General features: G+C 55.8%; 5 protein-coding genes and 1 long non-coding RNA gene across 23 annotated transcripts; 3 read left to right on the top strand and 3 right to left on the bottom strand.

Moving 5' to 3' along the window:
• Positions 1-5,977: 5,977 nt before the first annotated feature.
• On the bottom strand, positions 5,978-18,874 carry SLC17A9 (solute carrier family 17 member 9). Its single transcript, XM_019753494.2, has 13 exons — positions 18,665-18,874; positions 14,734-14,931; positions 14,200-14,339; positions 12,384-12,483; positions 11,017-11,147; positions 10,493-10,589; positions 10,223-10,319; positions 9,577-9,664; positions 8,747-8,781; positions 8,210-8,325; positions 7,774-7,829; positions 7,569-7,598; positions 5,978-7,025 (listed from the first exon to the last, which is right to left on the bottom strand). Exons 1-13 carry the CDS (start codon positions 18,721-18,723, stop codon positions 6,862-6,864), a joined length of 1,311 nt encoding a protein of 436 aa, XP_019609053.1. The 5' UTR covers positions 18,724-18,874; the 3' UTR covers positions 5,978-6,861.
• A 48-nt stretch (positions 18,875-18,922) lies between these two features.
• LOC109459191 (uncharacterized) lies at positions 18,923-21,207 on the top strand. The gene is made up of 3 exons (XR_002139355.2): positions 18,923-19,925; positions 20,585-20,855; positions 20,951-21,207. It is a non-coding gene; the product is annotated as an uncharacterized LOC109459191 (long non-coding RNA).
• A 4,475-nt stretch (positions 21,208-25,682) lies between these two features.
• GID8 (GID complex subunit 8 homolog) lies at positions 25,683-31,812 on the bottom strand. Of its 3 annotated transcripts, none has more exons than XM_074317215.1 (5): positions 31,628-31,812; positions 28,901-29,030; positions 27,691-27,887; positions 27,274-27,471; positions 25,683-26,375 (listed from the first exon to the last, which is right to left on the bottom strand). In XM_074317215.1, exons 2-5 carry the CDS (start codon positions 29,016-29,018, stop codon positions 26,202-26,204), a joined length of 687 nt encoding a protein of 228 aa, XP_074173316.1. In that variant the 5' UTR covers positions 29,019-29,030; positions 31,628-31,812; the 3' UTR covers positions 25,683-26,201. The 3 variants fall into 3 exon arrangements, with proteins under 3 accessions (XP_074173316.1, XP_019608953.1, XP_074173317.1); XM_019753394.2 differs by lacking the exon at positions 31,628-31,812 and adding an exon at positions 30,863-30,993; XM_074317216.1 differs by lacking the exon at positions 31,628-31,812 and adding an exon at positions 30,702-30,842.
• DIDO1 (death inducer-obliterator 1) lies at positions 31,360-82,502 on the top strand. 12 transcript variants are annotated; one of them, XM_019753390.2, is made up of 17 exons: positions 31,360-31,491; positions 49,775-49,954; positions 50,902-51,014; positions 51,841-52,663; positions 53,320-53,641; positions 55,427-55,639; positions 56,620-56,833; positions 65,239-65,710; positions 65,810-65,969; positions 66,942-67,058; positions 67,181-67,285; positions 67,484-67,616; positions 67,871-68,396; positions 68,798-68,951; positions 69,686-69,775; positions 70,579-70,774; positions 77,828-82,502. In XM_019753390.2, the coding sequence occupies exons 4-17, from the start codon at positions 51,843-51,845 to the stop codon at positions 80,980-80,982; spliced, it is 6,678 nt and encodes a 2,225-aa protein (XP_019608949.2). In that variant the 5' UTR covers positions 31,360-31,491; positions 49,775-49,954; positions 50,902-51,014; positions 51,841-51,842; the 3' UTR covers positions 80,983-82,502. The 12 variants fall into 12 exon arrangements, with proteins under 12 accessions (XP_019608949.2, XP_074173313.1, XP_019608948.2 ...); XM_074317212.1 differs by having other exon boundaries at positions 49,775-49,876; XM_019753389.2 differs by lacking the exon at positions 31,360-31,491 and adding an exon at positions 31,924-32,052.
• A 3,726-nt stretch (positions 82,503-86,228) lies between these two features.
• On the top strand, positions 86,229-98,153 carry TCFL5 (transcription factor like 5). 4 transcript variants are annotated; one of them, XR_012491413.1, is made up of 7 exons: positions 86,231-86,962; positions 88,103-88,286; positions 88,563-88,725; positions 90,624-90,867; positions 92,930-93,071; positions 95,134-95,896; positions 97,370-98,153. XR_012491413.1 is itself a non-coding variant. In XM_074318123.1 (6 exons), the coding sequence occupies exons 1-6, from the start codon at positions 86,307-86,309 to the stop codon at positions 93,893-93,895; spliced, it is 1,500 nt and encodes a 499-aa protein (XP_074174224.1). In that variant the 5' UTR covers positions 86,229-86,306; the 3' UTR covers positions 93,896-94,170. The 4 variants fall into 4 exon arrangements, 3 of the variants coding, with proteins under 3 accessions (XP_074174224.1, XP_074174223.1, XP_074174222.1); XM_074318123.1 differs by lacking the exons at positions 95,134-95,896; positions 97,370-98,153 and adding an exon at positions 93,785-94,170 and having other exon boundaries at positions 86,229-86,962; XM_074318122.1 differs by lacking the exon at positions 95,134-95,896 and having other exon boundaries at positions 86,230-86,962; positions 90,627-90,867.
• On the bottom strand, positions 98,152-118,918 carry COL9A3 (collagen type IX alpha 3 chain). Of its 2 annotated transcripts, none has more exons than XM_074318118.1 (33): positions 118,742-118,918; positions 117,895-118,072; positions 117,255-117,323; positions 116,028-116,063; positions 115,308-115,379; positions 114,564-114,617; positions 113,606-113,641; positions 113,325-113,348; positions 113,048-113,101; positions 112,620-112,673; positions 112,240-112,281; positions 111,098-111,154; positions 110,689-110,742; positions 109,989-110,042; positions 109,646-109,699; positions 109,186-109,239; positions 108,604-108,657; positions 107,756-107,809; positions 106,797-106,850; positions 106,651-106,704; positions 106,450-106,494; positions 106,311-106,364; positions 106,173-106,226; positions 105,631-105,684; positions 105,474-105,545; positions 104,274-104,309; positions 103,667-103,711; positions 102,453-102,485; positions 102,112-102,258; positions 101,955-102,009; positions 101,321-101,503; positions 99,361-99,438; positions 98,152-98,896 (listed from the first exon to the last, which is right to left on the bottom strand). In XM_074318118.1, exons 2-33 carry the CDS (start codon positions 117,964-117,966, stop codon positions 98,706-98,708), a joined length of 2,049 nt encoding a protein of 682 aa, XP_074174219.1. In that variant the 5' UTR covers positions 117,967-118,072; positions 118,742-118,918; the 3' UTR covers positions 98,152-98,705. The 2 variants fall into 2 exon arrangements, with proteins under 2 accessions (XP_074174219.1, XP_074174220.1); XM_074318119.1 differs by having other exon boundaries at positions 118,504-118,918.
• Between the last annotated feature and the right edge of the window lie 1,323 nt (positions 118,919-120,241).

The following is a 120,241-nucleotide window of genomic DNA, read 5'->3' on the forward strand; positions in this document are numbered from 1 at the left end:
GATGTGACTCACCCACCCATGGAGGAGGGTGGCAGCAGAGGCTGGAAGGGCTCAGCCAGGCCAGAGGGAGAGACAGGGAGGCCGCGCTGAGAGCGGCCGTCACAGCCAGGCACGTCCACGCCGCCCACAGAGATGCTGTGTGCTCGTCAGCCTCTTCAAAGGAACAGTTGTTCTCCTGTCAAGGAGACTAACTCTCCTCCCCGTCCTCCCAATGTGCTTTCATGTGCCTGCAGCGACGGCATGAAACGTGCCCATCTTCCCGCTTGTGTGTGGCTCTGTGTCTCAGGCTCACCCCAGTCACTTGCGTTGCCCCCACCTCTGTGCCTGCGCCCCATCCCAGGGGACCCCTGTGGGTCTGGGCCCTGCCGCGCCCTTCGCAGCAACGCTGGCACCCAAGCGGGATGGCCTGGATTCTGTTGTTTCTCTTACCTTTAGATGTTCAACAGCATGAATATTCTTATTTTTTATTTAAAACTAATTTGGAGTTCTCACTCTCTAAGGGGCTTCTAATCACCAAAAAGTGCCTACGGCAAGAGCTGATTGACAGGCCAACGTGGCCACTTCTGAAGAACAAATTGGCCATTGGCAGTGCCACAGACAAAGGGAAATGCCACGGGCTGGTTATTTATGAGCTATTAGGGAGAAGCTCTTAGCATCTGCTTCCCACGTGGGCAAAAACACCTGTCAGACATCAGGAGACCATAAAACGTACACGTTTAATAGTTACTTTGTTCAAAAAGTCATTAGAATTGAATGTCAGCTAAAACTTAGGAAAACATTTACTCTTTAAACAGCTTTGAATCTCGACACAGAGCTAGCTGCTCTGCCCAGAACAAAGATGTGACTTTGTGAATAGGGAGGTGACTCACAGACAGAGTGAGGCGGGAGAAGCAGCCCTCAAGGCGCCAGATGAGGAGCCCGGGGGTGCAGCTGGGCAACAGGGCTCCACCAGACAACCATCCGCACCTTTATCTGTCCACTGTCCATTTTTCTGCAAATAAACTGAATGCTCTTGTTAAATACTGGGTGTGGCAGGTGTTGGGTGGGGCAGCGTGCAGCTCACACATGGGAATCCTGACCCAGACGCTGTTCCCAGCCTGAGTTGCTAGTTGAGGGTTCTCCAAGCCAGAGGAAGGAAAGGAAAGCAACCACTCACAGGTTTGCAGGACGGCAATTAGTGCTGTCACATGAAATGACATCATTGGACAGGCTGTTCTCACGCTGCATGTCCCTGGCATTTTTAGTGGCCTTGCCTTCGGTCTTCCCTTGGTGCTGACGCTCTCCTGGCTGTTTCCTAAAGCAGCTCCCAGGCCACTGTCCAGCTGGGCAAAGGTAGGAAGTCGGCTTCAGTCAAATGATCTCTGAGCCGCAACCGTGAGCCAAGACTGGACAGCTGCAGAGCGGTGAGGGACTCTCTGAAGGTGGCGCTGACCAGAGCTGGGTGTTCAGGCCGTAGGCTGGTGTGCGCACCACCTAGCAGTCCATGCCAAACACCCCTGACACTGGGGGGTCTCCCCGAGTGAACAGCCCCCTTCTCCCACCAGCCTGTTCCAGACCCGCCGAGGTCGGCCGCCTTCTCATCTAGCGTCCCGTCGATCCTGAAGGAATCTTCTCACCGGTTTCGCCCCAAAGCCTGTGTTCTTTTCTGTCGATCATACTCCAGGCATTTGGGAGGGCTCATCTGGGGCATTCTGCCTGGGGGTCTCCCATGCACGGAGCCAGCTGCCCCTCTCCACAATCACCCCCACCCCTGGTGTCCTGACTGGGCTTCCTCAGCCTGGCGGTCAGGGTCCCGCAGAGCCAGGTGGAGGCTAACTCACTTTGGAAGTCGCGTTCAGGTCTCATGAGCAGTCACAGACCCACCCAGATTCAAGCGTGGAGGCAGGCTCCACCTGTCGAGGGAAAGAATTTGGGGACCAGGGCCCTGATATCCTTTCCTCCCTAGTAGGCTTCTCGGGGAGGGTGGGTCTCCCTCTCCTGTGCCCGCCTGTGCCCAACATGGGCACAAAAAGGGGCTTGACAGATGCTGACACCAGTGGACCCCAGAATTTCTGCCACCCAGTGTGGGGCACAGACGTTCCAGACCCTCTTGCTAGTATTTCTGCCAGGCAGAGAAGTGGGGTGGGAACAGAGTGTCCTCCAAGAAGGAGCACCTGGGCTGGGGGCACCAAGGAACAGTGTTCACAAGCCCTGTCCTGGGAAGCCCCCATCTAGTGGACCCTCCCTGCCACACCAGTACCATGTGTGCCTGTGTGTGCATGTGTGTACACGTGTGTACACGTGTGTGCATGTATATGTGTGTGCTCAATGAAGTCAGGTGATCCCGGCAGACACAGAGGTGATGCCTAGGTCTCTAGGTGGGAAAATCTGGGCAGGGCAGAGAAGAGCGCATCCCAGCGCCCATGGGCCGCCCAGGGTGTGAGGGCTCGGGGGACATGGGCCACGGGTCTCGGAGGCTGACTCAGGAGCCTCTCAGCGTCCAGCTGGATTCAGTCTCTGGGACCTTAGCAAGAGTCATTCCAGTAGATGGTTGGGGAAAAGACCCCTCTGGGGAGTGACAGAGAGTGAGAGCCGGAAAGGGGTGTGGGACCCAAGAGGGCTGTTTTACTTCTTTGGCAGGTGAGGGGACCCTGATGTCTCTGCAAGAGATGGCACAGCTGCTTGTGGGGTCGGGGGTTGCCTGCCGGGCTTCAGCCACTGTCAAGTGTCCCTGAGCCCCCCACCAGGAAGGTGAGATGAGGAGAGGACCCACTCACACCCAGGGTGTTAGGAGCAGAGCAAGCGTCCTGCCCCCATTGCTGGGGAAGGCTGTGGGAAAGCAGCTGCCCCTCAGCACAGGGCAGAGACGTGGAGCCCAGTGGGGACAGAGGGCTCAGGGACAGCGCTGGCCCCAGGGGTCTTTTGCCAGCTTCCAGCTGCACCCAGCAAGACGCGGCTGGCAGGGCTGTTGGGCATCATGGCTCCCAGTCAGGACCAGCAACTGCTGTGGCTCTGCAGCTGGGCCCCTCCTATGCTGGCCTGTGACCCCATCTGACCCCACATGGCCTCTGGGCTCAGCCTGGGTGTCATGGCCGGCCCAGTATGCCTGGTAGCCGTATTCCCCTGCCACCTGCACCAGCCTCCTCACCAGCTTCTCTGAAAGTTGGGAGGTCTTTTGAATTGCAAAGGCCAAAGGGCCAATCTTGCTTTTAATTAAAATGCACATTCTTTAATTAAAGGCCCCGTAACACTTGAAGGGCATCCACTGAAATACGACGCATGGCATAGTCATTTCCCTGCTGTTAATTACTAATTAATGAAGCTATTTCAATTAATGGCTTCCCCACCATGCTCCCCCTTTGTCAGGCCCCGTGCTGGGGTGCATCCCGCAATGGCGCCAGCAGCCACCTGGCTGAATATTCATGCCCTGACTTCAGTGCTTTTCAATTAAACAGACTGAAGTGAATCCTGGTCCAGAGTTTATCCAACGTCAGTCCATCTCTCCTGTCGCAGGAACCAGTGGGGGGCTGGGGTTCCACTGCAGACAGTGGGGAGACCATGGCCCATGGTCCTGGGAGGTGCCCCACCCTGGAGGGGGGGCGGGCCCTGTGCATCCTACCAGCTATGAGGGATGACCCGCCCAGGAGACAGATGAGCGGGAGACCCAGGGGACAAGTGGGGACCCCCAGGGCACTGCAGTCCTACAGCTGAAGGACAAAGCCAGAAATGGGGGTGGGGCAGGGAGGGCAACCCAGAAAGGTGGAGGGACCATTAACAGGCTAATTATGAATATTAAGTGGTCATTAAAGATCTTGCATTAAAGTGAGGACAGAAAAGTGTCACTGATGGTGACTAGGAGGGGATAAGCCTCTATGTGATTGGGAGTGGGGGGAGGCCACCTGGGGAGGCCTGCTTGGGGCTGTCGGGGGTCTGGGGACAGGACCTCACAGGCACAGCCCTGGCACAGGAGGGACATTGCCAGGACCAGCTGGAAGCGCAGCCACCCATTCTGGCTGCCTACCTGCCCAGGTGGGGGGACAGCTCGCCCCCTGAGGACGCCCTCAAGCCCTGGGAAGGGAGCAGAGGGGACGGTCCATGGAGTCCCACGCCGTGGCCAGTTGTGATGGCGCTCTCCAACGACAAAGTCTCGGCTGCAGCCCTCTGGTTAGAGGTGGAGACAGAAAACCCCGTATGTGCAGCCCGGTGGCCAGCGGGAAGGACCCGCGGCGGTGACTCGGCCTGCGGAGGGGTGAGTGGGTGTGAGTCCCTGCCCTTCTCACGTCGAGTCACCCTAACAGGCGTGCGCCCCAAGTCCAGCCCCTCTCCCTGTCCCACTCCTCTTCGAGGGTGTCCAGCCTCGCGCCCTCCCTCCCCACCACGACCTGGCCGTGACTCCCCACGACCACCGCGAGGCTCCCTGAGCCTGGAACGCCCTTCCAACCCCGGCGCTTCCCGCGGAGCTAAGCCGCGGCAGCTCCCACGTGACGTCCTGGGCGGAGCCTGGGGCAGCTGCGGGGCGGGAGCGCACACCACTCTGTCGGACGGCGCCCTCTGTCGCCAGCTGTGGAGTGACAGCGGCTTTGCCCTCCTGAGGGGCCTCCTGGTGGTGGGCTGTGCAGGCACGCACACACGGCCCCAGGCGGCCAGAGCACCTTCTTCCGGAGGGAAGGGACAAGCATAGTTTGGGTTTGGTGGTGGGTGAACGAGACAGGTGGGCCTCCAGACGCAGGCTCCGCCCACACTCAGGGTACCTGTGCGCTGCTGGGATCCCGCCAGGGCTGTTGGGGGTGGGAGGTGTCTGAGCCTGACTGCACCAGCTAGCACCCCGGTGGGCCAGGGCCGCCCTCCCACCTCCTGGGACACCCCTCCTGTTACCATCACCCTCCCCACTAGCAAACGTCTCCCCCAGACTCCACGCAGCCCTGTCCCAGGGTCCAACACCAGCTTTGGGAAGGGTTAGGGAGACCCACCCACCTCCAGGTGACATCCCGGACCAGGAATGGTGTTGAGGGGAGGAGGCTGGGTCCATCTGCTGTACTGGGTCCTGAACCCCCAAACGCCAGCCTCCTCTCTCATACTCCCCGAGTTTACAGCTTGCCGTGGATTAAAACCAAGGTGTCAATCAAACACCCAGGTTCAGGGGCACATAGTCACAACAGCCAGGAGGTGGCAACAACCCGTGTCCGTTGTTGGATGAGCCAACAGGGACAGTGAGGCCCATCTACACACTGGGTATCACTCAGCCTTAAAAAGAGTCCTCACACATGCTAGATGGAGGGGCCTGGAGGACTTTGTTCTCGGTGACACATGCCAGACACAAACGGACAAATCCTGTATAACTCCACTTACATGAGTCCCTAGTCATCAGGTTCATAGAGACAGAGTAGACGGTGGTGCCAGGGGCTGGGAGGGATGACAGTGTTTAATGGGGACAGTTTCCGTTTTGGACAGTGGAAAGTTCTGGAGACGGTGGTGACGTGCACAACACTCAGGGTGCACTCACCGAGCCGCACATCTACGCACGGTTGCAATGGCAGCTCTCCTGTCGTGTGTCCTGGGAGCTTCCTGGGCTGGGCTCCCACTCGGACAGCATGTCACTGTCATGCCACCTGCAGCTGCCCCTGGAAACCCCGCCAAGCAAACGCAAAGACCTATGGGACATGACTATACCTGCTGCACCTCTGCAAACAGGCTAAACCTACTGAGGCCAAACTCACTCTGTAATCATGACTCTTTCAGAGCTAAAGTGGGGAGACCACAGGGAAAGTCTGTGCTTACGTGGAAATTACGAGTTGTGCCTGCAGAACACGCCAGGCTGTGTGCGAAGAGCTGATAGCAGTGCCACCCACTCTTATCTGCAGCCTTGAGGGGGCCACCCAGTGGGGGACGCAGGGCACCAAGTCCATCTCAGTGTCATGGTCTATAACACATCTGTTCTTGGGGTTTGCCTTTGACCTATTGTAACCCTTTGCTGGTTTCCTCATGAATGAGTTCAACAAATCTTTAACATGTCTTTATTCTTAAAATATGTGTTAGCAAAGTAACAGTCTTTTAAATAGTTTAATAGTCATCATTTAAATAAGGCTTTGCTATGATTGTCCACAATTTTGTAGTTTCTTTTCCCCACACATACCTCTGACAAAATCTATTAATTCATGAGACGGCTCCTCTTTTATAAACAGGGAAAGGTGGTTTGCCTGATTTTGGGGAGTATCTTGGACAAGAAGGGGTACCCCCACTCCCCTCACAGCTGGTCACCAGGTGCCAGAGAAGCAGAACACATTGCTAGTGCCCAGGGATCCATGGGAGGGGGATGCTGGGGTAGGGGGTCCCCAAATGATGGCCAAAGGGCTGGTGCCCATAGCCCACCCATCCAACAGACTTCATGTAGAGCCGTGGTCCTCACTGGGAGGGAGTCCCTGGGGAGGGCACTGGTGATGTCAGGAGACAGTGTTGATGGTCATGGCCGGGGGGGGGGGGGGGTCATCAAGAAACAAAGCGAAGTAGGTTTGGGGGCGAATGCAATCCAGCCCCTCAGCGATGCAGAGGCAGGCTGACAGCAGGGACACATCTGACCGCATGGAACAGACTGTGTATGTCACGAAGCTGCTGCCACTGAAAACACTGACTCCACTCAGCTGACAGTCCCACCAACCCTGAGAGGAGGGCACTGTGCCCAACAGCGGGGGCACCTGACGCTGGGCAGTGGCCTGGCCCCGGCCCCGCCCCCCCAAACACACACACACACACACACACACACACACACAGCTGAGGCTCACTCTCTCCTCTCACACATTTGGGGCAAGAGCAACAGCTCGTCAAGAGAGCCCGTCATCCTGAGGCTGCTGGTGCCAGGTCCTCAGGCGGCCGAGGGCCGGGCCACTAGAGGTCCTCACGGGCGGGGCTCAGGTCCACCCGCTGGGCCTTTCCGAACATCAGGAAGGTGCACAGCCCCAGGCTGCTGACGGCGGCCACCAGGTTGAACATGGACGTCCAAGAGCCTGTGGTCTCGATCAGGTAACCCCCCAGGCCCACGCCCACGACACCTGCACCCAAGAGAGGGGACAGCAGGATGAGTGACAGGTAGACTCGGCCCCTGCAGCCTGCCAGTTCCCAGGGCAGTGCCAGGGACACGAGCTGTGGTGGGGGTGATTGGAGGAGATGCCTGGTAGGGGCCTGAGGGGCAGAAGCTGAGTTGGGGTTTTGGAGGGGCAGAGATCGCCAGGCCGTCCAGGAAATCACTTGCCTGCCCTAACTCCCTTTACCCGCCACTGGGGCCCGGAGCACGGGCTGGGGAACGAGCCTGTCACTGTCATCTGGGCTCTTGGGCTTGACTCACATCTGGGTTACGCTCCACCAGGAAGGTGAACACTGTTCTCTCCCTGTGCCAGCTCTCCCCTCAACACACACGCACACACACAGTGGTCTGACACTGTCGGACCCCCCCCCGACCCCCCGAGGGTGCCACATACTCTGCAGGGCTCGAATAGCCAGAGGGGGTGGGAGGACACAGGAGTGGGGCAGCCAGGAGGCACCCCAGGGCCTGTGGCTTGAACCCCTCAGGTAGGTGACCCCAGCCCGCCTCTCACCTGCCAAGGCCCCAGCTGTGTTGGCCACACCTGTCAACAGGGCGGGGAGAGAGAAGGAGGACTGGTCAGAGGAATCCCACTGTGACCCTCCCATAGCAACCCCCCCAGGAGGAGCCCCCCGTGGCCCAGGGAGGGGGCCAAGCTGAGCGAGCAACGCAGGGCTGGGGGCAGCTGCTTCCTAGTCACCAGGTGCTGCGGTCCTCACCAAAGAGAACGCCAGCGCAGGATGGGGCCAGGTCCTGGATGTTAACAGAAACGCCGCTGTGGGAAAGAGAGAATGTGGCCAGTGATGATGGGGCAGCCACCACCCCACTAAACCAGTGGTCAGTCCTCTGAGCACCTGGAGCCCAGAGACCCTCTGGGGTCACTGAGGACCCAGCCCAGCCCTGCCGGGGTGCTTGGCCCGCTGGGGTGCTCAGCCCCTCCCCTGGCACCATATTTTTTTCCCCAAATGGCCCAGGTCCACGTGCTGATACTCAGACAACCCTTTGCCTCCGTGGCTCACTCGTGGGGACCAGCCACACGCCCACCCTCCACGTGCCCCCAGCCAGGCAGTTTCTCCCCAGCGCCCAGGATGTGTGATACCAGGGTGCCTGAGGGCAGACGGGGTGTCTCTGGTAGACAAGATGCCTGGCGCTTACCTGTGGTTGAAGGTCTGGAGGCCGATGGAGGCTGACGCGAAGAACACAGACTTACAAAAACTCGAAGTGTGGCCCAAACACAGGGCAAAAACACTGGACAAGCCCAGGCCCATCACCTGTAGGAGAGACAATTGGTGACAGGGCAGCAGCCATGCCAGCCAACAGGGGCCCCTTCCTGGGGTGGCCTGGGCTGCACTGAACAAGGCTCAGTGGGGAAAACCCCTCCCGGGCCAGAGCCAGCCCAGTGGACACATGGGATGGGCTCCAAGATGAGCCAGCCCTGCTGGTTGGAGCTAAAGTGGGGAGGCCCCTTTACATGTGAGCAAACCCTGGCCCAGGGCACCGAGCGACACAGAGAGCCACATGCACAGCTCCGAGAAGGGCCTCAGGTGGGCCACACCGGCCCCTAGCACTTCCCAGGGCACCTTCCACCCGCCATGATACACAGGTTGCCTTCTAGGCGAGGTGATTTGGGGACACAGCCCTTGGGTCCCAGGAAGAAAGAGGATGCCCAGAGCCATCGCACGACCTCCCTACCTGCATGAATTTCCGCACGGTGATGGTTCTATAACCTGCACAGAGGGGACACGACACGTTCCCACTGGCCCATTTGCACCCCACCCCTCCGCTGGCACCCAGATTGGGCCCCCCACACGGCTTCAGAGAGGGAGCAGGGGAGAGGAGGGCTGGGCCCCGGGCTCGAGCTGGGCAAGGCGTGAGCACATGCGTGTGAGCGTGTATGAGTGCATGTGCTCTGCAGTGCCAGTACACTGCACGACCCTGAGGCCAAGGTCAGGCAGAGCATGGGAGGAAGGCCACGCAACAAACACAAATGCATTTCTTGTTGCTTCTCCAAATTTCCTTTTTCCACAATGAGAGTATAGTACTGTAACTAGGAAAAGTAACCAACAACACTTACAAACGAGCAGATGGATGCAGAGTGGGGGTGTGCGTGTCTGTGGGATCACAGTCCCTGGGGTGCGTGCGCCTGGGTCCTAGGCTCGCACCTGGATGCAACCTCTGACCCCACCAGGTGCCCTTTCTACCTCTGAGGAAGATTGGGGGCCGTGTCCAGCCCTCGGGGCTAACTCCACAGCCACAGCAGGACTCAGGTAACTCTCTCTGTGCCCCAACCCCACCCTTAACGGGGAAACTGAGACTGGGGGAGCAGCTGGCCGAGTCAGGCCAGGAGCCAGGCTCCCACAGGTACACCTCTGGCTGGCTCTGAAGAGCTGGGCTCCTACTCTCAGGGGCATGGCCTCTTCCTGTTGCTGTAGTTACACCCCCAGGAGGGCTCCCTCCCTGCTTCCCAAAGTGAGGTGAAGCCTGGGCATGGCCCCCGGCCCATCCCTGCCCCCAAGACTCACCCTGACTGATGAGATGGTCAGAGAGAAACCCGCTCAACACACTGGCTGGGATCGCTACCAGCCAGGGCACCACGTTGAAGACCCAGCCCTGCACAGAAGGTGTGGGTACAACCTCAGAGGTGGCTGGAGCCGCAGCAGCCCCCGGGAGAGAACAAGTGGGCAGGCCCACCCACACCAAGCACTGCCTGTCACGGCTCTCCTCACCCACAGGCTGGGCCTCCCATTGTCTGCCTCTATAACCCTAAGCCACCCCACACTGGCTAAGCCAGGCCCTAGCACCGGCTCGGCAGTGGCTCCCCAAACCACACCCAGGTAGAGCTGGGGTCACACCCTCAGTCTGGGAATGTGCAGCTCAGGGGCTCCTGCGTGGAGCAGCCAAGCTGACAGGCAGGTGATGCCCCTGTCCACATCAGGCCCCTGTCCCCCCTCCTCAGGAATGGCCGTCCACAGATGGCCAGCCAGGCCTAAGCCAGGGACTCTGCCCGGGTCACAGCCCTGGGCAGTGGGGTGCGGGGCTGTGGCTTCCTGGCACGTGCAGACCAGGAAGTGAGCCCTGAGCATGAGGGTCCTCTGCGGCCATGGGCCGGAGGTGGGTTAGGGCCAGGGAGCTGGGGCGGGCCCAGGGGAGCCGGGGCGGCCCACCCACCTTGGAGCTGGGGAACGTCTCCTTAAAGAAGGTCGGCAGCCAGGACAGCAGGATGAAGAAGGAACAGGCCGCCGACAGCTGGGAGAAGATGGCTGCCCTGCAGGGGGACAGGTATAGGCTCAGGGCCACTGCCCCAGCCCCCAAACCCCACGGTGGCCAGAGGCCCTGGGAGAGTCAGGTGTGCTGGCTCTATGGTCAGTCAGTGCCAGACACACAGGGTCCCCCCAGCCGCCCGTGCCCCATATGGTGACCCCCAGGGGTCTGGCTTACCAGATGGAAGGCTTCCGGAAAAGCTGTCTCCAGGGCACCCTGCTGTGCCTGGCCACTGGCAGGCCTTGTGCCAAAACGCCCAAGGCCAGGATGAGATCTGGAGGGAACAAGTGTTCCCATGTGAGCATTTTGGGTGGCTGCTCCCGAGGGCTGGTCCTCCCCGCTGTGTCTGGGGCCTCTGAGGGTCCGCGTTTGTCTTGAGTTTGAACGAACTTTCTGGACACTTCACCATCCCCATCCCTACCCCCAAGTCCACCCAGCGCCCCTCCCGCCGTCTGAAGACGCAGCTGCTCCTGTGGGCTGCCTCTGCTTGGTGAGCAACTCCCCCGTGTCTGCTTTGGCCCCGGCAGAACTCTGCACACCGAACGTGGCGAAACCACAGCCGGGATCTCAGCACGCTTGTTTCCTGGGGCCAAGCCGCAGCCCCAGGTCCCCTGAGCTGGCGCCACCCTGCGGATGTCCAGGCACCCGGTTGAGCCCCTGGCAGCTATGTTTGCTGCACTCGCCCACCCAGCTGTGGTTACCTTGTTCACTCAGCAGGTACCTGTACACATAATACACCCACAGCAGAGTGAGGCCGCCGGACAGGTAGAAGACGCTTTGCCAGCCATACCAATCCAGGAGCAGGGAGCCCACGGCCCCTGTCACCAGCGTCCTGGAACAAGAGAGAGGAAAACGGCCATGGTGGTGACCTAGCCTGCGAATCCCAGCCGGCGTGAGCTGAGACCCTAGAAAACCAGTGGGCCCAGGGTGTTTGTCAAGGACTGCAGCTCTGAGGAGAGACTTCCGGACGCCACGCAGCCACGGGGGACGCGGGCACGGCCATGTGGCTGCAATGTGGCTCAGGGACCTTGTGTGGCCTGAATTTCCTGCTTCTGGGCTTTCAAGTGGGCCTACATTGTGGTGTGGATCTTTTTAAACTAAAAAAGAAGAAAATGGTCACAAGAATACGCAGAACTAAAACCTCCACGCTGTTTTTAGCTCGACCCCTCACAGAGGGTGAAATTCTATAAAGATGTAAATGCAAAAACAACAGCAGCCAACCCCTCCCCATGTCCTGCTGATTCTATTGTCTCAGGACCCCCACCCTGCACACCAGCTGGCCTGTTCAGGGACCACCCCCACCTGCTGAGGTTCGGCCAGGAGACATTAAGGAGAAAAAGAGAAAAAATGCTGGGCCCCAGATTGAGGCCAGCGGGCCTGTGGGGGTCGCCTTCCTCTCTGAGCCTCCATTTCCCCATCTGTGGAGGGCAGTCTCTCCTTGCGTTTCCCCCTACACACGCGGGCCTAGGATGCCCAGGTGAAATGGGATTTCAGATAAACAAGGAATCTCTGTTTGTGCACGTCCCACAGTGCGCTGGGCACCCTGGTTTTCACTGGGGGTGCTCCTGGCCCCCACAGGCATCCCTCACCCCTCTGATTCTTGCCTATACCTTGGAACAGAGAAGTGAGGGCCCTGAGCTCAGGGGTCGTGAAGCCCATTAGGACAGCGAGACGTCCTTCCGCCCTTTGGGGTGGCGCAGGGAGGAGGGTACAGGATTTTCATGTCTAGAAAGTGACCTATGCCTTCCAGGCCGAGCTCAGGCCGCCTCCTCCATCAGAATGGTCCCCCCCACCCCAACTCCACCAGCACACATGAAAGGAAGTTTGATGAAGCAGCCGCTGCCCCAGCCCCTGTGCCAGAGCCCCAAAGGCCACGTCATCTGCCACCAGCTCCAGGGGACAGGACATGCACAAAGAGAAGCGCTCTGCAGAGATGGGGAGTCAGCACCCCCAGAACATAGAACCTGCCAGACCCATGTCACCGAGCCACAGGTGCATGCACGTGGCCTGTCCCCTCCCCACCCACCACTTTGCCCGCCTGTGAATGTACTCAAGGTCAGGGACTCACCCAAACTGGGAGCCAGCCCCCACGGTGCTGTAGGTGAAGGCACGCTCACTCTCCCGAACCTTCTGCGAGAGCAGGCTGGTCAGTGCAGGGAAGTAAACCCCTGCAACAAGCAGAGAACGCAGAGGCTCGCAGGTGCTGGGTCCCCGAGTGGCCAGCGAGGGGTGAGAGCCCGGCTGGGAAGCTCCCAGTCCCATCGATGATTCTTCAAGCTTGGGGTGCCCTTTATGCCCACCTCAGCCCCAAGGGACCAGCAGCAACACTCGGCTAAGGGGACAATTCAGCTTTTGTGACAGGCTTGCTTGAGGTCATGCCAGCAGAGCCGTGGTGGGAAAGACTTCTGGGTCCAAGCTGGCATTCCCACCACTGGCACACTGGGTTCCAGAGCTTCACACATGCACTCTGTCACACCAGCATATGCTGTCACACCAGCACGTTATCCCATCAGTACACACTGTCACACACGCTGTAACACCAGCACATGCACAGACACCGTGCACACTCAACTGGTGAGACCTGTTGGTCCTGTGGAACCACAATGCTGGGCCCTGGATAATGCTGCCCTGCAGCTACTCAATATGTCACCACGGGTGGGGGTGGGGAACGGCGAGGGAGGGCAGTGGACCTTCCTGCTTATTTCTTTGCAACTTCCTGTGAACCCATGATTATTTCAAAATCTAGTTTGAAAAAAACTGCATTGGGGATTGCAGTGCTTGCTTGTTACACTGTGTTTTTCGCCAAAAGCACCCAGTGGGGCTAAGAAGCCAGGGGCTGGACAGGACTTGGTCCCTGCCTGCCCATCAGGGGCCTGGCCCCAGTGCAGGAAGAGTGTCTGAGCCCTGGTCTGGTTCCCATAACAGCCACAGACCAGCTGCCCAGAGAACTGTGTCTGCCTCACAGGAAGACGGGGAGAAAGCTTGAGCTGAGGGCTACCCAGACGGGCGCCCTTCAGCCAGCTCAGGGACCTTCGTCCACAGGACAGAGAACAGCAGCCACCGGTCACATGGGGAGCATGTGGGGGGATCCACAGGAGCCTGTCTGCCAGGACCACCTGTGGGCCGGCCAGGAAAGGGGCAAAGGCAAATTCTGGGAGGCCTGGGGCCCCGGGTCCACGCCCTGCCCTGGGACCAGAGGGGCAGCCAGGGTTCCGTAGCAGGTGGGCAATGTGGTGAGGAAGGGCCCAGACCCCACGCACTCGGATCGCACCCAAGAAGCACACACTGTCGGATGCCAGGCTGCTGCAGACAAGAGCACAGGAGGCTGTTCCCTCGAGGAGGGTTGTGTGCCACTGGGCTCCCTGGGGACTCTCCACAAGTGCACGGAGCCAGAGGTGCTGGGAAACCTGGCATCGCCAGCGTGCCCGTCTGCCACAAGGTGCTGATGGTGAGCACACAGCAACCTGGCCGCCACCCGGGGCCCTGGCGCAGCCTTTCGGCATGGAGGACATGTGACATTAGGACGTGCCAGACTGTGAAGTGTTTCTAGAAACACTTCAGTGCCCAGCTATCAAGGCACTGCAGCACAAACTGGCTGTCCTAGGGACGAGCAGCGAGAGCTGGCAGCTGGCAGCGGGGACCGTCCTCTCGCTACCTTGCCCAGACCAAACTGCCCACCTGCCAGGCTGGAGAGTCCCCTTAGTGACAGCCCCGAGGCGTTCACAGGCCTGCTCTGATTTAAGGCATGCCACTCAAGGAGAACACATGAGCACACGTATGTGCCAGTGACCCCACTTGCATGAACACACATGCATCTGCGCAAACACACGCGTGTGCTAACACACCTAGGGCAGAAAGTTGAATGCTGGCAGCAGTGCCCCTACCTTGGAGCAAGCCTGTGAGGATACGTGAGAAGGTCATGAAGACCAGCTGGGCACTGCCCAGGTGGGCAAGCAACGGGGTGGCAGCGGTGATGAAGCCCCAGGCGGAAGCTGACAGCAGGATGACCTTCTCACCCCCGATCCTGGAGGGGCGACAAGAGGACAGTGATGGCGATGGGGGAGCTGGGCAGCCAGACCAGAAGATCCTGCCAAGGAGACACGTGGCCAGGGGGCTGGCCATCCCTCTTCGCTCAACCCTCTGTGGTGGTACTGCTGCCGTGTACCCCTCTGCAGAGGCTGAGGGTGAGAGTGCAGGGTCCAGCCTGGTCTCTGCCCCACAAACCCCAGAGCCCTCAGTGGGACCCCAGGGAGAGCCAGGTGCCACCCCCTCCCCGCCGTGCCGTGTGGATCTCGGGTCTCCCAGCTCCCTCTTCTTGGGCAGGGCCTCTCCCCACTCGGTTCCCAGGAGCCCCCTCCCCTGTGCAGCCCTCCACCAAGAGCAGCCCCAGCGGCCCAGCCTGGGGAGGGGGCGGTTACCGGTCCCCCAGGTGGCCGCCCACGATCTGTGTCAGGCAGTAGCCCCAGAAGAAGCTGCTGAGCACAATGCCGGCCTCCTTCTTGTTCCAGCCGAAGTCTTGGCTCATGGAGACGGTGCAGATGGGCATGCTGACGCGGGCGCAGTACAGCAGGCAGGTGCCCAGGAGCAGCGTGGCCGTCCATGCCTGGCACTCGGGCCTGTGGGAGATGAGGCCCAGGTGAGGAGGAGCCCTCCGCTCAAAAGTCTAAATGGCCCTCTGCTGACCCCCAGAACTCAGGCCGGGTGTGGGCGGGTTAAAGAATCCATGGTGGGTGCTCTGCTCTCCAGGACCCACAGCCAGGCACCGAGGGGCCCAGGAAGGCAGCCAGGTGGGAGATGACAGCTCGTGACCCACTGAAGGGCGGCAGGCTAGGCAAGAGGAGGCAGTGGGGAGAGTCCCTCGGCTGGGGTGGGACCACCCAGGGGGTGGGAGGAGGACAGTGGGCCCTTGCGGGTCCCCAGGAAAGCTGTGTCTGCCCAGCAGAGGACCTAGAGCAGGTGGTGCTGTGGGGCCCCTTGGAGGAACCTGAGCAGGGGCGAGGCAGCCCTGGCTGCTGGGAAGGTCGCCAGAATACTGTTCTCGGAGGGACGGTCTACTGCACTCCTGGCCAGCGCTCCTCAGCTGTCAGTCACCAAAACCAAGGGCCGTCAGCAAGTGCCACCGCCAGGAGGGACCCAGGGGACACGAGGACTCAGCGCCGGCTTGTAGGAGCCAAAGTGGGTCCTGGGACATCAGAAACCTGAGCACACTGTCACTATCGGCCTCCAGCCAAGTGACCAGCACATGACAGTAATCTCAGGTGTGACTAGGGGAGGTGGGTGTGGAGCAGACAGGACATGCTGCCCTCACAATGACTCGACCTCTACAACTGTTCTAAAGACAAAGCTTACTCCTAAAATGAGAGAGGACGGTTGAGCCTGCAGCCCTGGTTATGTGGGTGGGAGTGGGGGTGGCAGGAAGTCCCAGCGCGAGACAGCCTGGCGGGGGGGCACTGCTAACTTGCATCTCTGTGCCTTGGGGGTCATCCTTTGAGAGTGGGGGTGGTGGTGGGGGGCGGCTGGTCAGAACAGCGGACAGGCCTGGAAGTAGCCTCAGTGGGGCCAGTAAACAGCAGGTTGACCCACAAGCTCCCAGTGCCCCAACAAGGAGTCATTGTGACCGGCTGGGAGGGAGGCATGGCAGCGTGTCCACCTCCTCCAGCCGCATGTCCACAGGGGTCCACGCCCTTCGCAAACCACAGGGTACTTTTCCGCGGCCAGGCAGCGACACAGGAGGACGCAGCCGTCCCCAGGCTTCAGGACTGTGAGGAGCCTCATCCTGGGTGCATTCCGTCCCCCTGGGGGCTCCTGCACCCCAAAAGCACTGACAGCTGATTCAAGGTTCGAGACCACCCCTCAAGGGTTTTGGGGTAAAAGAGTCCAAGTTCTAAAGGGCTAGTCTGCTGTCCCAAACAGGTGCCAGGACTGTGGTCTCACTGAGCCTGCAGGACAAGAGGCTGGGGTGCCACTGGGCCCCTGCTGTGACGCAGGGAAGCCTGCGCTGTCCTGGGCCTGTGTCCCATGTGTACAGTGCAGAGGCTGCACTGGACCATGGATTTCGAGCTGGGTCTCTAGGTGCTCAGAGGGGTGCCACGAGTGGGCTACCGGTTTACATATCGGACCTTCCTGTACGAGTCCAGTGGGGAACGGGATCCTGTGCTGAAAATACCCACAGCTCTGTAATTCCAGGGGCCAGCCGCTGGCAGTGCCTCCACTGAGGCAGGGAGGCGCTGCATTGGAAACTGCCCAGTGGCCCCTCACTGACTGCTAGGGAAGGGACCCTGGCCATCATGCCCCCAGCCCACCTACTGGTTCTGAAAACGTTACAGGAATGAATCAGAAGCCAAGACAACGGGAGCAATAGCACAGGGGCAGGTAGGACAGGTGTCCTTGCCCCCCGCCCCCTGGCTTGAGACACCAAGGTGGAGGCGTGCACCCGCCGGCTGGCTCACCGGCTCTCCCTCTGGTTTTTATAGAACCAAAGGTGGTGAGGTGGTGGAGGCGGGCCAAGCACCTGCAAGGCCCATGAGCCCCCAGGCGGAGCTCGCTCGGTGCCGTCTGCATCTCTGACAGGAGACTCAGGAGCTTGAGGCTGCTGTGGGCTCCTCTGGGGTTCCGAATGACCATGGGGGTGACATCCGACTTCCCGGGTGAGGCTCACCCCTGGGACTCGACAAAGCTTGCCCACCGAGCACCCCACACGGGCTTTGCCCCCAGGGCTGCAGGCCTGTTGGGGACATGCCTGCTTCTGCGCAAACACCCCCTGTGCTCGCCAGGGAAGCAGAGCAACACCGTCCAAACTGTATCCCCATTAGTCCGGCTGGCGGCCTGAGCGCCCTGGACGGAGCCACCAGAATGCCCCATGGGCATGTTTGTTCCACAGCACTGCCGTGGTCTCCAGGTGCCCATCCTGGGGGCGCAGGCAGGCCCACGGCTTTCCTGTGCCCCCGGAGGGGAGCCTCTGCATGCACGTGTGTCCGGGGCAGCAGGGCGTGGGAGTGAGGCCCCACTCCCCAGAAACAGCACGGTGCAAAGGTGCCTTTAAAAGGGAGCTTTATTCCTGTACGTGGTCAAAGCAGGGAAGGGTCCGCTGCATCCAGATGGGCCTGCACCCCCAGCACGCCCGCCCCTCCCACAGGCACAGCTTGGCAGCGGCCCTGGGAGCCTGATTGCTCTCTGGGTGGGAAGTCCAGTTACAAACAGCAGAGACTGATGGGCTCTGGAAGGTCGGCAGGGGACCGAGAACACGGTATGGACCCCTGGCCTCCTTCAAGCCACAGGAGGTCAAGAAAAGCCCATCAGCTTCCAGGTCACCGTCAGCTCTGGGCTACTGTCTGGCATGGACAGTCCCATGGGACCTGCGTGGGGAGGTTCTATCTGCTTCCCCCTGGGCCCTGGAGGCCCCCACGGCACCGTCCCTGAGCTGGCAGGCAATGCCAGCTAGGTGGCCAAAGGGATGCCCTCCTCAGCTGCTGGGGACACAGAATAAGGAAGTCTGGCTGGAGGAGGGACCCAGCTGTGGTCAGCTGAGGAGGCCGCCCTACCCAGAACCCTCCGTCCTGCGACGGGCTACGTAGGAGTAGAGGCTACGGCAGCTTGGACAGGAAAGGCTGGCGCGCTCATCTCGCCCTTTCGGGCGGGCTCTGAGCATCAGGTCTGTGCCTCCAGCTCACAAGACGCTTCCTGTGAAGCTCCTAGGACCTTCTGCTTCCTGCAAACGGCCCTGCTGCATGACAGACCTTAATGGCCTCAGACCACAGAACCAGAGTGAGGGCCGAGCCACAGCGGCTTGGGCGTTCCTCTGGGGGACCCCTCTCATTCCTGATTCCGTCTGCACATGGCACTGGACAGTGGACACAGACATGAAAAGGAGTGGGTGACCTGCCCGGGCCCTTCCTCCCCCCGTGACTCCCCCGCTGGGCCTTATCCACATCACATGGCACGTGGTGGCCAGACTCAGCCACCGGCCACAGGCTCCAGCATGAGCCCGACGGCTCCTGACTGCCCCATCAGGTGACCTGAACTGCCCCTCGGTGCCCTCAGTGTGGTCCTACCGGGCAGGGTCAGTTCCAGAACGTGAGGCCCAGCTTGTGAATGACCCTTCCTCCTCACTGACGCTGCCCTGCCTAAAGGACGCCAAAGACCCCAAAGGCCTGGAGAGGGCGCAGGGGCACTCGTGGGCCCCGGGTCTACATGGCAGGGAGGAGTGTGCAGCCAGGGTCAGAGTACTTGTGCCTCCCCCCCAGGGCAGGGGCTGCCTCCCAGGGGGAGCGCAGGCGGCCCGGAGGGACGTCTCCACACAGGACGCGCCGCCCCCTCCCGACTGCCGCCAGCGAAACCGCGCGGCCCCACCTGGACCACTGGGCGTCCTCGGCCGCGTCCCTGCGGGCTTCCTCCGGGGACTGCTGCATCGGGCAGCACTGCCGCGGCGCAGCGAGTCCCGAGCCCGGCTCCCGCCCCGCCGGCTCACGCGGGCAGCGCCGCCCAAGTCCACGTGTCAGTCCCAGCGGCGCTTCCGTCCGGCGCGCCCAGGACGTGTCGCCCCCGGACGGCCACGGCGGGCGCAATGCGGGCGGCAGGCGGGGCGTGCCTCTTGGTCCCCGCCCAGCAGACGTCCGTCGGGGAGGCCGGGCCGCGCCCCCGGGTCAGACGCTAGGTCTCGAGCCTCCTGGCTGCTTCCTCGCAGCAGCGTCCTGCCAGCGGTGGTACCAGGGCGCCCCTGCAGCGCGAAGACTGGTGAGGCTTTGGAGGGGCGGGTCCGGGGGGTGATCCTGGCCCCGGGGCTGCCTAGGACACGTTGCAGAGCGGGGCAGCCTGTGTGCCCCCATGTAAATGGGGGCGGCGGTGGTCCCCACCGCACAGGCTGAGTGCGATGAACGTGAGGGGTAGTTTTAACCCACTGCCAGCACAGTAAGTCTCAAGGATAACCAACTTTTCCAACACGCCTTTGGAGGTGGGCTCCAGCCGATCCTGAACCAGGTGCCAGCGCGGGCGGCTCAGTGCCATCCGTGTCCACGCAGCAGGTGCTTGCTGAAGGGGCCTGAGCTCTTCACAAAAGTGATCTGGCCTTGGACCGCCGCCAGACCCAAGCTGGGTCCCCAGCGGGTTTCATGCCCATGTGACGGGCACAGCCAGCAGGTGAAAGTTGGGACCACTGGGTCACAATGGCAGTGGCTGTTTCCAGCCACTGTGCTGTCTCCAGCTGCCGCCACCTCACATACCCTCCCCACCTCAACCCGTCCTCCCAAGCGGCCTAGCGACTGGGCAACCCCACCGAGCCCCCTCGAGGCTTCCTCTCACTTAGGACAGCCTCACCCTCACCGTCCCCATGCGAGGAACGCTGGAGAACTGCTGCTAAACTTGCAACCAAAACATGCCACTGTCTAGGACTTCACTTCTGTCCACTGCACCAGGCTCCGATGGTAACTTTCTACAAAACCCCAGAAGCACAGTCATGGTCACCTGACTGCCCAAAGTCCTTTTCCTCCTGGAGCTGCTGTCCTGCAGGGGGTACAAACAGAGTAAAGGAGGGCAGGGAAGGGTTGCTTCTGCAAATAGGCTGGGCCAGGCACTGTCCCCAAGATGAAGTCTGTTCAAGCAAAGGAGGAAGCAGGTAGGTTGGAACAGGAGGGGCAGGGCCCTGGGCCACAGGGGGCTGGTGGGGTTGAGGAGGGGAGAGAGGAGGCAGGTGAAAGCAGGGGTGGCCAGGTGGAGAGCAGCAGGGCTCTGAGGGTGGGAGCCATCGGGGTGTCACCATCACCTGGCTGCTGTGTGCACAGCTCAGGGTACCCAGGGTGGAGGTAGGGTGGCCATGGCCACAATACTCCAGCCTGGAGGCGAGGTGAGGGGGCCCTGTGGGCTGAGTGCACGGGCCGGTGAATGAGGGTTCGGGGGTGGGGGGCCTGAGAAGGATCAAGGGTGAGCCTCAGACACCTTCCCGAGACCCTGAGCCTGGCAGGGCTTCCGGTCCTGAGAAGGAAGGTTCGGTGGCAGCCAGAGCTGCTGCACGAAGTATCACATTCCAAAGGGAGCCTACGAACACCTGGTGTTGGCAGTGGCCAGGAGACACATGCTCTCTAGGCTTCTAGCTGATTCTGTGAGCCACCCCATACCCAACCAACTGCCCTTGAGGTTCAGGGTGGAAAATGACTGGGGGCCGTGTATGGAGACTAGAGCAGACGGTTTAACACCTGGTGTTCAAAAGGAGGGCGCTGCTGGTGACAGACCTGTGCCCAGCTCCCTTCTCGCTTGCGGCTCTCCATTTCCTTCCAGTGCTGCTGTGCAGACATGCCACCGAGTTCTAACACGAACTCACGCCGATTGCGCCTGTCGTCTGGGTCCTTCCGCAGCCTCCAGAGCTATGCCCACCATGCAGGCCCTGCGCCCAGCAGTGCCGCCTTCTGTAAACTGCAGACCAAGCAGACATGGGCCTGGGTCTCCCTGGGGCCCCCGTCACTCTGCCCCCTTTGCAGCCTGCCGAGCAGTTTCTCCCTGAGACGAGTCTGAAGCAACACTACGAAGGCCCTTGGCCCGCTGCTGACAGGTAAGGAAGACCCAGGGTCTCGGCCCTGGGCACACCTTATAGACCAATGGAGGGAGGTGCCCCCTTTCCCGCTGAACCAATCTTTTAAACGGCAGGGGGAGCAAGGACAGAGAACCGTGCAATTTTACTAGAAACCAGAGACGAACTTTATGATGATAACAGACTCAGAGCGATCCCGGTTCTACATGTGGAATTCTGGAAGGTTCTGCAGCAGCTCAACTCTTCTCAAAGTGCTGATGAGCTCACCTCCCAAATCTTACAAACTGCTATTACAACATTTCTGTTTTAAGAATACAGTCGGGATGCCCAGAGATTAGGACTCGCCAGCCCCCACCCCCCGCCGAGTCTGCGGCCGAGCCCCCCCCCCCCCGCTCACCCTGGGTCAGTGTGGCCGGCCACCCGCCCGCCCACGTCCCTCCCGGGCGCCTCCAGCCCTGCTGTGGGAATCCTCGGTGGTTGGGCTGTGTGCTTCACTTCCAGAAGCCAGCTGGGCAAGTTACCACACCGTCAGACACTGGTCTCTGAGACAGGAAGCCTTGCTCGCGGGCTGCAGGGTGAGAAGTCCCAGGCCGGGGGAGGCGCGCCGACCGGCGGCCGCCAGAAGCTCCGTCGCTCTGGTACAGCTCACGCGCCCACCAGACCTGGGACCCCTCCGAAGCCGGCAGGCACATGCAGCAGCCCAGCAGTGGCACCCCGTCGTCTCCCTGCCCCAAGCGGCCTGTGCGAATGGAGTCTCGCCCCACGCAGGGCAGTGAGCCTGCTCGCTCAGCGCCCACAGCAGGCAGGAGGGCTCTGTGGGACTTGCTGCTGTACACATGGCAGCCCTCAGAGGTGCGTGTGGACACAACCCACGTGTCCAGGTGATTCCTTCTGCTGGTCCTTTGGGTGAGAGCAGGGTACATGAGTCTGGTAGACTTTCTTCTGAACCATGCTCAGACTGGACCCCCCGTGAACCTGGCCTTCCAGCCGGGAGACTTACAAACACTGCAGACGGAGCCAGGCCCCGCGTTTCTATTTACTTCTACACACTCCCCCCCCACTCCCCCACAGACGACTGGTGTTAGGAACAATAAACCCAGACGATCGATCCCCCACCCCAGGACCTCACAGTGCTGGGGCTGGGGCTGGGGCGCAGCCTGCTGACCGCCGAGCCGTGACTGGCATCCTTCAAGGGCAAACCAGCTCAGGACAGGACAGTCCACCGACGGCAGAAGTGTCTGCCACAGCCTGCATCCCAGGCCCACGTAAGTGACCTCGCCATGAGGAAGGGAAACACCTCATGGCGCCCAGCACCACCAAGAACCACTGGGAGAGAGTGCCGCGGGAAGGGTGCCAACACGGCACTGCCACGGGGGGACAGTGATGGGAGGCTCTCCTGGCCTGTGTGCTAATCCCAAGAGGCCCGGGCGTCCTAACGTCTGCATTCCACAGTGCCCTGCTCCCGCCAGCACTACGGCCCTTCACGAAAAGGCACTGGAAACTGTCACTGCAGGTGTGTGTCAAGTGTCCTACAACTGCCTCCGTCCAGGAGGGCGTTGACGCCCTGACAGCGTGGGAAGCACGGCCCGGATGCACATGGGCACGAACACCCCAGCAAGAAGGGCCTGCGCTCGCTGCGGCCGTGCCTCGACCTCGGATGTTTCCAGTTCAGCTCCCCGTCATGCGGCGGCTGGCCCAGAGAGCGCTTCCTGCACCAAGTGAAACCTAAGTGCTAGAGCTCCAAGAACACGACAGATTTCAAACCACACACATGCACAGACACACCTGAACGAGACCCAACAGTGCTGTTTGGAGGGCCCAGACAAAGCGAAGCGTAAGGGCTGTGAGAGCCAAGCTCCCTTGCAGCCTCCAGTTCTCAATAGAAATGTGGTGGTGTGGTGCTTAGCTGTCATTCTTATTAAAATATCTTTATGGGAGGAAAAAAGGAGCCTTCAGAACCACTCTGAGGAAAGCATGCAAACTTTTACTGTGAAGTTAAGAACAGGCAACAAAAGCAGCCTGCTCCAAATTTTTCAAGGTGCAGGAGGGGCAGGCATGGCCCACAGGCCTGGCACGGAACTACAGCAGCCAAGCGTGTGAAGCACGACGGAAGGCCATGGAGATGGAGTTTACATGACCGATTCCACAACACAATTGACCATAAAGCCGAAAAAGCAACACACATGGTGTCAGAGTAACACCCATGAAAAGCTACCCTTGTCCTGGCTGACACCACGTGAAGTCCTACGTCTGACTCAAGGTATGAGGTCAGCAGGTACGCACACAGAGCGCTGAGGCACCGGCGCCCTTACTCTGGTCCTTCACACTGGGACACGACAGACCGGAAGGGGGTCCCGCTCGCTAGCCCGACCGGCAACGTCTCTAACATAAAATGTGTACAATTCTTTCTGAACCCTCTGGGTCTGTCACTCCACAGAACTAAGAGTGCACAGAAATAAGAAGAGACATCACAGCGCCTTAAGCCGGTTAGCTCAGTTGGTTTGAGCGCGATCCCTACATGGGCCACTGGGAGCTGCGCCCTGCACCACTGGATTGAAACAACGACCTGACTTGGAGCTGACGTGTCCTGGGAAAACACACTTAAAATAAATAAAATTTAAAAATAAACAACGTGTCCTCCACATCTTTGCTCTACGAATCCCCACAACACAGGTCATGTCCGGAGACCTCCATCTCAAGTGCCAGTGCGGACAAGCACGTGCCTCTTCCAGAACCTGGAAACCATCATTCAAAAGCCAGAACGTACCAGTTCTCACTGGCTTGGCAATAATCCCTATGCTCTGGAAAGGTTCCAAACTACGGGCTACTCCTCACATGACTCTGCTATCAGGAACACAGAGAACCAGAATACTCTCAAGTTTTATTGATTTCAAGGCACTTGTCACAAGAAAGAATAAAGACAAGAAATAACTATCTCTGTAAAATATTACATTTTAATAAACAGCGAGATCCAAATGAGAAAACAGAACAATCAAATTATTCTTAACATTCATGGTCTTTAAAGTTTAGTTTGCTGCAAAAAAGTGACAAATGGGAAAAGACTACAAAGCCCCGTCCCTCCCCTCCTTGAAGGAGAGGTCCAGCCTGCTGCTAACAGGTAGGTCGTGGGAACAGTAACTCAACCTCTTAACTAGAGCAAAAGGAAGCAAGAATAACATCTGAATTCTGTCTCGCCAGCACCTGGCTCACAATGGTGCAGCAATGGCTTGTTAAGCCACACACTGACTGAAGTGGTAAATCAAATACCAACACTTAGTCTTGTAACCACTTACTAACACATCAGGCACGTGACAAAGCCCGTTCAGGCCCCAAAGGTCTGTGGTAACTCCTGCGTCAGGACTCCCAGTACCACACCTCAGACCCTCTCATTTGAAGACTATGTCAAGTTGATTACATATTAATTATGCACGTAAACAATCATATATGTTAGTGACAAAAAATCAGGAACATGCTGAATTATCTGATGTTTTTCTAAAAATGCAGTTTCATTTCCACCTCTCTCCTCGTATTTGTCTTCCACCTTCTGTTGTATTTAAATATTAATTATTCGAAGATTAAAACCCCCTTTTCCCCTCACTTATTTTTATCCTCAAACCCAGAAGAAATCCTACCGGAAGGTCACACCTGAGATGACCACTGAGACAGTCAGAGTTGAAACATCACTTCTAGGGAGTAAGGAAACGACCCCCCCCCTTCACGTTCACAAAATCGAAGGGGCAGCACGAGGGCCAGTGAGAGGCCGGAAGGGTCTAGGAGGACCGCAGGTTTCACCAGCCAATGATGACTGACTTCCACCAACCAACCCCCCAGGGAAAGGGAATGCTGCCAGAGCTCTACCCCCCGAAGAGGGTCTCCCAGCCTCCAAGTGGCAGCAGAGAGCGAGCGTTAGGTGGAGAGCCGCTGGCACCACACACACTTGATGGTAAGTGCTCCAGATGATGGACGGCTCGGGAGGAAGCTGGCCCTAGCCCTCAGGGGCGGACCACCCGCCTGGCCTTGCTTGTCAAGACAAACACAGGCCCCAGATTCAGCTGCTACTGGCACTTCTCTCCATCGAGCCCCGGGAAACAGAACAAGCAATCTGCCAGGGCTGACTGAGTCCCAGCCACTCGGGCAGGTGTGCCCAGCTCTCGGGCACCTTTGTCACCACCTCCACGACACTGGCACTGAGTGGTCAGGAGCACTGTAATGACCCACAAAATTGTCTTCTCGCGTCAGCGCCCAGGAGAGGCTGCTGGCGCTCCGAGTTACATCGGCTCTCGTGTCTCACCAGCTACACCGTTGTCATTTGCAAGCTGCCCACCCTCGGGCAGGGGACAAATGTGAGAGCACAGAATGAGGACATCTACAGAACTGGCTGACAACGCGAGCCGATGAGACAGCAGCACAGGCTGAAGGGCAGGTTGGCCGAGGCTGAGCACACGCCCAGGCACGTGGGCGGTCTGCCCTGCTGCCCGCTCCCAAGCACATGGACCGGGCACCGTGGCCTCCAGCTGGGGCACCAGGGAGGTGATGGCCACTGCCATCACCACGGGGAAGGAAGCCCCAAAAACGAAAGTTTGTGTGAGATGACAAACTTTCCAGAGGCCACTTTGGTCATTCTTGAAATCAAAGAGAAACCTTTATTTTCAATAAAACTGCCTAGAAGAGCTGGCTTGCTGATTTACCAGGAAAGAATCTCTCACCACATACAGCACCAAAATATATATTTGAAAAATTAAAAAACACACAGCCCACCCCTCACACACATCCCCTAAAGCCGCACAGCCCAGACGGAAAGGGGAAAGAAATCAAACTCGATACCCTGACACGAAACAAGGCTTTGAGTTAGGATTTACAAATTTATAGTCTTTCCTATGAAAAAAACAGAACAAACAAAAGACCAAGGGGTAAGGACCAACTTCTAGACCAAGGCCTGACGAGGCTTCAGAGAATCAAGGAAATGCTGCTGCCTACAAGCTAACAGAAAGCGAAACAATGGTCAGTGCTTCTCGTCACCTCTGGCTGGGAGGCCTGAACATGGACCGGATTCCCCAACAGCACAGCGCAAGGCGCCACCAAACCCTTCAGGAGGAGGGCCCCACGAGCGAGCGCTGGGTGACACCGCCATGCCAACACCTCAGGACACACCGTGGTGCAGTTGGCCGCCAGGCTTCCAAAGAGATGGACGCCGTCTCTCACTGCGAGCTTTCCAGCGCTTACAAGGGCCAGTTTGCCCATTAAAAAGATGCTGGGTCAAAAAAAAAAAGTAAAGGGGGGAAGAGTTCTCTACTGCAGTAAAAATCTGTCAGTCACAGGGACAGGCCAGCAGGCCGAGCGGGCGCAGTGCGGGGCCTGCTCCCAGGCCTACTTGGGCTCCTCGATCACACCTTTGCTGAGGTCTGTCATTTTGGGATATTTCACTTTCTTCTGGTCCAGCTCATTCTGAGCCCAAAGGAGTAGTTTCAGTAATTTCGCCAGCTTGGGTGTGGACTCACGATTTTCATAGTCTAGGACAGCTTGGTTCACTTCGCTCCACACCTAGAAAAGAAACATATCCGGTGACAACCAACACACGCGTAGGGCACCAGCCGAAGAGTCGACCAGAGCATGCACTTTGAACCTCTTAGAGACCAATCTGACACAGGCAGCTTGTTACTCATCTAAACCAACGTGGAGCCTGTAACGTGAAGCACCCTGGAGGACGGGGACGCATGTTCCCACACAGGAGCTCACGGTCAGGGTGGTCAGTGTCACATCTGGCCTGGATGGCAGTTAAATGCCACCAGCAGACTGGAGGGGGCTGCGTGTGAGGAAGACTGGAGAGGCTGATGCCAGCAGAACACCCGCCAGGGACCTGAAGGACACACCTTCAGTACCGGGGGCGATGGGGGACGGGAGCTGCGTCTGGGGCAGTGACGAGCCCCATTGGCTGGCACACAGAAGCAGCAGTGAGAACATCTCAGAAGCAAGTATGGGGTTTTCAGTAAAAAATACTAAGAGTCTTCAAAGAACAAGAAGAAGATACAGGAGAAAATTGGCAGAGGCCTGATACAGGGGACCCTCGCACAACGCAGGTTTGAACTGCAGGGGTCACCCTGGTGTGCGATTTTTCAGTAAGGACACAGCCGGCCCTCCAAATGCCGGTTTTTCACACCAGCAGTGAGGACCTGCGATGCAGAGGGCCTACTACATGCTCTGTTCTACACGAGTTATACGGGACGTGAGCATTCGCAGGGGTCCTGGACCCAAGTCCCTGGGGGACCCAGAATGACTGTATAGTACTTCAGTCTTTGGGGTTTTTCGACTGTGTGGGACCAGCGCCCCTACACCCGGCGCTGCTCAAGACCAGAGGCTGACGCCACCCCACGTGTGTCGCTCAGCACCGTCACCTGTCGGAGCCCTGTGCAGGTGGGCGGGCAGGGTCCCGCCGCCATACCTTCTGCCTCTGCATCATGTTCAGAAGGTCCCCGAAGGGGGACTCCTCGGGGTTGTCAAAGGCCAGCAGAGCCAGCGTGCGCTCCATCTCCGTCAGGCACTCGCGGCTCTCCTCCCCCTGCTCTGCCAGCTGGGTCTGCGCGAACTCCAGCGCTGCCTCCGTCTCCCGCTGCCGGATCAGCTCGATCAAGTGCTGTTGCTGGTCAGGGCCAAGACGGATGGGTCACAGGCCGCAGCCAGGCCCAAGGGCATCCCCCACACATCTGAGTTATTACGTTCGTACTCTTAAAGCACGAGCACCTCTGAATACACACGACAGCTACCTCGACCCCTTGCCCACACAGGTCCCAGCACCACTCGTGCCGTGAGCTGAGCCACGGGCAGTTCCTGACGTGGCCGTGCCCGCCAGCCCACTCACCTGCAGGTGGAAGTACAGGTACCGGTTAGTGTCCAGCAGCTCGGGGTGCAGGCTGTTGATCAGGGCGATCGCCTCTTGAATCTGGCCTTTCAGGAGCATCTCACGGATTTTGATTCGCTCGTCAAGGGTTTCCAGGTCCACACTAGGTTCGATCCCGGACTCCATTCGAAACTTCTCCGCGGCTTCCTTGAAGCCCTCTGAAATGACAACCGTCCTCACTGCTCGGAAAGTCAGCAAGACACTGACACAAAACCTCTTCGTTGCCTGTAAGCCCATTCACCTCAAGTAAATAACCCCGATGTGTAACTTCCTTAGGGGTTTGTATTAATATCGCTGCCATTTCCCAGTCATGCCCAGTTACATGCAAGGAGAGTGTACCCCATTCCTTTCCACCTGCTCCCAAACCTCAGCCCCCAGCCAGAGGGGACAGCGAACGCTCGGAAGCCAATGTACTTCTGTGGGCTCCCCGAAGACACTGCAATCCCAGGGCCCGGTGACGTGACACACAGCCCCACCTTCTAGGCGGCAGGGACCCGGCCACACCCACCACAGGGAGGCTGCGGCCTACACATCAAAGTGGCGTGTGTCTCTCCACACGCACAGGCACACGCACGTGCATGCACGCATGTGCACACACCCACATTTCCTCCTCACTTTTCAAAAAACATCTTAACAGAGACTAAGGGGGTGGGTGGGGAAGGTGCTGAGAACTAGGGAAGGAGACGCATCCCTTCGGAAACGTCTGTGCTGTCTTATCACGTGGAGTCACCCTTTTCAGTTCCAACACCCAGGAGGACAGAGTGTTAGCGACAGGCCACTTTCGTCTCCCGCATGCTCCGCCCTTCCCCCTGTCCTCTTCTGCGCTGGGTACCTTCTAGAAACAGTCCAGAACAATTTACCCGACTGGCCAGAAGAGCCTGACGACTTGGGCTGTAACTGTACTTCAGAACATTCGTAATGACCCTGATGGACTCCCACAGTGTCCAGAAGCAAAGAAACGGTTTTTGCCTTCGCTCTCAGGGACCTGGAGCAATGATTTTCCCTCCAGAAGAGGGTATCTTCAACATGATAATGTATGAAGTTATTAGTTAGCACTGCGTGCTTATAAAGCCTGAACAGCGCAGAAGTTGCCAGGGGACCTCAGCGTACAGTTCTGACCACGTGTACAAAGGGAGGAGGAGGAGGTGGCATCCTGATTGCAAGCCGTTACCTGTGACCAGGTAGTTCATGATGAGCCGATTCATGTCTGCTCGCTGGACATGTAAGTTATTGAGTTTTTCCATCCACTCATCTTTCGTGATTTCATCGGGTTTTTCTGCATAACTCATTCTGATTTATTTCTACAGGAAAAAAAATATTTAACAATTGGTAAAGAATTCTGTCACAATTATAGTCATTTCAGAAATAAACACAGAGACGTAGTAAGAAGTAAGATGGAGCGAGTAGGAAGACACTTGAAATCTGAAGTACGGTGAGTGCAAAGGGCCTGAGACCTGACCGCAGGGCTAGGGACCAGGAAGGAGAAGGATGATGCAAGAAAGAGCCAAGGGACTTAGAACCCAGAGGTCAAGAGGTTGGCTGCGGTCAGACTGAGTAAGGCCCTACTGGCTGGGGAAGGGGCTTAGATGGCTTCTCCCCTACGTGCAAAGGGCAGCCGCAGAGATGTAAGCCAAAGAATTACGTGCTATGATGTTCACGCTCAGCAGGCGCTCGCAATTGCCCACCCACCACACTGACAAAAACGAAGGAGTCTGACGCTACCAGTGTAACAAAGACACGCAGTTCTCTGAAACTGTCACACCGTCAGAACACACGAGCACTGCAAAAACATTTGGCATTCTCTGTACAGCTGAACACGTGTGCTCTGCACCGCCCAGCAATTCTCCTGCTAGACTGACCCCTCGAAAACTCACATCCGGGCACCAAACACAAGACTGTTCACAGAAAGTGTTCAAAACGGCAGAAACGTGGCAGCCACGGCCCGGGTGTCAACAGCAGCACGGACAAAGAGCTGTGGTTCCTAGGCCCCAAACCCTTGGGCAGATGTTTTAGAATCCAGAATGTTTCAGGTTGTGCAAAGACTACATACAGCGCAATCTACAGTATAGCATGCGCATTTGACATCCTCCCCAGGTCTGGGGCAGAACCCATAACCACTTATTATTTCCCCGGTGAAATGTGAGTTTTTGTGCTGAGTGGGATGGAGGCTATGATACAGCCTTGGCCAGGTCGGGCTTTGCTACCAAATAAGTGTAAAACAAAAACAGACACTTTTGGTCTTCAGAGTGATTTGGATTTTAGGATTGCTGAGAAGGGACGGTGATCACGTACTCACGTAAGAAAATTTACTAAAGTAGTTAAGAGAAACGAACACCACGGGGATGAGTCTTAGAAACCAGCCGGGTGAATAAAGCAAGTTGCAACGAAAGCCCAGATGTGGCAGACACTTTTGTAAAGAACAAAAACAAGAGAAACTACATAAAGTGTGCTTGGGCAGTAAGTACTTAGGAAACATGAAACGTAGAAGGCGGTTATGGTGGGAACAGCGGCAGAGGTGCCGGCCCTGGGAATGCCAGCGGGGCTCTTGAGATGGGTGGCGAGCCCACCACTGTCCACTTCGTCACTGGCATACACGTTATGGACACTACTTTATACGTGGCAAAGCATGTGCCAAATTGCTTCAATAAACTAAAAAAACTTAAAAGACAGCAAAAGTGGGGAGGTGAGAGTTGAGCAGGAAGACCAACAAGGAGCCACCCAAACAAGACGACAGACAGCAGGAGCTGGAGACACAGCTGACTGAGATTCTGTGACAAGCCTCCTGCTGAGCCCAACGTGGCGGATACAAGAGGACACCGACACTGGAGGTTTGGAGCTTGAGACCTGGAAGGATGGGGCCACAAATGAGGAGGGACGGGGGAGGAACAGGTTAGAGGAGCAGGGCGAGTCTGGGCTGACATGGAGACGGCCAGCTGCAGAAGTCAAGCAGACACCTGATTACAGGTCCCCACCTCGGCGCTGGGAACAGTCATCGGGGAAACATCCGCCAAAAAATACGGAAAGCCCGGAGCTTGGCGAAGATCAGGGAGGGAGAGCTGGGGAAGGAAGCGAAAGGGCACAGGATCAAGTCCCCAGGTCCTTGGGAGAGGCCGAAAGACCACATGCATCTCACACGAACGCCCGTCTCTCCGGGCTGCTGTCAACTGCTTAAGTCACTCAGGCCAAATTCTCCTCCCTAGACAGTCCGAGGTGACCTAGGTCAAACAAGGCGCGTTTCTCCGTGTTTCCGTGGGAATCAGCGACCACACCAGCACCACTCCCTGGCGGCGAGAGCGCTGTTTGAAAGCAACAACTTCGGAGAGCCGGTCGGTTCCGTTTCGTGCGGGAAGAACTCGGCAGCTGAACGCTCCACACACACAGTCGGACGCCCCAATTCTGAAGGCGAGGAGCCCGCGCTTCCGGGCGGCAACCGCGTCCCCGCCGGTTGTTTCTGCTCGGAAGCAGTTGGCACAAAAAGCGCTCCCGCCAGACACATGTGCTACGCGTCCCTCGTCTAGTCAACGACACGCAGCGCGGAGCCGCCCCTGCCGTGTGCGCCCAGTGAGAGCCACACCGAGTCACGGCGCCGGCACCGCCACGCTGCGGCGCCCACTTTGCGGGGAGGACAGGGGGCAGTTTGACTTGCAAATCCAGGAGGCGCCGCCTCCACCCGAGAGCTCGCTCGGATCCTGACACCTGCTCGGACCTTCGACGCCTCACGGCCCCCGGCGCGGGTCCGGCCCGGCGCACCTCGGCGGCACGGTAACCCGGACTCGGCCCCCACGCGGCCGCGAACCCCACCCGGGGCCTCGGCGCCCACGCCGGCCTCCTTCCCGCCCCGCTGCGCTCCCGTGGGGACGCTTGGCCCCACCGCCTGGGCCCGCCGCGGCCATCTTACCGTGCGGATCCCGCCTCCCGCGCTGCGCGGTCTCCGCGGCCGCTCGGGGGGCCGGGCCGGGCGGGGAGGGGGCGGCGGCGCCGGGGAGGGGGAGGCGGAGGCGGGGGCCGCGGCAGAGGCGGGGGCGGGGGCGGGGAACGGGAGGGCAGACGCACCGGCGGCCGCCCCCTCAGCCTCTTCCCGCGAGATCGCGAGCCGGCAGCCAATCAAGTGCTCCCTCGAGGGGCGGAGCGCGGCGGCCGCCCGGAAGCGCGGACGCGCGGCTTCCGTCCTTGCGCGGAACGCCCTTCGCGGCGCGTTCGCTCTACGGGTTGGCGCGAGAGTCAAAAGGCGTCGTCCTCTGGGCAAGATGGCCGCCGCCGAGGCATCGTTATGGGGGAACTTCGCACCGGGATGGCAACGTCGAGACTGAGTCCGAGGCGAAGGTCCAGCGTCCCTTCCGTCGTTTGTGTGAGCCCCGAGGGCGCGGGGCGGGGGCGGGGGCGGGAAACAGGCGCCGGCGCGCCGCGCTGCCCCGAGGCAGGGTCCCTCCCGACCGGTCGCCTGCCCTCGCACAGGCCCGGAGGAGCCGCCCCAGCGCGGCCCGCAGGAGCTCTCCGTTCCGTCGGTTGAGGCGGGCCCCCGGGGTTCCCCGACCGTGTCGGTGAGCGCGCTGCCAGATGAGTGAACAGACAGGGCCTGCCCTCGGGGACCGCGGGGACCGGGGGTCCGGCCGCCGCGCCCAGGCCGGGCGGGGGCTGCAGGCGTGTGCGGCGGGGGTCCCGAGGTGCCGCGGCCCGGACCTGGTGGACGCGAAGGAGCAGAGACACATTTGCGCGGTCGTTTGCTTAGCAGAGCTCGTCTGCTCGAGAAGAATGCAGACGGCAGAGCAGGGCCTCGTCTCCCCGTTGCCGGAGACTGAAGTGAGAAGGTTGTAGAGCGCTCGGGAAAGCAGTGGAGGGCAGCCCCTATGCCCACCCTTTGAAGTCTGACGTCTGATTGAATTAGGAGCCCGGGGTTGGATGGAGGGATTGCTCGGAAGTGAACGGAAGGACGCGGAAGTGCTGTCGGCCCCTCGCAGAAAGTAATTCCAATGTGGCAGGTAGACTTGACCGTGACGGCCGGTTACGGAGAGTTTCCGTTAGTCCAATGAGCGAGTCTGCAAGTCCCAAGATTTGACACAAATCTGTTTAAAACGTAGTTGCATTGCATGTCCGTCATTACTCCTTTGCAGCTACTTAACCCTGTAGACAATTTTAGGTGTCAGCTTAATAGTGTGTAAGGGGGTGCAGATTTCTAAAATTGTTTTCTGGGGTACCCAAGCAAAAAGCTCGAACGCCAGTGCCCCAAGGACATAGAATATTCCGGTGTAAAAGGTCAATGGCCCCTCGCCCAGCAGCCAACCAGTTACAGATTCCGGCTTCTTAAGTCTATCTAGGAACTGGCTGTCCCTTATTGTCTGCCTCTCCCCCGGAACGTCGCGCCATTCTCTGCTCCTTAGATTGTCCCTCCCAGGGGTCCTGTGGACTCCTTCCTGAAACCCATACTGCAGGCTGGGTGATCTCTCCTGGTCGCCGCCCTGTTCACACCCTCTGGAGAGTTCCCAGTTGCCTATGCAAAGTGAGCACAGCCAAAAAGCCTCACAGCGCCTGCCCTTTCCCTCCACTCCAGCCATCCCTACCTACTGGAGCCTCTCTGGACTCAGCAGGCTGTTACCTCTGGGCTCTCATGAGCTAGGCCTTTGCCTCAGCCAGCTCCTGGGAGACGGAAGAACTTACCTGAACACAGCTGATGGAGTGTCTCTCCTTTGTGCTCACACGGTACCCTAAAGTCAACCTTGGTGGCTTTTAGCAGACTTGTGTCCCTCAGGCCTGACAGTAAGTCACAATTTGCCACAAACCTGAGCTGAAGTGTCCAGTACATAGTGGGAGTTCCATAGATACTTTTCTTTTTTTAAAGATTTTTTTATTGGGGAAGGGGAACAGGACTGTATTGGGGAACAGTGTGTATTTCCACGATTTTATTGGGGAACAGTGTGTTTCTCCAGGACCCATGAGCTCCAAGTCAAGTCATTGCCCTTTCAATCTTAGTTGTGGAGGGCACAGCTCAGCCCCAAGTCCAGTTGCCGTGTTTTTTGTGTGTGTTTTTTTCAATCTAGTTGCGGGGGGCGCTGCCATCCCATGCGGGAGTCAAACTGGCAACCTTGTTGTTGAGAGCTCGCGCTCTAACCCACTGAGCCATCCGGCCGCCCCTCTGGGAGCTCAGCAGCAGCTTGTTGTCTTCAATCTAGTCGTGGAGGGCACAGCTCACTGGCCCACGTGGGAATTGAACAGGCAACCCTGTTGTTCAGAGCTTGTGCTCTAACCCACTGAGCCATCCGGCTGCCCCATAGATACTTGTTGAGAATGTGAAGGGATAAGTGAGTGAGTGATGGACCTTGAGAAGGACCTTCGTAGAAGCAGTTTCCACAGAAATGGACAAAGGGAGATGGAAGGCCTTCAGTGAGGCAGGAAATGAGTTCTTGGTGATGGACAGTTTTAGAGCTCCAAGAGAGAAAGTCAAGAGTGACGCTCAGCTGTGTAGCCTGGTTGATGGTGGTGGCACCAACTGAAAGAACCCTCATGATGTGGCGCGAGACAGAAGGAGGGGAAGGAAGATGATGAGATCAGTGTGGGTCTCTTCGACTTCGAGGTGCCCACAGCTTAAGGGAAAGAGAAGCGCTTTGTGGCGACACCGGGTGAGAGCTGGTCTCCATATTCAGAGAAAGGCCGTAGGGAGGAGAGAGTGGAGCCCTGAATCCAGGGGGACAGCGACACATGGCCATTAGCCAAAGAAGGTGCCCATTAAGGCAGCAGAGAAGAAACAGCCAGAGAGTTTGACAAGGACCCAGGTGTTTAGCAGGCTCCCCGGGACTAGGGCATAGAGTTTCTAGATGTGATTAGCAGTGTCCAATGCAGCAGGGAGGTCCAGTATGACATTCGCCAAAAAGTGTCCATTTGGCTATTCCTGGTGCCGGAGCAAGTTCAGTGACATGGTGGGAACAGAAAGCACTAGAGCGCCTGGAGTTGGGAGGAGAGGGGGTGAGGTGGAGACCGCTATGTGTTTACACTTTCAGAAGTGACGCGGGCCCTGCAGCAGGTGTGGGGAGAAGTGAGCAGGCGGAATTGATAGCAGTAAACACTAAAGCAGCAGGATTTGGTGGTGAGGGGGAGGAAAGCGTGTCGGGAGACCCCAGGTTTATAGGGTGGGACCATCTGCTGAATAGGGACACGAGGGGCGGTGTGGATTGGTGCAGAGGCTCGGAAGTCAGGAGCTCATTTTGCGTGTGTGAGGTTCTGAGGTGCGTTGGAGGCATCAAGCGATGGCAGGGCAGCAGGTGAGTGGACGTCAGGGAAAGGTGAGCACAGCCAGGTGTGCATGAGGCCCCGTGGACAGGGGACTGATGATAGAGGCCTGGGCCAGAGCGCCGAAGACACAAGCTGTCCAGGGACTTGGGGGACCCCACGGTGCAGGGCCACTTCAGTTATTCTGCGGCAGGTGACCAGGTTGACCAAGATTTCGGCTGGTGGGATCACGAACTGGGTGGGCTTCTCCGAGGAGAGCGGGGCGGGCCTGTGGGAGGGGAGCCGCCGGTGTTCTGCCAGCCCAGGTGTTGAGTCCCACGTGGGCAGATCAGCGGTTCTGTGAGGAGAAGTGCTGAAGGCGTATGAGTCTTAAAAGACTGTCCAGGATATTGGCCGGTTTCACAGTGTCTCTGTGGCTGTCTCTGTCTTACTCTCAAAATCCAAAAGTCTAAAATCAAACTCCTACAGGCTGGAGCCCTGCTCTTAGAGACTTGCCAAAAGCAAAACCGAGTCCTCGGGATAACGTGTAAAGCGGTGGGCTGCCGTGGCCCAGGCACTCGCACGGGTAGGCAGCAGACGCCAGGAGAGCCCTTTCCATGCCCGGGCTGTACCAGCATTTCAGTCTCTTCGTGAAGACGCTGGGGGTTAAGGAAGAACCATTACTCGTTCTGCACATTGAGATGAGATGTGACTTAGCTGAATGGAGACCCCATGAGACATGTTGACGGGAGTGTGTGATATGTGCCCCCACCTTTACCTGAATGGATTTCCCGTTAAGGATTATGCCACTAACTCCAAAAGCACTGGTCACGGCCTTCGGTCCTCTGGGTGGGGAAAAGCAAAATTAGTCTTTTTCTTGCTTCCTTTAACTCCTGCTGAGGTTGTAACAGACTGCCCCCAGCATAGTGCTGCCTGAACCCCCAGTGTGTTCACTGCCACAGCTGAAAGTCTTGTTTGAAAAAGGGTTTATCAGGCCACTGCTAGCCAAAAAGAAAAGACCGGTATTGGGGCGCGGAGTCTAAACCACCAGCAGCATAGCTAGGTGGAAAGGGCCACATGCCATCGTCATCCGGAGTTTTGCAAGCTGTTTTTATACATCAGGTTGTGGGAGGAAGGATGTGAGACCTTCTGGAAGGATTCACATTGGCTGTAGGTAAAGGGTGAGGGAAGGGGGAGCGTGGCCGGTCCTGGGACGGAAGTGTCTGCTCTTGTGGATTCGCTGTGGGCAGCAGCAGATCTGCAAGTTCCTGTGCCCGTTGGGGGCCGAGGCTCCTGGGGTTCCATGGCCTCTGGCTGGCTACTCTTGGAAAATCACGGAAGCAGTCACCTGGAAATTCATCCTAAATTCCAGCAGACATCCAGTGAGCCGTGTTTAGTCAGAGCTGGTCCACAGCTATTCACAGGCTAACTGTTCTGGCTCTCACGCTCTGGCTGCTGTAATTTTAATTTAGAACGTCTCAGAAATTTTTTCTTGTCACAGCATTGGTGAGATGGTAGGACTGTGCAAGTGGGATTTACCTAAACTCAACTGTTAAAGTTGGCTGGCCTTATACAGAGTAAAAGTGGTGAAAATGAGTGTTTCTCAAAAAAACCCAAAACAGTGGTTGAAGCTTTGTCAGCTGTTTCTGAGCATTTATATTCTATCCCCAAGGAATGGCAGAGGTATGTTTTGTAACCTTTTCATTCGCATATTTAATTCCACAAACGGTTAAGAACACAGCCTCTGGGCGCCAGCACCCTGGGGCCCTGGACGGGGGTACCCCGCTGTGAGTGAGAGGTGGGCCCCATCTGCACCCCTTCCTTCCGTTGTCCAGCCTGGGGGCGGCCGGTGGATGACTGGGAAACACGCAGGTAGTGTGTCGATCTCGGGCCACAAAGTGCCGCCTGCTGTCTGTCCACCAAGCCCGGGGCCTGGGACAGTGAGGCCTGAGCCCTGTGGCCCATGACCCTGGGTCACAGGGCACCACTGGTGGCGGTGTCCGTTCTGGAAGAATCCTTTGGGTTGTCCCAAACTGCTGACGGAGGCCAGGGAGGAGGAGCGAAGGGATCTGACCTTGACCCTTCCCCTCCCCTCCCCCCTCCGCCTTGGGCCAAGCCGGGTGGGGATCCTCTGGGCCTCAGGGAGGGTGCTGGGCTGCTCTGGGTCTTTGAATTTCTAATAAGAGTAACAATAAAACAACTTGATGCTGTCTCTCCTGGTTTTAAATTGTCCTTGGAAAAAGCCGGGACACTTTGTGCCTGGCCTCTCCCGGCTGCAGTTGACCCCGAGAGCGGTGCTCTGCTTTAGGATTTCATTTGGGATCTGGGTCTTCTGCTCAGGACCCTGCTTCCCAACGGGCTTTAACATACGGGTCAACGGGCTTTAACATACGGGTGAGAAGAGTCTGAACGCCAGGAAGCAGTTTTTTAAAGGACTGATGAGTTCCAGAGCCTCTTCCGTAAGGCGGGGGAGGGGATGCAGGACCAGTGTCCACGTGTGCTGGTCTTATTTTTTCTGATCTTATGTTTTCACGGACTCACCCACTTGAGGCCTATTAAGCTTCCTGCCCCTCCAGCCTCTGAGACACTCCTGTCGTTAACAGGGCTTTGGGATTTTTGTGCATTGGGGGTGTTTACGGAAGAAATTGAGACAACTGGAGATTCCTTTTTAAAATTTGGGTTAGCTATTAAAATAAGCGTGTTAGGAGGAAGTATCCCTTAGCTGGTAGGGTTCAACTAAAAAAAACCAATCTAAATTCCAGAAATGCCTTTTTCACCAGTGAGAAGCAGCTCCTAGGAGTGACGGGAACTGGAATTACCTGAAGAGGTCAGAGGGGGAGAGCCTCAGCCGCAGAGCCCAGTGAGAGCCAGCTCCTGCTGGGAGCCTTTAGAAGGCCAGGCGCAGTCAGGGGCCCTAGCGGTTCCATTTCCTGCTACTGCAGAAGAGGCCTCCCGAGGGTCACCCCATCCTGCAGTGGCAACCGGTGGGGGCTTCCTGTAGCTTCTCCATTTCCCTCTGCTTGGTTTTCCACTCTGGGCTTTCTTACGCCATCCATAGTGCTTTTCATCCCTCCAAGCACCTGGCCTGAAATTGCACCTGAGATTTAAGGCCTCGCCTTGCAGAAAGACACTGCAGCTGGTCTTGCTTAATTTAAGGATCGTCAGCTAACAGGCTGGGCAGGCAGGTTCCCCCACGTAGGGAGCCCTTTGTAGGTCGGCCTCATGTGACCTGCCCCAGCAGACCAGCCCCACTTTACAACTCGCCTGAGGTCACACTGCTTGTTCAAGCCAGTTTCAACTCCATCTGTCTGGTCCCTAAACTTCCCCACTACGCCTGCCTGGGAGCAAAAGGTTATCAAGATGGAAGAGGAGAGCCCATCCCTGCAAGTTTCAATGAGGTGGTCCTAAGGGAACCACGCCAGCAATGTTGTATTCTTTTAAAGAAAACTGACACTCTTCTCAGAAACTGGCAGGCCTTGTCTTGAGAGATGTTGATTAAAAAGCATCCCTGCCCCAGGCCCCCGGTTCTCAGCGCATGGAAGCATCTGGGCGATCTCTAGGGTCAGAGGCCCAACTTTACTGCACACAGGGCCCCCTTCCGCCTTCTGCCAGGGCGGGCCTGCTTCTAAGGACCACGGAGGCAAGTAAGGAGGGGAGGGCAGAGGCCCAGGAGTTACTGCCTTCAGGGCAAATGTCCAGTGTCCACGGTGCCCCAAGGCAGCACCTGTCTGAGGTCGGCGGAGTATTTGGGGCCAGGCAAGTGCTGGGTTGTCCACTAGTCAGCACTAAGTACAGAAAATGCAGGTGGAGCGGGCGGCCGGTTAGCTCAGTTGGTTGGAGCTGGTGCTAAGGACACCAAGGTTGCTGGTTCCATCCCCCATGGGCCACTGAGCTGCGCCCTCCCTAAAAAAAAATACACGGAGAGATACGCCTCTGCCAGCGCCCTCTGCTCCTGGACAGTTACTGTCTCACCTTTCCCTCCAGCCCCTGGGCACGTGTGTCCCCGTTGTGTGCTTGTGGGGCGCCGGAGCTGGCTCGCTGTGCTCCTTGGCCTGGTGGGCTGCGCGCTGCATCCAGCCCAGGAGAAAGTGACAGCGCAGCACGGTGGGACAGGGCGTCGCGCCTTGCTCCTTTATCCTCGGGGCCGCCAACCGACGGACCGGGCCATGGTGCGCGTCCTCGGGGCGGCCGGTCCACCAGGGCTCGCAGCCCGGGATCCCCGCCACTTCCGCCCTCGCTGTGGGCCTTGAGCGGCGCGCAGGGGTGCATGCGCACAGGGCGGGCCTGGACGCGGCCTCCTTCCGCTTGCCACACGGGGGCGCCGCTCGGGGCGTGGGCGGCCTCTCTAGCCGAGGCATCTCGATGGTCGGCGTCCTCCCAGCTGTGGGCGCGCGGGCGGGCCCTCTAGCCCCCGCGTCTCAGTGGCCGGCGCCGACCCCGCCCGCCCGCTCGCTCCGCGGCGCTCGGAGGAAATGGCCGCGAGACCCTAGAGGCCTGGGACCCGAGGTGAGTGGCGTCTGGTCGCGGGGCAGAGGGGCTGGCCGCCGCGGGGGCTCGTTCGGCGGCGGGCGGGCGGCAGGGACGGCGGCGGCTCCCGAGTCCGGCCCGCCCAGAGCCGCGGCGTCTGCGCCAGGCCGCGCTCGCGCCGGAAAGAGAAGATGGCGGCCCGGGGATGGGGAGGGAGGAGGGCCGCGCCGGGCCGGCGGCGCCGCGGGCGGGGGCTCCGGGGGAGGCGGGCGTGCAGGGGCTGCGCGGCCGGCAGGCTCCGCGGCCGCTCCGCGCGTGGGCGCCGGCCTGGGGCTCGGCCCCGAGGGTGTTTACTCTGTGGTCTGGTCACAGTTGGGACGGACTCAAAGGACTAAGCAGGATGCTGCCCTTGGCTCCAAAGCGGCAGGAGCGGGAGGCCGAGCAGCCCGCGGCAGCGAAAATGCTTGTCCTACAAGTTTCGGTCTAGTTGGTTTATACGTCGAAATGACGACTGTTTCAAGTGACTGTAACGGGTAGGATTGAATTCCTTTTTAAAACAAAACAAAACCCAGTTCGTTCCCCTAGACGGTTTGAAGGATCGTGAGGTTTGGTTCTAGATCTTCTTCTAAGTGTGGGTTCTGTTCGCTGTCATTTAACGACGCTTCTCGTTGGTGGCCGACTGCTCGTGTGAAGGATAACAGGACAGTTGTGCGGTAGTTGGTGCCTTAGGAAGCGGACGGGCGTTCAGAAAACCGCTTTCGCTTTCTTTCTGCGTCTGTGCCTAGTCGCAAAGTGCTGGTGTTTAGGTGTTTTTATTGCCTGACTTGTCAATTTGATGTTAACACTAGCCGTGTTTGTGTCACGTTTTACTGTCCAAACTTTTCCCTTCCACCGGAGGTGTGCCTGTGGCCATCCCTGTTCTGGCTCACGCCTTGGACCCTCAGATCTCCGTTTGCTTTCTCCTCCCTCTGTTTCTGTACCTTGAGACATTGGAGTTCAAGGGAAGGGTTTCTGCTTTGAATCTAGCACCCCGTTAAATGAGCTTAGAAATGGGGCTTTAGGTAACAGGGTGGTGAGTTAAGTTGCAGCTGTTTGAAGATACTTTAATTCTTGCCTGGACTGTGATAATGATATCTCTGTCATTTGCACACTGATGGAATAAGATTTGAGCCTAATGTATAGTCAGGAGTGTTTTGTAGGAGGAAAGGGTGGATTTTAATTTTAAGGTGTTTGCGGTATATCCAGGTAACTGTTGTGCCTGTAGATTGGTACTGGGGGAAGCTGAGCCCCTGAGTGGCACCAGTAACTGCGCACAGTGGGCACTCCACCAAGGTGGACCCTGTTGTGAGCAGTGTGCACGAGTACTATCTCATTTACGAGTGGGGTGCTTTTTGTACCCATTCTAATCTCCATGAAACTCAAGTACAGGATCACAGAGCTGGGTTCTAAAGTGGCTATGGGCCCACTCCCGACAAATGTTCCATGGTTTTCCCAGAGCCACATGGCCCTGAGTGAAATACGCTTCTGGAAAGGTGCTTCTAACTGTGCATTTTAAGGAAATAAGATCTGTGACCTTTAGAATGATTCCTTGATTTATTTGATGAATATTCGTTGCTTCCTGCGTGCCCAGCACCAGGGCTGAAGAGCAACCAGAAAGGTGGCCGTCGCAGTCCTGGAGACAAGTAGCACTCGTGACTTCATCCCAGTTCCTTCATTAGCGTCCAGTGTTGTCCACCGGTACCCGCGTCCTAGCGCCCGTAGCGGCTCTCTGGGTTGGCGTTTACATATATATATATGTGTGTCTATGATTAGTCCACTGTTTTCCTGTTTTAAACACAGCATGGACATTTCAGAAGGACACAGCCCCGGCCCTGCTGACAAACTTTCTGTCTGATGCATTTTCTCAGCATTGTTTCCTTCCTACTTGCTGTGTTCTTGCAGACTTATTTTAACCACATGTTTGGGAATAATGTGTAGCTTTCATTTACTTCTGATTTTCCAAGAGCCGTTCCTTACCAGCTTTTGAGTAAACTCAGGCTGTTTTAAGTAGAGTGAGTTGAGTTCTGTTCTCATAAGAAAGACACAAATAAGAAGTTGTAATTGGCTGCCTCCCTGTGCTCCTTACTGTCTGCTAGTACCCATGGTTTCCAATTTCTTTCCTGGCAAACGGTGGCACTCACAGCGTGTGTGCAGGTGTGAGCCTCACAATGGCTTGTTGAGGACGTGTCATTGGTGCTTGGAGACCGGCCGCTCATGCTTCAGGTGGGCCTCGGGCCCATGGGGTTGTCTCTATGTGGGGAGCGGGGCTCAGGGTGGGCACTTGGGTGGAGTCTGCAGGTCCTGCAGTTGACACTGTAAGTCCTCCTGTGGCCACAGGGCGCCCCATTCACTAGGTAGGATTCGGTTCAGAGCAGCCCAGGGCCTGCTTCTTTGTAGTCTCTGTGCAGAATGTTCCGAGTCCTGATTGTGTTATACTTTCTGTTAACATTGCTCCCAGGATACCCCGTGACTTCCATGTGGCTCTTGCAGAGCAGAGATTGAATATGTTCACAGGCAGCTCACTGGTCTCCTTGCGTCCCTGCAGTGTGGTGCTGTGTCCCGTGGAGGCCTGAGTTGTCGTGTGCCTGGTACACTCAGGCAGTCATTCAGAAAGCTTTCCTAAAACAGCCTCCCGTTTGCTTTTCTTATTTAAATGGTGGGGTCACTTACAGTGGATATCAGATATTACCCTTTTTATGGTCAGTATCAAATGATGTGTGCTAATTAAGGCTCCGTGATTGACAGTGGAAATGCACTAATCAGGAAAGGAGGTGGGACACGGCCTGAGTCCAGCTCACATGGTCTCTGCCCACACTGACCTGGAGAATAGTCTCTCTTAGGCCTCAGTTTATTTTTTGAGTAGTAGTTTTGAGGGTAAGTTGAATAGGTTAATTGTACATATTTTATACATATTTTAATAAGAATTCTTGTAGCCCAGACTGTAAAACATACTTCATCTTGGCCTTATGTGTAGTTTGTGGAGCAGGTATTTCTCTCTGGGCATCAAACTTAGACGCTGTGGTTTTATTCTTCATACAGACACTTAGGTGGTATTTAATACTCTTTTATTAGACCTTAAATGGGAGCCATTATAGCTTTCCTATGTCTTGGGTTACAAAGATACATACATATTGGAAAACGTTAAAATAATATAAAAAAAAAAAGAAAGCAGAAACACCAGAGATGGCACCGTCCAGAAGCCCACGCACACAGTTGTTCGTGTGTTGATGAGCATAGATGTCTGCATGTGGTGGGTGTGTTTAGGGAGTGTGGTCGCTGAGGGCTGACTCTGACCTGCTCTGTTCGGCTGTGTGTGGGGGGGCGGGGGGACCTTTTGCAGGCGGAGAGTTCATTCTCTTTTTTGCAAATCTTAATCCTGTTATATAGGATGTTTCTTGATTTTTTTTCAAACCTGTCTTCTGATGGTGGACGTCAGTTTGTGTCTCTTTGTAAATAAACATGGCTGGGAGCCTGCACTTTCCAGTGATTTGCCAGGTCAAAATGAAGCGCGCTCACCTGGCCCCTGGGAACAGGGGTGTGGCCTGCTTTGCCCAGCATGTGAGGGGCTCTTGGTAAATACTTGTCAAATAGACTCTCCTGCGAGGGCCTGTATTCCCAAAAGCTCACCGACACGGACGCTGCTGTTTTGATAGATGACATCTACCATTTATTGCACGCTTGCCGCCTGCGAACACTGACTGGCATGGGACATGTTGTCATTTCAGATGTCCTTTTAGGAAACGGAGGTCACAGTTGTCTCCATTTCCGAGGCAGGAATGTACGGCCTGGAGAGAGAGGCACTTGACCAGCACGCCCAGCTGTTAGGTTGGCATCGGGTTGAAGCCAGGGACATGGGACGTAACAGCCATTGATTGAGGGCCCCCAGCCCCAATCTGCTTATCAGAGGACTTGTCATGGGGGCATGTGGGGGGGGGCTGCTTGCTGCTGCTGTCAGGACCAAGGAGGCTGAGTGGTCCCCCCTGAGATGCCCCCTGCGCCCCATGGAGACACGGGGCTAGGCCGGGTAGACGCCAGCCTTGGCCTCTGGGTTTGTTAGATTGAAAAGTGGGCAGTTTCCCCCTTGTTGGAAGATAGCCTTCCTCTGCACTTCTCCACGCTTGTGCAGCAATGCCGTGAGTGTGACGTCATCTGTGGATTCAGCTCTGCATGGGTCTGTGACACGTGATACAGAAAAGCCTGGTAGTTATTTTTTAACTCCTTTATTTAGGCGTGGGCTGTTCCCACAACCCCCCAAAACTAAACTACGGTGGCCTCTGCTAATCTCGGGGGAGGAAAGGAAGATTCCAACCGAAATGCAGTTAATTCTTGACTTGCCTTGTTTCTGCCCCTTGGCCTGTGCTTGAGGCCCTGAGACCTTTCTAAGGTGCAGCTCCATGTGTGAGAGGGCTTTGGTTTTCTCCAGCCACGTTCCCTCAGAACTGGGATGGCAGCCAGTGTGAGTGCTGCAGGCTCGTAGATGGAAGGAGCGCCTTCTCAGTGGTCACCTGGAACTGGGAGGAAAGGCAGAGGTGGCTTCTGAAGACTAGTACTGAAGCAGAGCTGTCGCGGTCCTGTTGTCTTCCTGGCCCGAAGGTCACTGGCGTTGCTTGTGGTCCTTTAAGCAACAGCCCTTTCAAGTTGCCTTGAGTGTAAAGTTAGTGCTGTTTCAGCCCTTCGCACGGTGTCAGAAGCCAAGACCCTGCACACCTGCAATGACCCGGGACTCCAGGGAGCTTGCGTACATTCGCTAAGGTTATGTCTGTTGGTTCTTACCCTATTGGGCATTTACCAGGAGACCTTTATGTGTTTATAATAATAAACCCTTGCATATTAACACGAAGAACATTTTGCAAACTTTTCCAAGACAAAGATGATTTCATGAGAAAGGTGGCAGTATTTTACGTTTTCTGCAAATCTCTTTAATGTCTGGCTTAACTGACAACAGCTGGGTTCTCCCATCTGTTTCTGAATAACTACTATATACTCCTGAGAGAGTGACCAGTGAAAAGGGCACATAATGTCTTAGTGTTGTGCAAGTATCTTGATGGGGGAGGGGGGCAGGGCACCTTGAAAGGGTCTGAGAACCTCTGCTCTAGACAATAGTTAGAAATGCTCTTAATGTTCAGAAGTTCGAGTTTTAAAAACAGTGGACTCTGAACGTTAGCACCAGGAAATGGGTCACTTTGGAAGACAGACCCTGTCCTTGCCCGTTTTTAATTGGTTCGACCATGTGCTGCTTTTTGGGGAAAGGCTGGTTTGTGGTCACAGGTGAGGGTGAGCCACCGTCTCCCTCAGAGAAGACTGCCTGAGTGTCGCTGGTGGGAGGGGCCCAGACCGCTTTTAGCTTCCAAACCTTCAGCCCTGGAGGGGAGGTGCCTGAATGGGAGCGGAACCGTGATTTTGTGTCAAATGACACTGCTCCTACAGGGTGTCTTTTAATATTACACAGCCCTCTCACTGGCTCTGAAACCAATCTTGCCACAATGAAAATGGGAGCAAGCGGCCTGTATTGGGGGCTGTGGAATAATGCAGGTCTCGGGTTGTGACCCCAGGAGACAACAGCAGGCATCCCTGGACGTGCCATGAGGGAGTAGCCAGTACACATGCACTTGGCCCAAACAGAGCAGTGTGGGTGTGAAAGCAATAGGGTGGCCATTGTGTGTGTGTGGGGGGGGGGGTCCTGGGGGAACAGTTTCAGGACCTGAAGACTCGGGAAGCAGCCCCCGAAGTGCCCCACACTTTAGGGCCCACTGTCCTGGGAGGTGACGCTCAGTGCCTGGGTTCCCTGAGGGCACTATGAGCCGCCTGCCTGAGGAGGAGACGGGGCTCCGGTCAGGAAACGTGTCCCAGTACTGTCCTCACAGGAGCCAAACTGTCCCACATGACAGATTTCTTAAGCAACTGTACCCGTCAAAGGGTCACTGGGACCCAGGTGGTGGCCTTGTCTTAGGAGTAGTCCCCTGGGCTGTAGGATTCGGATTCGGATGGTCCTTTTTAGTGTTTGGAGCCGTGTTTTCTTGTTGACTGAGCAATAAGAGGAGGCTGGCCCGTCCGCTTGGGCTGCTGTGACAGTGCTGCTGTGACAGTGCTGCAGACTGGGGCTTACGCACAGCAGACGTCTGTTTCTCAGGGCCCTGCAGGCCCGAGATCAGGCTGTGGGCCTGGACAGGCGGGGCCTCGGGAGGCCTCTTCTAGGCCACCACGGATGCCGAGCTCTCTGGGGTCCCTTTTATAAGGGCACTGATCCCATTTGTGGGGGTCCACCCCCTGTGACCTGAGCACCTCCCAACAGCCCTGCCTCCTAGTCCCATGGCCTTAGGCTCTAGGTTTCCACATGAATTTGGAGGGACAATTACACACAGACCGCAGCTGCCCTGTCTAGGGTGGCAGCAGCTTGGGAGACTGTCCACACCATTGAATGCACAGCCGTGAAGCCTCGGTTCTTTTCCCTGTTCTTAACTCGGACAAGCGCACGTGGCTGCTCCGGTGCCTGACTCATTGTTCCTGACTCATTCTGCGAGTTGCCTGCTGAGGTCACAGCCGAAAGTGGATAGACAGAGAAACCAGAGTACCCACTGCACACGGCCAGGGAGTTGGACGCCCGGCCCCATCAGAGCCTGGCTAAGGTGACAGCCAGTCAGTCCCTCAGACGGTTCTGAGGGACAAAGTTTGCTTTTCGCCTCCATGTATCTGTAAAGCAAAAATGCCCAAGATGCTGTTGGCAAGTGTTGTTTCTAGATTTCTCTCTGCGCCTCTGGAGAAACAGGCTGGGTTGTGGGCCATCTTTGTGTCATCAGAATAGTTTTAATAATAACAGTGTTATTTGCTCCGCTGCAGAACTTTGAAGGAGCCATCTGAAGGGGGCATAAATGCAATTTATACAGTTGATTCAGGTTCTGGGAGATACTCCAACGAGGAAACTGCATTTCTTAGTTTACTTCACGGGCCCAAACCTCTCTTCTGTCTGTGTTCAGTGGTCAAGCGATGTGTTTGCTGCTGCAGACCCATGGGGTCGGGGAGGGGAGCGAGAGCTTTCTCCTCTTCTCACTCCCTCCTCATACACAGCAAAGGATCAGTGGTCAGACAAGAGACCCTTCGTGCCAAATATAAATCACTGTAGACTTCGGCCTGGCGTATCAGTTAAAAATCTCAAGTTACAAGAGTCCAAAATCATGAGGTGTGTTACAGCATCAGACTGTAACTTCTGACTGGCAGGTCCCAATTGTTTCCAAGTCGAAATCGTTAGTTTTGAATATTGTCCCAAGGGCGTATGAGGTTGGAGAAACACAAGGTTTTGCCCACAGGTGCCGTTTCTTGGTTGTCATGCTGTGAAATCAGGAGCCTTCATGTGGTTGTAAGACACTCGATGTATTTTAGAGTGTCTCAGAGAGACGGGGCCACTTGAAATGCGCAGGTTGCAGGTAAGTGTCCTTGAGATGCTTTGTGGAAGTGGCGCCTTCGGGTGGCCCCTGCTGCTCATATTGCAGCACTGACCTTTACGGTGGTTTTTAAGGAACACACAGTACTTTGGGCAGGGTGTTTTGGGTTTTGTTTTAAAGAAATTCACCCTGGCAGGTTAACATTTTGAAGAGTTGGAGACACTGAGGGCAGGTTGAACGGTTGTTTTGGAATGGTTTTGTGGTAGGAAATGTTTGTTCCCCTAGCACTTGGTGTGTATGCGGTGTTTGTCCACTGATAGAAATGGCTTGTTACAGACGTTCTCGGCTTTCCCTGGGCCCCTGGTGGTCCCCCAAACCCTTCCTGGGGCTAAGAGGTCAGAACTCGCTCCGCCTGAGCCTGACAGTGGGCGTTGTCAGCCTCTTTGCGGAGTTGCCATGTGCACTGGTGGTGCAGCAGCAAAACCAAGCGGATGGCGTGCTCCCCGCCTCTGCACCAGTGGCCAGAATGTGCGGCTCCACTTAAGGGCGTCCTTGATGCAGCGCTAAAGACTGACTTTCACTGGCTTTCAGCCCCCAAGTGCATCTTTTTAACACTCCCTGTGATGAAGTGTTAAGGACACTTCAGCACTTCCTCTGCACCGAGAAGCAGGGTGGCTGTCCCCAGGAAGAGCCCCTGGGGTTCAGTTGTGAGATGAGTAACATCATTTGCAGTTGAAAGCACAACTGACCTGAAAGGACAACTGAGCGGCTGCAGTTTTCCCTTGGTGTTTGGCAGGCACTTGCTTGCAGATGAAGGATGTGTCAAGGAAAGCAGCCTGCAGTGTCTGTTGTCACAGTAAGGTCTGCGCTTTCACATGGGCCTTCGAGTTTTGAAAAGTTTGTAGCTGCCATTGTGAGCTTGATGGCTTGCCAGTAATTAAAGCCGTGGGTGGACATGGGCACTGTCTTCTGTGTTGTCTGATGGAACGTGCAGGGTCTGGACTCAGCACGAGTCAGCCAAGAGGGGTTTCCGGTGAGGCCGCGGGGACCAGGTGTGCAGGGTGGACGCCAGGCAGCCGGGGTGGGGGTGGGGGGGTGCACAGTGTTGCCTTGTCGCAGTGTCAGGGGTTTGATGTGATGTCACAGGACGTCCACAGTAAAGTTACCCGGAAACCTTTCTCAGTTTTAATTTTGGAAATACCAGCATGTTCCACATAAATGAAAGCTCTTGGGGTCCTCATTGTTTAAGGGTGTCAAGAGGCCCCTGAGACCAAAAGGTTGGAGAGTTGCTGTTCAGCAACTTTGAAGGTGGCCCAGATCCTGTTCAGCCCTTTGGTTGTACTGCAGGTCACCCCATAGACTCTGGTAACAGAGCCTGTTAACAGATTTTTAAACCTAAGATTTCATAGCATTATTCCTATGTCTGGTTAGTGGGAAATGCAGCAGTTTTCAGTTGAGAAAAAGAAATTTGCACTTAGAAATGTAATTTTAAATATTCCAGTACATTCAGTGTTCACCTCCGGTTTTTTCACTTTCTCAGTTTCAGGGACACCCACCTTTCTCTTTTTCTTCATAAACATAATTATTAATACAACGCGAGTGCGGTCTCCTGACCATACTCCTCAGGAAACATGTAGTAGTGTGTGGGCTTACACACGTGGTGTTAGAGCTTGCCGCTGGACTGCAGAGGTTTTGTTTCTCTTGTTTTTATACACATGCTTTTGTTTCATGAGCTACAGTTTTGTATTAGAATTTCTGTGTTGAAATTATGAAAAGAAATCAATTTTGCCAAATATAAAAGTCCAGATAAATGAACCAAATTATCTAAAATGATCTGGTCTATTCTGAATATGTACTTTATTTCGTTCCACTCAACAGAAATAACTAGATTTTCTTTTCCGATTAATTAGACCGTAAATCAAATCCAAACACATGCTTATTTTTCAGAATAACATAAATATTGCTTTCATTTCTGAGAATATCTTAATTTCTTTGCTCAGTGTTGTGAAATAAAAAAGTAAGGTTTGTTTCCAGTTTTTTTGTTTTTATCCAGTTTCTTCTGAAAAGTAAAGTTTGTGAACTGTTGAAGCCTCATTTTGAGATGGGTTTACCACATTTAAGAGGTTTGGTGGTGGTGGTGATAAATTTAGCTAATCAGGGTGAAACGGTCACTGTCTCTTTAAAAGGGGGTGTGACAGAATGTTTGTCTTTGTTCTGAGGTCACTAAGGAGACCACAGTTACACAGAAAGCAGTTGGAGTGAGACTTGGAAGAGGAGAGGTGAGGTGCAGGTCCACTTGGCTCGGGGTTACTTGGGGCTAGAATCTGAAAAATGTTAAGAGATCAGTATTTCGGGCCCATCCCGGAACAGCCGTAGTTAGTGAGGCTTGAGCTAGGCATGGCTGTTGCAAACGATGCAGGAGACGTGGTTTTTAAATACACGTAGGTGGACTGGACCACGTCGGTGTTGAGTAATCGTAAACAGTCATCTAAAATCTTCCTTAGCTTTTTAACTGATGGCATAGCTACAGTATTAAGAATTTTTACATAATTATGTTCGTAATTAATTTTGTTGTTCAGCCTTTTCACGTTTGTCTGTGTGTTGGGTTTTATCGAGCTGGGTCCATCTCCAAAATAGGGTTACAACTGGAAGGCAGCTGACATCTGACGCTGGTTTTGAAGCCCTCTGTCCCTCCAGGACCTCTGCTCTCTTCCCGCCGGCTTGCTCTGCCTCCAGTGGCCAGTCCGGTGCGCAGCCCTAGTCCGCATGTCGTCAGTATTTTCTCTTCTTTAAAAGTCTTCTAGGGAAGGGAACTGTGTTGCGTGTTTTTCAGGTTTTCTCCCCAAGTGTCTTTGTAGGTCACGTAAAGTACAGATTACTTGCATTGAAGTTTGTTGTTTTAATGTGGTTTCAGTTATAGTTACTCAAGATCTATAAACTGTTGTCTTCCTTTCTTTTAGGAGCTCACTCCGTGGGAGCAGTTTCAAGATAATCCGAGTTGTTACTGGGAGCAGTGACTGGTCGCAGCAGTGTTTTGGAGCCCGGCTGTTTACCTGGACCAGGTGATTACGCCAGCCAGGTTTTCTGTTGTACTTAGGACGTCCATCCGTAAAGTGTCCAAGCTTTCGGTGTGGGGGCAGGTAACGTATCAGTAGTGTTAACAGCAAAATTTTAACTTAATAGATTTGAAGTTTCTTAACCTGTTTCTAAAGGGGCGTTCATTGTATGTGAAGGCGGTGATACAAGGTAACGGTCACGTTTGTTTGAAATAGTCTCAACTTCACCCATAAGGTTCTTAGATGAATGTCGGGTAATGTGTTAAGAATTTGATTCAGAGCATGTCGTTTTACGTTGGTGGTTTTGTTAGTACGTAGACCTTGACATTGTATATTCTCTCTGTGGTGAACTGTGCTTTGCAGAGGAGAGTTCTTCTGGCAGAAAACCATCCTGCGGTGGGGATCAGGCTCCTTTCCCAGCCCTGAGTGAGCTTTATGGGGTCCAGACCCGACCCTCTGAACTGGAGGGGCTGCACCTCCTGTACTTTCTGGCACAGGCTGGCTCAGGCCCCTCAGGCCGCATCTTTAGTGCACATGCCAAATGTTGTGTGAAATACGGACTTCCCCTCGCTCGAGATGACTGTCAGATTTGCTGCAAGTTGGTTTGCATGAGTAGAAACACTTTGGATGGTAAACAGCTGTGATGACTGGTTTAGTAACAGCTCAGCTGCCATCGAGGGGTCATGTTGTCCTTCACATTTCAAGTTCCCAGCCAGTAGGGGTCAGCATTGCCTCGCGGAGAGTGGTTCCGTGCCACCAGCCAGAGCACTCTGAGTTGGAATCACCATTTGCACCCCAACTTAGTTCCCGTCACTTCAGGTGACCAGAGAAGTGGTGTGGTCCTCAGTGGCACATGTGCTCACGCCACAGCCACTCTGGAAAGTTTGAGTGGCCTGAGACCGTGCGGGCCAAGTTACATGGTGAAGCATATAGAGCTGGCCAGGAAACGGGAGGTGACAATACTTAGTGGGAAGCAAAGAAAGAACTGGGTTGCATGTGATTTTCAGTTTTGTATATTTGCTGTTTTGAAGGTTTTTCATTCTGTCCCAGTCCTTCTCTGAGGATGGAGCACGGCATACGAGCTGAGTCGTCACTAGCATTTCAGTGTGATTGAAGCTGGACGGCTTGAAAAAGAATTCTCAAGGTATAAACTGAGTAAAGTTTTCACAAATGTGGCCCTTTACTGATCTATTAGGAAGAAAGACGGGAGAAGAAATGCACATTCAAGCTCTTGCCTGGGTCAGGAGTTCCTCAGTGTCGCGATTACCTGTTGCTGCGTAACTGCTGCTCCAGAGCTCGGCAGACCCCACAGTGCCCTTTCGTATCTCCTGAGTCGTAGCTCAGTGAGTGGGCAGGATTCAGCCAGGCGAGCCTTCTCCACGAGGTGTCCACAGGGTCACTGCGCACTCGGGCTGCAGCAGGGCCACGTGCAGGTCCCAACACCCCTCTGCACGTGGCGTCAGGCCGAGTGGTCAGAGTTGTCACATGGCAGCTCGGGCTCCTAGGCCCGGGCCTGGCATGGCGTCCTGTCCATGCGAGAGTGCCAGCGAGCCAGCGGCTGCCTCCGCTCCGCTGCCGCGGACGGTGCTGTGGTGCGTTTGGCATTCCCCGCTGCCCGTGTTAAGTGGTGTGCTGAGCACCTCGCTGGCGGAATTCCAGGTTGGGAGCTGCTTTTCTTCTGAACGTTACATACCTAACTAGGAACATTTTCTTCAAGAATCGCCTTGAATTATGTCATGGACCACCCTTGAGGAAACCCTGGTCACGATCACTTGCTTTAATAGACACCCCCTTTCTGTAGGTGGAACACTGTTCCATCTACCGTGTCCATGCCTCCTCCGCGCACGAGGGGTGGTGCCCCCGTGGGAGCTCCCGCTGTGTAGGCATGGCGGTCTGCGCCCTCGGGCTCCTTCGCCAGGACATGTGGCCTCACTAACGTTGGTTGTGGTTTGGTTGCATCTCACCATTAGGTATGGATGACAAAGGTGACCCCAGCAGTGATGACGCGCCCAAGGTCATCAAACCCACCAGTAAAGAGTTCAGGAAGACATGGGGCTTCCGAAGAACCACCATTGCCAAGCGCGAGGGCGCGGGGGACGCGGAGCTGGACTGCGTGGAGCGGGCCCCGCCGCAGCAGCAGAGCCCATCCTTACGGCGCAGCGGGAGGCAGCCCAAGCGGACTGAGCGCGTGGAGGAGTTCCTCACGCGAGTCCGGCGCCGCGGCCGGAGGATGGCGCCCGCCTCCCTGGAGGACCCCAGCGAGCCGGCCTCGTGCCCAGCAACAGATGCCGAGACTGCTTCTGAGGGGAGCGTGGAGAGTGCTTCTGAGATGAAAAGTGGGCCCAGGGCCAGCTCCGCGGGGGGTAAGGAACGAGAGGCCTCGTCTGCCAAGGCCACAGGGGGTAACGACGAGGACGACACTTCCGATAGTGACAGTGATGGCTTGACTCTGAAGGAGCTTCAGAATCGGCTACGAAGAAAGCGAGAACAGGAGCCAGCTGACCGGCCCCAGAAAGGTGCCCAAAACCGCCTGAGGAAGAAGCGGCGGGAGGAGGACCCTGCAGAAGCTGTGGGCGCAGAGGCGGGCAACACTGTGGAGAGTTCCCCACCCAGCCAGCAGGAGCCCACGGCTGCCCAGGCAGCGAAAGATGACGGGGAGAAGAAGTCGGAAGGGCCAGCGGCCGAGGGAGCCCCAGATGAAGAGCCCGGAGGCTCAGTCAGACACAAGCCTGAGTGTGAGGTTTACGACCCCAACGCTCTGTATTGCATATGTCGCCAGCCGCATAACAACAGGTGGGTCTCGGGAGGAGCCGCAGCTGCCGCCTCGCTCGTGGTCGGCCAGCTTGCCATCCTCTTCGATCAGTCACAAAGCTGGGCACGGGAGGGAGTGGGGAAGCTGAAAACCATGAGCAGGTCGCTGAAAAGAAGGGGGCTGCTGGAGCCACACATGCCTGTGGGGGCTGCTGGCCGCATGGGGCTCTTCACTGCCTTGGTCATGTGAGCACGTGCGGCCAGCAGCCAGTGCGAGGGGCACAGATTACTCATTCCTGTCGCCCCGGAGGTCCCTCTCGGGTCGCACTGTTTTAGGCTGTCCCAGAGGGACACAGGCTGGTTGGCCCCCAGTATGGATGTGGGGAGCAGCTCCGAGCCTGCGGTGCTGTTAGGGTAATAAAGGCACCGTTGTCCCTTCGTGCAGACAGGCACTGCTGTCGCCAGGTGCTGTGGAGCCAGCAGTTCACTCCGAAAGCTCCACTCACGAAAAATAAAGTCATCTGGTCAAATGTTAACATCGAGAGGAGGCCTAGGGTGTGCCTCTGTTCTCTCCACTTTCTGTCCCTTTGTATTTTTTTCATAGCAGCATCTTGTTGAAACCAACTGGACATTAACAATGTGTCTAAATCGAGTGTTTACCTCTTCGTTTTCCATCCCTGGTTATTTTCTAATTTCAGGTTTATGATTTGCTGTGACCGGTGTGAAGAGTGGTTTCATGGCGATTGTGTAGGCATTTCTGAGGCTCGAGGGCGGCTCCTGGAAAGGAACGGGGAGGATTACATCTGCCCCAACTGCACCATTCTGCAGGTGCAGGACGAAGCTAACTCAGAAAGCACAAGCCCGCAGGCAGCAAGACTCCGAGCGGCAGACGCCGACGGCACGGACTGCACGAGTATAGGGACTGTGGAGCAGAAGTGCAGCGAGGACCAGGGCATCAAGGGTAGGATCGAGAAGGCTGCAAACCCAAGTGGCAAGAAGAAGCTCAAGATATTCCAGCCTGTAAGTGCCAGCTCCGGGGGTCAGCCATGGAGGGCGGCCCTACGGGGCCTCGGGCTGCCTTCTGCCCGCGGGGCTCAGGGAGAAAGGCCGTCCTGCACTTGGCTCTCGGGCCTCCCGCTCCTCGTGACACCTGTCTGCTTCCTATACTGTTACTGTGGGTGGATCGTTTTCCAGTTACCTTTGTGTTACTGAAGTGAGTGGGCCCCTGTCTCACCTGGCAGCATCTTGAGAACGAGGGGTCTTGTACCTGCCTCACTGGAGATGCCGAGGGTGGGGTGGCAGCTGTTGCATGGCTCCGTGGGGTGATAAGGCGACCTCGGCCAGGGGCAGCCCTCACACCTGCTGATACAGCGCGCGACCCTCTGGTGGTCCTGGGCGCTCACTGTGCCTGAGCTGACTCAGTTCTCCTCCCTGGCTGGTTTCCAGGCCCCTCGAGGGCCACATTCTCCACGAGTTGTCGGCTTTGGCTGAGTGAGCTGTGTCGGGCTCTGACAAGTGCCCCGCTCGGCCTTCCTGAGTCCCGACCGGCCAGCCTCCAATGGGGCAGCCCCGGCCGGGTCCTGCCCACGCCCACTGCATCTTGCAGGCTTTGGGGTGGCGGTGTCAGCAGCGTGTGCCCAATAGCCTGGAGCTGTGTTAGTTGCAAGGTGAGCGTGCTCTGGGGCTGGACCATTTCACTGTCTGTCCTGAGGTGTTCGGAGGCGCATAGACGTGTATTAACTGTTAACACACAGTCATTAGGAAAATTAACGGAAATGTCAGTGGGAAAATCGTCCTAATTTCTTGTCTTTCTTGTCCATGTGTTTGGACTACGTGAGTTTAAATTATGTTGGATTCTAGGGAGGAAAAACAGTTTTCTTAAAGACTTAACGTGAGAAGTAAGATTTTGCTCAAGTATAATTTCGTTGGTAGGACACGTCACGTGTGCTTGGTGTTGGCCTGCGAAACACCTTGGTGACTATGAACAAGTGGCCTGCCACACTTGTAGTGCGTCAGTACCTAAGCTGTGTGCCCAGTTACCAGACTTAGCTCAAAACCACACACATTTCTTAGCTCGGTTTGCAGGGTCAGAAGCCTGGGTCTGGCCCTGCTGAGCCCCTCAGGGTCTCAGAGGAGAGGGCTGCATGCCAGGGTCGGCGAGGGCTGGGGTCTCATCAGAGGCCCGTCTAGGGAATAGCCACCTGCTAAAGCTCTGACACGGTTCGGTATGTGGCTGTGTCCTGTGCAGCTTTTGTGGCCTGTCGATACTGAAGGCCATTTGCTGTGCATCAGATTCGGGTTAAATTGGGTGTTGCCCTCACCCCAGAGCATAGCCGTGGGGGCCTCACAGCAGGGCTGCTTTCTTCACCATCAGTAGTGGCGGCTTCACGTCTTTGGAAGGCCAAGCCCTCTTTTAAGGGTTTTCGCCTTTGGATTAATTCAGAGTCATCTCATTTGGGGCCTTCATTACATCTGCAGATACCCCTGTCCATTTACCCTATCGGAACTTAATTGTGTGTGTGACATCACATCGTGTCCGAAAGGACACAACCTGTGTCCTGGGGGCGGGGTCCTAGGGTCCTCTTGGAGTTATGCCCGCCACGAGTGGCATGAAGAGTGTTCAGGCCTTCGCTGGGGGCGGTAGGTCTGTGTGCTGAGAAGGAACAAAGGTGAGTTTTTATTCACTTGGAAATACTGTTAGTGTCTCCTGATTAGAAACAGTAACCTCAGTGCTGTAAACTGATTTGGCAAAGGACTGTGACGCTACGCCGGTGAGTGTTGTCTGAAGCACGTTTCATTTTGCAGGTCTCAGAGGCGCCGGGCGCTGCCAAGTGTATTGGCCCCGGGTGCGCGAGCGTGGCACAGCCGGACTCCGTCTACTGCAGCAACGACTGCATTCTCAAGCACGCTGCCGCCACCATGAAGATTCTGAGTTCAGGGAAAGAAGCAAAACCCAAACCGAAAGAAAAGACCAAGTCGAAGCCAGAAAAACTCATTCTTCCGAAGTGTAGCGTTCAGGTAAGCCGAGCAAGAGCAGCCATGTGAGCAGTCGAAGCGGAAAGTGTCCCCGTCGCAGACTTGGCTGGTTGTAAGGTGCGGGGCGGCCGAGATGAGAGGCACGTGCCGGCCCCTTTCCCTTGGTCCTCCATCTTTCCACCGGCTCTGTTGTCAGTAACAGAGAAGCAAGTCCTGGCGTTTTCTTTCTACCGCCCTCTAGCTGAGGGAGTAACGGATGCAAACGCAGCAAAGCAAACCCAGGCTGCAGCTGCTGCAGGGAAGCTGAGCCCTCTCTCTGTCCACGAAACAGCAGTGACGGGGGCGTCACGTGGAGAGGAGTGGCAGGCAGCCAGCAAGGTGGGGAGGGGTTGTGGTCCACCTAGCGCTCCCGTGGCCCCGTGTTTGTGCCCCGTGTGATTTGGGAAGGATTGCGGGTGCTTCAGAACTCAGGCCCTTGCCTTGCACTTGAAGACCCTTCCTGGGGAGTTGGTTCCGGGGGGTGTGGCTGTACTGCGGCCCCCGTTAACGTCTGTGACAAGCGAGGCCTGAGTGCTGTTGGGGCAGTTTTCTTGACGTTGACAGTGCTGTTTATCCTTTAGACGGCTTCATTTTTAAGGCTGGTCATTTTGAACCAGAACTGCCGAAGAAGCAGTTCTGTGTGCAGTAAGGGTGACGTGTAGCGCAGCATGCCTGGTGGGAGCCCAGGGAGCTCCCCTCGCCCAGCACATGCTCACCCCGAGGTCCTTCCCACCTGCTCTCACCTTGTGGCCCCACCACGCTCGGAGCTGAGCCGTGTTGTAGGTCATTTCATGTCGGGTCTTCTCTCCACTCAGACACTGGAGTCCCGGCTGTTACGGTGGGTTGTGAGGGTCAGCTGGTGTGTACGTGCAGGGCAGTGAGGGGGCCTGAAGTGACTCCGAGCGTGTCCTCCCTTCGTTGAGAAGTGAGCTGAGCCCAGGTTAGCTCTCACCTTAATGATTGGGGTTTTCCTGCTTATTCAGGCAGGCGTCAGAGTCTCCTCCATGCACAAGAGACCAGCTCCAGACAAGAAAGAAAACACCGTGAAGAAGGCACTGGCGGCCCCTGCTAGGAGCGAGGTTCTTATTAAGGAAACGACTTGTGAGAGCAGCACGCCGTCTTGGGCAAGCGACCACAATTACAATGCAGTGAAGCCAGAACCCACTGCTGCCCTCTGGCCGGCTCTGTTGTATAAATGTATGTATCACCTAGGGGTAGCGTCTGGACCCTTCCCGGGCTTTCTGCCCGGCCCTGCACTCGGGCCTGGCCACAGCCAGGAGCTGTGGCCCGCTGTAGCGCTGCCCGTGAGCCCCGCTCCCCTGCCCCTAGCCGGTCCCCACAAAGCTGTACAAACCCCCTTGCGGTTGCTGTGTGTCTAATCTCTTCGGTTGTCAGGCTCTGGTAAGTATCTGTATTATGTTCAGCGAGGTCTGACTGAGCAGACACACTGCCCAGTGCTCAAAACGTATCAGTGTCCCAGCATCAGTTGCCATTTTGTGACAACACTGTTAGCTCGCTCAGTTTTCCACATTGTCTGCTTTTAGCACATGCAGTCAGCACTTCTTTTGTACACTGGGAATCTACTGCAGATCACCGTTGAGCTGATGTAAAAGACGGTTTTCAGCAGAGTATGTTTGACAGGGCAGAAATTCTGTCGTGTCCAGTCCACACACGACACACCCACATAGACACATGCTCACGTTTGGAAGGCCCTTCCCTGCAGCTCTGTTCCACGGTAAGTGACGTGATGTGCTCCCTGAAGTGAATCTGCCCCAGCCTTTAAGGTGCCCATAGGTCTTGGAAGTCCTGGCTTCAGTTATGCAACGTAACTCTGGTTTCTTCCTGCATTTCAGCCCAACGCTCCAAAATTAAAATTTGGAAATTTAAATAGAACTATTGGGCACATCTTACTCTATTAAGGTTATTGTTAATTTGGTTTTTATGCTGTCTTTTAGACCATTTTGTGCCTCTCTTTACAGCAGCAAAAGGTTAAATAGCCCTGAATTTTGCACGACTGTAGAGGTGTGCTGTGTTCTCCTGTTGGTCAGCCTCTTAGCAATCACCCGGGGAGGGCACTCGTGTAGGCAGGTGCCAGGTTAGTGCACTTAGAAAACCCGTGTCTAGGTGCTCATGATAGAATGTAAAGGGTCCACGACCTAAGAAATGGAGTTGCAAGTAAATTGCAAAGCAATACTAGATTTTCTTACTTTATTTTAGGAATGAGTTATTAACTATAGAAATAACCAGTTATATTAAAATAAGTCTGATACACCTTCAGTTTGAGCTGAGAATTTCATGCTAACATCATATCTCAGATCTTCATCAAATTATAACCTCTACAAAGTAGCACTTTCACAGAGGTCGTGAATGGACCTAAAAATCCACGTCACTTGCGATTGCTGAAGTGCCCTAAGTGGTTATGGGCCTGGGACAGAGGAAGGAAAACCAGGGCCCCGCCTCCAAAGCCCTGGCAGTTGATTTCACGTCAGTCTCACCATCTCAGTTGACTAGAACTGGACACAGCTGTCCTGAGGCTCCGTGAGCTGAGCGGGGGGTGCAGAGCGGAGCAGGGGCAGCGGTGGGAGGGTGGGACAGCGTGGCTCTCCCTGGGCTCTTAACTGCCCACTGTTCTCGAGGGAAAGGGGGGTGCGTGGGGGGGTGCTTGCGCTTCCCGAGGAGGCCAGTCTCTGCTCAGACGGTTTTCTTCTCCACCTCCTCTTTCTATACCAGCTCTTCACTGAAGCTCCGAGTGCTTCGGGTGACAGAAACTTGAAACAAATTAATGACTGATTACCCTCCCTGGCACTTTGATGCCTCAGAATTAAACTTGATGGATATCCAAAATTAATTGCATGCATAAGGGACATGTTTTTGAGCTAGTTGCATTTGATCTTGTTATCCCAGAAATGTCATCTTCCCAAAAGTGATTGGGAGGACAGTTAAAGGTTAGTAGCAAATACAACTTCGGCCTTGGTGAGTAGCAGCTGTGTCTCCACCGCTGTCCCCAGACGGTCACTTCACAGTTGCAATAGCGGGATGGTAGCAGAGCACAGTGCACACAGAAGGCTACGCCCCACGAGGACCCCACCTGCCTCCCTGGCTGGCTGCAGAGTGTGCTTTTCCGGGTGGGGGTGGTGACTTACGACGGGGCGTTGTCTGCACTGACCTGGAGACGAGGATCCTCATTGAGCCCAGAGAGCCATGCACTGCTGGAGGTGCTCCAGGCTCCCCCGCCCCCAGGCCACTGATTTGTGGGTACCAGGGGGTTGGATTGTGGGGACAGGGACAACTTTTCAGTGAACATACAGGGGACCTGTTAAGCGGGCATGGCCTCGCTGTGCGTGGAGGCTCTTTCCTCTTCCTCCCACGCAAGTGTCAGGAAGCCCTTGTTCTCTGGGTGATGCCAGTAACACAGTCTTCTGAGTAATTTTTAAATTTTTGAGGGTGTCTGTATAGTTTCTTTAACTTATAGAAACAATTGCCATTTCATTTCTCCCCAAAATCAATAGTGTTTATATTTTTATAGTCTTATTTTTTCTCTATTGGTTTACCTTCCATTACTGTCAAGGTATGAAGAGAGCTGAAAATATTTTTCTAAAATTTCCCTGGTTTATTACAACTTGACAGTGGAATTCTGATAGGCATAGGCACAGGTTCTAGTATTTTGGACTCAAATAGCTCGTTAGGTGACTTAAAACACTGAACAGAGTCTGACTGGAAAATGAGGTTTCTACAGTGTCATCTAGCTCAGAGACTTAAAGTGGAAAACCCTAACAGAACTTGTCCACCCAAATCCAGGTGGTTGGTTAAGCCTCTTGCCAGATACAAGTCCTGTGTGTGCCACACAGACTGTGCAAGCACTGTGGTGAGATGGATGGAGGAGGACGCGGATTTGCACGAGGCTCACTAGTGGTGTGGACTCCAGAAGCACATTTCACCAGTCATAAGCGGAAACAAGTACCCTGTAATAAATGCCGGGGGGCGGGATTCTGGAACCCAAGCATATTTTGTAGGAATTGAAAGCGGGCAGGCCAGGGGGTGTCTCAATCAGCTGCGTGAGCCACTTTCATCTGTCCCTTCCAGATTGTCTGGCAATAAAATGTGGTCGGCGACAAACCAGACTACCTATGAATTGGTTTCTTCCCCCCAGTGAGAGGGAAGAAGCACTGTCCAGATATGGGACTTGGCTTGACAGTCGTTTTAACGCTGTCCACGCAGCTCTTTCCTCGGCTCTCAGTGACGTTCTTTTGTATTCTCTTTATTTTGCTTTTTACAAGCTTAAAAAAAATAGCCATCTGTTGAGAAAATTAGATTGGGGGTGGTTTCACATGAACATAAACTAACACTTGAGATGAAACCCTCGGCAGCAGTGTGTGCCTCCCCGGGAGGGGGGAAATGGGTGCCAGTTCCCGCAGGGTGGGTCCTGCTCACCACCTGCCTTTTGGTGAACGTGATGTGGCCTGGGCAGCTACGGCCCCACTCTGATACTGTTGGAAGATGATCACTAGGGGAAGTGCCCTGGTGGCACCCCCCAGAGCCCGCAGGTCCGCTTTGAAGATGCTGCTCCGTGCCTCCAGTATGGTCCACAAGTCGGCCCTGTCGGTATAAAGTTGTAAAATGCTTAATCTTGATTTTTGTGTGTTGCACAAAACCATGGCACGTAGTTACGTTCTTGGCTTCTGAGAATTAAAGAAGTAAACTTAGAAGATGGATAAGAAGTTTTGCCACTTTCATTTATTTAAATGAAGGTTGGGGCAACTGCTGCCAGCCTGGAGGACATCAGCAAGAAGAACGTTAAGGTAACTGCATATCCCGAACGCTGCTCGGCCTCCAGCCTGGGGGTCCACTGATGGGACCCTTTGTGACCAGGAGCTGACAGGGAGGGCAGGCGGACTCATCTGACGTGCCCCTAGCCCGTCATGTTGGTTGAAGTAGTAAACAATTTGGGCACAAACAAATTATGTTGCTTAAAACGTAACCTTATTAAAGAGACATGAGTGCCTGGTGCCTGGTTCGGAGACGGGGGAGACGGTGGGGAAGCGCGGCTCACTGCCCAGGTGCCTGCTGCGCAGCGAGGCCGGCACTGCCAGTCCAGTGGGGTGACAGCCTTAGTCACACCTCATTCTAGTGGAGCATGTTGAAGTATAATTGGAAAAGTTCTTTTCCATGTTACTAACCCAACATGAATCAGCTTTGGGTTTAGATTTCAAAACACTACGTGAGACTGAAAATAAAGAAGCGTAATTGATCTGATGTCCACTTGCTTCTTGCAAGTTTCCTGTGGAGAGTTCTGTGCACCTCTCTGTTTAGGGTGTTAGCCACTCAAATACCACATCAGAAACAAGCCACCTAGAAAAGCTGCGTGACCCAGCCCACGACGGGTTGTGGGCCCACATAGACGCCCAGGTGGTGAGGAATTGGGATACAGCATATGCTTGCTTGAGTGTTACTTGGGAATTCGTGTTTTCTGACGCAAAAGCAAATCAGTACTTCTAGAAGAATACAAAATAAGCAAAAGCACAAAAGCAAAATGGTTTCTTGCTATTTACTACCTTGATTTTCCACACATGGAAAGCTCTCGTCAGGAAACCATGTTGAAATGGGAAACTACACGTGTCCCGCAGAACTGATGTCACAGTGAACAAAACGCACCGCTTCTCCACTGTGTTGGCCTCCAAGCCCTCGGGTTCGGTTCCGGTTTCAGAGACAGTCCCCACAGCGGTAGCTGCCTCGCTCTTCCTGCTGAGTGGACTCGGGACCCAGTGGGGTGGGTAGTGCATGGAGTTCGTATGGTGGCAGCAGGCACTTCCAGGCAGGGAACACCCCTGCCGAGGCCTGCTGTCCCTTGCCTGCACCATGTGCTTTCACTCACTCATTGTCACAGCAGAAGCTCACTTGGCTTTTACAGCCAATTATTCAATAGGCCTGCGCAGGCGTCTGAAGCTCCTTCAGATGCCTGAAGCTCCTTTCTGGGGTAAACACGCATAATGTGAGTAGGACAAGAGGTAGAAAGCAACTTCCAGCTGCTCTGAGAGGCTTCTCCCAGGTCCTGTGCCTGCGCCGAGCTGTCCCGTGAGGCCCCCGCTAGACGTGGGTGTTGGGCAGATCGTCACTACTGCCCACCCGCTGTAGCTTCCTTTGGGCATCTGCTCAGCTTCCCAGGGGAACAGCGCAGCACAGCTGCTGGAGACCTGTGTCCTCCCAAGCTCCACTGAGGCCCGCCAGTGCCACCCAGTGGCCAGCGATGCCACAGCCACCTTGCCGTGTGGCGAGGCCCTTAGTTTTATGCTTGTTGGAAATGAGCCAATTGGAGTGTGTGGCTGCTCACTGATCCCCGTGGACACCAGCTGGCTTTGCTCTCTGCTTGGCTTCACCCCAACAATTCATCTCCTTTACCAGCATGGTCTGTGGGCAGAAGCAGTCCCACGGGCAGCTTGTCCTAGAGCGACAGGTTTCCCCTGGCTCCCTGGGTCGAGACCTGGCCCGGAACCTGGCAACGCTTTTCCCCCCACAGCAAGTCCCCACGGGTGTAAGCTACCTACCGCCTGCCTTGCTGCCAACAGCCCAGGCCTGGCACACACCCCTGCAGGGCCGTCTCTGCCCACACTGTAGTATGCTTAGTGCTGCCAGCAGAGTTCGGCAGCACTTCGTCGGCTGTCCCCTGAAGCCACCCTGGCATGGGGTGTGCCGCTGCTGTTCTAGAATGGGTTTTTTCTGGCTGGTTACAAAGTTAGTCCTTGCTCTTCTGTAAATTTATCCACAAGCTAATACAGTTAGAACTGTGTTTGGATGAAGGGTTTGCAGACTTGATGTAGCTGTGTTTAAAAATGGTAGCGTTTCTCTCACTGTCAGAACATTCCAGCACTGCACCGAGGTCACTGTCGTTAAGCACGTGACACGTGCAGCTTACAGTGGGGTCAAAGGGACCAGTGTGGCCCTTGCTGGGAAGCACTTCCTGCATGTTTCCAGCATTCCCTGCCAAGTCAGTCCACCTCAGCATTTTACTAAGAATTTGTTTGCTTAATTAGACCTGTTTCTCCACTCTAGGGAGCAGGTAAGGGAAAGTGGAGGTTGGCTTTAAAAAGGTGGCAGCAGCTCGTTTTATAAAATGTCCTAGTTAAGAAAGCCATCCCCTCCCTGCGTTTTCAATAGATAACACATGTTTACTGTTACCATGGATACTGGGTCATTTTACTCACAGGTATTGGGAATAGCCTAAATATAATCTCTCAGAAAAGGTACCAGTTAGACCAGTAGAAGTGTTGATCAATTAACAAATGTGTCACTTGAAACAATGACAGCCACAAGCGACGATCTGTTTTAGGCCACATCACACAGATGTCCTGTAGCTTACAATCAGGCATCTTTGTGAGGTTTCTGGAGGTACCTTAGGCCAGCTTTGAGAGTTACTGAAGTGCGTTACCAAAATGCTGTCCTAAAGTTCGTGTTTGTAAAAGGCTGACGGAACTGGCTCGAGGTCCCAGTTTTAATCCTCAGCGGTTCATGCCTCCATGGCTGCCAGTGGTTGGCCTCCCTGCCCCGCGGTGTTACCACTCTCTGCTCAGGGTTACAGTGCTTTTGACCAGTGCAGCCACCCTCCCTCCCCCCTCCCACTTCCCTGCAAAGAGGTCCTTCCGTTAATCCTTCTGTTCGTCCATCTCATTTACTGACCTGAGCTCCAGCCGTCCTGCAGACCTCGGTAGCCACATGTGAGGCGGTAACGTTTCCAAGTCCTGAAGTCCACTAACTCCTTAGGTATCTGAAGCCCTGATGAAATAATACATGGAGAAGTGTAGTTTCTGGTGGTTGTCGTATGTCCCTGTTTTTACTTTGTTGGACTTTATAGTGTACTTTACTTAGAAATCCATCTCCTGAAGGAGTGAAGCCGTGAGGTATGACTTGATGGTCATGGACGTGGGTGGGACCCGCAGGCCGGGTGGCACGTGCACTGGTCTTTGGAAACCTGGACAGCTTAGGCCTGGGCATGTCAGTGCACGGGGTCTGGTGGACAGGCCACCTTAGGCAGAGGTGGGCCGGGGACGTGTGGTTGGGGGGCTTTGAGCTGAAGTGATTTAAAGTCAGAATTGATGCTTGGTGACAAAGTACTTCTCACACTGTCCTAGCTTTTGGGTCCACGAAGTGCTGTTGCAAACTTTGTAAAATTAGACGACTGCACTTACACTGCAAGGTGGGAAAAACGTGAGGTCCCCATGGGCTTTTAGCACCCACCACTGGAGGAGGGAAGGCCTTGAGGGCAATGGTGACAGCTCTGGCTCCCTGCCAAGATGCCCGTGGCTGCTGGTGGTGGCTGCACTGGGGCCCTGGAGCTCCCCTGCAGGGAGGGCTGGGACTGTATGTGGAATCTCACCTCTGCCCAGATCTCAGACTCTCTCCCTTGTTCACTGCGACAGTTAAAAGGAGCATGGCTGGCTGGCTGGTGATTGACTTTTAATCCCTGGGTTAAGTTGGGGGGGGGGGGTTCACTACCGCAGGGGTAGTTTGAGAAAAACCCGCCCCGGGGAGGTACCTTCTCACTGTGTGACTCGACCACCTGCCCTAGGTGGCATCCCCGTGGTGTCTTGGCTCGCCCACGGGGTCCCCTGGTCCCTGCCATTCTGCTTGGTGTGCAGAGCACGGACCACCGAGAGTGTGCCACCTGCTCCGCCGTCACGGCTCCGACCTGCTCCTGGTCGGCAGCAGGTCCCTGAGTCGTGTTCAGGATTGTCTTGCGTTCCTGAGACTTTAAGTCTGACAGTCTGACACAGGGTGCAGTGTAACCCTTTGGCGTACCCCAAAGAAGGTTGCTGGCAACAGATTTTTGTGCACGTTGAGGTGTTTTGATAATATCTTTTAGCTGTAGTCAGCAATCCTTGCTAATTTATTGTCTTACACAGTGATCAAACACAACTAGAGGGCTGTAAATGGGACCGTTTATATAACCGTTGAATACTGTATCTTGTCATGTCTTAGTATAAAAAATAATGGGTCTTTCACATGCTGGAGAACTGCCTGTGTTTTATTAGTCGTCTTACTCACTTGACTTTTGTCCAAAAGAATGATGAACACCTATGAGCAACTGCTCCCTACCCCCCGAATGGACTCGGGGTAGTCCTTCTAATGCCTGGGGTGCATATGCATTTAAAATGTGAAGAGAATTTGTCTGTTTGATCCATCCTGAAAAGATCTTTTAAACTCATGTTTACAAAAAGATTAACACTTGAATTCTTAATGAGGTGCTCTTCTAAAATCTGCCTTTTCTGGATAATGTAAGTTTGTACTTCCATTTTCAAGCTTAGCTAACGATTTATATCAAGCATATGATAAGTAGAGTTTGTTGGTTGAAGTAACAGGTTTCAGTAATAATACAGTCGAGCATTTCTTTCTGAAATAAAGCATGGCTGTGATTGTAAATACTGATGGAGGCCTTAATTACATTCCTTTTCTGAATTCAGTATTAAAAAACCCTTTTCTCTAAATCAGTATCTCATGCAATAAGGCCTGGAAAGTGTTTGCTAGGTTAAGCGTGAGCATGCTTTTCAGGACACGTGACAGCGCGCCTGGGTGTCATCCTGGCCCGCTAAGCGTGTGTGTCTCCTTTGCAGCCGTGAAGGAGGAAAGACAAGTGGAGGAGAGCCCAGCAGCAGCGTCTGCGGTACCCAAGAGAGTGGTGCCTCCCGGTTCGTCGGGGGGCGGCAAGCAGCCTCCGGCCAGAAGGCTCCTTCCAAACAAGGCTCCTTCCGGAAATGTGGCAGCGGCCAAGCCAGCTGTCAGGAAGGCGCCTTCGGGCTTCAAGGGCACCATACCCAAGAGGCCCTGGCTCTCAGCCTCCGTCTCGGGCAGTGCTCCAGCCGCCAAGCAGGCAGGGCTGGTGCCTGGCGCCGCCACATCTGCTTCCAAAAAGTTACCGGGCTCTGCCGCCTTGCTGGGGGCCACCAGGAAGCCTGTAGCTGCTTCTGTGCCCTTGGTCTCTCCTGCCCCGGGACGCCTGGGGACCTCCATCGCTGCCCCATCACAGCCAAATTCACAGATTCGGCAAAATATACGACGCTCCTTGAAGGAGATTTTGTGGAAAAGGTGGGCTGTTGCGCTTCATTTCTTACCTGTTCTCCATTTCAAGTGGAATGGAACGTGCAGGTGCAGTGGCTTACACAGCAGATCCTTTGTGCCTCGTAGGGTCAGCGACAGCGATGACCTGGTCATGACGGAGAATGACGTCGGGAAGATAGCCCTCCGGATCGAGAAGGAGATGTTTGGCCTGTTCCACGTCACGGACAATCGCTATAAGAGTAAATACCGCAGCCTCATGTTCAACCTCAAGGACCCCAAAAACCAGGTGTGCACCTCGGGGTTCGGGCTCGTGGCCCTGCCACAGAAGGAAACCTGCTCTCTGGTTTCTTTAGCTGAGGCACATTAAACACAGCATTCTGAACCATCGTTACCCTTTTAGTGGCAGCTAAAAGGTGCTTTTTATCCCCTTGGACGCTTGCCATAGGCCATTGGTGTGGGATCGTCACTCATCCTTCTGTTCCTTACCTTCACGGAGACCTGGGGGGTCTCACCCGCTCCCTGGAGTCCATCTTTATCCTGCCAGCTTCATGTCTCTTAAGCATGGCTGTATAATTGCGTCCTCGTCATCCCATCAGCTCCAGAGTCAAGTTCAAATCCTCTGTCCTAGTATGTGGGCATCTCCATATCTATCTGGGCTGCTTCTGCCAGCCTTTTCTGCCTTACTGTCATTCCCCATCAGCTGAGCGAGCCTGTCCATTTGGGTTTCCTTAGATCAATAAACTGCCATGCTCACCATCTGGACAGGTGCTGTGCACACCTGGTTTTGCAGCACTGTGGGTGGGCAGTGCTCTTCCCACAGGATCAAATGGGTTGGCTGCTTGCCTGGGCTCACGGTTGCCCAGCTTCTGGCCGGCCTTGTGGATGCTTAACCTGTGTTAGACGCAGGGTCCCACGGAAAGCTCCAGCTTCCATCTCCACGTCAACCCCGGGCAGAAGAGGTCTTTTCCTACCTTTATTCCCAACACTGCCTTTTGGAGTTGATTGTTGATTTCTCTGAGGTCTTTTCAGCAGTTGGTGCAACATGGGCCTTGAGGTCAGCTGTGTGACCTTGGTGCCCATGTTTTCTGGGCACATTTGCTGTACAGCAGGGGTAGCCCAGTGTTTACTCCTGGGGGCTGTTGTCTGGAAGCCACAGGGCAGGCCCCTGCTGCTGTGTTGTCTCCAGATCCTTTCTAGGATCTTAGAAACAGTCACTCAGGTGTTTTTGAACCAGTGAATGAAAGACGTTTGTTCACAGGGACTCTTCCATCGTGTTCTGCGTGAAGAAATTTCTTTGGCAAAACTTGTGAGAATGAAGCCAGAGGAACTTGTATCTAAAGAGCTTTCCGTGTGGAAAGAGCGGCCCACGAAACCTGTGAGTGCTGGTGGGCGTGGCTGCTGGGGCGCTGGGCTTCTCCAGAAGCCTAGGCTGTTGGCGGGAGGGCTCCCGTCCAGAAAAGGTGTTGTAAGGCTGTGTGTGTGTTGTTTACATCTTAGGTGATGGAGTCCAGAGCGAGGCTGCATAATGAAAGTAAGAGGACTGCCATTAAGCAGGAAACCATTCCCGACATGGAAGATTCTCCACCTGTGTCAGACTCGGACGTAAGCACTTGGCTGCCACTGTTGACAAGAAGCCACTGGATGGTTGGGGCAGACATGACTCTGCCAGTATATGCCCTTGCACAGTGCTTGGGAACGTGCATTCGGTGGTCCTTTGGGTTGGCACTTAACCACAAGGTGTTTCTCACGTGTGCTGGGCCTGGAGGAACTGACCTTGGTGTTTTCTTTCTTCACCGGCAGGAACAGGAGTCGGTGCGAGCTGTCCCTGAGAGCAGTGCCGCGCCTCTCCTGGACGTCTTCAGCAGCATGCTGAAGGACACCACCAGCCAGCACCGGGCACATCTCTTTGATCTGAACTGCAAGATTTGTACAGGTGAGCATGTTGGGCTGAAACTTTGGAAGGGACACTTGACTTGCTTTCGTTTAAAGGCGCTGATCCTTCTAATGGCCATGGTATTGACGCAAGTTTAAGAAATTCAAAGGCTAGGATGGTCTTCTGGAGTTTGTAAAGTCAGCTCCGAGCTTTAAAGGGTTTTTATTCTTGCAAGAAATCATGGCCTACTCGTGGACAGGCTGCTCCCTCACAAGTGTCAGACTTCTCACGAAGGCCTTTCCTCTTTCCTTCAGGTCAAGTTCCATCGTCAGAAGATGAACCAGCTCCAAAGAAACAGAAAGTGTCCGTTTCTGCTAGGAAGGAAGAGCCCAAACCCAAGCACGACAGCTCTCCCTCGGAGCCAGTTCTCAGCTCAGCTAATGAAGTGATGCCAGCTCTGCCTGAGAATGCCTCTGAGCCGGACCCAGAGAGCAACTCTCGGGCACACTCGGAGCGGAAGGGCTTCCCCGGGCCTCCAGGGGACAGCCACCCCGAGCCCTCTGCCCTGGAAGGGCCCTCCTGCCCGGCCTCCTGTGGGGCTGCGGTGCTCACCACGGTCACCATGTCTGGCCGAGACCCCAGGACTGCACAGAGTGGGTCAAGCGCAGTCACGACCCCTGCATCAGCCCACCCGGACAGCATCCACCCAGCAGAACCACGACCAGACATCCTGAAGCCTGCTGTGGCCTCTGTGCTGGTGCCCAAGTCTATCCTGGCTAAGCCGTCCTCGTCCCCTGAGCCCAGATACGTCCTGGCGGCCCCACCATCACCGAGCATCAGGTACGGTGTCCGCGTGGATCGCAGCACCGCTCGTTACTGTAGATGCAGGAGCAGTAGTGAGCGATCCAGTAGCTCAGCCCTGCTGGTACCCAGAGACTGCTGCTCTGCGGCTGGTGGAGGCGTTTAGAGGCCCCTGACTTAGGACGCCGGGCACCACCTCCAGATACTGATCAGAAAACAGACACCCAAGTCCATGGCCATCTCACGTCCTTGCCTGTTCGTTTCTTTCTCTTTGACTAGAGCACCTGTGTATGTCATTGTGATTGAAGTAGTTAATTTGCAAAAGTAAGCTACCGAAACTGGCAGGAATTCACTTGTACTTTCATCAATATGTAAAATCTTCATATGTGGGAAATTCTTTGTTCAGAAACTGACTTCTTTTCCATGGTTCTGTTTTACAGCATCACAGAGTCGCGGTCCCCTCCAGAAGGAGATACAGCCCAATTTTTGTCTCGACTCAGCACCATTTGGAAAGGATTTATTAACATGCAAAGCGTAGCAAAGTTTGTCACTAAGGCATATCCTGTCTCTGGATGTTTTGATTATCTCAGTGAGGTTAGAACCGAGAGAGAGAGAGTGAGAGAGAGAGAGCGAGAGAGTGAGTGTGTGTCTGTGTGTGCACACGTACATCTGTCACGGGTTCTGGTCCTATACCAGAGTCCACCGTGGGATAGCCTTCCAACCAAGAGTCCGGATACGCAAGGAGCTTGGTTGGCATGGCGCTCATGAGTCTGCAGGGGACCAGTTTGGACAGCTGGCAGAAATTCCGATGAGAAACGGGGCATCCCAGCCCTTATGAAAAAGCCGAAGTTCATCTTCCTGCTTTCTCTGTTCAGCTTGGGCATTTACCCAGTGCATGCGTGCGCCCAGCCGGGGGTGGGGCCGGCCTGTGTGACCCACCTTGGTGTGGAGTGACACACACAACAGATCTTTTATTTTTCGCGATTAATGAAAACTGCCAGCACTGAGACCGAAGCAAGGAGCAGTCAGCCAGTCCTTTTTGGATAATACTGAGGCAGTACTGTGTCTGGTGTTCACAAGAGACGGCACAAGCGTTTTGCCAGATGTCAGCTGTCTGGCGGAAGCTTGTCACCACACCAGCCTTGGGTTTGGTGGTTTGGTAGCTCGCAGCCCTGAGTGTTAGCCGAGCAGCATTCGGTACAGTTAATGACCATTTTCTCTGGAATCGGTGTGGTTTTCTTGAGTGTCGGGTAGCCAGTGCCCTGAAGTGACTGCGTCAGTCTCTGAACGCGTCCCACCGGTCGTTCATGCACGTGCATTTTGTTTAGGACCTACCCGACACGATTCACATTGGTGGAAGGATCGCACCGAGGACGGTTTGGGATTATGTCGGCAAACTCAAATCTTCTGTGTCTAAGGTACCTGCTTACAGTCTAGTCTCCACACCCACGGAAGGTGTGTCTGTCTGGTTCTTTCTCTCACTTCTCACCTTCCTGGGTTAATATTCGAAATGTCAGCCTACTGCTTCTTAGATGTTTCCAGGTGAATGTTTAAAATGAAGTTTGTAGCTGGATAACTGAGAGTGTTAGCATAATACAGCGACGCGCTCCGTTGCTGATTTATTATAATAGTGCACATGCAGTTCTCTGTTCGTGAGAAAGGCTTCATTTCCTGTTTGTTGTCTTTGTGAGTGAAGGGGTGGGGCTGGGAGGTGGTCGGGTCGCTGAGAACCTCATCTTGGCCGCGGCTGTGGGTCGTGACCTTGGGCAGGGGCTCAGTTTGTGTCAGGTTTGCAGAAGGGTTAGAGCCTGTCGTTTGGTGTAGCTCTCCCAGTTTCTCCTAACACAGGCGCTTTTGTAGATCACACAGCCGGTCAGTCGTGACCACAGTCACTGCATTTAGCAGAGGCCGGTGTCCCCGACATGGTACCAGGCTGGCACCCACGTGGCTCGACTCGTTGGCACCGAGCTGGGGGGCGGGGGCTGTGTGGAGGCCCCCGGGGCTAAGGAGACTTAGGTCGAGGTGGGAGCCTGGCAGCCTGTACGTGAGCCTGTGCCCCCCTGCACCCCATGACTTGGACGTGCTGGACAGCAGGGTGAGAAGCCGATAGCCACTCGGTCTGGCTCCAGAGTGCTTCTGGGGCTGAGGCCCACAGTGAGAGCAGGCGCCTCTCCAGAGCAGCCACAGGTCCATGTGTCTGTCCCCTGTGCTCTCACCGTAGGAGCTGTGTCTGATCCGCTTTCACCCCGCGACGGAGGAGGAGGAGGTGGCCTATATCTCTCTCTACTCCTATTTTAGCAGCCGCGGCCGCTTTGGCGTGGTCGCTAATAACAGCAGGCACGTCAAGGACCTCTACCTGATCCCGCTCAGCGCCGAGGACCCTATCCCGCCCAAGCTCCTGCCCTTTGAGGGACCAGGTAAGCTCCAGCTTTCTGGGTGGCAAGTAGGTGCCTCTGATCCCACACACCCCCTCCCCACACGTGTCCTACTGAGCTGGTGGTGGCCAGGTGCTCATGCCGCCTTGGCACACCTGACTGGAGGACCAGGGGTAGGAGCCACACAGAGCAGCATTTAGCTCGAGGGCACGGCTTCCAGGAGACGGGGTAGGAATGGGGGCACTAGGAGTACCCCTGCATCGGCATAATTGCCCAGAAGAGCTTGATGAAGCGAAGGGACCCACGGCGCCCAGCCCGCCTGTCACGGCCTGAGTCGGTGGCCTGGGTCAGTCAGTGCACGGCCGGTGCCAGGAGCCTGTGAGGAAAGGTAACGCCACCCTCGTCGGCCAGTGCCTGCACTCGGCTTTCTAGTAGCGCTCAGCCCGCAGCGCAGAGGCAGGCAGACTGCTCCCTCTAACGCCGACTCCCAGCACGCAGGCCACGGCAGCTCAGGGGCAACTAAAGAGTTCCAGAAATAATGACTTAAGGCGCCTGCTCTGATTTTCATAAGCTGTTTCCTCTTTTGCGAGATACTTTGTGTTTGCTCTTCCTTTATAAAGTGCTGCTTTTTAAGGGTTACTTACAAGTTAACCTTAAAAAAACCAGACTCATCAAGGGGTTGAGGGTGAGTCCCAGGGGATGTGGTCTGTGAGTGCCCGGCTCTTTGTACCAAGAAGTTGGCGGAAGATGCCTAACCTGAAGCATCTCCGTGGCCACAAAGTGCCGAGGGTTAGAAACCTTAGAAGATGAGGGTCTAGCACACAGCACGTGCTCCCGAATGTTTGTTCTAGAGGTGGTGGCCAAACGCCTCGGGCCGTCGCTGGTGCTGCCCAGACCCTGGCACCTCTGCGGCCTTGGCCCTGTCCTGCAGCCCATGCTGTGCTCACACTGCCCCTAAACAGCCGGGACCCAGTGGAGCACCCTCGCCCGGCCCTGAGCCTGCGTGGAGCCCACGCTTGGCCCTGCAGGGGTGCTCGGTGCCCGTTTTCAGAATTGTGCCCAAAGAGGGATTGGCATGCCCGTAATTGCAGGGTTGTTGTCACTGGCACGATGCATCCAATCATCTGAGTGCTTCAGGGTGCCCTGTCATACTCCTGGGCGTGAAGAAGTACCACCTGGGGGGGTGGGGTCTTGGCGAGGGCGCAGCTGGTGGAGCGGCTGGCCAGCTTCCTGGATGACCGTGAAGGGGAACGTCCGTGTCCCTGAGGTGAGATGAAGAAGCTGACTCCTCAGACACCTGTGAAAAGCCTCCGGTTAGTCAGCAGTGTAGACACCGAGTGCGGTCTAGTGGGCGGTGGATTCTGGTCAGACGGACACACTCCTCTCCGCATGTAGAGCACTTTGTGGAGACGTGAGTTGGTGGGTCCCGGAGTCACCCCTTTCGAACAATGAAAACACTTTCTTCCTGGTGTGAGCCCATCTCGCTGCTCCATCTGCCTCCCTGAGCCCAGTGGCTACATCTTGTCAGGTTGCGGGGTCCTCGGGGGTGGTGACCAGGCCAGCCTGCCAGGCCCTGCCGCTGGCACAAAGGGAAAGGGTGCCACTTCAGAATTCGGCGGGGACAGGAGGGGTCAGGGGAGGCCACAGAGCAGCCCCTCCATTGGGCTGTGGTGGGAGCTGGGGTCGTGTGCAGCCCTGCAGAGGAGAGGCGAGGCGAGGCGAGGGCCACACGGTGCTTCCAAGGTGACACGGCCAGGAGGGCTGGGCTGGGCTGGGGGTGGGGGGCTCTTGCCTTACCCACTAAGAGTGATGGGCACTGACCACCAGACACTCGGTAATGGCTGAGTGGACGTCACACTCTGCTCCATCCACATTCCTGAGGCTCTGACACTACCTGAGGGGGACGCCCTAAAGACAGGCAGATTTCCCTCCACAATAAACAACAAATGTGTGTTGTTAAAACAGTAAGAAGGATTGTAGATACGTAATCAGTGATTTTTCATTCATGAGCTCTTAAAAGATTTTTTTAATTTAAGGGCTTCTAAATCTTAAGCCTGTTTAATTCAGTATACTATTTTTCATTCTGTTGTCAGTGTTTTTACATACATTAATATCTGTATATGTTTTTCACACGTCCACATCAGCCAAACCACCTCGATTCCAGGCCAGGCTGTCTCCCTGAGCTGCAGCACGTGTTCGTTGCGTGACTTAGCACACCCCAGATAACAAGCTCCACCTGTCCTGGGGTTGTGTGTGTGTGTGTGTGTGTGCGCGCGTGTGTGCATTTGGGAGGCTGGGCGTGGGCACGCTGCTCTTGACCCAGGGGTCCCTGCCCTCAGAGGGCTGGTCTTGTCACGGCATCCTGTGAAGGCTCAGGCCCAGTCAGAGGGGGACAGTGACGTCCCTCAGCAGGGTCCCCAGCAGGCTTCAGCACTGGCCCCACTGCAGGTCAGAGCATTTGTTCTCCGAGGGGGTGACGTGTGCTGCCCACAGCTGTCACTCCTGAGGTCACACACCCAGTAAATGGTTGAGCCAGGGTTGGCTGCACCCCCTCTCCATCCAGAGGCCTTGCTCAAAGCACAGGCCTCTGGGAACACAGAGCTCCAGCTTGGGAGCTGCCAGCCCGTGTGGGGGCCGTGGAGACCATTGTGGGAGTGTGAGAAGGTTATGTGGGAAAGGTCGTCGCAGGGGGCAGTGACCAACACACACACCTTAGCTCACGGAGCTAACGCGAGCTGTGAGCTCGGGCCCGAGTAGATTTGGACCAGATGGTGCCCCCTGAGCTCTTGCTGGTCGCACTTGAGAAGCAGGTGAGGACACCAACGGTGCTGAAACCGTCTTCTCACCTGTGAAAGCAGCGTGGCCGGCCCTGGTCAGCACTCACTCGGGACAGTGAGCGCCGGGCCCTGGGTCTGCACACCCCTCCTCAGCCGGCTTTACCTTTGCCCATCCACATCTCATCTCAGAAACCCGCCAGAGCGGGACTTGTCCACAGACGTGCCAGGCCGTCTGGTGTCACTCAGTGGCCTTGTAACATGGCAGCAGTATTTCCAAGGACAACTGCAAAACCTGGGTCCCTCTAATCCAGCTGGGCATCTTTCCCACTACGAAGGTTAGCTCAGCTCAGTGCCGCCGACACGGATGGCGTCCCCACTGGGGACGTGGGGCTCACGTGGAAAACCAGGCCGACTGATGCTTGCTCGTGTGCGTCCCTGTGTGGGCCCTCTAGCACTGAACGTGGCAGGTCCACGCCTCCCGAGGGGCTGCAGGCTCAGGTGCTGGGAGTTCTGAGGCCTCGGGCAGGTGCCTTTGGAGGTGTTCCAGCCGATGGGGAGGGCCGTCTTCCAAGGTTGTTCGCGTGCATAGTGTCCCCTTTCTGTGCTCCCTTTTTAACTTAGCTGGGAAGTTCTGTGCCTGAAATGCTGTCAGGTAAGACCTCTGGTCTCCAAGTGTACCGATAGCTGCAGACTGATCGCAGCGCCTGCTGCCGACTGTACCTTCCTCCTCCGAAACCAATAAAAGTTTTCCGTGGAAACCACTCATTGTTTGTTTGAATTGAACCGTTAGTAGCTCTCAGTACCTGTCCCAGTGTCCCCCGGTGCTTGTCATAGCCAGCACGCCTCCCGTCCAGTCGTGCCGCCCAGCCGAGGGCTGCAGGCCACCTGGACCAAGATGACACTCATTCCTGCTGGAGCATCGAGCCCTGTGGCTTTGTCAGGTCGTATGGCTTCAAAATGGAGAAGCGGGAGAGGGGGGTGTGTGCACGTGTGCGTGCCTGCGTGTGGAGGGCGGGGCGGGCACACCGCTACCTGTGTTTGCAAGTCTTTCCTGCCCAGTCACACTTAAAAACTGTCACCTAGTAACTCCTACACCTTTTCTGTTCCAGCAGGTGGGAAAATTTTGTTTGCACAGGCAGACCGTAAGAGGGTTTTCATTTTAAATAATGGGTAGTGGAGCATGCCAGACAGATTTAGAGGTGAAAGCAATGTTTTGCTAGTTTGGGGGTTAAGGAGTCAGCTTTCAGATGGTTTATTAAAAAGCTTTGTCCCATGATGTGTCAAGTTTGAGATACATGGGGAGCCCAGGACTCCCTCCTCTTCCTGGCAATTCACCTTCCCTCACATCCCTGTGGCTGACACACCTGGGCACGCATCCTGCTTTGGTCTTGTCTCAGGAAACCAGGTGGCACAGCCTCTTCAGATGACCCTGACCCTGGGCTTCCCGTGCCTCCCCTGTGTGAGGATTAATGGGAACACTGAGCTGAGGCTCCCCTCCCCCGTGACCACTCAGAAAGGATCCGGCAGCTAAAGGCTTGTTTTCACCCACAGTCCTTTCCGAGGGTAAACATTTGCTCCCGCGTTGCCTTGGGCGTCGGGTGGGAGTGCCCACACCCTTGTTCTCAGTCTGTCCGACCCTCCTTGTCTGGGATAGAGCAGGGGACCGCTGACCTGACAGCAGTCCCACTCACCTCGTGCTTGTTTTCATCTGATGCGCCAATTACAAGCCTCTACAACCCTCAAAAGGGAGGTGGGTAAGTGAGCGCCCTGCTTCTAACAATGGAGAAAGGGAGGAATTTGCAAACTGGAGACGCAGCCCTGGGTTGGAGCCCTTGGTCTCCGCCCTGCAGCCAGCCTCGTCCCTGCGCTGCCCCTTCTCTGGGGCCAGGTCGCGGGGGCTTTGGGAGGGAGAGCTGGGTGACCGCCCCATGCAGACACCCCTTTATACTCTGCAGCGTTCCCTCCTCTCGTCTCAGTAGGGATTGTGTCCAAGACCCAGCATAGCTCAGTGGACTTGACTTTTTCTCCTGTGAATGTAGGTTACCATTCAAACATGCAGCCATAACACCAACATATCAGTCGGATTATAAGATTTGACTGCTTCAAAATAGGGATGTGCATTTTTGAGAGCCCCGTTTAAAATCTTGGAGGAGATGAGTGGGGAAATTCAAAACTAACCCCCACCCAGCTGGAAGTTCTACTAGACGATCAAGTAATTTCACCATGACCTTTCCCACCATGAATATGATGACAAAGGTTAAAGTCTGAAGGGTTCTGCCGAGGCTGGGATACAGTCTTGTCTTGAGTAAGCATGTTAAGCCATTAAAAGTTGGAGTTGGCGTGGTACCCTTCATAAGGGCCGGAGACCGTGTCCTCCTGGGTTTAACAGTCACTTCCCATGGCACACGGCTTAGTGACCTGAAGCTTGATTCCTGCCTCAAGCCTTGTGCTTCAGAAGTTGGGCTGGTTTTCATGTGGCATAGCCCCTCTGCGTTGAGGTCAAGTTCTGGGGGACCTCCCCACACCAAGGCTCCCAGCCACCTATGTGGCTGCGCACATTCCCCTTCTGAAGTGGGGTCCTTTAGGGAGCAGAGGCCTGCGAGAAGCTGTCCTGCAGGCTCTAGGGCTACTGTCAACAGTTGGGTCCAGACAGGCCAGCAGAGCCAATTTAACAATTGACCAGACAAACACGGTGTGACGATGCTGTAAAACACTCAGGAAAGAGCGGGAACACTGAGAAGTACTGTTTCAAGTTAAAATACCCGTAACTCATGTTAATTAGAAAGTGGACTTGGCTACCCCGCACATCTGAGCAGGGACACTTGGGTGTGAAACTCCAGGCTGTCAGTCCCTGGGCCCTCTGCCCAGCTGCTCCTCTCCCTGGATACGGCTGTTAGCGGCAGGGTAGGGATAGGACATGCTGGAAGCCGTTCTCTGATGAAGGTGGTGAGATCCTGGGGCATTAGGGGTGCAGGTCTTCAGTGGGCATCTCAGCTCGCACACCAGCCTGTGGAGCAGGGCCAGTGCCTTGGCAGCCCGTGTGGTGCTGGGTCACCTCTGGGCCTCAGGTGGCTGGGACGTCCAGCACCTGGAGCTCAGCCTGTCAGCCCATGTCTGTTGGGATTTAGGGAGATTAACATCGCTGAAATCACAAAATAGGGAAAAAAACACTGATTTTCTTTTTTAGTAAGTAAAAAAAAAAAAAAAGGAACATGAATATATACCATAGTAATGTTAAACTATAAATTGAATTTATGCAATTTCATTACAAACTTTCTGTCCTTTGTGTAACATTTCTCCCTAAATTACTGTTTGGTGACTTGGATTTTTTTTGTTCCCTTTGGCATTCCAGATTTATGAGGAGTGTGGGGGTGGGAGAGCATTACGGAAATACCAGTGCTCCTGATGCAGTGTGCCACCATTTGGAATACTGTCCTTTGTAAAGAAATAACCTTTAAGAACTGTACTGTGCTCTAAACCCCCAGTGTATTTTCTTTGCCACCAGCGTTGCGAAACTTCGACGCTTGATTGCCACACCAGGCCCTGTGTTTACAAAGAGTGAGCATTAGGTGGCTCTTGATAAGTGAGCTCTCACTGAGTTTTTCTTCTAAACCTGAAAATATTTACTGGAGCCATTTCAGTCTGCATCACTTTTCCCGTGAGTTGTCATTTTGACACCGCGGCTAATGGACTTACTTAGCTAACGGCACGCGTTACATTGGTCATTACAATCGTATTGATCGTTGCAGTTGAGTTGTAGAATTAGGTTCTAGTCGAAGCTCTAATATTAGCTTATTTAGCTTAATTCAGGTGTCGTGACTCACAAGTTCAAGACCAGAAGGGCTGTTACCTTCGTGATGTGCAGCCAGAGGCAAATAAAAGAGCATAGCTAAGCGTCCTAGTACGTTCATGCCTTGTTCCCTGTAGGGTAAGAACGCTGGCCATGTGCATAGTGGCCTGCCTGCACCGCCGCCTCTCCCCCCTGTTGCTTGAGTATTACATGTCGTTTTGAAGGCTGTAATGTCAACTCTGATGACTGGGGCGAATGTACTCACGAATCGTGCCCTTGGTTTCGTGGTTTATGAGCCAGGGATTAATTGCTTCCTGTCCAACAGCCCCTGTCGGCCTGGGCAGGCACATGGGTGTGTGTGTTCACGATCTTTTGCAATAAGCTCTCCAAACACTTGGTTTTATTTTGCCACAATTTCTTCCTTCTACCTATTAAAACATTCCCCACTGCTGCCCTTGATCAAGTTCACCTCTGAAGGACGGAAGCTGAATTTAGAGTCTAAAATTCACACAGTGCTTTGTTTTGCAGGTCTCGAGTCACCTCGTCCAAACATCATCCTGGGGTTAGTAATCTGTCAAAAAATAAAACGGCCTTCAAATGCTGGAGAATTCGACAAGGTAGAGGAGAAGCGACCCCGACTGCAGACCCAGGAAGAACTGGATGTTTCGGTCCACCCCCGAGTGCCTCCGGCCTCGCAGTCCGAGAAGAAGCCCCCCAAGTATCAGCTCTGCTCTGGGGACTCAGCTGTCGGCACCACGCCCCCGGGGTCACCCCCGCCCCCGCCCCCTCTTCCAGAGCCTCCTGTTGTGCCGGCTTCATCGTCATCGTCGGTGTTAAAAATACTGTCGTCCCTCAAACCGGGAGCCACCAGCACCGCCAGCACCGCCGAGGCACCCACTGCTTCAGCCACAGTCACAGCGGCCGCTTCCTCTGCTTTGAAAACAGCTTCGCCCCTGGAGCACATCCTGCAGACTCTGTTTGGGAAGAAAAAGTCATTTGACCCTCCTGCCAAGGAGCCTGTGGAATCCGCCCCTGCCACCCAGCAAGACACCAAGGCCAAGGCTGAGTGTGGGCTGCCGGCAGCGCCCTTGCTGGATCCCATTGTCCAGCAGTTTGGTCAGCTGTCAAAAGAGAAGGCTCTGGAGGAGGAGGAGGATGACAGGCCATATGACCCCGAGGAAGAGTACGGCCCTGACAGAGCCTTCGACACGCAGCTCAGCGACCTGGGGAAACAGCCGGACGGCGAGAAGGCCCCCGAGAGCTCCGAGCGCGAGGAGGTGGCCTATGACCCCGAGGACGAGACGATCTTAGAAGAAGCCAAAGTGACCGTGGACGACCTGCCCAACAGGATGTGTGCAGACGGCAAAGGCGCTTCCAGCGAGAGGCCGGCCGCTTACGCTGCTGACGGCTCCACCCCATCTTTGGTCGAGCAGCAGAAGATGATAGAAGAACTCAACAAGCAGATCGAGGAGCAGAAGCGACAAGTGCAGGAGCAGGAGGAGGCGCTCCGGCTGCAGAGGGCCGCTGTGGGGGCCTCCATGGCTCACTTCTCTGTGTCCGATGCGCTGATGTCGCCGCCCCCAAAGGCGGCACTGCCTAAGGCCGAGCTGTTTCCGCATGAGCAGCCAGCTGCAGGCCGGGCAGCAGCGCCCCCCTCCAGTCAGGGGCCAGGCCCAGGCTCTGACCCGAGACAGAGCCAGAGCCAGAGCCGGGACCCTCGGCAGGCGCGGCGACTAGCCGAGAGCAGTGAGAGCGAGGCCTCCAAGGCCAACTGCACACCCAGCGCCCCACCTGGAGGGGCTGCTGCCACTCAGGGGCCTGCACCAGCCCCGGAAGAAAAGGAGTCGTGGGCTCCCCGTGACGAGGCCGAGGTGCCGGCCCAGCAGGACAGCCCCGCAGGGGAGCCCTCAGAGAATCCGTCCCAGCTGCCCCCTGAGAGCGGCGCCCCCACAGCCAGACCTGCTCGGAAGGTGCTGCTGCCCACGCCCCCGGGCGCTGCCTTCCCGTCCACCTTCCCTTTGCAGAACGCCAGCCAGAATTTCAGTTCTGTGGGGAGGGATCACTTCTCGAGCCCGGCGTTCACATCTCAGGAGAAACCCTTTGGCTCGTCCCAGTATGAGGACCCGAGAAATGCTCTGTTTGCTGAAAAAAGTGACCGTTCAGCAGTTGAAACTGAAGGAGACAGAGCCCCACAGTCCAGACCTGGCGAGGGGGCCGCCCCATTCCCTCCACCTGGACAGAAAGGGGCCCCTCTGCCCCAGTTTCAGGGGCAGCGTGAGCCTGCACCACGTACCTTCGGGATGTCGGGGCTTCATGGCCCCAATTTCCCAGGACCCAGGGGCCCAGTCCCTCCATTTCCAGAAGAGAATGTCATCTCCAACAACGATGGGCCGAGGGGGCCTCCACCGGCCAGGTTCGCAGCCCAGAAGGGTCCCATTCCTTCCTTATTCTCAGGGCCACACGGGCCACCTCCCTACGGGGACAGCAGGGGCCCCTCCCCCTCTCACCCTGGGGGTCCCAGAGGAGCAGCACCGCCCCAATTCGAAGAACGCAAGGATCCCCACGGGGAAAAAAGAGAGTTCCAGGACACCGCATACAACGAGATGGCCGGCCCTCCGTCTCAGTTCGAAGGACCAGAACAAGGCCAGTTCATGGGGAACAGGGGCGGGGCACCTTTCCAGTTTGGGGGCCCAAGGAGGCCTCTGCTGTCTCAGTTTAAAGGGCCCCGAGGAGGGCCTCCTCCCGCTCAGTTTGGGGGTCAGAGAGGACCAGCCCCTGGCCATTTCGTGGGCCCAAGGGGGCCGCATCCTAGTCAGTTTGAAGGACCCAGAGGCCAAGCACCAAATTTCATGCCAGGACCCAGGGGAATTCAGCCTCAGCAGTTTGAAGAGCAAAGGGTGAATTCCCCGCCAAGATTTGCAAATCAAAGGGCGCCAGCACCCCTGCAGTTTGGTGGACCAAGGGGGTCTTCTGCTCCTTTTCCTGAGAAAAACGAGCAGGCGCCTTCCCGCTTCCACTTTCAGGGCCAGCCCACCCCAGTGATGAAGCCGGTGCCCAGGCCACTGCTGGAGCTGCCCAGCCACCCCCCCCAGCACCGCAAGGACCGCTGGGATGAGGCTGGCCCGCCTTCCGGGGCAACTGGACCAGGCTCCGAGGCCGACGGACAGTGGGCCTCGCCCGACTTCCGAGAGGGCAAAGGCCACGAGTACAGAAACCAGACTTTGGAAGGGCGACAGAGGGAGCGGTTTGAAGCCGGGCCCAAAGAGAAACCACTGGACGAGCCTGAAGGGCAGCCCGAGGGTCGGCAGGGTCGCGCCTTCGATGAGAGGAGACGGGAGCGGGAGCACGGGAAGCCCTGGGATCGTGAGCGGAGCAGGAATTGGGGCCGAGAGCGGGACTGGGACCGGGGCCGCGAGTGGGACAGACACCGCGAGAAAGACTCCTGCCGAGAGTGGGACAAAAGCAAAGAGCGGAGCACAAACAGGGACAGAGAGCGGGAACGGAGCAGGAACCGGGACCGGAGGCGGGACCGGGAGAGGTCTCGAAGCAGAGACCGGGACCGCGAAAAGGCGCGAGAGCGTGAGCGGGGCCGAGACCGTAAGGACCGCAGCAAAAGCAAGGAGAGCACGCGGGACCCAAAGGCCGATACCCCACGGGCCGCCGAGCCCGCCGCCCAGACCTAGCGGCCAGCCCAGGCCTGCGTTAAAGGCTTGGTGTCAGTCCCTGGCTGGCGTGGTCTCAGCTGAGCAACCATCCTTTTTAAAAGCCAACTTCATAAAATGTGTCGAACAAATAGTTTTTCAAATAGCTATGAACTTAGATGCAGAATAGAGTAGAATATTCTGGACTTCAAAAATTACTGTAATTTTGTGTATAATGGTTTCTTACAAAATTTCACATCTTTACAATTCTGATGCTTTTTTTAAAAAAAACTAAGAACTCTTAATATTTCCATTTAAAATTACTGAAATGGGAAAATGTCTACAAAAGCATATTGCTTTTTTTCAGATTATAAAGTTATCTTTTCCAATAACTTGACTATGGTAAATTTTAAGGGAGTTTCAGTGGACCTTAGAGCCATACCTTTGCTGACATCTCATCTGTATTTCTAGGCTTCCCAAGCTGTTTTTACAGGTTAACAGGCTCTCCCGAAAGCGGTAGGGCTGAGGGGGAGCAGTATCAGCCGCCTCTGGAATGCTGAGAAACACAGCTTACCCGTGCGTTTTCCTTTTGTCATAGAAATTTCAACTGGGAAACAAAACACATTTCTTAGTTTTGCTCAGTTTTTATGTCACCTTATACTTTTTTTTGAAAACATGATTAAAAGCAACATCTGAGTAGAAATTGTTACATTTTGAATAACAACTTATTGAAAAAGGTTTAAATTTTAGCAGCCTAAACAAAGTGAGAAAATAAACCAATTAAGTGTACTTTAAAGGGGGGTGGGTGGGTTTCTTTGGTTGGAATAATCAGGAACATTTTGTTTGTTCACTTCATCGTCTGAGCAGTTCTTCCTGTATCCCAGGCAAAGTGCACTAGCTCTAAATTGTTATATTTGTGAGGTGATAAATTTTAAAGTTTGTCTTTGAAAATGGAACAATATTTGTATAAAGTCTGAGATGACAAATAGTGATTTTAGTTCAAGAACTACAAATAGAACGCGTTCACTGTGAAAGACAGTGTATTGCTTCTTGTCATGTATTTTTTGAGTTCTGAAGTGTGAGGAAGAGAAAACTGCTAATTTATTTGACTGTACAAATCCTCTTTGGTAATTTTTTTATATTTTCATAAACTTACTTTTGCAAATGTAAAATTAGAGTTTCATTTGTTCTTTGGAGTCTGTTATTCCCTTGTACGTCACTACAGATTTTTCACTTTCTAGCACAAATGTTTAAATTTGGAAGGATTGAGAACACAGCAGTTGGGACGATTGGTGTAATAAACCCAGTGTCATAGGCTAAATTACATTCAAGTGGTGTCAAGTTCCAACACCTAATACGATGTGAAGGTTTTTTTACATGTAAAACAAATTTTTCTAATTTAAATACACAAGTGTAAAAATCAAGTGTGTTTCTTTAGGTTTACTTGATAGAAATTTCTGTAAATTGTATTTTATATTGCAAAGTATTATATCACTGTACATTAAAACATGGAACTTCATAGGTTTTGTTACTTGAAGTAGAATAAACATCTACAGGTTTTCTGTCTTGTGTGTCATCACATCTCTTCCACGTGGGGAAGCTGGGGACCCCTTCACACCCAAGATTGGGTGAACCCAGCTCATGACCGGCTGACAACTGGATGCATCTACTTTCAGGGACTCCCAGTCCGACCTGGAGGTGGGTGACCCACACCTACTGCTGTTGTCTTCGGGTCTTGTTCTATCAGAGCAGGAAGCCTGAAGCTGGTACAGGAAGAAGAGACAAGTGTGTGGTTAGACGATGACCAGTGATGTGGTCAACGCAGGTCCCCAGGGTCAGCAGGCACACGGTGGGCCAAACCTCAGCCTGAGGTTTAAAGGAGCAGCGGGCTGGTTGGGAAGCTCGTGGTGAGGCAGCATTGGTGGCTCAAGGCACCTGTGACTCCACTTCGCCAGCATCAGGCACACACGGTACAGGGCGTGCTGTGCAGGGCTTGGCTCTAGGAACCTGACCAAGGAGGAGTCCGGCCGGCCGAGCACACAGGCCAGGCCCCAGTGGCCGTGTTCCGGTCGGGAATCCCCCGGGACTGGGGGCTGCCACGCGGTTGTATGGAACGAGTCCCTGCGCTTCAGCTGCCTCAACAGAGGCAGCTGGGGGGGACGCAGGGAGCTGTTTCACCAGAAAACGCAAGACTCCGGGGGGTGCCGCCCCTCTCCGCACCACCCCCAGCATCCAGGAACACAGGGAGGCAGTGTCCCAGGGGAGGGGCACAGCAGGGGACTGCGCTCTCCAAGGGGCCTGAGCCCCAGAACACAGCCGGCGGGCATGCCTGCCACATCGGCTCCTCCTCCTAAAATTTCTGGTTGTACCTTGTCCGGTCAGCCAGGCCGTGTCACATGGCCGCCCCTCCTGTAAGGTTGCTAATCAGGATCTTAGTAAAGAGGAGTTGTGAAGCCGCAGGGAGGGCCACCAGCGTGTATGTCAGGCACTGCATGTTAAAAAACTGACAGTAACCTGTGCTGGTGAGGATGCGGGGTAACTGGTACGTCCCTCACTGCAGGGAGGAGGGGGACGTGGCTTGTCGAGTTCAACCCCACAGCCCAGCAATCCCCCTGCAAGAATCTTCCCCAGACCATGCATTATTGTGGGATAACATCTCCCAGAGGCCGAAGATTGGTTCTGGGGACACATCTTGGGTATTGCACGGGGCCACAGCCCCCAAAGTACCCCTGTAGGATTGGAATGTCGTGAGGGAGATGGCACTTAAGGAAAACAGTCTAGACAGGCTTCTTAGGGCACAGTAGTTTTTAAAAGATTGAGAAACTGCTCTAAACAAATGAAAACTTACTTTCACACAAGTCTGTAAGCAAATCTTTGCAGTGATTTATTCAAAATTGCCCAAACAGGAAACCACCTACATGCCCTTTGATCAATGAAGATAAACGGTGGCCCCGCCACAAATGGGGTGACGGAAAGGAAGTCAATGCAAGGACAGTGAGTCTCAGACACATGGAGAAAGGGAAAGGCGCTACACCAAAGGCCACCAGCCAAGGATCCTGTCATGTGACATGCCGATAAGGCAAAAGTCTCTACCTCCAATCTGGATGATGGGGCCTCCTACCTGAGAAGCTGGCAGAAAAGCAGATGCACACCTGGCCCAGGATTTGAGGGCTGAGCAGTCTGTCACCCACCAGGGTGAGTCACCAGGGGTGTGACCCACCTCAACCCTTGGGGCATAACTGGCAGTGTGTCTGTGCTTCTTTGCTGGCCTCCAGATCTCATGCACAAAGGTCCCCTCAACCAGGAACACACAGGATTCCAAGAACAGTGGCCCAGCCGTCACACAGACACACCACCCCCACCACCGTGGGCCCAGCACCTCCACAGGCCTTGCTTGCAGCACCCTTTAAGCCATAATTTCCAAACAAAGACAGTAGCAGTCATGCTCCCACCCAACATGACACACCGTCCCAAAATGTGCTGCCGTCCCCAGGACACAGTCCCTCTCTGCCTCCAGCCACGTTAAATCTTCTTCTGAGATTCACACTTCCGCATGCTGCCCTGTCCTGCAAACTGGGAATAAGGCCAACCACTCTTGACACAGGAAATAAGAAGAAACGAAAACCAAAGTATGTGGTTAATAAGCAGACAAGCATGTTCATATCAAAGTAGGAAGACAGTCATTTTTGCAGCTGATCATCTGGTCACCTCTAGTGTTGATGAAATCCTCCTTCCACTGCCCACACCATGCTCCTCTGGCCGTCAACCAGCCCCTGTGCTGGGCGGGTTCCATGCCTGGTGGGACACCAAACTCCCTTCCTGCTGGTCTGTGCTATCAGTAGTCCTGCCTGAATTACAGCGTTATCATCGTTCTCCACTGACTGTAGTCACAGGACGTGGAGTGCTAAGAGGTGCCCCCGGTTCACCTCCCCCTCACTGGGTAGTAGCAGCTCGCTTCCCCTCGACAGTTAGGCCCCATCTCCCCAGCCAGTACAGCCTCTCTTCTGTCTTTGCCCTGAGATTCACTGGGTGAAGACTGCAAAGTGGCCAAGCGGAGTCTCAGCCACCCGCCCAATCCCAGTGAGTGGTCCCTGAGTCCTCTGGAGGAAGCGCCCCTGCCCTGGGATTGAGCCCTCTGGAACCGAAAGCTGCAGGAACAGGAAGCACAGATTTTGCTGGTGGACCAGTAGAGATTATAGTGAGAGGAGCCACCCTCTTTCCCCTTTAATTCTCTGGTTCCTGAATCCTGGCTTTGGAGTGAGAGCAGCATATGTCAGTTGCTGACTCAGCAAATGTGTCCTGGAAGATATGCCAGGCCCTGCACGATGGTGCCATCCAGCTGGAGCTGTAACTGAGTCTACAGCAGGCCATCAAACCCATCCATCAGGAAGGCCACGACCCTGAGCACCGACACCATACGCCGGCGGGGACGTGGAGCCACGGGATCCCTCAGTCACTGTGGGGAGAGCAAACGGTGCAGCCGCTTTGGAGGACAGTTTGGCAGCTTCTTACAGAGCTAAACATACTCCTAGGATCCAGCAATCACGCTCCTTGGTATTTACCCAAAGGAGCTGGAAGCTTGTCCACACGAAACCTGCACACGGACGTTTACAGCAGCTTTATGCACAATCGCCAGAAGTTGGAAGCCACCAGGATGTCCTCCAGTGGGTGATGGATAAACAAACCGTCCATCCATCCAGACAGTGGAATATTACTCAGCACTAACAAGAAATGAGCCGCTGGGCCATGAAAAGACACGGAGGAACCTTAAATGCACATGACTAAGCGAGAGAAGCCTGAAAAGGCTGCACCCTGTGTGATTCTAATTACACGACCTTCTGGAAAAGACAAAACCAAGGAGACAGTGAAGACCAGTGGGTTGGGGGGGGGGAGGAAGGGATGGACAGGGAAGCACAGGGCACTTTCAGGGCAGTGAACTACTGTGTTCCGGACACTTTTCACCTGTCTACTGTTAGGTCGCAGGGAGACTTCGTGACCCCACAGCACACCCTGGCTCCGTGAACTCGTGCTGGAACGCGACTCGGATAAGCACCTCGTGTATGCGCCCGGCCACCCGCCAGGCTCGGATGGCTCCCCGCGCCGCGGACACTGGGCCGGGGAGGCCCGAAACCTCCCCACCCTTCCCTGCGCGCGCAAGCTGGGTCAGGCCGCCACGGGCGGGGGCGGGGCGGTGGGCGGTTGAAGGGCGGGGCCCGCGGGGTGGGCGGGAGCGCAGGGGGAGGAGCTGCCGTTGGGGGCGGGGCGGCGCAGGCGCACTGGGTCGGCGGTTTCCGGCGCGCCGCCCGCCGCAGCACGTCAGTCGCCGGCCCGCCCGCCGCCGCGCGACCCCCGCCGTTGGCGCCGGCATGTCGGGCCCCGGGCCGCGGGAGCCGCCGCAGGCGCAGGCGGGCGGGCCGGCGGGCCCCGAGGGCGCGGACGCGGCGCTGGGCGAGGCGGGGCTGAGCTTCACGACCACCGACCTGAGCCTGGTGGAGATGACGGAGATCGAGTACACGCAGCTGCAGCACATCCTGTACTCGCACATGGAGGCGGCGGCGGCCGACGGCGAGCTCGAGACGCGCCTCAACTCGGCCTTCCTGGCGGCGGCGGCGCCGGGCGCGGCGGCGGGGGGCTTCGCGGCGTCCGGGGGCGCGCCGCCCGTGTACCCGGTGCTGTGCCCGCCCGCGCTGGCCGACGGCGGCTTCGCGGGCGCCAATCCGTGCCTGGGCCACATCGACTTCCAGGAGCTGCGCATGATGCTGCTGAGCGAGGCGGGCGCGCCCCCCGCCAGCGCCGCCGAGAAGACGCCGGGCGCCGACGGCCCTGGCCCGGGCGCAGCGAGGCCCAAGGCGTCCGACGGCGCCGGCAAGGAGAACGCGGCGGCCGGGGAGGGCGCGCCTGAGGCGCGGGCCAAGCCGGCCGTGCGCGTCCGCCTGGAGGACCGCTTCAACAGCATCCCCGCCGAGCCGCAGCCCGCGCCGCGCGGCGCCGAGCCCTCCGAGCCGGGCGTGGCGCTCAACAAGTGGGTGCCGCGGAGGGGCGCGTACGGCGCAGCCTGGCCTCCGTCCCGCCGGGTCTGGGCGTAGGCGACGCACGTAGTGAAGCTTCGAATGTAAAATGCGGCTTCACCGTGTCGGGCATTGCCGGCCTGTGTGGGGCGTGTCCCAAAGAGCAGCAGCCCGTCTGCTGCGGTGCCGCTTCCGCTTTCTGTCTGCCCCCACCCTGTAGTTTTCCCCGTTGTCCGCATAGTCATCAGATTTCGGAGGTCGGCCCCTCAAAAGAGATTGGTGTCAAGGGTGTGATGGAGGGATAACTGCAGCTTGTCCCCCGCGGCGCTCGCCGACCACTGTTTGTAGAGATCGCCCCAGCGGGGCGGTCAGCGCAACAGCTTTGAGCCCCTCTCTAGAAGATGGGCTGCTCACTGTCACAGCGCCTTGGGAAATGGGTGCAATGTTTCGGGAGTGTTGTGAGCGGGACGTGGCTATCCAAGGAGCAGTCTCACACACGTGTGTCTTCCCACAATGTCAGACTTCATTAGAATGAAGCCACGATCTAGTCCTACTGACTCGGTTTCCCACGGGCATTAACCAAGGCCCCAGCCAGAGCACAGCCTCCAATAGTCAAGGGAGAGCAGTATCACACAGGAGGGTCACACAGATTTGCAAGCAATAAGGTTAGGCAAGGTGAACAGTCTTAGGAAAGAAGGATGAGAGAGTCCGGTGTCCAGCGACAGTCCCTTTGGCGCTGGGGTGTGCAGTGTCAGGTGTCAGTCAGGCTGGGCTGGTGAGACGGTCAGGAGGCGAGGCTTCAAGCACTCCATCTGGGAGGAGTACAGGTGTGGCTGTCAGCTCCTCAGCTGAGGCCTGAGCCATGAGCCATGGGAGAGCTGTGATCTTACGCTGGAGACTGGGTGCGGTGCCCCCATCTGCAGTCCCAGAAAGCCATCAGATGGTCACACTCCAGCCTGCGTCTGGAGTTAGCTGGTTAGAGCGTTCACTGGGTACCCCGTGCAGGGGGGTGCTGCGGCATGGCCATCACTTTGTGACTGACAGCTGTCGGAATTATTAGTGGTGTCCATTCTGTGTTCATAATGAATGCTCTGTACAAGGAGGCTACCTGCTGCACGGCATTCACGGTTCTGGGTTTGCTTTTGTCTCGGCAGTTTGGTGACTCTTATTCGACATCCATCTGAATTGATGAACGTGCCTCTTCAGCAACAAAACAAATGTACGACCTTAGTGAAGAATAAGACCTCAGCTGCCACCGCTGCCCTGCAGTTCACCTACCCGTTGTTTACCACCAACGCCTGTACCAGCGGCGCGGGCACCAGTCTCGCACAGACACAGGTACTGGGGGATGTGCGTGGCCTCGCTCTTTGGTGTTCAATGAATTGAACTTACTAGGTCCCAAGGATTTGTTTTTTCATTGAGCGTAATAACCTTTTAAAATCGAGGCATTTATGTGGTTTGGGAATATTTAAAAGGCCTCAGTGCATCTACAGTTCTTCACATGGCATAGTGATAGCAGCGACGTCACTTCTTTCCAGTGCATTTTGTTTGTGCAGTAAAGAGGAGAGCAAGTTGCATGTTGATAAAATTCCCTTTCTGCCTCATCTTTTCCAGAGTTCTAGTAACTCCTGTTCTATCCTCGATGCTGCCAAGCACCAGGATATCGGATTGCCGAGAGCGTTTTCTTTCTGTTATCAGCAAGAAATTGAATCCACTAAGCAGACTTTAGGCAATAGAAACAGAGCGTTGCCTGAGCAGGTGTGGATTAAAGTGGGAGGTAAGCCACCAAGCGGAAGGGAGCAGGTACTTCTCCTGCCTGACCTTTGCCTGTCTGTCATTGTGGCCTTAGGCCGGGAGTCGGGAGGTGGTTTATAGACCTGAACAGGTCTTGAAAGTGTCTTTATATGTTGGCCCCTTCCACACCTCCTTCCCCAGTCTTCTCACTTTGAACATTCTTCTGAATTTCGAACGTCCTACTTACACTTGGTATGGGGACATTGAGTTCAGGGGCTGCTTTTTAAAATTGTAAATTCCGTAAACAGAAAAATGATAAACTTACATAAATTTCCAGCTATCTTCTACTTACCAAAGCACGTAGTTTTTTGTTTGTTTATCTTTTTTTTTTTTTTTTTTTTTAAGATTTTATTGGGGAAGGGGAACAGGACTTTATTGGGGAACAGTGTGTACTTCCAGGACTTTTTTCCAAGTCAAGTTGTTGTCCTTTCAGTCATAGTTGTGGAGGGCGCAGTTCAGCTCCAGGTCCAGTTGCTAGTTGCAGGGGGCACAGACTTGCTGGAGTCGAACCGGCAATCTTGTGGTTGAGAGGATGTGCTCCAACCAACTGAGCCACCCAGGAGCTCAGTGGCAACTCAGCTCAAGGTGCCATGTTCAATCTTTAGTTGCAGGGGGCGCTGCCCACCATCCCTTGGGGGACTCGAGGAATCAAACTGGCAACCTTGTGGTTGAGAGCCCACTGGCCCATGTGGGAATCGAACCGGCAGCCTTCGGAGTTAGGAGCATGGAGCTCCAACTGCCTGAGCCACTGGGCCGGCCCCTATTTATCTTTTTATATTTGGTGAGCAAGGCAGGAATCTGAAATCTGCTAGAAGCTTTAGGAGACAATCTGCAGACGGGCGAAGGATTGAGTTGGGGGCACGAAGTTATAATGTGATTCAGAAAGTTTTAGAAATAAAGAAACTGCTGAAGGCAAGCTTTGCTTACCTTGAAAGTTAACTTGCAGTCCCTCCCTCCCTGGAAGCAAAGTATTTTTCAAGTAGTCCAACAAAATAACAGCTCCCGGAGCTTTTCCAGAGCTAACGAGCCACAGGATGGGCAGGGGCTGCTGCTTTCTCCTGTGGCAATAATTCATTTTCTCCTTGTTTTTGTGACATTTTATGCAAAAGCATATGTTAATATTTGTCGGGTATAAAGGTTAATATTAAAATAGTCACTGTACTGAGCACTCAGCTTTAGGAATAAAATACTACCTGTGCTTGTGAACTCCCCTCTGTGTCTCCCTCGAAAAGTTACCACCATTCTGAAATGTGCTGGGTGATTCTTTGGCTCTAGAGAACGTGGCTTTGTGTGGCTTCTTGGGAATGCATGCCACCACACATGCCAGTTAGATGCCCGCTGTTCTGTATTTGGTGGAAATTTGAATGACTTCTGTAGCATCAATAGACGCTATGATGTGATTACTCCTTCTGTGGGGAGAATCACTTGGAAAGTGAGGGCATATTCAATCCTAAACCACTTAGTGTTGTCCTCTTCTGAGAATCGCGGTTAAAACATCAGTTGTCGTAGTAGAATACTTTCAGGGTTTTTTTGCACTCTGAGTATCAGAAAAATCAAACAACTTTTGGGTCTGTCTGTTTGTAGATGACAGTTAATGCCTGTTGGTTAATGAGAGGGCATGACCAGGGTATACTGATTACATAACCTTCAGTGTTTTAATTGACTTAGGGATTTATGTCTAGTTTGTTGTTCGACCCTTGGAGCTGTGCTAACCGCGCCCACGGAATTGCTGCGGTGGACAGCTCTTGCTCTTCCGTTCTCTGTGCTCCTGACCCGCCCGTGTTTGTATCTTGGATTGAAGATGCCAAAAAATATATTCAGGATTAATGGGAATAAGAAGAATAAAAAGTTGAAATACTGCTGTTTTCTTCTTTTGCAAAGAAGAAGCGCTCTGCAAGCAAGCGATAAATAAGAGGAATCGGGGCAGAATGCGTCCATTGGACACGAGTGTAGAGCGAAGAGCCCTTGGAGAGATTCAGAACGTGGGCGAGGGCACCGCCGCCCAAGGCACCTGGCAGCCCTCGGAGTCTGCGCCGTCACACCTCGGGGAGCAGACTCAGAGTGGGCCCCCTGGGGGCAGGTCTCAGCGCAGGGAGAGGCACAACCGCATGGAGAGAGACAGAAGGTAACGCGCGGCACTGTCCAGCCCCCTACAGACAGTGCTCTTGGGCACGCAGGTCTGTTCAGGTGTTAGTGATGCCGGGCAGGTTATTGTCTAAAACAGTCGTGGATGGTTTCTGTGTTCAAAGAGAGGAAAAGTGGGTAAGCGTAAACACGGACGGGGTTTTGCTCGGTGGATCGGGATCCCCGAGCCCCCAGGTTTGCTGGCTCATTAGGAGAACTCAGGCTTTGGTTTATTGCAGAGAAAGCCCATGGCAAAATCTGAAAGGTGTGTGGGGAGAAGCCAGGGCGACCAGGTGCAGGCCCCCACTGGCCTCCTGGGGGTGACGCGGGAGCACCTAACTCCCCGCTCCGAGTTCTGAGCCGCTGAAACGCTGCTGGCACAGACTCAGTGTCCCAAGAGTTTGTTGGGGCTGATCGTGTGGGCACGCAGCCAGTTCCGGACCCCAGAGGGAAAGCCGGTGTTTAACACTATTTGCACAGTTTGGGCCCAGGGAGCCCCTCTTAGCCAATGGTGGGGGGAGCCCTCCAGAAATGCACATTCCCTGATGCTAGTCGGGCCAGCCTCTCAGCAGGCCTTTGTGAGAAGAGGGTGCGCCTGCTGGGCTACGTGCCCTGCACCCCAGGTCACTCGCTTGGTTCTTTTAAGAATGTTGGGGAAGGAGGAGGTTAAAACTGTTAGTTAAGTCGTTTCATCTGTATATTTTATTGGTGCTACTCTATGTAGAGCTAAAAGGTGTTTGACTTTTCTCTTACAACTGGGTTTTTATATGATTTTCCCTAATGTAAAATGAATTAACTTAGTCATTTATTGAGCACTTTGTAGCAGTTTCTGTTATAGGCTCAGGAAATACAGCATGGAACAAGACAAGTCATTCCACTCTGAAGCCCCAGTGTGGAGCTAAGGCAGTTTATTTCTTGTTAAAGGGATACATTAAAGCTGGTAGCCAGCGGGATACCATTACATATGTGACCCACACACTTGATCTAACTGAAGGACCTCCCTGAACGCAGCAGGAGTTACAGAGGGTGTTGTTCCTACTGACATTTATTTACCGTGTTTCCCTGAGAATAAGACCTAACTGGAAAATAAGCCCCAGCATGACTTTTCAGGAGGACATCCCCTGAACATAAGCCCTAATGAGTCTTTTGGAGCAAAACTTAATATATTAACATCCAGTCTTATTTTTGGGGAAACACAGTAATAAATATTTACCGAATACCTGTTACGTGAAAACCCTATCCTGTATGTTTACAGTCAAAGTTTCAGTTCTTACTCTGCCATTTCCTAGTTTAACAAACTTATGCAAATTCTTCCCATCTCGCCTCCAGTTTCTGTCTATAAAATAGAGATATTCTCTACCATGTATACTGGAGACTAGAATTAGACGCGCTGATATGGCGCCAAGCCTGGATGGTAGAGAGCTTCTGGTAATGCCGGCTATTTCCCAAACCAAGTCCCCAAAGAATTCCCAATGTTCACTGGGGAAGATGAGTGGCAAGGACCACCTTGTGCAAGTTGTCCAGTGTCAGCTGCACAGGACTTTGTGTACTACTGGGGGTAATGTGTGGAAGTTAAAATGGTCAAATCATAAGACTCCAGGTGTGTTTTAAATGATCCTGAACAAGACCAGGTTTCCGGATATCATCAGGCTGGTAGACTGTGATTCCCTTTGAACCAGGGCCCCTTGGAGAATCAAAGCTGGGAATCCTAGCGGTGACAGTCCTGGGCACACCGAGGGCAGGTTTATAAGTGTTGACTGAAACAAGGACCTGCCCAGAAAAAGCACACACACCGAATTGGGCTTCTGATTTCAGGGTCTTGGGTCCATCCTTGCCCTGGACACGTGACCCTGGCCTTGCTCCTGGCCCGTGAGAAGAAACTAGGGAACACTCCCCAGGGAGGGTGGTAGGACTGGACACGGAGGTCCTGAGAGGAGGGAGGCCCTTCCCAGGCACTTGGTGGCCAGACCCCTGAGTTCTGATCCTTCGAGTGGCACGAACTCTTGCTCTGCTCCTGCCTTGCTTCAGTTTCTCCATGTCATTACTTTGGATTTTGACTGTAGGCGCAGAATCCGCATCTGTTGTGATGAGCTGAACCTTTTAGTCCCGTTCTGCAATGCCGAGACTGATAAGGCGACAACTCTCCAGTGGACCACAGCATTCCTGAAATACATTCAGGAAAGACACGGAGACTCTCTTAAGAAGGTTGGTGTTTATCAACTTCTCAGTGTTCTTATGTGTCATTTTTTTCCCAAAGATATACCAAATTGTGCTTTGTTTCATGGACTCTAATGTCACTCCTGGTCCAGTATGAACAAAGCTCTACTCATTTAATGGTGTAATTGACACTTATTAAAAGAGTGTCAAACACAGCCTGGATTTATTCACTAAACTACAGCATAGACATGACTCGAGTACCCAGTGTCATAACAGATTGAGCACCTGCTGTATGCAGTGGGTTGCACTGGGGTTTGAAGGGGTCTCAGAGGAGGTGATTTTTTTTTTGCCCTGAGAAAACTTTGTGAAAGAGATGAAGCAAGAATAGCAAAAAATACAAATAAAAATAGGCAGATAAACTTCAAATAGTCTGGGTGTCAGTGCACTCAGAAGGCAGAGAAGAGAGACGTTTGCATGGGCTGGCTGATCGGGGACAACCCGGGGCTTGGGGCCCGAGCACCTCAGTTCCTCTGCAGTCACACGGCTTGGACCCTGTCTGATCTGTGCCCAGCGAGTGCTCGTCCTTCTGTAGGGCCGAGTGCTCAGGGTGACAGTCCCGTCCGCCCCTTTGGTGGCGGTAGCGCTGGCTTCCGCGCTCAGCCGTGGGGCCTTGGTCCCGGGTACTGGCCTCAGAACTCGTGCTCAGGCCATGAGGCCTCAGTGAGGGAGGCCTGAGTGCTGGACGATGTTTTTTGTCTCAGCTCTTGTGCGCCTACAGCACGAGTCTGATTAGAGAACTGAGCGGAGGTTCGCCTGATAAATGTGGGACCTTTTCTAAAAGCGCCTCCTGTGTCTCCATCCTGGACGGCTGAGAGAACTTGTCCCCCGCCGGCCGATTCTCGGACTGTGCGCTCAGAATTTGGCCTTTTCCCCTGTCTGTGTCACATGACAGTTACATCTTGTGAGTTATGTAATCTCGTTCCTTTCCTTGTATATTGAATTGCATTTTCAAGCAATACTTATGCCAGATTTGTTATAATTGGATCGTTTGTAGTTATTTATAATATAGTTACTCTTTAACTCTATTTGTTAGGGGTAGACTATTGGGTTATTTTAATAAAATAAAGCTTTTATATTTTTTAAACGATTTGAGTGTTTGGCTTCGTGTACCTATTAGTCAATTATTGATGTAATTCATTTAACTACAATGAAGGCATTACAAGAACAAAAACACCTTGCTAACTATATATATATGTATATGCAAAGATGAAATAGATGAAAAACTTATGGATGTTATATTTTATGTATATTATGCTCCCTGGATATTTCTGAAATTTAATTACATTGAGTTTGTAGATTGTTTCTATGTCAGATTTTAGGACCCCCCAAGAAACAGGCTGAAGTGACGTCAATTAGCAGTTTGTTGGGGGGATTATACAGTAAACGGCCTAAACACGTGTGTGCGCTGCAGTTTCCTCAGCAACTTTTCCTCCGCTGACTTGCATGAATATTTTTGTTCTTAAGCTACAGCACACGAGAGTCTGAAGTGCTTTTCCTGTTATTTTAGGACACATTTTATTCCACAAGTCTTTCCTCCTCTCACCAGGCTTCTGCTCATTCAGGGTGTGGGGCTACTTTGAATAAGCCAGAGTCACGGGTGGCCTGCGGGCGGCATCTGGAGAAGGACACGCTGCTGTGCGGTCCCTGCCTGCAGAGGGGCGTCTTAGGGTTTTTCTGGTGTCTTGAGTTGGAAGTTTACGTACTTATTTTCAGTCTTTCTCGTTTTCTGGTCAGTGCATTTAGAGCCGATGGCTGTCTTGGTGCTCCTTTGAAAACATCCCACAGGTTGAGGTGTAAAGCTTCATTGTCTCGAAATGTCTTTAATCGCCTTGGTTGCCTCTTCAACATAGGAGTTCTGTGGAAGTCGGTTCTTAATTTTCCACAGATGTGGGGGCTTCTTTGTGTCCTTTTAAGAACAGCTTTTTATCTGTTTCTCACATTTATTTATTGCATTGCGATCAGTGAAGATGATCTATCTGTATAAAAAAGCAGTTTTTAAAAGTTTATTGAGACTTCCATTGTGACTTCTTATGTGGTCAATTTTTTAAAGTTCCCTGGACGGGTGGAGTGCTCCCACTACCCCAGACGATTCAGGAGTTAGACCAGTGACAGCAGAGTACTTACACTGCCCTTCCTGGACATGAATTAAATATAAACCTGCTACAGCCCAGCAACAAAAAGGCAAACAACCTGATTCAAAACTGGGCAAAGGACTCGAATAGACATTTCTCCAGAGAAGATAGGCGAATGGCCCACAAGCCCATGAAAAGATGCTCAGTGTCACTGATCACCAGGGAGATGAAGATCAAATCCACAGTGGTGCCACCCCACACCCATTATTGTGGCTACGAAAACCAGAAAAACAGGTGTTGGGAGGATGCGCAGAAATTGGAACCCTTGGGACGCTGGTGGGGGTGGAAAGTGGTGCGGCCACATGGAAAACAGTCTGGGCTCCTCAGAAAGTTCAGCACAGAACTGCCACACGATCCTGCTTTTCCACTTCTGGGTACTCAGCCAGAGAATTGAAAACCAACGGATCCTTGTACCAGAATGTTCCAGCAGTAAGAGTCACGACAGCCCGAGGTCGAAGCGACCCATGTGCATCGACAGACGATGGACAAGCAAAACGGACATTCAGACAAGGTCACACAGTACGCAGCCTGAGAAACAAGTGGCGTTCTGGCACGCGCTCCAGTACAGACGGCCTGGAGGACACTGCTCAGGGGAAGAGGCCCGTCACAAAGGACAAATCCTGTGCGACCCACTCATGTGAGGTCCCTAGAGTCGTCAGACTCATAGAGACAAAGTAGATGGTAGGTGCCAGGGGCTGGGGAGAGGCGTGGGGACTTAGTGTTTAATGTGGACAGAGTGTCAGTTTTACAAGATGAAAAAGCTGCGCAAGTAGACAGTGGTGATGGCTACGCAGCAGTGAATGTGCCTAATGCCAGTGAATTAACTCACAAATGGTTCAAATGGCAAATTTTATGTTAATAAGTATTTTACCATAATAAAAAATGTATGAGCCTAGATTTGATTGTATAAGAATGCTATATTTTACGAAAAAAACATGGAAATTTAGGTGCACAAAATGGACAGACTGTCACAGTGACCGCCCATGTCCCTGTCACGGCGTCAGGCACACTTCTGGTCCGTCACACCACCCCATCCCCCACCCTCGCTGAGCCCTTTTAGAGCACGGTGGACCTGGACCGCTCAGCACTTCCTTCCCAAATGTATCCTGAGAAGAAAAGTGCTGTTGAGAAGCCTGACCACAGGCCCAGCGTCACTGCCCGCCACCCATTCCTGTGCCGAGGGGAGCAGAGCCCAGGTCTGGGGAGCTGCAGAGACCTGGGTGGGCACGGAGGTGCCAGCCTCTCCAGGTGGCTCCCAGCTGACCCACCTGAGCCAGGACCCAAGCACTGCATTTGGTTAGTAGCTCTTACATACCGTTGAGTCTGGAATGTCCCCCCTTCCGTTCCTGCTTGCCATTTACTTAATGATGAGTCGGAGGACATTGTCCGGGATGGGGGTCCCTCACCCTCTGCATCCTGCATGCCCGTGACCTTCGTCTCCTAGAGGCTGCTGAGAGTTGGGTTGTCTGCTTCCACTGGCTTCTCCTTCTGGGAGGCCGAGGCTGACCGAGCACTCAGCTGTTAAAATTGAGGCCTTTTAAAACATGGATGGAGGCAGACCAGCATGACCAGGGAGCCGCCAGAAGGGCGCCTGGGGTCAGAGCCCAGCCCCTGGGCCACGCCTGCCACAGCACTCACCAGTGTGCGTGGAAAGCAAAAGCTCACTGTGGGGCACGTAATGGCTACAGAGTCTGGAGTGGTGGAACGTTCTGGAGATGCACAGTGCTGATGGGTGTCCACAGTGACTGCCTAATGTGTCAGTTTCACACTCACAAATGGGATGTATATTTTACTGCAATAAAAATAACAAATGTAAAAAAAAAAAATAACAAATGTAAATATGGCTGCTTTTTAAAATGTAAGACAGCTTTACCGTATAATCAGGCATTTGGACAATCTGTTGGAAAAGTGAATAAAAATACGTGCAAATGTAACTATGAAAAAATATTTGAATCCCTATTTTTATCATTTATATATATACATATATATGTATATATATACCCCCTTAAAAGATGTGACATAGGTATGTGAATGGCTCCTGATTTTCCTATATATTGTGGAAGTAGTTCAGCTCTTAATTTCCACCTTTTGTGTTTTTTAAGACAGCAGTTTTCGTGTCTGAATTCGGCATTAATGATCATTTCTCGACTTTAGGAATTTGAGAGTGTATTTTGCGGTAAAACTGGCCGAAGGCTAAAGCTGACCAGACCAGACTCCTTGGTGACGTGCCCCACACAGGAGAGTCTACAGAGCAGCCCAGCCATGGAGATGAAGTGACCAGAACTGAATCCTGATTCCTGGGAAGCAGACGGTCATTCCTTCCAGCCCAGAAACATTTCCACAGCCCTGGGGCTCTGCTCTGACAGTCTCACTCTAAAGGGACATGACTCAAGTTGATGGGACTCCAGTGGGGACTTTGAAAGCACATTTTGTAAAAACATTTAGAACAAAATACTTATCCATTAATGTCCTCTTAGACCATTGAGGATGAAGACATCTTGACAATTAGTAAGTAATTTTTCAATTATCTGTCTGATTCCATCATGTTTTCTTAACATGATAACTTAAAAAATTAACATCCCTTGTAATTGCTTTAGTCATACAAGGTACATTACTTTTTACTTATTTTATTTGCATTTTAAATATGCCCCCTTAGCAACTGGAACAAGTTAAATTGTTCTTCACTAGAAGCAGTTTGGAAATTTATTTCATTAGTTTATCAACTCCCCTTGTAACGACTTCCGATCGCATAGTACTGTATTGCAAAATGCAGTCCTATTTAAACCTTTTTGCTAGAAATTTGCCAGCGATGTCCTTTCTAGGATGTCCCTACTTTTGTCCATAAATGAAATATTGTCACAGTAGGTTGCTTGGTGCCCTTGCTTCCATATTGAGAGTCATTACTTTTTGTGGAATAAACTGTAGTGTTTGGAACAGAGTTTTTCACATGAGTGGCTTTATTTATTACAACAGATAATACCGATAGACTTTAGTGCAGTACAAAGTCACCTTCAATAAATACTGTTCGTCAGACACTTAAAAGTTTGTACACGAAAGAAGCAGGTGAGTCAGACTAGACCTTAGTGGGCAGGGGTACCATACATTAAGTTCTTTATTTTTTTGTTTCACTGTGGCCAGTCATTAATCTGAAGATTTAATCTATCGTTTTATTGGGATTATACCTTAGTCTTTACGCAAGTGCTATGTAAACAAGTTGCTGAATGTTTTGCAGCTCATGGAATTGTACAAAACTTTGTATATGTACACCCTGTGTCCCTCACAGATGGTGGAGCGACAGCTCTTCCACCAGGGCCTGGGTCTGAGGGACGATGTGACAGCTGGATGGACTGTTGTCAATACACGTAGCAACAGCAGCTCAATGGAGTCTGCGCTCAGGGACCCAGTATCCAGTTGCTGCCACTGAGGACGCGGAGGGGCAGGCCAGGAAAGCCTGGCTGGACGTCACTTTCTCATCTCCTTAAGTTGTGTTTTAGGAGCTTCTAGCACCTGACTTTTCCCCGCCTCCTTCCATCACGGCTCCTTGGCAGGCCGATGTGTCGCAGATGCCGGGGGTCCCCTGAGCACCAACAGCCCCAGGAAGGCCAGGGTCGCCGGGGAGGCCGGGCTCGCCGTGGGCCCCGTCTTGGCCGTCCTTGCCAACGCCAGGCACACCCTGCGGTCCTGGAGACAGAACAGGAAGGTGAGTGCAGAAGCCATAGGACAGCATCGTGGGACTCCACATGGGACACGGCAGGGCTGGCCTTGCTGGGGATAGCTCTTGACAAAGCACTTATATTTGGCATTAAAAATGTAAATGTTCAGCATACGTTTGGGTCAACTAAGAGAAAATTCTGTTAGAATTAAACCGAAATAGACACCGGATGGCTTTAGTTACATAGAATTTAACCGAATCCACTTAACTAAAATAGGATGGCGTGTTTATTGATGAAACGTTCACATATTAAAGTGGTTATTAAAACAATTCCTAACCTTGCCTCTAAGATGCTTTGCCAAGAGAAAGGAAGCGCTCCTTTAGAAGTGAGACATGTTCGTACCCCAACACTGCCCCGTATAAAGTCATGAAGGTTTGGAATTTGGGGAAAGATGCCGAGGGAGAAAAGCTGCTAATGACAATACGCTCGTACCTCGCAGCCCCTGGTCTCCGTCGGGCCCATCCAGGCCCACGCCAGTCGAGCCTTTGTCTCCTCGGTCCCCCTGGTTTCCTGTCAGAGGGATTTGATAGAAGTGCGTGTTTAGAATATGAAAAACTTGTGGTGCGGCGTCATGGCCACGTGGCGCGGGGAGCCCACTTTTCACTGAAGTGGGATGCGTTTGGACGAGGACACAGCACATGTGCAGGGCTCATGGGATCTGACAGAGAGCTGGCCGTGTGACCCACCGGTCAGCAGCCACTTTTGTTGGTGTTTTAGTTTTGTTCAGACATACGTCTGCCTGTTAAACGGCTGAGTTTAGTTTGTGTTCCTGTTTTGCACGTGGTTTTAGGCCTATGAGTTATCTAAAGGTGCTTTGAAGTGCTCCTGTAATTGTGTTCCTGTCTTCCGCCTGCCGCTGGTTTGGTCTCTGTAGCCCGTGTCACTCCGAGGTGTGTGTGTCCTGTGGGTCAGCTTGTGCTTTGTGTGACATTGGACGCATACAAGTTATTCTGGAATTAGGTTCCCTAAATGGAACCGTTTGTCGAGACGGTGGCACTCGTCAGCAGACAGTGTGTGAGGCAGTCCGTCTGCCCGTCATGTTGACAGGACCAACACCCGCATTCTCGGTGGGTGTTTGTCAGCCTATCTGTCGGTCCTGTCACCTCCATAGCTGACCAGCACCCTGGGGAGCGGCACAAGGCCCTGTGGCGGTCAGTGCTGGCCCGTCACTACACACGGGCCACTGGCAGGACATCCTTCCGTGGGCATGTTGGATCCGATGCGCTATCCCTGGCCTGTTGTGTCCCCAGGGGACAGTGGCTTCTGCCTGAGGACCTACAGTGCACATTCTCAGTTAATCCCCATCCTGCTTTCCCAAGGGACTGGGCGCTAGGAGGTGAGGCCATCCACCAGCCTCCCGGCAGAGAGGCCATCCGTCCTCAGGCAGGAGGCCACAGGACACAGGCCCCAGAGAGCAGCCGGTGACCCACGCGTCTGTGTGGTGGCCTTCCGCTCAGCATTGTCGTGCTGAGAGAACCAGGAAAGGCGACTAATGCTATTTTTGAATCTTATTTTCAAAATTCTTAAAGGCATTCAGATCCCTGTGTGAAGAAAGCCCTGTTTGGTCTTTTTTGAAGACAGTACCTCATGTGCACTGAGCTAGCACAGACGCCCCAGACTAAGTCTCCCCCAAAACACGGAGCTGTTGGGTGCTTAATCCGGGGCCCATTGTCCTGTTGGGGATGAGATGAACCTGACACGTTTGCCCTCTAGTGTTGAGATTGTTCGACAGAATTCTGAGTATCTTAAAAAAAGAAGTGAAATGGGACCACTGCGGACAAATACTTCCATCGGCTAAAGTATTTAAATTTAACCTCACGGACGGAGAAAGACAGAATTCAGTTTCCCTTGGAAACATTTTCCGTAAACTGTCTTTCAGAAACAAAATCATTTGGTCCGCAAACTGGAACGAATTGGAATCGTGAGCTTCAAATCCTTGATTTGGGGCCACAAGGCGACCTGACTGGAGGCAGGCCACCCGAGGTGGTGGACTGTGAGATTTCTGGAAAACGTCATGGTACCTGCAGGTGGATCAAGGAGCTCACTGTGCTGGGCTCCGAAAGAGCCCCAAGCGCACGGAGCCCCGCTGGCCTCTTCCCGAGGCCGCTTCTGGCGGTAGCTCCACCTTTCACCGCACCGTGCAGCCGTGTGGACCAAGAGGAAGGGGGCGGGTGGGGTGTCTGCTACGGATCTTCACGAGGCCAGTCAAGGCCAGCGCGCCCACTGGCTCACGTCCGGGTGACTTTGGGTCCTACTTTTCCCTCAGTTCCCTTCCCTCCCTTGCCCCCACAGTGGGGACATCTCTGCGTATAGGGGAGCAGGCTTCATGACGGGAATGCCTGGGGGCTCCATCACGTGGCCGAGAGGCTGTGGTGGGGCCGGCTACACTCACCTCTGGGTCCGGGATCTCCCAGCTCTCCAGTGGGACCACGGTATCCAGGGGGCCCTCGAGCACCGGGGTGACCAGTGGAGCCTGGGGGCCCCGGGGGACCCGGGGGGCCAGCTGGTCCGGGCCGACCAATGGATCCCGGTGTTAAAGGCTTCCTCAGGTGAGCAGCTAACTGTGCAATTTGTTCTTTTGGGAAACAAAGATGCCAGCAGTCACTCAAAGAGGATTATCAAAGGATTTCATGTGAAGCATCAAGTATATACTGCATTTCAGAGGAAGTTTTGTTTATCGACTGAGGCTGGCTTGAACGGCCCTGGGCTACATGGTAAATGTGGTCAGATTCCCTCCACCGCCAACAAGTGAAACCTCGTGTGCACTGAACTAGCACAGAAAGGGGACTCGTGTTTTGGGGTCTCCTTAAAAACCCCGGGAATCGGTATGACCACAAGATGTCCACTTGGCCTACCAAAGCCGAAAGGGCCCAATTCTTTGCCCCTTGTCACTGTTTCACTCAGCGGATACTTGGAACACGGCCCGTGTGCCAGGCACTGTTAGACCCTGTGGAGGGGTCTCTTCCAGCTCAGACACCGACCCCCAGGGACCACAGGTACAGGCCCTGCGGGAAGCGAGCACTTACCACTGACCATCCCCCCACACAGCTCTCTGATGTGCTGCTCAGTGGCTTCTTTCCCCTGAAATTGACCCCAGAAGTCGGTCAGCATGCTTGGGGTCACCCTGGCACCCCCCCGTCACACTGGCGCGCACTGGCCCGCAGCAGGGCAGGGGGTACATACCGGGATCCCGGGTTTCCCTGTGATGCCAGGCATGCCTTGTATACCCTGCAAGCCCACGGGCCCAGGAGGGCCTGGGACGCCCTCCACGCCGCTGGTGCCGTTGGGACCCTGGATGCCTTTCGGGCCCAGCTCCCCTCGACTGCCAGACTGCAGGGAGACAGCAGGATGAGGGTGGATGGGAGGCCAGCCATGTCCTGCAGCTGCCACCCCATGCGGCTGCCTCACGGCTGGCAACGGCGTGAGCGCTTAGGATCTGCAGGCTGGCCTGGTGGCCCAGCGATGGCCCCAGATACCAGCGGGCTCCTTCAGAGATGGTCATTGGACCTCTGCCTGCCACTCACCTCTCCTTTGGGTCCAACGGGGCCACTGGGACCCTGCAAAAGAGAAGTGCATTTTCATGACACGTGTTGTTAGGTGGGTAGGAAATAGTTGCTATGGAACCAACCTTGCACATTATTAGTTGGAGATGAAATAAAAAGTCAGGTCATGCACGAAACCGCTATTGACTATGACAAAGTGTCACTGTCATTCTTCTAGGTACAGTTTTTATATCACTGAGCCTGTTATATCTCCTGATGTTTTTGAACTTATTTTCCCTAAAGGTTTTTTAGTAGCTGTGTGGTACTTTTTTGCATAGGTGCTTATTCGTTTCCACTGTTTTTATTGTCACCCATACTGTTCAGGGCTCTGTGCCTCAGGCTCCCCTTCTCCAGCTGTGTCCTCAGGGACATGGTTCTAACCAGACAGTGGATGGGCCAGGATCGACTCGTCTGTGTGGCTGTCTGGGTGACAGCCTGGACACGCGCTCTGCTCAGGCCCAAGAGCCGACTGCCCCGTCGACGCCGCAGTGAGGCTCCGGGAGGGAGCTTTTCAGCTCACACAGCCTGACCTCAGTGGAAGGTCCCAGCTGGAAGCCACGGCCCAGCTGTGGGGTTAACAGGCGCTGGGTTCCCAGGGTCCTCTTTGTCAAGGTTGTATGGGAATTCGCCACAATAAACACACGTGCGCGCGCGCACACACACACACACACACACACACACACACACACACACCCGGAATTATCCGGGCTGGAGACATAAAAAGTTTGCCTCGGCTACAAGGTCTGCCAGAGCCTAGCATGCCTGTGGCCGAGACACTTCCATCTGCCCCAGACATGAAGAAAGGCTGACAGAACTGGCCACTCGGGAGCCAGGAAGACCCTCCCCCCAAACTGCACGATTGCTCCAGTTCAGTTGCCTCCAAGAGAAACGTGAATCTGTCCAACTCAGTCAAGGGTTTTGTTTTAGACTTAACCTGCGTCTTAGGTCTGCGGAAGTGGTTTTCCTTGAGTTAAAACTTAGCTGTGACTAATTCACGCCAAAGGCCACAGATGGAGTGACTTTGCAGGAGAAGAAGACAGGACCCCACAGCCAGGCCTGCGTCCACTCCCCCCACAGGACAGCGCAGACCCCGCCCTTCCACCTAAGGGTGCTGACCTTCTCCACAGGTGGGTCCCCACGCTGGCCAATCCGTTCCCCATTGTCAATGACAGTGAGGGCGACATACTCACACTTACCAGTTCACCTTTATCCCCAGGAAGGCCATCGGAACCCGCGATACCCTGAAAACAAAACACCCCAGAGTTAGAAGACCTGTTCATGCCTGAGGCTGCTCCCAAACCTCGGGGGAGCTGGGACCCGAGAGCCAGGCCCCGGCCATCAGTAGTGGTGACATGATGAGGCTTTTCTTCCGAGCAGGCCCTCAGGTGGGTTTATATCGTTCTGGTTCCTCAACCAACGTAAAAGGCCTGTGCTGCCTAGAGGTCAGAGGCAGAGTCCCAGGGACACAGGCCCCACCCACCCCAGCCTCCAGAGAGAAAAGTGAGACTCTGCCCCTTCCCATGGTCACTGTCCCAAAAACGTCAGCAGGGAGCACGCCCTCCCTTGGGAGGGTCCCACAGGAGCTGCCCAGGCCAGAGGTAGCTACTGTTCCCCAGGAGCCAGTGGTGATGACATGCGGCTGGCCGCCCTGTCCCAAGTCCCGGCTGTGGGGCTGAGTGACCAGAGCTGTTGTCACCGCTGGGAGGGAGGGAAGGAGGGAGGGAGTGATGAGAGATGAGAAATGAGGTGACAGCCCAGCAAGCGGGGCAGCCCCACACTTGGCCCAGGGACCAGCCCACTCACCGGCTCTCCCTTAGGCCCTGTGGCTCCTCCCGGGCCCTGCGCGGAGAGAAGGGTCAGCATTAGAAGGGTTTCTAGTACCCCGAAGCTGCATGCTCCCCCCAGACACAGCTCCCAACCCCTCAGTGCGTGTCCCATGGCACCGCCCACATCACCAGGCTGTTTAACAGGCGTCTCTAAATTTGCTCTTGTTTCTAATACCAGGAACTGGGGAGACCTTCACACATTCAATCCTAGGACAATCCCACAGGTGGGGCTGCTGAATCAAGGAGCCAGAAGCTCCTGTTTGTCATCATCCCACAGATGTGAGATTAGGGACCTGTCGGGGAGTTGTTGGGCTCACCCCTAAGACATTAAAATACAAATGTCGTTTGCTCCAGTAGCAGCATGCGTGAGAACCTGCCCAAAGGGCACACAGTGTGACACTGCCTTTGACTGGAACTATAGGCGAGGGCACGGGAAGTTCAGTGACCACCCCGTCACCCCAGGAACAATGGCCTCTCTCTCCATCCTCTCAGAGACCCTGGCGTTTGTTGGCATGTCCTGACCGACCCCTCAATTTCCCGCCTGAAGACCAATGAAGGGCCCACTGTCCTGCCACAGGCCAGTGTCTTCCATGGTCACCTCCCTGGGCCAGGAAGAAGGGGCGTCTGGAATGCCTGCTCCCGGGCCGCCCCGCCTGTCTGTGGCCTTGGCAGGACCACCCATCATGTGTGCACATCTGAAAAGGGTCTCTGTCACTGCCTGGCAGGGCATGGCGGGGCGGGCACAGGCAGCCAAGGAAAGCTCTCAACATCCCCAAAGACCTGGTGTGGCACGGCCGGAGGCCCCTGGGCACCTGGTCACCTGCTAACCATCACCCAGCCTGGGGTCCTCTGCGCCCTGACTGTCACAGGATGACAGGGACCCCCACAGCGAACCTACCAGCTCTCACAAGACCACTAGGAAAGTCTCGAAAAGTTAGACACCGTGATAGTTACAGAAGTTGAGAGCGATGGTATCTACCCTTATTTTAAAGCAACGTGACCCTATGCCCAGAAACCCAACAGCTAAAGCCGCTGCCTCTCTCCTCGGCCCACGGGCCCCAGCAGAGCCTGGAGCCCAGCAGCTGGGCACCAACTCTTTGGGGCCTCTGTCTGTGTGTCCCATGGGGCTGCAGACGGGCGGGCGCAGGGGCAGGAACCTGCTGGGACAGCCACTTACCCGGTCGCCCATGACGCCTCGGAGACCTTGGGGGCCTGGCAGGCCAGGTTCCCCTATGCTGCCTTTCCGGCCCTGCAGACAGGAGCAGTTGGTCAGTGCTCACCACGGAGCACAGCAGGGACCCCTACCCCACCGGGCTCACTGGGTGCAAACCCACCTGGAAGCCTCGGACGCCAGGGGCCCCGGGAGGGCCTTGCGGGCCCAAAGCCCCCTGAAAGTCAGAAGGAAAGTTTGAGTCCAGCTCTGCCAACCCCAGGGGCAGGTGGACACAGGAGCTGGCCCAGACGGAGGTGGGAAGGTGTCCTAGGGGGTAGTGGGGTGGTCCCAAAGGTCAGGTCAGGCACACCCTGAGACCTCATGCATCGGCCAGACTAGGTGGCAGGAACCAATGACCAGAGCCTCTAGGCACTGTGGCTGGCTTTGTCATTATCTCCAGTGGGGACCCTGGGCTTGGGGAGCTTCCATAGTGCCTCCCGGGACCCAGGGCTGGGCCGCTCCCTCCGCCAGGGGCTGTGGCTTTGTTCCCTGAGCACAAACATCTCCAGGGCAGGACAGCTCAGGCCCGGCTCTCACCACCTCCTGGCTTTCATGGGCTCAGCCCACTGCTGCGTCCAAAACACCACCCCAGCCCACACAGAAACTGGGTCATGTGGTGGTGGCGCCAGGCCAGTACCCACCCCACATGTGTCCCCCACTCACCGCTGAGCCCCTCTGGCCAGCCTCACCACGCTCCCCGGGCATGCCAACATCTCCCTACACACAGGGTAAGGGAGAGAGGGAGGGTGTCGGCAGGTTCTGTGCACTCGGGTAGTGGGGGTAAGGGCTGTGGGTACTTACGGGGACACCCGGCTCTCCTGAGGGGCCAGCTTCGCCCAGCTCTCCAGCTCTGCCCTGCACAGAAGGGAGAGCCCTGAGTGCCCGCCCATCTAGGACCTGGCGCTGGCCTCCCCTTCCCCATGGGAAAGAAGCCACCTACCAGTTCTCCCTTCTCGCCCTTGGTCCCTGCTCGTCCTGGGAGACCCTGCAGGACAGAGGTCAGGGGTCAGAGCACGTGAAAGGGCCAGGGGCTCCGACAGCTTCCCGGCCTCGATGCACAGGGCCCCACTCATGGACCCCAGGAGACGACCCTGCCCTGGCTCAGTCCCTGGGACCACCGCGGGATGCCCCATGCACTCACCGGTGGCCCATTGGGTCCCTTCTCTCCTGGGGCACCATTGCGACCAGCCTCTCCCTGCAGAAGATTCAGGGTGATAGGGTTTGAGGCCCGGGAGGCTGAACTCCCCACGGACCCCCTCCCCTGCAGGCTACCAGCTGTGCACAAACCTTCTCGCCATCGAATCCTGGCACACCGTCCATGCCGTCCTTGCCCGGCATGCCCTGGGGACAGGGGGCTGTGTGAGGCTGAGAGGGCAACGTGCCCCCACTCCCCTTTCTTCCCAGTCCTGTCACCCTCTAGGCCACCCGATCTGAGCAGCTCCCTTCCCCATCCTCCCTCACTGCTCGGTGCCTCCAGAGTCAGCAGAGGCTGAACTGGTCTCACAGCTCAGTAGCCACAGGGTAACCTGTGATGCCCTCGGACCACGCAGGTGAGATGTGGGCAGGTGAGGGGGCGCAGGCAGGTGAGGGGGCGCAGGCAGGTGAGGGCGCATGGGCACAGGGCAAGGGGTGTGAGGATTGCCCTATGGGACCACACATGGCCCCCACCTCTGCCTGACTGCTCCCCATGAGAGTTCTGTTTTACAGGAGTGGAAGCTGCTTGGGAACCAGGATTTGGGCACAGGCTCATCTAACCCCACACTCAAAGCTAATTTGGAACTGAGGACACTGCTGAGTCCTGGGGGGGGGGAGGACAGCAGAGCCTCCCCTGTTCCCTGCCCTCAGCCCTGCCTCCCCACTCCCAGGGGACACCAGCACCCGTCCTCTAGGACCAAGGTGGGAGGGGTCAGAGGGTCGGGGCTGAGCCTGGCACAGCAGGGACAAGGCACGGGGCAGGTGCCCCACATCTGTGCCCACCAGTCCTGCCCTCCCCATGGCTCTCATGCCCCCAGAATACAGGAGAGCTCAACCAAAGACCCCCAACCTTGCACGGTCGGTTGTGAGGGCCACAAAAGTTGTGGGCCCGTGAAAGTGCAAATGCAGGGGCTGCAGAGGTTACATGAGTGAGGACCACCAGCTTTGAATCCCGGGACCCTGGGAGGAGAGCAACTCTCCAGGGGGACGCAAGCCACAGTGGGTCGGCCACCCCAGCAGCTGCCACCCCAGAATCTGCCCAAGAGACTCACCGGCTCTCCATCCGGCCCAGCCACTCCGGGGACTCCTTTGGGACCAGGTTTGCCCTAAAAGAGACACAAGCCACTGTAGCTGTGATGGTGAGGAATGTTCCAGACTTCACTAGCCCGGGCAGGCTCAGGCCAGGGGCCTCAGCACTCCATGTCCACCCTTCTGGACACCAGATGTTGTGCTCAGACGGGGTGACAGCTGCGTTGGCCAATCCCAACTGCCGGGGACCTTATCTTTGGATCCTGTGGACACCGCAGGGCTGCAAGGTCACCGCGTGGGCCTCTGGCCACTGGGCTCAGTTCAGGGGAAGGACTGGTTGGTTTGGAGGCGTCCACAGGCAAATGCCAGGTTGACGACAGTCACTGCAGTTGCTTAGTCACCTCTCGGCTTTACTTGTGTTCGCTTGCTTAACCGGAGTCATTGTCTCTGTTATTCCGTGCACAGTTGGGCGACCTTGGACCAAGGTCAGGCACTACCGCCCAGGGCCTCTCAACAGACAAGTGTGCATCAGTGGCCAGAATTTGCACCCAGGAGTCTGGTCCTATGGCCCCTGCCCAGCTGCTCCAGAGGGGAGCTTGTCAGATGACAAAGAGCCACTGGGGAAATGGGGGCGGAGGGCCCCCACTCAGGCTGGGAGAACTGCCTGAGGCCAGGAACGTGCGACGGGCCCTCCTGGCCAGGTCCCACACGTGTCCAGTGGCTCACCCCCGCCCACCCGCAGGAAAGGGCAGCCACTCCACGTCCCCCCGCATGTGCAGCCACTGCAGTAGTCGGGACCGTGTGTCTTCCCAGCCCCGTCGAGCAGGTTCTTCCGAGGAAGGACCTACAGGAGCAAGGTTCTCTCACTTACAAGGTCACCCTTGGGGCCACGGAATCCCTCTGGGCCCCTCTCGCCTCTGTCACCCTGAAATGACAAGAGGGGACATGGACAGTTAACGACTTAAGAAGGTGGGAGAGCCAGACAGGTGTGACTGGCCGGGGTCAGCCCCAGAAGTGGTCAGAGGTGGCAGGGCTGATGCTGCTGAGGGCGGCAGGAGCCAGAGGGACGCTAATCACACCTCACTTCATGTCCAGAAAGAGAAAGAACACAAATCTCCCATGAAGGACAGACAGACGCCTTTGGTAAACTCACCCTCTAGGTTTTCCCACAGGTACCTGCCCAGGTGTGCCCACAGGTACCTGCCCAGGTGTGCCCACAGGTACCTGCCCAGGTGTGCCCACAGGTTCCTGCCCAGATGTGCCCACAGGTACCTGCCCAGGTGTGCCCACAGGTACCTGCCCAGGTGTGCCCACAGGTACCTGCCCAGGTGTGCCTATGGGATGGCTCAGCGCACCCAGTAGGGCTGGGGGAGGTATCTGAGTGAGGATGAGGGAAGGGAACAGAAAGCCTGGGCCAGCGAGGGCCGCCCTCCACCCCCAGACTCACACGTACCGCTTTCCCAGGGGGTCCTGGAACACCAGGGGGCCCTCGGAACCCGATGGGACCCTGTGGAGGAGAGGGGTGCATCTGGGGCTCTCTTCTGAAGCCTGGTCAGTATCCCCAGAGAACGCTGTACCATCTGGAGAGGCCCAGAGCACCCCCACCAAAGCGCCCGCAGCAGACCCTTCCCAGTGGTCCCCAAGCTCCCCTCCCACATTTGCCAAGGCCTCCCCTCCCCTCCCCATTCTTGGCCCTGAGCACAGAAGCTTCCAGAGCCCCCAGCTAAGGGATGTACGAGGGAAGGGAGGCCCAGAGACAGCTTTGCCAAGTCACACGGCCCATCGAGGGCTGCTGTGAGGACCAGTGCTCACAGGGCCCCTCTGACGTCCGAAGGTGACCCCTAGCCATCTGGACTGACCCAGGGCAGGTCACAGCCCCCCAAGCTGTGGCGGGTAGGGGCGGGCAGACTTACCCGGTCCCCTGGGGGCCCAAGCGGCCCTGGTAGTCCTCGGAGCCCCCGAGGGCCCTGTGGGGAGAGAGCTGGAGATGCAGGGTCTGGGCTCACAGCACCCAGGCCTGCACACCCCTGGGAGCCACTGAGGGGCCCTGAGGGGCCCGGTTCTTCCCTGAAGCCCTCCATCTCACTCAGACCCTGGAGGGGGCAGGGCCAGTCCCCTGGGATCAATAGCCTGGCAGAGGCAGGACCCGGCTGGGTTTCCGCTGTGGGTGTTGTGGAGCACCCCCTGCATCCCCGAGCCATCCAAGGGGCCCCCATCCTGCATCTTCACCCCTGTGCAGCCCCTCCCCCCACCTACCTGCAGCCCCACGGTGCCTGGGATGCCAGCAGACCCGGGGGGGCCGGGCTCACCCTGCAACGGACACAGAGAAAATGGTCGTGAGCAGGGTCGGCCCCGAGCTCTGCCAGCACCTTTCCATGCCCACCAGCCCCCTGCCCCCACTTCACAGCCGAATCTCCAAGGCCAAGGGGGCACTGGTCCTCCAGCCATTCCCCATGCTTCCTCCTGGAGGATGGGGTCCTCTGCCACCCACATGGCAGTCTGGCCACTCTCACCTTGTCGTAGGGCACCCGGCCTCACCCCCAGCCTGTGGTGAGGACGTAAGACACACTCCGCGGGCAGTGGCTATGGGGGGAAGGCGGCAGGACTCCTGGGGGACACTTCGAGCTGAAGCCAACCTCTGGTCATCAGGGGGGCCCACCCGAGCTGGTTGGGGTGGGGGTTTGCCCAGAGATCAGGAGTCTCTGACCAGCCAAGCCGCTGGGGAGGTGGCACAGCAGCCACTCAGTAGGGGTATGTCACCATACAGCCAGCACCTGCTCACTCACTGCCACTGGCCGGAGTCCTAGCCACACCCCAGTGCCCTCCCTGCAGCTTCCACCGCCTGAGCTGGCAGCCCCGCCAGCCCCGCCAGCCCCGCCAGCCCCGCCAGCCCCGCCAGCCCCGCCAGCCTCGCCAGCCCCGCCGGCCCCGCCGGCCCCGCTGGCACCCACAGTACCTTCTCCCCATCTTTGCCAACTTCTCCTTGATCCCCTTTGTAGCCGCTGGGTCCCTGAAAGCCAGTGGTGGGTGACGAGTCACAGCCTGATCCCCCAAGCAACCCTGAACGGGGGCCCCAAGGCCCTCCAGCCAGGTGGGGAGACAGGCTCAGTGGGAGGGGAATGGCTGGGCCGAAGGGGTTGGGAGCCTGAAGCCAGCTCTCCCAGCGGCCACACCAGCCTCCAGCAGATGAGCAAGCAGGGTTGAAGTGGGGAGGGGACAGAGCAAGAACCCCAGGTGGAGTAGGAGGCCAGACCCCTTTCTGGACCCCCATTGCTCCCTCCCATCTCAGCCCCCATGGGACCAGGCTGCCTCCTGCAGGGTGTGGAGGTGGGCTCAGGTTTGAGTCACCACCAGCCACCACTCACCTTGAACCCTGGCATTCCTGGGGGCCCAGGGGGACCTGGCGGGCAGATGGCTGGGCACTGTTGGAAAACAGAGTGGTCAGACCCCTCCCAGACAACAGAGGCCCTGAGATGGGCCATTCTGCACAGGTGAAAGGGACCTGGGGCCCACCGGGCCTCCCGGAGAGCCCAGACAGGGCCTCATTCAGTGCGGATTGCAGGGTGTGGTGAGGCTGTGGGAGCCAGACGGCTGCCAGCCCCCCCCCCCCACCGGCTGCCCCCTCCCGCCGGCTCCAGTGTCTCAGCCTCAGTGCACAGCCGCTCAAGGCAGCTATTCAGCCAGCGTCTGCCAGCTTCACAAAGCGGCCTTCATCCAGCCCGGCTCCCCACAGTGAACTTCAGGCCGGGCTCTCAGTGCACAGACGTGCTTCAGGAAGAAACGTGTGTCCCTCAGGCACAGACTGGATGCTCCATATGGGGGGGTGGGGGTGGGGGCGAGGGCATGAGGATTCTAGATCATTCCATGGCTGATCGGGCACAGAGCCGGTGCCATCAGCCGCTCGCCTGCCCATCAGGGGCCTGGCCGTCGTCCCCATTCTGGATGATCCCTAAACCCCCCTCTGGGACAGGCGTGGGTTGAGCAGAGTGGGCAGGAGCACCAGCGGGAGCCAGACCAGCAGCTCTTCTTTCAACAATGCGGCCCCTCTGTGGAGGGGAGGCCAGATGCCCAGACCAGCTGCACAGAGTAGAGAAACGGGTCCAGGTACCAAACCATGGCTTTCCTTTCCACATGAATGCAAAGCTCAAAGCGAGTCCCAGACTTTAGCCTGGAACCTTCTGCGATGGGGAATATTCTGTCTGCACTGCCCAGGACAGCCAACCCTGGCCACATGTGGCCGAGAGCACTTGAAGTGTGGCTGAGCCGAGGGGTGCTGGCCTGTTTAATTTGATTTTGCTTAATTTGGATTCCCACGGCTGCACGTGGCCAGTGCAGGCTGGGAGAGCACAGGGAAGCTGGGTCACAGCTGGTGGGCCTGCACTGAGCTTTCCTGCAGGGAGGGAGCCAGCGGCTCTCCAGACAGAACCCCAGGTGGTGGATCAGGCCAAGCTCCTCCCACCACGACAGGCACCCTCAGCCCCCTTCACGAATGGCAGCCGGTGCCCACCTGAAGGTCAGCAGCGCCTTCGGGGAGGACCCCTGGGTTACCCTAGAACACAGAGAAGGCTGACTGTGATACCACCCACCGGCCCTTCCCCTCCCGCCCCACACCCACCACTGGGAGACCCCCTGGGGACAGCAGCCCTTCACCCCCCACATGGTCTATGCTGGGTACTGCTGCTCCATCAGCAGGGCACGTGACAATGACAAAAAACCACCTGCCCTGGGGGTGGGGGTGGCCACCAGGCCTGAGCCCTGACTATCCGGGGGTCACTGCTTCAGCCCTGGACGCAGCTGGCTGTGTGTGGGGAGTGACCGGGAGCCCACGTGGGCATGGACCCCAGTGTGGGGGCTCACCCATCCTACAGCCCCCTGCCCAGTACTTACAGGGGGTCCAGGAGGTCCTGGGGGGCCAGGCAGGCCAGGGAGTCCAGAGGGTCCCTGGGGGGGTGGGTTCTGACTTAGATGGAGCAGAACCAGCCCCCAGCTGACGTGAGGTGACCAGCTACTTCCAGAGAGAAGCCTCACTCCATGGCATCCTGATGGGGACGCTCCCAGCTCCACCCACCTCCCCCAGCCTGGCCTCTGCTCATGGCCTCTGTGGTCATGAGGTTTGGTCTGGCTGTCCCTCTCCCTGGATGTCACCCAGGGCTTCCATCAAAGCCCACCAAGAAAGGAAAGGGGGAGGGGAAGAGGGGGCGGGGAGAGACTGGGAAGAGAGAAGGGGAAGCAGCTCCTGCAGTTGAATTCAGAGCTCCTGGCAGGCAGGGCGCCCGCTCCCCGCTGTGGGGGGAAAGTCTGGGGCAGCTACTCACCGGGGGGCCCCGGAGGCCGAATCCACCTGGGAGCCCACTCACTCCTGGCTCTCCCTGGGGGGTAAAGAAGTGAGAGATGGGCGTCTGCACCCAAGGAGCTCCCCCAGACCCCTGGACCCCCATGCAGGGCCAGCTTGCCCTCTCCGAAGGGGCAGAGACTCCAGGTAGGGGGTCAGGTCTCTATCCTCCCCAGAAGCCCCACCCCTAGCCCTGGTTGGGACCTAGCAGCCAGGCTGGCTCTGGGTGCGGTGGGAGCATGAGGGCTGTCGGTACTCACGGGGGGTCCAGGGAGGCCTTTGCCCTGCAAAGCCAAGCATGGGTTAGAGCCTGCTTGGGACAGGACGGGGATGCCCACCAGCCCTCCCCTTCCTTAGTTGCTCAGGTGGGTGTACAGAAGAGCACCCCAGGGTACGAGCGTCTGCTGCAGGAGAGCCACCCCAGAGAGACCCAGGTCCCAGGAGAGGCTGCACAGGACCAGTAGCCTCTTGGGGCTCCTGCAGGACCCCACCCTGGGCAGACGCTCTGGCACCTCTAACTTCCAGGCGAGATGGTACTCACCCCCAGCCCAGGTGGCCCCGCGGGTCCCAGACTTCCCTGCAGAAGGAAACTAGGTGTCGGGGGTGGGCTGGGCCGAGGTACCCACCTCTGTTTGCAAACCCGTTCTCCCCCCTCCCAGTCCATCCTCCGAGGAAGGGCCCACTGTACAGCAGCCCGAGGCCCGAGGAGTGGGGGGCGCCTCTGATACCCTAGTGGCCTGAAACCAGTCCTGTGCCAGCCAACACGGCAGGATTAGCCAGAGGCCGCTGGAAATAGACTCGGAAAGAAGGGCTGTGCAGGCCGGATGGGCCACCAGGAAGGCGGGCACTACCTGAACCGCACAGAGGGCTCCAGCGACATCTGCCCAAAGTTCCCTGAAGAAAGCTGGGGCTCGTCTACTCCCGCCCTCCCCCACCCGGGGCACCAAGGACCTGCTGGCAGCAGCAGCCACTCCCTTATCTCCGAGTCCGAGCACTCCTACAGCTGTCCCCAAAGGCAGTGCTGTGTGCTTGTGTCCCCATGGCCTCTCCGCCCTCTGCACCCTAGGGAGGTGCTGGTCAGTCAGGAAGTGGGTTTCAGTGGACGATGGTCAGTCTCAGGGCACCATCTAGGTGACTGTGGGCCTCGTGAGTGGGCGCAGACAGAGGAGTGGTGGCTTCCCGGGGGAGGATGGGGGCATGTGGGACCTGTCACCCCCCAACCATACCAACATCCCCAAGATGGATGATGCCAGGACAACTCTGACCAGGGTGGGTGTGGGATGGGCAGGCACCACGGGGGATGGCCACGCGCTACTCTGTGCCCACCTGTCCTGCCCCCTCCACTCCCCTGCAGGGTGGAGCCCAACCATCCCAGTCATGGCAGCTGACCTCCGAGCTGCCAGCCCCGCAGTCCTGTGCATGGAGGGTGCACGGCCTGGCCACCCTGGCTCCGTCCTCGCCCCTGAACTGAAGCTGCTCCAAGTGCTACAGGCACTTACCCGTTCTCCAGGGGTGCCCTTGGGCCCAGGGGGTCCATCCCTGCCGGTCAGACCCTAGGGAGGGGGCAGAGGAGGGCTTGAGTGTCACATGGAAAGGAGCTGCCTCACCCCCCAACCCCGTGTGTAGCAGGAGAACAAGCCATGGGCCCTGGGCCCTTCCCTAACTAGACCGAGTCCCAAGAGGCCAACAAGACCCTTGGGCCTGGTACCTTCCTCTCCTTGCCCGTCCACTGCCCACCTGCTGTGTCCAGAGGCTCTGGGGGGAAGTGGGGGCCAGTGGGAAGCCAGCGCCTGGAGCTCGTGCTGGATCTGGTGAGCCCAGCAGGCAGGAGACTCCACTTCTCAGACCCCCTCCTCACCTCTTCAGCGATTCTGGGGCCAGGCCTTGAGCCCCTGAAGACTGAAGTACTGGCCTGCGGCTTGGAGGGTTCTGGGTAGTAGAACTTTGTTCCCAGACAAGCGAGAGCTGGTGGGACTTTCACCTGTTCAGTGGGCTGGCTCTGTCCTCTGCCGCCTGCCCTCCCGCCCACCTTGGCCAGACTAAGGACCCCGGCTCTGGGTTAAAGGCCAAGGGACCCCCACTGGGGACATCAGACTGGCTTTCCTGCTTGAGAAGGCCCAGCTGGAGAGCAGCTATTAACCCTGACTCCTGGTACTGGGAAAGAACCCCTCCAGGCCTGGAGGGGAGTGGGGGCTCACGGGATGGGGCAGGGAGGGGCCATGGGGAGGTGAGGGCACACTCACGTCCACGCCAGGCAGTCCCGGCAACCCGGCTTCTCCTGGTTTCCCTGGCTTTCCTGCAGCCCCTTTTGGCCCCTGTGGTGAGCAGAGGCATGAGGGAAGGGCCAGCTGGGAGTGCTGGCCTTCACCAAAAAGAAAAGTGTTTTCCAGGCAGGGGCACGGCCCAGCAATCCAAGATGGCCCCTCTCCACCGAGGCCCAGCCCGCCTGCAGTCCTGCAGACCCGCCCCAGCTGGGGTAGCGCACCTGCCCACCCTTCGCTCACCCCAGGAGGGCTGCCCTCTCCAGCTGCCCCCTTACTTAGTCATATCTGTAGGACATTCCCCTGGACACTTCAGCCAGCCCAGTAAGGGCCACAGCTCCTTCTGTGGGACCCTCAGTGAGCCCTGGGCTTGAGCAGCTCCGTGAGGTCTTATTTGTCAGACCCCTGACCAGCTACACTGCAGGGCTGTATTGCCTCCCAGCCCCCACCATCCATGCCTGCCTGGGCACTGGTCCAAAGAAAGCTTCAAAGCCAGAGCCTGGGCAGGGACACGAGAATCCCACACACTCCCTCCCACCCCCTTCCTGGCTTAGCCTCTGCTCTGAGCCCTTTGAGGCCTCCCCTTAGGTGACCCAGGCCCAGTGTGGTGGGAGGGGTGTCAATGCCCCCTCTGTTCTAGGCTCATCCTCCCCTTCAGATTGGAAAGAGCCACCCCTCCCCCACCACAGCCAGGTTACTCACCGGGGGCCCAGGCAGACCTGGAGGACCAGCTTCTCCCTGCAGAGGAGAATATATCCATATGTGACCAAGGTCCCCTGAAAACCCTGCCCTAGGACAGTAGAGCTGGGCCCCAGAGCCCCTCACCACTCGTCCACACCTAGAGGCACCTTCCCTCTAGGGCCAAGCAAAAAGGCAGGCACTGGGGAGAAGGGTGAGCTGGACAGACGGACTCAGCCACTGCATGGCCCACACAGTTTTGGGGACCACTTTGTGGGCTGGGGCAGGACCCCCAGAAATGCAGGGAATGTGTCATGAAGCCCTACCCCTTCAAAAAGTGGGCTACAGACAGCTGAGAGGCGTCCAGCCTCCACCTGGCCAGAGTGGGTAGCCCCCAGACACTAGAGGCCCAGGAAGGCAGCCCAGGGCTCACGCCCATGACAACTGGGCCTGAAACCCTTTATCTGAGGCTTCTAGGCCAGGTTTTAGGTGGAAGCATCCCAGAAGGAAGATTGACTTGGCCTGGGAGCCCTGGCGCCAGGTGTGCCAGCCCAGTGGGAGGGGTGTGGGGAGGCTGGGCCCTGCAGGGGTCAGGGTTCAGGGGAAGGCTCAGGGTCATAGGGTCAGGCCGGGCCTTGCGGATTCAGAGGGAGGCTGAGGACTGACCAAGGGGGCTCCACCTGGGGATCGAATGGGTGAGGAGAGGCCCTGGAGGGGCCCCCGCCTTTCATGGTATGCCTGGATGGCGGGAGACTCACCACAGACGGCCCTGGGTGGGGGCAGGCTGCAGGATTTCAGCTGCCTTCCCATGTTACTGGCCTGGGGATGCCATCTCTGGGGCAGAGCAGGCCCCCAACCCCCTCCAAGGCTGGCTCCAACCCCCAGCAGCCCAACAACTCACCCAGAGGGTCAGGCCCTGCCCTGCACCCCCAGAATACAGGAGTACAGCCCCTCCAGGGACCCAAAAACACACACCTCAGAGCCCACATTTCCAGTCCAAAGACTGCCATGCAGCCCCACCATTTGCCATGGAGATGCAACCCCCGAGTGGCGTGCCCAATATAGGCAAGAGGATCATCTCTGTCCCATTTCACATCACATGAGGGGTGCTGGCTTATCACCCCAACTTCACCCAGCCCTGGGAAGTGAAACTTAGTTTTCGCTCCATAAAGCCTGGGGTTTTGGTGCAGGTGGGGCCCAAAATAGAGCCCCACAGAACACTCCCCTGCCCTTCCCGCACCCCAAACTTACATCAATGCCATCCTTGCCCGGCTTCCCAGGTGACCCTTGGGGGCCAGGGGGGCCTCGAGGTCCCACTTTCTGAAATGGAGAAATGTTATTAGGCAGCTGGGAACTTCCACCCCGTCCTGCATTGGGGGTCACCCTGGTTGGCCCTCGGGTCAGCCTGACAGAGAGACCCCTCTTCCCCGGTCTGAAGCAGCACAGGGGCGGGGGGGGGGGCTGTCACATGACCCTGGCCAGCTTCAGAGATCCCCAATATCCGCTGCTTCATTCCTTCAGCCAGGAGAGCTGTGCCCAGCTCCACAGGGAGCCTCAGGGAACAAAGGCGACATTGTGTGTCTCTGGTGGCCGCGGCAGCCCTGGCAGTGGCTGGACCAGGGCCTGGGGAGGACGAGGCGGCCTCCTGGGCTCATCAAGAAGTCCCGGTGTCCATGGGGGCTCAGTCCAGTGGCTGTGGCAAGGCTACGCCGGCTGTCCAAGTCCCAGGCTTGCTCATGGGCCCAGGGTGTGGGGTGTGGGGTCGTCCCCTGCTCCCCTGGCTGTGCTGCTCCTCGAGGTCAAACATCGGAGCCCTGAATCCTCCACCCCACCCCACCCCCAGGTCCTCCGTTTGCCGGTGGGAGCAGAGCTCGCCTGCGGCCGTGCTCACCTGAGCCTCAGTCACGGTCACGACCAGCAGCTGCCCGAGCAGGAGCAGGGCCAGGGTGGGGGCTCCAGCCATGGCTGCACTCTCACTCTGAGTGTCGCTGGTGGCGCGGGGCTGGGGCTCGGGGCTCGGCGGGCGGGGCGGGCGGTGGGCAGGTTGCCAGTTCCCGCCCCGCCGCTGGCTGCGGACAAGCCCCCCATTCAGCAGGGGCCCACCTGGGCAGGCGGGGGCTTCCGCATCACCGCCTGTCCCTGCCCAGCCAGCCAGGGGCAAAAAAGCAGCACAGTGGCAATTTTGGCCAGCCTCTGAGTTAAAATTATCCTGGACCAGTGAGTTACACACATACACCTTTTAGCAGAAAAGAAAGACACGCTTTCCTCCCCTTGCTCCTCACCCTGGGTGTGGCATCCACACTGAAGGGTTCCCCTGGGGAGAGGGCAGTCCTCCTCTGAGACCCGAGGTGCAGAGGCCACCTCCCCCTCCCCAGGCCAAGTGGGAACCAGGAAGACCCCCAAGAGGGTGAATGCCCTGTACCAGGGGCCAGAGGGGCCCGCACAGCCCTGGTTCCTGCTATGGGGCCCCGTGAGCACCTCCCACCCCCAGGGCCCTTACCCCAAACTTTAACTATCCTGAGTGGTCTGTCCCCAGCATCCAGGACTGGCAAAGGCCGGCCTCACCCACACTCCCCTCCCCACCCCAGAGGGCCAAGGGATGGCCCTGGCAGAGAGGGTCCTGGGGCCTGAGTGCAACTGTGACAGACGAACAGGAGCTGTCAGGCTTGTGTCAGCCGTTCCCGATTATCACTGGCCTGGGGCACCTCAAGGTCTCCGGATTTGGGAGACTGCGTCACCTGGGAGGGCAGGGAGTGCAGGGCTGAGGCAGCACCTGGGGCCTCTCAAACCCCGGGGCCACACCCAGGGAGCTGAACCCTTAGGGGTCCCAGTGCGCGGGTGCAGGCTCCATTTCTGCAGGTTGGGGGGGGCTCAGGGCTTCTGAGATGGCGCGGGTTCTCACGGGAGGGGTGGAAGCGCCGGGGAGGAGTGGGGAGGAGCCACAAGAAGCACCGGCCCCCTTAAGAGACTCGCTTCACTATTGGTCAGACCAAGGCTGCTCCTACAGGCCCGGCCACACCTCAAGTGGGAGGGGCCCATGAATTAAATCCGGAAGGGCCAAGAGAAGCTGGAAGCTCCTGCCCTCCAGCAGTCTGAGCAATCCTAGGACGTCCACAGAGACAGCAGGGGCACTGGGGCAGCCACTGTGGGGACAGAGCCCCACAGAGCAGTTTCCAGGCTCTAGGCCTCATATGGAGGGGTGCTGGCTCGGATGGTAGATGGCCGTCAGCTGTGGCTGGTTGGCCGTCATCTGTAACCATTGAGCCATTGGCCACTAATATAACTGCTGCGGCTACGGAGGAGAGCAGAGGAGAGTGGAGGAGAGTTGTCAGTCGGTGGCAGAAAAGCGGACAGCAGGTCGCACGTTGTGTGAACCCAGCCTCCAGTGAGACCACAGTGGTATGACTTCCCTACTTATGGCTCCGTGGGTGTTCCTTTTGGGCCTGGCCACATCCTGCATTCTTATGTGGGGAGCGGGAGCAGAGACCCTGCATGACAGCCACCCTACCCCATGCCAAGCCCAGGGCTTGGGGAGCAACTCTGGTCCCCCCACCAGCTCTCCTCAGTGCCTCCTGCCTGGCCCCATGGCTCAGTTCCTGCATCCCTCAGAGGAGACCCTGCCCGTTGCTAGTTCCCCACTGCTGGGCACGGACCCCCCCCCCCCAACCCAGGGCAACTCCAATGGGCTTTCCTTCTCGCTTCTGGCTTCTCCATCTGATCTTGAGCCCCATAATGCTCCGAACTGCTGAAGACACTCAGGGTTTGACCATTACAACCCTGTCTTAATGACACCCACCTCAGTGCTAAGTTCCTTCATGATGGAAACACAAAGGACAGTGTGGGTGTTAACTCAGGGTCTCTCCCTCCCAAATGACTTCCAGTTTGCCACACCCCAACAGACCAGGAGTGACCTTTTCACGGAAAGGAACCCAGGCCATGCTGTTACCGTGTTTCCCCGAAAATAAAAGACACATTAGAGCTGATTGTCCGGCTAGGTCTTACTTTCTGGGAAGCAAGGTAGCTCTCAGAATCCACTCTGCTCCCAGTTCCTCCCCCTGGAGCTGCGACCTCATCACTTCACTTGTGCAAAGTCCTCTCTGCCAGGGTCAGGAAGCCAGGCCCATAGGCTGGAAGCACACTGTGCCCAGCCCATGTTGGACCTGCCCAGGGGTCCTGAGGAATGTGCGCGTTGGTATGGGAAGGTGAAGGGTGGGGGGCTGTGACTGGCAGGGAAGGGA

This window comes from Rhinolophus sinicus, linkage group LG13, assembly GCF_036562045.2.
Source record: "Rhinolophus sinicus isolate RSC01 linkage group LG13, ASM3656204v1, whole genome shotgun sequence".
Lineage (NCBI taxonomy): Eukaryota > Metazoa > Chordata > Mammalia > Chiroptera > Rhinolophidae > Rhinolophus > Rhinolophus sinicus.

Bases quoted from the DNA above. Each gene is read 5' to 3' on its own strand.
- SLC17A9 (XM_019753494.2), bottom strand. From the start codon at position 18,723: ATGCAGCAGTCCCCGGAGGAAGCCCGCAGGGACGCGGCCGAGGACGCC. The intron at 14,340-14,733 runs GTAACCGCCCCC...TCGCCCCTCCAG, and splicing joins GGCGGCCACCTGGGGGACCG to GATCGGGGGTGAGAAGGTCA. The intron at 8,782-9,576 runs GTGAGTCTTGGG...CCCTCTGTGCAG, and splicing joins TGACCATCTCATCAGTCAGG to GTTATAGAACCATCACCGTG.
- GID8 (XM_074317215.1), bottom strand. From the start codon at position 29,018: ATGAGTTATGCAGAAAAACCCGATGAAATCACGAAAGATGAGTGGATG. The intron at 27,888-28,900 runs GTAACGGCTTGC...TTGTCATTTCAG, and splicing joins CATGAACTACCTGGTCACAG to AGGGCTTCAAGGAAGCCGCG. The intron at 27,472-27,690 runs GTGAGTGGGCTG...GGCCCTGACCAG, and splicing joins ACCTGTACTTCCACCTGCAG to CAACAGCACTTGATCGAGCT.
- DIDO1 (XM_019753390.2), top strand. From the start codon at position 51,843: ATGGATGACAAAGGTGACCCCAGCAGTGATGACGCGCCCAAGGTCATC. The intron at 55,640-56,619 runs GTAAGCCGAGCA...CTGCTTATTCAG, and splicing joins TTCCGAAGTGTAGCGTTCAG to GCAGGCGTCAGAGTCTCCTC. The intron at 68,952-69,685 runs GTTAGAACCGAG...CATTTTGTTTAG, and splicing joins GTTTTGATTATCTCAGTGAG to GACCTACCCGACACGATTCA.
- TCFL5 (XM_074318121.1), top strand. From the start codon at position 86,307: ATGTCGGGCCCCGGGCCGCGGGAGCCGCCGCAGGCGCAGGCGGGCGGG. The intron at 88,726-90,623 runs GTAAGCCACCAA...TCTTTTGCAAAG, and splicing joins GGTGTGGATTAAAGTGGGAG to AAGAAGCGCTCTGCAAGCAA. The intron at 93,072-97,369 runs GTTGGTGTTTAT...TCTCGACTTTAG, and splicing joins ACGGAGACTCTCTTAAGAAG to GAATTTGAGAGTGTATTTTG.
- COL9A3 (XM_074318118.1), bottom strand. From the start codon at position 117,966: ATGGCTGGAGCCCCCACCCTGGCCCTGCTCCTGCTCGGGCAGCTGCTG. The intron at 103,712-104,273 runs GTGAGTGGGCTG...TTTTGTTTTCAG, and splicing joins CAGGGCCTAAGGGAGAGCCG to GGTATCGCGGGTTCCGATGG. The intron at 102,486-103,666 runs GTAAGTGTGAGT...TCTCTTTTGCAG, and splicing joins CTGGGGATAAAGGTGAACTG to GGTCCCAGTGGCCCCGTTGG.